Here is a 130,789-nt window from a genome sequence, read left to right as displayed (position 1 = left end):
ATGTTGTTGTTGAGGTGCCACTGAGCCCGTTCCCACCCACAGCGACCCTGTGCACAACAGGGACACACTGCCCGGGCTTGCTCCATCCTCAGCATCATCCTGGAGCCCATTGTTGCAGCCACGCTGTCAATCCATCTCCTGGAGGGCCTTTCTCTTGTCTTGCTGCCCCTCCATTGTGCCAAGCGCGGTGCCCTTCTTGAGGGACCAGTCTCTCCTGACGCCATGTCCAAGGTATGTAAGATGAAGTCTTGTCATCCTTGCCTCCAAGGCGTCTTCTGGTTGTGCTTCTTCCAGATGCATTTGTCCTTTTGGAAGTTCACAATACTTTCCATATGTATTGCCAGTACCACAAGTCAACTCAAGCACATCAGTCTTCTTCGGTCTTCCTGATTCTGTGTCCGACAATTCCAACCACCCGTGAGCCTATATAGGGGGTTCCAGGGCTGGACTCTATAGGATTAGACAGCACCAGCTTTCCTCCTCGGAGCAGCTGACAGGTTCGAACTGCCAATGTTTACTGGAAAGAGAACCAGGTCACTCCTTGTCACATATCAACTACTTAATGTCAACTCCTAGCCACCTATTAACTGTCAAATAGCTTATATTTACTAGTAGCTACTCTACTGAACAGCACAGTTCTAGGATCGACATTAAAGACATCATTTCCTAAGTACTTCCCCCCCGCCCCCCAACTCTGAATTCTGTCCTTCCGGCAGCTACTGCCCCTTTGACCTCAACTGGTTTATGTATCGCACTAGCGTTCTTGATTCCTATTGTTGGATGTAAACTCACTGTATACCCAGCATAATGACTTTTGAGATCGGTGCATGTTGTTTTGTGAATCAATAGTCCATTGCTTTTAGTCATGAAACCTAAATTAATATAAGCAAACACCTTGCAGGGATGAGTCGCTGTGTTGGGCGCTCAGGACCATAGTCTGCAGGGACCCTGGTCCATTGACCTAACAGCCCACTCAGACAAAGGTCTGCATCCTGTGTTGGTGAGGAGCAACTGGGCTCTTCCAAACTCGTGAGCGGCCATCTGCAGTGCAACTCTTGGTCTCGCCTGGCCCAGAGGGAATAAACGTGATGAAAGTCAAAGAGGTGGAGGCAGTTAGGCCAATGGCCTAGTGGACCATGTGAACATCACTCTGGACCCTGAGACCTTGCCTTGCTACCTCTACAGTACAACAGGGATCGTTTGAGAAAGGTCTGCATAGAGAGGGAGAAAATGGGGCATCAGAGTCAAGCCCTAGCACACAGCAGGCTTGCTGCTCAGATACTGGAGGGAGCCCTGAGACTTCGGTCCTTCGTCATCCTTTAGGTCTGGAACGGAACCCAGGCTCCTGGCTCCACTTGACACCCGACGGCAGGAAACAAGAACACTCGTGAGAGCTAGAAGCCAGTTGAGGTTGAAGGGGCTGTGGTTGCCCAAGGGCAGAGTTCAGAGGAACTGAAAGGGGTGGGGTGGGGGGTCAGTGATGTTGCATTATGGGGAGGGCAATGAAGGAGCTGAACCTGCTGTGTACACATGTTGAATGTTAACATATATGATCTCACTACAGAACATTAAATAAAAAGTAACCACACCAGTAAAAATCAAATAGCAATCATAAAACTGAATCTGTTTTGTGAATCCACTCAATCACAATTTTTAAAATATTCCGTTGTTTTTGATTACTAGATTATCCTCCATTGTACGAGTGTACCACAATTTATTTAATCCACTCACCTGTTGATCGACATGTTGTTGTCTCCGGGTTGGGGTTATTACAAAGCAAGCCGTTATAAGCACAGACACATAGGAGGGAAAATACGAGGTCATATGGTGGATGCTTATTCAGCTGGTCAGGAAGCTGCTTAACTTTTTTCTGTGGTGATCGTAGCCAGCTGCACTCTCGGAACGATGGAAGAGAATCCCGTTGCTCTACATTTTTGCCAACACTTGGTATGGTCGATCTTACCGCTACACCACCTGGGGGCTTATACACTAATAACCAATAATTTGAGAATCTTATCAACCTTCTTTGGAGCATTTCTAAGCAAATCTTTTTCATGGTTTTGTGTGTATGTGTGTGAGAGAAAGAGCAAGACTGTGTGTGAGTTGTGGGGACAAAGATGATCTTCTTATAGAGTTTTAGGACATCTTTACATATTTGAGACACAAATCCTTTGCCAGATAAATGTTTGGAAAATACTTCCTCTCCGTCTCTAGTTTGTCTTTGTTCGCTCCCTAAAGTATTCTCCCCAGAGTGAACAGGTACCATTTGATGAGGTCCATACCCTGGCTCATCTCTCCACTTGGCCATGGGCTTGCTAAGAAACATCTAGTGGTGGCAGGGGCTCAAGCTGAGAGTGGGGCGTGGGGGGAGTAGTGGTGGTAACGACGACAGTGATGACAGCGCTGATGGGAAGGAAGGACGGATGACGTGGCTGTGTTGGCGGTGACCGGAGATGGTGGCGATGGTGGCGGTGACGAGGGTGTTGCTGTCGACACTGAAACTAGAGTCAGCGGTATGGTACAAGGGAGGACGGTCACAGCCAGGAGAGGATTGCTGAAAGTCACTCCGGAGGTCCTAGGTGGGGCCAATGCTTTCCGACCCAGTGGGGAGACCCAGCAGAGGCAGGTGAGTGTCCTGCAGACTGGTCCCCCACCTCCAGTCCTTAGCCACAGCCACACGGATTGCAAGCCCTCCCAGACGGACGCAGGTCCTCCCTGAACCCATGGGGGTACTTGGAGGAGGCCGGGGGAAGAGCTGGTCAGGAGTGCAGTGTCAGGAATGGGACGATGGTGCTCATGGAGGAGATGCCTGAGGAACAGATCGTGGGGTGCTCGCTGGAGGGAGGGCAGGCCATGATGACCAGGGGGCTCCAGACTCGGTCCCAGTCTGTGTGTTCAGAGTCGGCCACTGGAAATCCCAACATCTCTGGCAAAAACTCCTGAATTCCTTCCCTTGCGCGCGCGCGCGCGCGCGCGCACGCACACACACACACACACACACACACACACACCATCACCCTGACCATGTTGAAGCATTTCTATCACCCTCGGGCTGCATGCTGCCCCATAGTCCCCTGGCCACATTCACTCCGGCCTCTGCCAGAACCCCAGCAAAGGGTTGGCTTGGGCAAGCCCAGCCAGGACCCCGGGCCAACCTCCCCAGCTTGCTGCCCAGGGCTGGATGTTGCCAGGTGTCAGGTTCAATTTCCCGAACCTTCCCATTCAGAGGAGCAAACATCTCGGGCCTCTACCCGAGGCGGGTCCTCCCAGGCCGCCTCCCTGGCAGCGAGGAGACCCCTGGAGTGGGGGCTGACAGACTCACCAGGCAGGGCTGGGTGGAGCAGGCTGCAGAAAGGTCATTCCTCCAGTGGATTGCCCACCTCTTGGCAGGCCCTGGTCAGAGGGGTGGCCATGTACGTGGGATGGTGGGTGGGGAGGTGGGGCTGGGGTGGCGCTGCTCTGGAGGAGGCAGGGGATGGGGTCTGCAGACAAGCCCTTGACATACCCTGTCCCGTGGGCAAGCCCCAGACCTGACTGTGCTGGTCAAAATGCTGGTTGAGAAACAAGATTCTTGATGTAAATCCCACCTTCAATTAGTCAGCAAATGTCCTCCCTGCTCCGCATTCCCAGCGGTGGCGGCGACCTCGTCTTATCAATAGCCACGTATGGGCATTCCATTCACCTACCACGCAATTCGCCCACTTGAAATGGACCCCCCACTGGGTGTTAGCATGTTCACAGAGGCCTGCGGCCACAGTTCAGGTAAGAACAGGTTCCTTTCCTCACAGAGACCCCTTTAGCTGTCACCTTCCTAGACCTAGGCCACCCGAGTCCCAGCCAACCACTCATCCGGGTTGTCTATCAGCCAGTTGCCACTGAGTTGACGCCAGCCTCTGGCCGCCCGTGTGTGTCTGCAGAATGGGGCTCCCTTGGGGCTTTCAATGGCGGACGTGGCAGAAGGAGGGCACCGGACCTTTCTTCCAGGCTTGAGCCTCTGACTTTCGATTATTGGCCAAGGACATTAACCCTCTGTGTCTCCCAGGGACTTGCTCATCTATAAGAAAGGCAATAAGCAACCAACCTCTAAGTTGGCGGGACTGAGACCATCCACGCTTACAGACCATCTGCACTACAGGGTGGGTTCTTAGCCAGGTGGCAGGCAGGTGGGTAGCTCCACTTCATGGAGGGGGGTGGAGGACACAGAGCTGGGGGCATTGGAGGGTTGCGTGGAAGGATAGTGCCTGAGGTCATCTAGTCAGAAGGGGCAGAGTAGGGATTGGTCCTCAGGTCCTCTGCTGAGCTCCAGGGGACCGGTGGGTGTCACACTGCTAAGGGACACACGTGGACATGAAAGTGAGCCCCTGCCTAGGGCCCAGGGCTGGGCCACGGAGGGGAAGGCAGGTCCTGGCAGCCGAGCTGGGCTGAGAGGGGGTCTGGCAGATCCTGCTGGGCAGAGGAAGGCTCGGAACTCAGGAAAAGGGCTCCTGGAGGGTGGGCTGGGTGTGCAGGAATCAGACAGAGGAGACTGAGCAGGGAGGACATCCCAGTGGGGGGACTTGACCTTGGAGGGGTAGGACATGAGTGGATGCTGCCCAGGGGCCAGCAGCCGGCAGATAGAAAGCTCTCAGATCCTCAGAGGGTCCTGGAAGTTCGATAGTCCATCTTCTTCCTCCAAGCCTAGGAGGGGAGGGCATGGACAGGGCTGGAACCTGGCTGTCCTCCTCCTGCTGTTCTGGGCTACTGGCCTCCTGGTGATCATGGGGATGCAGGGTTAAGGCTGACCAAGCTCTGGGATCCCTCGCTTCCCCCATGTTCTGGGTACAGGGCCCTGCGACCCTTTGGAGAAGGAAGACTTCAGGAGGCGTCCACTGATGGTGTGAGCGAAGCAGTCATGGGGGGACTACTGACAGTGGAGGCAGGCAGGGATCTGTCAGGGGGCCTGCCATGGTGTCCCTCTCCCTGCAGGCTGGACGTGGCTGCCTGCTCCACCTCTGTTCACCCACCGAGGCCTGCCCTTCCCTGGGCGCCCCTAGGTCCCTGCACTACGCAGTTGTTCTCCTTGTCAGCGTTGGAGAAGCCGGAGCTGGGAGGGAGAAGCTAAGCAACATTCCCAAGATACACAGTCCACTCGAGGACTCAAGGTCCCTCAGGATACATGCCACCCGCTCAGCTCAGAGCCTGTGGGGATGGTGATGGGCTGGACAGTGACCTGGGGAGGAGGTGGACAACCAGATGCCAACTGCCCCTAAGTCTGGGCACCCTGCCACCCATGGGCTGGCCTGCTCCCTGCCAGGGCCTGTAGCCTGTCATGCTGCAAGCAGCCAGAGTGCCCAGATCCTCAGGCCACCACCCCTCGCCTCATGCCCCTGGCCAGTGGCCCTGCATGTCCAGAGGGCCATTGGCAAGCAGGGTCAGGGAATTGCTCAGTGGGCAGGGTCTGGGGGCCTCTGTGAACACACAGGCTCCTTGTACCTGCCCCTGGCCACAGTAGTGACACCTGGCATCTGAGCTGGGCTCTGCTGGCTTCCTGAGCCCTCCCCAGGCCCCTTCTCTGGTGCCTTCACCCACCTGGGCAAAGGTTAGCTGAGGTGGGAGAAGACAGTCAGGGGCCCAGGCAGTGACAGCCCCGAGGAGGGGAAGCTTAGGACAAAGAAGCCAACTGCCTTCTCCAGGGTGAACCCTCCCTCAGTGTGCCTCTTCCCCACCCTCCTCCAGGGGATTTGTCTTGGTGCAAGAACCTGCCAGCCCCCAACTCCCTTCAGACTCGGCCCTTCGCCCTTCAGATCCAATCCATTGCCAGATTCAGCCCTCACCCTGCCTGACAAACATCTTTCTCTCACTCTTTCTCTCTCTCTCTGGCCCCACCATTTTGCTCCAGCACACAGCCTCTCTGCCTCCCGTGCCCAGCTCCCCTGGTCTGGCCACGCCCACCAGCAGTCATGCAAGCCCCCCTCGGTCACCATGAGGCACAAACGTTCCCTGGTTCCTCTTGACTGCAGGTGAAGTCCCAGATCCTTGGCCAAAAGTCAAAGTCCATGGAGTCCTGGACCCAGGCATTCTTGCCCCATGTGTTCCTGCTCTCCCATGCACCGCACTCTCCTCCCAAATCAATCAACCCTTGGTTCCTGGAAACATATGGTCCTTGGAAACACTCCATCCAACCACCTACCCACCCATCCACTCCTCTACCAGTTCAATCATCCATCCATCCATCCATCCACCCACTTACCCATCCATGTATCCATGTACCCATGTATCCATCCATCTATCCATCCATCCATCCACCTACCCATCCATGTATCCATCCCTCCATCCATCCACCTACCTATCCATCCATCCATCCACCCATCCATGTATCCATGTACCCATGTACCCATGTATCATTCCATCCATCCATCCATCCATCCATCCAACTACCCATCCATGTATCTATTCATGTATCCACCCATCCACCTAACCATCCATGTATCCATGTACCCATGTACCTATGTACCCATGTATCATTCCATCCATCCATCCATCCATCCACCCATCCATCCAACTACCCATCCATGTATCTATTCATGTATCCATCCATCCATCCACCTACCCATTTATGTTTATGTATCCAGCCAGCCAGCCATCTACCTACCCATCCATGCAGCCAGCCAGCCAGCCATAACCTCCATCCATTGCTGCTGAGGTTTTCTTTGAAAATTGAGGAGCATCTTCAGACTGGGTAGACCCTCTCAGTCACAGGGTTTGGGGACACTGATGGCACCTAGGTGGAGAGGAGAGGTCCAGGTTATTGGTGTCCGATGGGGGACATTTGGCCTCACCCCTTCTGCGACAGCCTGGTGCATGGTTGGCTTTGAAGAGCTACCACCGGCCAGCTGTGTGTTTGGATTAAGCCACTTGCCCTCTCTGAGCCTCCACTTCCCAGCTGGGACACAGGAGGTTGACGCGGTGCGGTGGTCCTGCAAAGTCTGATAGATGGTCACTCCCAACCCCACCCCTTCTGGGGGCTTCTGGGTTAATTCAGGATGCTTGGGATCCATCCCCAAGAAGCCACGGTCATCCTGATGGGACCCTGTGTAGGGAGGGGGACGTCCTGGGGCTGGCCAAGCTGGGGGTCCAGTGTGTCCATCTACCATTTCTGCCCATAGCTGCCACAGGCCCTGCTCTCTGCACTCCTTGGCAGGCCAGTGGGCCAGGTACTGGGTGTGCCGAGAGCTGGCAGCAGCGAAGGCCCCACAGCTGCTGGCACAGCCAACTCTGTCATTGGGCCTGGCCCTGTGCCTAGCATCCCTGTCTGGCATTGCCTGGGCGCTGGCTTCCTGCAGGCGGATGTGGGCATGTGCCAGAGCCCAGCACCTCCCCAGGGCTGAAGAAATCTGGAGATTCAGGTCCAGTGACCCTCCAGGGGGCCCTGATGAAAGAGGACCACAGCTCCCCATTCTCCCCAGGCAGGCTGGTGTGCTCCCCTCTCAACCCCTTTCCAGAGCACGGCCATGTCTCGTCCCGCAGACTAACCTGGTTTTCAGGCAGGTCTAGGTCCCCTCCTTCAACCAGCCTCTCAGGGCCTTGACTCCTGCTCAGACCAGGGGAGGAGGTGGAACATTCTGAAAGGAAGTAATGCCTTCCAGAAGTACCCGGTGGGCAGGGGAGGCGCCAAGCAGCATGGTGGATTCAAGATCCCACCAGGGCATATAGGTGGACCAGGGGGTGGAGGAGAAGTAACAGGGTGGGGGTGGCCCTGGGTACTAAGACTGAGTCTTTGTCCAGAAGAGGATGGGAGACAGGCTAGGGAGCAAGAGACCCAGGTGGGTGCTTCCCAATTCCCTTCCAGCCACTGATCCAGAAGCGGCCTGGAGGGTAAGACCAGAAGCTGGGGCGGGGGGGGGGGGCGCTGTTGCAGTGGTGGGGCCAGCGGAAATGAGCGCCAGCTCCTTAGATTCCAGCCTGGACACAGAGGGTCGGAGTCAGCAGTGGGAACGCTGTCTGGGCAGTTGGGGGCCTGGCTATGCGAGGTGGGGTCGCTGGATGGGGGTGCACGTGATTGATTTGTTTGGCTGCTCACCAGAAAGGCTGGAAGGTCAAGTTCCACCAGGAGTGCCCCCAGAGGCAGGCCTGGAGAGCTCCTCTCCCTGCCCCCACTCCCCAGAATAACGCCCGTCCAGAACCCTGCGAGGTGCCTGTGGGCCCTGCAGAGAAAGTGCCCACAGGACACAGTTCGAAGGGAGGATGGGGACCTGAGGTGGCATTTGAGAAGGGGTGGCGGGGCGCAAGATGGAGTTGGTGGGCGTGAGGATGGGAACTAAGGAACTCTCTCATTGTCCGGCCTCAGTTTCCTCATCTGGAAAATGGAAGGGCAGTCACCGCCTGTCAAGTCCCCGTGGCTGCTCGAGCCCCACGAGCCTTGGGCGCAGAGGCTCTGGGGCTGGGGGCACCCTCCCCTGAGGGAGCATCTTCCAAGCTCACAGCCCTCACATGCCTCTGGAATTTTCCAGGTGGACATTGGCCTCAAAGGCCCTCTGAGGTTCACATGGCCAATGCGTCTTGTCCCAGGCATCTCCACCCCCCTGACCCCCACACACAGTTCCAATGGGCTTGAGGACTGAGCCCCCCTGGAGAGCCGGGTCCTCCTCCTGGAGGTGGGGGGCAGCAGGCAGCAACGGCCAAAGAAAGAGACAGGCTTCCTGGTGACCCCTGGGTCCCTCCCCCGCCCCTCACCAGTTCCAGACACATTTGCGATTTATCTTTCTCTGTTGTTTATTGTGTGCAGGCCAGGCATCCCAGCCAACTTGGAGCTGGACGGGACAGCAGCGGCCCGAGACGCCCGCCCCAGCCAAGCCCAGAGCACCCCCCGCCTGCCGTCCCCTTGGCCGCCCCAGAGCCAAGCGGGCCCTGAGCTCTGGCCTGGCTGGATGCTCCTGATGTATCCCCAGGGCCCGTCATCCCTATTGTCTGCCCACTCGGCGGCCTTACTCATGTGTGCTGTGAGCTCTTACCCGGTGACACCCCACGCTGGGCTGCCGGCATGCCATCCGACTGAGGTCTTCATCTCCCAGCCTCCGGGACGCCTCAGCCATCATTCACAGAACCTGTCCCCCCCTGGGCAGAGGAGCGAGCGAGGTGGGGAGACTGCACTCTGAGGTCTGGGTGCAGTGCATGGATGCACGTTGAAGGGCGCGTTGGGGGAGGCTCCCATGGCCCTGAAGCTTACCCACAGTGACTGCGCCCAGAATGCTAAGGGCACAAACTCACACACACCTGATTCCCGTGTATGACCTCGGCCCGGCCATCTCCCTGCTCTGGCCCCAGTGCCCTCTTGGATAACAGGAGCCTGGGTTGATAGCATCCTCCCGGAGGGCCGTCAGGCATCTAGAAGACAGTGTTGACCTCTGGCTGGGGGGCGGGCCTGTCTGCCCTGTGTCCCTCTGACTGTTGGCCATCATTCTGGAGCCTTGGGCATCTCCCAGAAAAAAAAAATGCACTGGGGCCCACCTGCAAAGTCTCTCGGTCCCCTGATGCCTCTCCATGTGCTGTTCGGTTAAAGCTCTCTCTGGGGCTGGACATAAAAACCCCAGGTTGCCCAGAATTTTCTGTAGCGAATGCTAGGGTGTGACAATGACCACAATGTTTAGAGGTCACCGAGGGACCCAGGGCTGCCACCCAGGCCTGTCCTGGGAACCGGCAAAACAGTGGGGGGGGGGGGCTCTGGAGGCCAGAGCAGTGGCCTGAGGCTTCTCCTTGACCCCGGATGGTTTGATGGCAAAGGCTGGAGGACCCCCCACCTGGAGGAATGTGGGGTCTGGAGCTCTCATGTTGCTTTGTGGCCCCAGGAATACAAGGGAGTGGACCCTGCAGGGCCTGAACAGGAGGAGGATCCTGCAGCCCTTGAGCGAGCGGCCGATTGGGAGTGACAGGGCTCTGATGAGCGGATCTGTCTTTATGATGTGCTGACAGCCAGGCAGGGGCGCATAACGCATCCAAACCCAGACCTGCCTGTGGGACTGGGAATCAGGAGACTGATCACACAAGTCAGACGACTCTTGAGGCTTCCATTCCAGGGCCACCTGCTCCTTGGGCTAAATTCTCAGCTCTGCCGTGAGCCGGCCCCCACCCAACCAGTCTGAAGGGCGCCAGCTCCCCCTTAAGGCAAGGCATCTCTGCTCCCGGGGGCCTGCTGTACTGGCCGCAAAACTTCCGGATGGGGTGTTGTGGGAGAGTGGGTACAGCTTGGAGTACCTAAGCGGGGTGGGGGAGGGAAAGAGGGGACACCCCAAGAGCATGGAGCCCCAACTGGGGAAGCCATCTCCTGGGTCACCTGACCCTGGCTGGCCCCTCCCCCCGGCAGCACGTTCCCTTCAGGAGACCATGGTCCCAAAGCATCTGCCCCTCCAGCTGCCCTGAGAAGCTTCCACCGGCTCGGCTCCGGCTGAGGGGGACTCGCGCACCTCTCTCTGATGCAAGAATCTTTGCTGGGCTGGGAGGGAGGAGGAGGTGGGGAGCTCTAAGAGGGTCTCCCCCCCAAAAAAAATCAGCTGAGCTTCACATGACAGGGTGAGGGGAGGTGGCAGAGTCAAGCTCCTGGTTCCTCCCTGCCTGATATCAAAACCCAAACCCAGCGCCACCACGTTGATGACAGCTGATCACCACCTGCATTGGGTTTCTGAGATGGGAAATCGGCACGGGAGCAGGCAACTTCATCTTTCTTCCCATGGAGTGGCCGGTGGGTTTGAACTACTGACCTTGAGGTTAACAGAGCAATGGCATAGGAGACTGGAAAGGAAGCTCATGGGCACATGTGCACAGCAGTGTGGGCCCAGTGTGTGCATGGGGTGTAAGCTCAGGGTGTGATGTGGCGTGGCCCCAGGAGGTACACAGAGTGGGCCCAGTGTGTGCACTTGGCTGTACGCTCAGCATGTGCACATGGTGTGGGCTCAGTGTACTCATGAAAGTGTGAGCTGTGTGTGTGCATGTGGTGTGAGCCCCGTGTGTGTATATGGTGTGGGCCCACTGGGTGCAGGCAGGCAGGGCCCGGTGCCTTTCTCCCTGTCTGGAGGCTATGGAGAGAGCTAGGTCTCGCCCACCTCAAGGTGCCTCTGGGTAGAGAGGCCAGCCCATGCGGGGGCACTTGGGAGTTCGTGGACGAGCCATGGTGGGCTCCCAGCTCATCCACTGCAGCATCCACGAGCCCAGTGGCCCTCTCTGAGAGACCACCTTGCAGATAAAAAGTAATTAAGGGCTGAAAGTCATCGCAGACCCATAGAAGTACTGATACACGCACGATCTGCTCCTCACACGTCCCTAACCTGGCACTCGAGGGAGAGAGGGGCGGCATGCTACTCAGCCCACGTTGGGCCCGGGGGGTCACTGCGTCCATCTGCAACCCCTGTCCTTCCTGCCCACCAGACAGGTCTGCAGAGAGGGCCAGCCCCTCCCCGCCACAAGCTCGGCTTCAACCAGACGCTCATAAATCTGTTTAGCTTGTTCCACATGGCGCTGCCTGGGAAAAAGGCCCCACTGGCCGCGGCTGCTCCCCCGTCCAAACGCTCAACGCCTTGATTTTATGATTTCGCCTTATTGACTTGGCCTCCTGGGTCCCTTGCGGTAAGGCGGCTGTTTGAGAGAGGCTGAAAGTGACCTCAGATTCACCCCCCTGCGCCTGGCCGGGGCTGGGAGGACCGTGCACAAGCGCTGTGGCTGCCCAGGAGCCCCCGGTTCTCAGGCAGTGTCCTTGTCTGAGGCTGTCAGGGCCCCAACTCAGGCCTTGCACCCTGACCCCAAACTGGGGGCCATATCAGTCAGCTGCGACTCCCCAAATCAGTATTGCCCCAAATCTTCACTCAGCTCCTCTCTTTCCCTGCCCACAGACCCCTCCTCAATTGGGGACAGCCTCATTCTGAAATCAAAACCAAGGGACATGAGGGACAGGGCTGTAGGGCCTTCGTTCCACACCAGGTGCAGGGCCTCCCCTGTGCCGTGTCTGTCCCCGTCCCCAGGGACACGGAGGAAGCCTGAGCTCCAGCTCTTTACGGAGCGCGTCTTGGAAAGGTGGTGGGGGCTGGAACTCACTGTCCAAAGCATCTGTTCTCAACCTGTGGGCCGTGACCCCTTTGGGGGTCGACCGACCCTTTCAGAGGGGTCGCCTGATTCATCACAGTAGCAAAATGACAGTGATGAAGTAGCAACGAAAATAATGTTATGGTTGGAGGGCGTCACCACCACATGGGGAACTGTATGGAAGATTGAGAACCACTGGTCTAGAGGGCCAGCAGGTTGACAACCAGAAACATGGCAGCTGCATTAGTAATGCCCCTGGGCGGTTCAACTGGCGAATGCACTCAGCTGCTCCTCAGTAGGTTGGAGGTTCAAATTCACCTAGGGGCACCTAGGAGCAGTTTCACTCGGACGCATCTGGGGTGCCCATGCTCAGTGCCCACCCTGGGCCCTCGGGAATCCTCTGACCCTGCCCAAGGCTCCCGCTGTGACAGTTTCAAAGTGGCCTCCTGAAGGAACCCAGAAGGAATGTGGGGGCAGAGGGAGATACTGCAAGGGGTACTTCCAAGCAGAAGGAACAGCTGGGGTAAAACCCAGATTGGCAAGAGGTATTGCTGAATTTGGGGAACGGCTGGTGGGGGAGATGCAATAGAGAAGCAGAGAGATGGGGAGTGTGAGCAGGATCTTCTACAAAGCTGGCTGATATTCTGAGCCAGGGAAGACTCGGTATGAATCGAAGGTTCATCAAAACCATCATCTATGAGGAAATGGACCGGAGGAAGCAATCCTACCTCCCACCATACACAGACATTAATTCGAAATGGATTCTGGACCTACCTGTGAGAGCTGAAACTACACAATCTCAAAAGAATACAGGGGCGGGGGGGAAAGCTTTCTTAAACACAATACCAAAAGTAGGAACCAGAGAAGCAGGGGTGGGGGTGGGGATGGCAATTGGGCTCATCGAAATGGAGTCTCTTCCAAGGCACCGTGTCGGAATGGAAAAGGCACAGACTGAACTCTTTGTCTCAAGTTATTTCTGACAAAGAACTTGCATCCAGAATATACAAAAGAACTGCGACAACTCAACCATAAAGACAGCGATGCTTTAAAATGGAAACTCGTTCAGGGCTGGTGGGAGTAGACGGTGGTACAACCACTTTGGAAGACAGGAGGGCCGTCTCTTCGAAAGGGAAGCAGATACCTACCTACCCCCTGAACTTACTTTGAGGTGTTCCCCAACAGAGAGGGAAACCGGCATCCCCACCAAAACGTGCACAAGATACTGCAGGAACTTTGTGAGGGCTTTAAAACTGAAGCCGGCCCAAAAGGTTCCACCCCCAAGTGAATGGACAAACCGAGGGCTCGGCAGACGGTGGGACAGCAAACGTCAGTGACGGAGGCTCACAGCAACATGGCGAATCGCAAAATACCATTGTGGTAGTTATACAACGGCCAATTTAAGGATTGAGCATGAAGGGGTGGAGTCTAGCCTGTCAATCAGATCATAGCCAATGAGGCCTCTGTGTGGGCATGGCCTTCTCCTGAGAATGCTGGGAAATTCGGTACTTCCTCCTTGGAGGGGGAAGACTTCTCTTTCTCTGCCACTCCCTGGGAGACATAGCAGCTGACAAGACACATGGACCCACCCTGATGCAGCCATGGGTGCTGGAGAAGCCATGCAGAGACCCGGCCAGCACTGAGATGTTTCCAATGCCACTGGATCCAATGACTTTCTACCCCCTGGCCTGTGATCTTCTACATTTGGCATCATTGCATGTGTTGTGCGAGTCTGAAGAGGTCTCTGTAGACTGGTATTGGACATATGAGCTAATATCAGACTGATGGACTGGACTGCGCTGGGATGTTTTCTCAATGTTCAATTGCTCTTGCATATAAATCTTTCTTATACACATATGTGTGTCCATGGATTTTTTTTTCTGTCTACCCAGACTAACACAATGATTCTGAGTGAAAGCAGCCAGGAAGCCCTCTCCCCCTGGCCCCATACAAGTATATAAAATTCTAGAAAATGTGAGCAAATCCATATGACGGAAAGCCCATCTGGTTATTTGGGGGAAGGGAGTGGAGATGAGGACGGGGCTGGAGGAAGGGATTCGAAAGGGGCCCCAAGGAAATTTGAGTGATAAATATGTTCCTTATCGCGAATATGCGATGAGTTCATGGATGTATAAACATGTCAAAACACGTCAAACAAAACGTTTTAGATGTGTACCGCTACATTCATGTTCATCGAACCTCTTTACAGCTGCCGAAAGCAATGTGTACACTCCCTGAAGGGAGACAGCCATGTAAGGACGTTGACCCTGCTTCTACCAAGGAATCCTGGGGAGGCAGTGGGAACCGAAAGGCTGGAAGTTCGAACCCGGGAGAGACGTGGCCGCCGGCTTCCAGAAAGATCCACAGCCTTGGAAACCTTCCGGGGCAGTCCTGCTCCATCCTATAAGGTTGCTGTGAGTCAGAATCCATTCAGTGCAAAGGGGTTTTAGGAGGCACTTAGCTATAAACTATTTATAATAGGGAACACTATCGCAACCAAAGATGATTGGTGGTTACTAGGGGTGGGGGTACCAGGTTCTGCGTGGGGAGGGCGATGGGGAAATTTGGAAACCGTGGTGACCGTTGAAGAACCTAATGAAAGTGGTCGATGTCCCTGAATGATACTTCTTTTTTCTAAGCTGAAATGACAAACATTTTGTTCCCTATATATTTCTGCCGCCGTGGAAAGCCTCCGGAGTCACGCAGACGTTCTAGGATGGCATAAACAAACCCAGGGGCAGTACCCATGTGGAGGAGCGTTTTTCCATGGGACTCCTGTGTTGCTGTGGGAGATGGAAAATGGGACCGTTTCTTGGGGGCAGTTTCCTGTAAAGTCCAACCTGCCCTTACCCTTCCACTCGCCTAGTTCCTCTACAAGGTCATTATCTTACTTCATGAGAACATGCATTAAATACAACAACCAGTAAACAAAGACCATCCCCCAACCAACCAAACAAATGAGAAGCGGATGACTAGGGAGGAAGGGATTTTGATGGTGCTGTCGGTTCAACCTGGGGCTGCGAGGTCAGCAGTTCAAACCCACCAGCAGTTCTGTGGGAGAAAGCTGAGGCTGTCTGCCCCTCTCAGGAGTGACCTTCTGCTCTGTCTTACGGGGTGGCTATGAGTCAGGGCAGTGGGTGGTTGGGTGGAATGACAGAGTGGGTAGGAGGAGCGGTAGGAAGGCCCATGGCAGGGAGATTATAAAACAATTGCTCTTTCACTCGATGACTCAATCCCTCCCTCCTTCCCTCCCACACTCCCTCACCCTTTGCTAAATTGTACATCCTGTGGAGAAAGAAAGAAGCCCGTCTTGCTCACCCCTGTGCCCCCAATAACCAGCTTGCCGTAAACTCTGGGACACAGAGAAGAAGTCTTCAGAAGAAACTTGGCCAGATTTGAAGGTGCCCAGGAAGCTAACTCCCAGGTTTCCAACTGCTGGGCAGGGAGGGGGTTTGGTGGGGCAGGTAAGGTGAGTGCAGACTGGGAGGAGCTGAGGCTGCGGGTGTTGTGGGACATCTCTGTGGAGACAGACATGATGAAGGGAACTTTAGGAGTCGCCAACATCTCTCCCGGTGTTTTTTGTTGTGGTTTTTGGTTGGCTTTGTTTGTTTGTATTTTTCCAACTTCAGCCGCGCATTGGAGTGCACAAATGGAACATTGTAAAAACTACTCATACCTGAATCATAAGCTCTGAGGATTTGACCTGAAAGTTTCTAAAATCCCTCCAGGGATCTAATGGATGTTCCCGGATCTTCGTCCTGGAAAGTTGGAGTCTTGGGGGAGAAGCTGAGGTTCCCAAAGGAGTATCAAAGTGACAAGAAAATAAGACACGAGACCGAGCCCCAAGGGCCCCGTTTAAGGGTGGGAAATGAAGAGTAGTTAGAGATAGGTGCTGCTGGGGGGAACGCTGTTAGGTTCGTGGCAACCCTACGTGCATCAGAACGAAACCCTGCCCGGTCCTGTGCCCCCGGACCACGGTTCTTCTGTTTGAGCCCATCGATGCAGCCACTGTGTCAGTGCATCTTGTCGAAGACCTTCCTCTGTTTCAATGGCCGAATAGAGAGAGGGGCAGATGATGAAGCGTGTCCCAACGAAAACAAAACAGGGGATTCGTGAAGCAGGATGGTGAAGCCAACTCCCAAGGACACAGAGTGAAATGAAGAGGCCATTGGGTTTCCCAGGAAAAGGTCACGTAGAAGAATAAAGTCCCAGTACATGCAGCCATGTTTGAACCTTGAAACCATGTTGAGTAAAATAAGTCCCTGACCAAAGGCCAACCATGGAACGACCCAGTGATAGGAAATCTCTAACAGAGGCTAAGGGATAGAGACCATTGTGTATTAAGAGGCTTGAGGGGTGCTGAGGACGGCAGAAGGGGAACAGTTCCTGAGGGCGCTGGGTTTGTGTTAAGGACGATAGAAAAATAAGGATGGGGGAAGGGAGAGAGTTGCACAAGACGATGAGGTAGTTAACGCCACTAAATTATATTCTTTTTTTGTTTGGTGGTGAAAGGCAAATCTCTTGGGACGTACACACATGTCGGCCACAATTAAGAAGGAAAGAAACCAGAAAAGGTCGTTGCTGATCTTGGAGGGAGCAGAGTCAGTGGAAAAAGGTGGCAGACACCAGCCTGTCCTGGGGTGGGGAGTCAGGATGGAGGCGGAAAGTGGAAGGTCGGAAATGGAAACTCTGAACGTAAGTTTGCTTTGAAGAGTGGAGCCAGTAGCTATTGAGGTTCGGGAAAGATCAGAGTGTTTTAGACGCAGAGAGATGCGGGCATGTCTCACTGGAGATGGACGGGGCCAGCTTGGAACAGAGCACAGAGGTGCAGAAACAGACCTTCCCTGCACCGTTATTGGGATTGTTACCGAGGCACGGATGCCTTCCTCTGGTACAAAGAAGGCCTCTGTGGTCACTATTGCCACAGCCCCTGAATAGCGCTGTGGAAAAGAAAATCAGTCTTAATCCCTACCTCACACCGTCCACAAAGGTGAATTCAAGGTGGACCGCAGGCCTAAAGGGGAGAGCTAGAACCACGAAGCTTCTGGAAGAATTGTAGGATATCCTTATGACTTGGGGCAGGCAGCGATTTATGAGTAAATGAGGTGTAGAGTAGTGAAAGAAAATAAATGATAAGCTGGGCTTCATAACAGAATCAGGTAACAGGCACCAGAAGACTCACGATACAACAAAAAAACATATTGTTGAGAATGAGGGCGGTCAGAGCAGAGACCCCCAAACCCATATGTAGATAATAGGACATCCCCTCACAGAAGGGTCCCAAGGAAGGAATTAGTCAATCAGGGCACAGTGTAGCACTGATGAAACACACCCTATTCCTCTGGTTCTTTGAGGCTCACCTCCCCCCTCCCCCCACTATCACGACCCCTGTCCTGCCTTTCGGTTCTGTCTAGACTGGGACAGATAAGAACTCAGGACACACAGAATCCAGGTCAGATAAGACCCTCAGGAACAGAATTAGGGGTAGCAATACCAGGAGGGAAGGTGGGGAGAGAAAGAGGAAGGGGGAACCAATCACAATGATCAACACATAACTTATCTCCCACCCCCACACGAGGGGAGCGAACAACAGAAACGTGGGTGAAGGGAGTGAGCAGGCGGTGTAAGACATGAAAACAGTAATAATTCATTATTGCTCAAGGGTCAAGGGTGGGAAGGTGGGGGAGGGAGGGAAAAAAGAGAAGCTGACACCAAGAGCTCAAACAGAAAGTAAATGGCCAGAAAACGGTGAAGGCAACCTATGTACAAATAAGCTTGATAAAATGGATTGTGCTAAGAGCTATAAGAGCCCCCGATAAAATTATCTTTTTTTTAAAAAAAGCAAAAAACTTGAATGGGCTACCCAAGCACACACAGAGCCCTGGTGGCACCACAATGAAGCGCCGGGCTCAAAGCCAGATTCGAAATCCATCCTGACTCTTGGCAGGATCTCACTCTTACATGGGTGCCCTGACCCTCATTGACATGATGGTTCTTAGCAACTGGTCCCATCCGTTTCGTGGTTCAGCTCAGTTGGGAGGTGTGGTCATGCCAATAGTTGCAGGAACCATGCTATGGGAACCCCATCACTGCATGGAGCAGGGAGGTGGGGGTGGAGTCTCACGATTCTAGAAGCTTCTTTGCTCTTAGTCCTTGACAGGTGTCCTTGGCTGTTTCTTCACACCTCCTTTTCCTTTAGGGAAAAATCTCTAACTTGCTGGGGGTACTCTGATTTGGGGTGCTCCAGCCTCATGCTGGACTCTTCCTAACTTCCATCAGTGAAGGCTTAAAGAGCAGCACATCCCTCACCTGGAACAACTCCAAGACCTTCTGATTGCACTCGCCCGCCGGCTCTCCCCTCAGGTTCCACCATGGGTCCATCCCCTCCCTGGGTGTCCTGTTCCCATTCCTCCTTCGTGCCTAGCCCTCTCAACCTCGACACGGAAACACTGCCCTGTAGATCTTAACTGGCTGGTTGTTCGAAAGCGGAGGTGAGTTCAATTCCAGGGCTGAGGGTAAGGTCCATGGTCCAGAGGGTCCCGCCGGTCTCTATCCAACCAGTCAGCCTGGCTGCTTTTATGATGTTGGGTGCCTTTACACATTTCCCTCCCGCTCTGTTCCAGCACCTTGGTTTCCCTGAGACTAGAGTCCTGAGTCCCCCCCCTCCACCCATCCACCCCCTCAGGCCCAGAGATTCATTCTTCCCAGGTCTTTGGTTCTAAGACGTCCTCATAACTTTGCCCCTGCACCCTTCACCACACACATTCTTCAAAGGCGGATACACATAAGCAACTACCCTCTGTCAGACCTGTGTCTACTGCGTCTGCTCCCTCTCCCACCTGCTCAGCCTGCGGGTCTCCCCAAGCATCTCCTGGTAGACTGGTCTCAGGTACTGCAGGCTTGCGTACATCACAGTAGTTGCCTCTGCCGCCTTTAGCACTGGCGTGTCTCCCAGTGGTTTTCCGTGCCTCCATCATTCCCCGCCAACCTCCCTCGTATTGTCTGAGCCATGAAGAAAGCACAACTTTTTTTTTTAATTACCAAATCCGTGGGTTGCAAGTAAATTCTGAATCATGCCTGCTGCTCGCCCCCTCCCCCCGCCCCGGTAGATCACCGCCAGCACCACCATGTGCGGAGTAGACCCAGCCCACTGTCCCCCCACTCCCAGGCACGTGCGGGTGGGTTTGATCTGCCAACCTTTTACTGAGTCTTCAAGCCCTTAACCGGGGTGCCGCCCAGGGATCCCTCCGGTACAGCAATAGAGAGGCGGGATCTCGTCTGGAGAGAGAAGGTATCGAGGACTGAGGGAGATGATGGCAGACAGAGGGGTCCTTGGGCTGGGAGCCCTGGTGAGGGGACCCCGGTGCTGTGGGTGAAGGAAAGGACAAACCCCTGTCCCTCCGAGGAGTCAGCTGCCCTGGGGTCTCAGGGCAAACGGTCCAGGGCCCAGCTGGATTGGGACGGGAAGGATGCTGGAACCACTGCTTGTTCAGCTGCTGCTGGCAGGTCCTACGCGGGGTCTGTATCCAGAGGGTCTTGGCAGAGGACTGGTGTCACACCCAGAAACGGATTCCTGGAACCGACTGGGAGGAAGGGAGCATGTGCAGACAGAGGTGGGGGAGGGGCCAGGGGACTCCGAAGAGGGGTTGAGTGCCCCTCCCCCACCACAGGGGTACAGGGAGGTGTTTTCAGGGTCCAGCGCATTGGCACTATACAAGGGCCACCCCCTCAGGACTGAGACCCCAGAGAGACATAGAAGACGGTGAAGCTGTAACCAGGAATGAAGGGAGCCAACGAGGGTACCCCCCGACTTCTCCCCTCCTGTCCTCCAGGCCCCGGCCAGGGCTGCCCATCAGAAGTGTCCTGGAGAAGTGGTCCCCAGGAGGTCAGTCTGGCCAGCTACGCAGGGCAGAGGATGGTGGAAAGTAGACATTGGGGGAGAGGAGCCCCCCACCCCCACCCCGGGTGCATTGTCCCTTTCCAAGAAGCCATTTTGTGTCCATTTCATGGGTAAGGACAATACCACTCACAAGGGAGGGCACGTGCCCCAGGCCCTCTTGGCTAATCAATGGTTACAGCAGGCCTGGCGCTGTGCACCTGGAAGTTCTGTCCAACCAGCCTCACCATCTGTCCTAGCTCAGGGGTGGGGGGAGGGGGAGTGTAGGGGACAGAGAAGGTGAGGCAGTCTAGTTAAAGGTGACTCTGAGTACCTTGGCCTCACCACCAAGTAAAGGGTTGGGGATCCCCCAGGAGGGTGTCTCAGCCCCACGGCCCTGGGAGCAGGGCCCTGAGCTGCCTCTGGCCCCCCCTCCGGTGGCCCCCTGGCGGCTGTGACTGGGCCCTGGCCGGTCACCCGGTCCTTGCTGACAGAGTGGGTGTCTCCATGCACCGGCGGCTGCTGCTAAGTGGCTTGCTGGCAAGGAGTCAGGGGTCAGTTCATCACTCTCCGATCAAGACCACGCTGGCCTCCTCGGGGCACCTCCCCCGTCTGTCTGCGGCACTCCGGCAGTCAGCTCCAGCTCCGAGGCAGATGGACAGCCCGGAGGCACCGCCCGGTCTGCCGTGGGCGCCACGTGCGGCCTGGGCTCTGGCTCCCAGACCCATGGCCTGGATCCCCGCCGGGGAGACGGCCAGGCCCCTGGCTCTGGGCCTCGCCTCTCAACAGCCCTTGATCTCAGGACTTTGCTTTTTCTTCACACCGAGGCTCCGTCTGGGGTCTTGGCAGCTATGGGGTGGGGGTGGGGGTGAGGGGCTGGTCAGCAAGGCCACCGGGGCCAGAACAGAATGACCCCGGTCACAAGCCAGCCCCATCTCTGGGGCTTGTGTTCTACTTTGGAAAGCGGGGACAGGCAGCCAAGGACTCAGCAGTATTTTTGCAAATGTTGACCTTTGACATCCACCCACCCCCACCACCCCCAGCTAACCCCACTCAAGATGGCAGACCCCCCTCTTACTGTGCCCAGGAACTGGGCGGGCGGTGGCAGGAGGCGTGGGGTGCTCATTGCCTAGAGCCTGCCCTGGAGTAACTCCTGACCCACGGGGGTTGGGGGGGGGTGGTGGAGCACGTAGGTGTTCTGTGTGTCTGTGTGTGTTTAGGAGCGTGTTGGGAGCCAAGCTTTAGATAAACCCCAAAAGTGTCCATCTACCCAGTGTGAGCGGACAATTCCATGGCAGTCAGGACACTGGCCGTGCCAGGTGCTGCCACCACCGCCATCCCCTCCCTGAAAGGACCATGCAGCCCCCGTTTAGGGAGAACTCCCCATCCCCCCACCCCATACTCACTTTCGGTCTCTGTGCAGGTCGCCTGGTGATGCAGCCAGGTCAGCGCCAGACTGGTAACCGCCAGGCAGCGGTTGGCGCCCAGCCACGGCCCTGTCCACTCTACTCCAGAGGAGGGAGCTGCGGCGGCCGTCGGCTCCCCTCAGGTTGACCGCCGACGGGACCCTAGTCAGAGGGCACTGAGTGTGTGACTGCTTTCGCTTCATACCACGTCTACCGGGCTCGTTCTCCGCACGACCGAAGGGCCCCTCTGAACACAGAGCGAAGGACGCTTCTGAAGTTCCGTGTGGACCACAGGGAAGTGTGGACAGGACGGTGATCAAGAAAGCCAACACACCGCCGCCACCATCACCAAAGCGGATAAGTCAGCTCACGGTGACCCCGTGTGGGTCAGAGTGGACCTGGGCTCTGCATGGCTGCTGGGGGCTTATGCAGGGCTTTCGTCCAGGGGGAGTCTCCTGACGTGGCTTTGAACCTCCAACTTTCCGGGTAGCAGCTGAGTGTGTTACCCATTCACACCACCCAAGTGATCAAGAAAGGCTCCTCCAGTAAGTCAGGTACAAGAGAACAGACACTGTATCCTCTTGCTCATGTGAAACAGCCGCACTAGCGAGCTGCCCAGAAACAAGAGCAGATTCAAGGTGGCCAGGGCCTGGGGAGTGGGGAGAAGGGGTGGGTGGGGGGCTGCCACTGCTTAAAGACTGCTGCATTTCTGCTTGGGTTGGTGGAGAATTGGGGGGAATGGACACTAGAGATGGCTGTGTGATTTGGTGGGCGTCTAAAAGTGGGTTACAGGTTGTGGCCAGCAGAAAGAGGAGGCTTTCCACTCAGAAACCCACCGGGCAGTTCTACTCTGTCTTATAGGGCTGCAGTGGGCCAGAATGGACTTAAAGGTGGAAAGTTTGAGTTTGGGTAAACTGTAGTGAATCTGGATAAATTAATACCTTTTATGTGCGTGTATGTAGACACCGATTGGCACAATAAAGAGTTTGCATGCCAGGCGGATTCTGAGGTGACACTAGCATTGGTCAACACGGTCAGGTAGAGACGTCGGAGGGTGAGTCCAAAGGTTTGGCTACCAGGGACCCAGTCCGTACATGTGCTGGCCTATGTCAAACAGGACATCTTGGTGCGTGTCTCTTGGTCCGGCGGATGGCTGCAGACAGGCTCGCTCGGTCAGACACTGGCCATGGCCTCGTTACGTACCTTCGGAAAAAGGAGACACTGTGTGCCATGGGCGGGGAGAGGAGAGACTTTGAGATCAGGACTAACACAGAATGTTTAGCAAAACTCAAGTGGACATCTTCCCCAATCACGGAGGCTTCGCAGCAAGTTTATGGAGATGCCGCCCCACAGGAAACACCTGTTTTCAGTTGGATCAGATGTTTGGGTCATTGTTTAATAAGTTGTAAATTGATTGAGGGAGGCTCTTACAGCCCGTACATCAATTCCCGTATATCAAACACATTTGGATCAGATGGGTTTTTTTGGGGGGGGGGTTGTACCGATGTTTTAAGGGAGGTCAGAAAGATCTCAAAGATGGGCCATGAGAGGAAAGACCATCAGTCTTGAAGAACGAAGAAACGGTGGCTGAAGCCCAGGACCGGGTGGACGACCGTGGAACGACCATGGTGTGAGAGTCACTGATGCCGGACGCTCCTCACCTGGCTCAGCAATGTCCATTTTAAGTGAGCACCTTGTCTTCACCGGCTTCCAGTTTGATGGGCACTGGCTGCCCTGGGTAGCGATCAGTTGGCCTTCCCATCAGTCTTTAAGGGATTTCAAGCAACCAGTTGCAAGCTAGGATGAGGTCTGGATTGACCGATACAACCCAGAGAGCAAGGTGCTGTCCAGACAGTGCCTCCCAAGGAGATCTGCTGGGTCAGTTGGCTTCAAAGCAGAGAGGTTCATTCAGAAGCTTCTGGCCACTTGTGTTTGGGTATCCCCAAGAGGTCATCATGGTAGATTTCATTAGAGGACACAAAATGATTCCAGGTGCTTATTGTGAGGAAATTTAAGAAAGTGAGAAATTACACTGGTGAGGAAAAGGTCAAGAAATTCGCACCAAGAACGTGCACTGTTTCTCTCCCATCATGACCAGGCACCTGCTCATTCGTCCAGGGCCGCAAGGGCTGGTCTATAGGACCGTCACTGGGAAACCTCACCCCATCCAGCCGCCAGCCCTGATCTCTTTTTGACACGCGCACCGTGCGCCCCTCCCCTCAATGATCTGTGAAAAGAAACACAGGCCGAGTCTCTGGAGGATGCCAACGCTGCCATTTTGAAGTGGCATCAGTGTCAGTGAGAGGACAGAGTTCTTCAGGGAAAGGCTGGAAGGAAGACGGAAACGCTGCCTTCAGAAGCTCAGAGACCCAGATAGAGGCGATGTTGAGAAACAATAGCTTCCCATTTGGAGATTCTGGTTCAAGACAGGTTTCTAGAATGTGGTTAGAAGCACTGGTTGACTTGACCTGCTAGCTGGGTATAAAAGGCCGATGGAGTCACCACCCAGAGAGAGGGGCTGGTGCACAGACAGGCCATGTGTGCTGGACAGAGGAGGGGTGCCTGCACTGAGGATGACAGGAATTCTGCTGGGAGGGTGGGATGTCTTGGAATCATGGGTTGGTTGAGCCTCGACAGATAGACTCAGAGCATTCTAGAAGGGAAGGAATAGGCAAAGGGAGGAAGACAGGGATCAGTGTTTCTCCAAGAAATGGCCAGTGACCACCTGCTCTGGGGACACCAGAGTTGTTAGTGTAGAATCTAGGAGCCCAACCCAGACCTACTGAGCTTGCCTAATCTGGGTCCCCCATTCAGTGGCCTGCCCCCCCAAACCTGACCTTTGACCTCTGACTTGGAAGAATCCCCTCAGCTAGAGACTCCCAATCTCAGGGTCTCCACCCGACACTCCCACCCCCAAGGGTAGTGAGACCAGCAGTGAGCACATACTGGGTGCCGGGCACGATCGTGTTTTTCCTGTTTTCACGCTCAGCCCTGTGGGGTGGAGGGCATAGGTTACTTGGGGGAGGGTGGAAGCACAGAGGTTCAGGAACTCGTTAGAGGTCACACAGCTACAAAGTGGCAGCCAGAGAGAGGGAGGACTTCAACTTGGCTGCTTACAGGATCCTGGGTGGGTCAGTGGGCTAAGTGTTGGACTGCTGATGGTGCGGCCAGTGGTTCAAGCCCACCAGCCACCCCTCAGAAGGAAGATGAGGCCATGGCAGTAGGTTGGGTTGGGCTTTGCCGGAAGAACACCTCCCTGCAGGTGTGAGGGGAGCACACCAGCCAGGCCTCAGTCTAGCGGTCCACACTGGACCCCGCCTCCACCCGGAGCCTCAATCCCCAACAAGGTCCAGCTCCCAGAACCCGCAGGCACGTTCCCTTCCCATGCCAGGTTGCTCACTGGGCCAAGGACAGTTTTGTTCTCAGGACTCCTTATGTGGGAGCAGTAACCTCTATAAAGCGGGAGGAAGCAGGTTCTACTTCCTGGAACTTTCTAGAAGGTTCCCCAGAGAAATGGGAGGAAACCGTGTAGGCCAAGGGGGTAGCTAGCTCCTCACAGTGAACTGTGTCAGAGAATTCTGTAAGCCTTTCGATCCCCACTCCTCCAAACAAGCCCGGGGAGAGATCTGGGGAGCCCCAGAGAAGGGTGGCTAAGAGAAGGGGAGACAGAAGATAGGTAGCCTTTCCTCGTGCTCAGGTAGGGCAGTGGCAGTTGGGGGAAGGCAAAAGGGATCAGAGAAGGACCCCCACACCAGCAGGAGCTGAGTGTAGAGGGGCCCTGGGGAGTCTCTTACAGAGAGCAGCTATGGGGTTGAGGAGGAGGGTGAGGGGCCTGTGGGGCTTCAGCTGGGTTGGTTGCAAAGAAGCCGAGGGAAGAGGCGGACAATCCCACAGTCTGGTCAGGGCTTGGGGCCATGGAGGCCGTTCACAGAGGGCTCCTGAGGCCCAGACTCCTGGCTCAGGCACCAGCAGGCACTGGGGGCCCAAGTGTCCAGCACTGAGGGCTCCTGCCCACAACCCCTTCCTCCCAAGGCCAGGGAAGGGCAGGGATCCTGCTTCACCTGAGCACTGGGCGGGCCCCTGATGGCAACACTCACTCTCTGTCCAGGCCTCAGCCCAGGGAGCTGGGGGCTCGGAGCCAGCGAGTTGGTCTCCAGGACCATCAGAGTGCCAGCCTCTGATCTGGCCCAGAGACGCCCTCCAGAACGTGGGGCTCTGCGGGGAGGTCCCCAGGGTCTGGGATGGGCCCGGAGGTTGGAGTGTGTGCAGGGAAAGCAGGGTTTTTTTTTCTCCCCAGAGTACTGGGCAACCTGGGAACATGGGTCAACAAGCTGGGTCAGACCCCAGGCCCAGGGGAGCCACCCCACCCCATGTTCTAGTTTGCTTATGGAAAGGCACACACATCCCCACCCTCAGTCCTCTGGGGCAAGATTGAAGAGAAGCCCATCTCTCCAGGGGTGAGGGGGACTGAGGAGGGTGGGACTCAGGGTGAGGGCCCAGGGGGCTCTGAGAGGGGCTGGCGCCCTGAGCCCAGGGAGCGGGCAGGGATTGGCCTGGGCCAGGCTCCTGCAGTGCCTGGCACAGGCTGAAGCTGGGAGAGCTCTGGGCCTCTTCTGAAGCCCTCCTTGGCAGGCAGGCGGGTGGGGCCGCCGCTCATATCTTCCCAGTTAGTTCATTCATTTGCTCCTACTGATCCCTTGTTTACCTCACTGGGCATGCCCGGCTGGCGGAACCCGGGGCCAAAGGCAAGGCCAGGCCTGGGCGGCCTCCAGGGAACCACACCCCACGCCCCACCACCTTCACGTGGCTCTCTGGGCCAAGCGCCCACAAGGACAGCCAAGGAGCAGCTGCCGGAGGGCCTGGCCTGAGAGACCCTTGCTGGGGTGGGAGTGAGTCCAGGCTGCCTCGGCCCTGCCAGGCGCTGTGTGGCCTGGGCAGAGAAGAGTTCCTCTCTGGGCCTGACTGTCTGCGCCTGTCAGTTGGAGACTTAACTCTCACCAACCTGTGAGCAGGGTTAGTATCTTCATCATAAACCGGCCCTTTTTCTGGCTTTCCCAGGTGGATCAGTGGGTTAAGCAGTCCACTGCTGACAAAAAGGTCGGTGGTTTGAAGCCCACCCAGAGGCCCTTGGAGGCCAGCCTAGAGCTCAGCTTCCAAACATTCTCAGCTTCAAAATCCCCAAGGGACAGGTTTGTCCTGTACATCCTCAATTGGACCCCAACTCTCAGAAACCTACAGGGGCAAATTCCACCTGGTCCTCAGGGGTCGGCGCCAACTCCATGGCAGTGAGGCCGGTTTCAGTTTTTTAACAATTCACACACGATGTCACCCTCATCCCAGGAGCACCTCTGTATCCAGCTGTCCCGGTAACTCGCACCCCCCCTCCCCCGGAAGACACACTAGCATCTCCTCAGAGTGGAGGCTCGGGGAAGTTGGAAGCCCCCTCACCTAGGCAGCTCGCACCTGGGAGTGCCTCAGGTGACCACATCTCCACTGTGGGGTGCAAGGTGTCCCCAGGTGGGGAAGGGGTGGGGCCTGGGCTGCCCAGGCAAGACCTTCTGGGAGAGCATGGGGGAAGAGGACAGCCTGGAGGCAAGGTGGGGAGCACTTTGGGAGGCTCACTGCAAGGTCAGCAGTTTGAAGCCACCAGCCGCTCTGCGGGAGACAGACGAGGCTTCCTACTCCCGTAAAGAGTTAGTCTTGGAAACCCACAGGAGCCTTTCTGCCCTGTCCTGCAGGTCACCGCATTGACTCGAGGATGGTGAGTTTGGATTGGTTTTCTGGGGAGGGAGGGTCCCGGCACAGAAAGTGGGGGCTGCTGCGGCAGAGTACGTGGGGTCCCGGCGGGGCCAGAGGGCCAGGCCCAACGTCCACCTTGCCTCCCCACTACACATCCTGGAGTTGGGGGCCCGGCTGGACAGTTACCGGATGCTAGCAGTCCACCCCCTCACTTGGGGAGGGGGTGACGTGCACTCTAAGCAGCCCTCTCTGAGTCCCAGTCTGGAGCCAAAGAACTCCAAAGATACCAGCACCTTGCGGTGAAAAAAACACCAGTTACAGGTCTGGGCATCGAGGCCGAGAGACGGGGATTACTTAGATCAAACAGCTCTGAGTGGCAGAGGTGAGATTGAAGCGTAGCTTACCTGATGCAGGAGCTGACAGCGCCCTAGAGCCTCCCTGCCTAGAGGAACCTCTTTCAGACCCCACCCCTAATCCTGGGAACCGAAGGGGTGGCATTCAGGCTGGGGCCCCCTGGCCAGCGCCTCCTCCTCATCTTTTTCCAGCAACTTGATTCCCCGCCTGCACAATCAGAGGGGTGACTGTCCCGGGGCCTTAAGTGGGGATGAGGTCATGTTTGTCTAGGGGCCGCAGCCTCTTGGAAGCAGAAAGCCCAGCAAAGACAAGGTCCCATTGTCCCCGCCCTCCCGAGGCCCCTGCTAGCTCCCACCCCAATCACCAGACGTGGCCAGCCCTGCCCGTGGCCCCCCAGGGGCTGTCCCGTGCGCCAACTGGGATGACTCAATGCCCCCTCCCTCCCCAGGGCCTGGAATCCCTACCATCAGAGCTTTGCTGGCTGCCCCAGAGAAAAAGAAGACAAGACCAGAGGAGAGGGCCCAGAGGGCGATCCGGCCATGACAGGGGGCTCGGGAGGGGGCTCCAGCAATAATATCACACAGATGAAGTGCCGCGGTGACCCTGCAGGCTCCATGTGGACCCTTATGAGACGGACAGGGGGTGCCCACCCCCCAGCTCATGGCAACAAACAGCTTGCCCAAGACCACTCCACTCAAAATCAGAAGCTGTGAGGGAAGAGATGGAATTGAACTGAAGTCCTCCTAGAGAATTCTGCAGAAAGGGTGTGGCGTGGCCAGCCTTAAGGGATAGGGAAGAGGCCGGGCCCGGCATCTGGAAGACATGTTGGTTGAGATGTCCACAGACCTCTAGGCCACAGACTGAAGAGACGGGGACGTGTAAGCACTTCTATGTAAACAAGTAAAAGGGTGTCTGCTTCCCTGGCCGGGCCAGGACTCGGGGAGTATAAAGGCTGTACAAGGTGTGGTGGACCTTTGGAAACACCTAACGGGGCCACGCGTAGGTGGGGCTGCTGTGGATGGGAGACACCCTCCTCCAGGTCTCCCTGCCATTCAGAGGCCCCCAGAGCTCTGGCAGCCATGGCCCAGGCAGGATCGTCCAAAAGCAAACCCTCCATTTCCTCCCCAACCTGCTCCTCCCTGTGTCTTCCCCAACTCAGGAAATAGCACCACCGTCCGCCCAGTCCCTCCGGCCAGAAAACTGGGAGGCATCCTTGTAGACGCCCTCGCCTCACCACCCACCTCCAACCCATTGCCAAGACGGGTTGGGTTGCCCTCCAAAATAAACCCCTAATTCACTTTCTCCCGGCTCGGGACGGCTGCAGCGGTCTCCTCCCAGACGCCCCTCTGCCTTCCAGCCACACCCCTCGCAGCAGCCAGAGTGAGCGGCATATCATGTCCATTGAACCACATCATTCTCTGGCTTCGAGAGACAGACGGTCGCCTGGAGTCAGTGGTAACTCACGGTGACTTCTATGTACCATGGCACCGAGTGTTGCTCAGTCTTGAGTCAACCTGGCATGTTCAAGTCCATCCCCGGGCTCCCGTACCAATCCATCTCGCCAAGGCCCTCTCTGAGCCTCTGTGTGATAAGTAGGCTTATTGTGCCAACATGGCCAATGAATACATTAATTGAAGGGTGGAGAAATAAATGGCTTGGCGAGTCTTGCCTGTCTTGTCTCTTGCTCTTTAATGCGCAAACCAGTGTGCAGCTGCCTTACTTGTTCTGTGCCTCAGTTTGCAAGCTACACTACCTGTGGGACACCTAACCCATGGACTGTGTCGCTGTAGTTTGAGGTTCCTTCAAGACCTGCTTCACCACACTATTGGAATTTACATCTCTTGAGCTGGGACTGTCGGACCCTGTCATCTGGCTGACTGTTGGTGACCTGCCTTGCTGTTTGCTGCCTGTGCCCGGATAGCCTGAATTGCTCTACAGAGGACTACCTAGTGACCCTCAAGACTTGAAGGACTGCCAGTGTATTGGCTGTCTCATGGAAGTGAGTTGCACTGAGCCATTTGTACGGCTCTATAGACTAATTAGCTGTTTATTTATGTAGATAGATATACATGAACTCGTAAGTGTCCTGGTTTTGTTTCTCCAGAGAACCCTGTCTAACATAATGAACCTCCTGGATTTGTTTTGCTAGTCTACCTGCACTAACACACTCTGCCCCACCAACTATGACGTCCAGCCACTAACCCCTCCTGACGGCATGTTCAAGTCCAAGCAGGCACATCCCCCATGTTCTGCTGTGGCCCATAAGGTTCTCATTGGATGAGGCGTTGGGGGGCAAACAACGATGGTGGGGGCGGGCAGGGAACACAAAACTGATTGTGATGTGACTCCGTACATGACTCTCTTTTAAAGGGACTGAACTGTGGACGTATATGATACATGGGTTTTATTTCAAGAAAACTACTCAGAAAAGAAAAGAAGAAGTTAACTATGGGTGAAAGAAGAAGAGTGTTTGCTTAGGGGGCATTGATTTTATCTTACTGGTGGTGGAACAATCTGGAAAAAGATTTCGATAATAGTTGCACAACATGGAGAGTCTAATCAATGTCACTGAGCGGTACATGCAGATGGGAGTGTTTTGTTGTGTATGTTTTTGCCACAATGCAAATAAGAATAGTAATTGCGGTCGTTATATGCTCTAGTGTCAATTTGAGAGGATTAAGAGGGAAGGGGCGGTGTTTAGCCTGACAGTCAGGTTGAAGCTTGATGACCTCATTTGGAGGCTCTAAGGAAATAGCTAGCTCCCTGGAGGCAGGGCACAGGCTCACTCCCTGGGAGATGTTGCAGCTGACAAGACACGTGGAGCTGTGCTAGAGCCCTGAACTGGAGGAGCCACGTGGAGACCCCTGCCAGCGCCGAGATACTGCTGCTGGACCCACAAGACTTCCCACCCACTGGTCTGTGATCTTCCTGCACTCGGCATCAGTGCATGTGTTGCATGAGTCTAGGAGGAATTAATGTATAGATTGGTATTGGACAGATGGGCTAATATCAGACTTAAGGACTTGACCTGGACTGGGCTGGGATGTTTTCTCAATATTAAGTTGCTCTTGTATATACATCTCTTTCTCATACCCATATGCATGTCCATGAATTTGTTTCTCTAGTCTACCCAGACTAACACCATAATAATTACACAAATAACAGTGAGTACAAGGAGGAAGAAAGTGTTCTAAAATTGATTGTGGTAATGATTGTACAACTCTGCTTGAGAAGATTTGAACTATTGAATTGTATGCTATGTGGATAGCGGTCCAATAAAACTGTTTTCTTAAAAAAGGTTCAATAAAATCAGTAAGCCATGGTTGACAATAAAATCTCTCACATGTTGCATGTAAAAAAATAAAACCAAGTTTGTCGTGGGCCAATGTTTTAACCATAGATCGCCAATCCGTCTTCGCCTGAGCCATCCCTGAAGGCTGTCCGCGAGGTATGACTCCCACAGGGACTTGAAATACTTGTGGCCGAGCTCCGGGGTCACGGTCACGCACCGTGGTGACAGCCTGACAAGCTGACAGGTGCTGGTGGTTCTCCTCCTTCTGCCCAAGTTTGCATTTCCAACAAAAGCCGCACCCTCACAATGGCCACGAGGCCTCTCATCATGTGGCTCCACATCATCGCCTTCCACACTCCCGCCTTCCAGTCTCCTCACGCACCTTCCTTCTCGCAGATTCAAGACGTGTGTCTTCCGTCCGCCTGGAAGCGCTTCAGTCCGGGTCTTCCTCTACCCGCCCCTTCTTGGCCTTCAAGCTCTTGGCCACCCCAGAGGAGAGCTCCCTCAGCACCCTAAAAACATCGTTAGGTTTTCATTCTCTCTGCTCCCTACTGTAGGGCCCATGAGGACAGGGACCAGAGTTGGCTCGGTCAGTACTGAGCTCCCAGCAGCCGCTCACACACCTGTTGATGGCATGAGCCACTTTAAAGGGAGGGAGGGAAGGAGGGAGGGAGGAAGAAGACTCCAAGAATCCACATGACAGTATGGCTGAAGGCTGCTGACTTCCAGCAGAACAAACCAACCATACAACCAGAAGCGAGGATGACAAGACTTCTCACTTCCATTGGGATGTGAGACTAGCCCCTTGGGAAAGGACCCTGGGTTGGGGGGAAAACTCTCTGTGAAATGGACCGACACAAACATACCAGAGAGCATGAGCATGGCCTTGGGACTGAACAAAGCCTCCTTGGTCGCCATGAGTGAGAGTTCACTCAATGACAGCCGGCAAGAACCATTTATGGGGTGCTTCCAATTCTTCATGTGGGTGTGATCCAATCATCTCAGTGTCCCTGTGAGATAGGTAGGATCCGGTTCTCACGCCTGGCAGGAGAGAAGCTGCCTAAGAGCTCCTAGTCAGGATGCAGCAGAGCCAGGTTGGCTGCTCACGAGGTGTCCCTGTGCTGTCCCGGCAATGCTCTGTCCTCAGCTCCATCAAGGATCTCATCAAGGGTGAGGTATGCCGTTGCCTGATGGGCCGTTGCAAAGGTGTGCGGCTGTGTGACCATACCAAATGAGAGGTAGCCTTGGGAAGAATGACGCCCCCACAGCAGTTCGCTGTGCTCCTGCGGAACCTGGACCTGGACTAAGAGGCCGTGTGCAAACAGAGCGAGGGCGTGGCGCGTGGACTACGCGGAAAGGTGCGCGTCAGGGTAGCACCCTCTCACCGTGCGTATCCAATCCGTGCACTGGGCAAATTATCAGAGAAGCCTGATCCTGTGAAGACGAAAGTGGCACAGGATTGTCGGAAGGCTTGCCAACAACCTGCGATACACAGGCGACACAACCTTGTTTGCTGAAAGGGAGGAGGACGTGAACCTTTGCTAGGAAGAGAAGGGGTTTCAGTCTTCAGTACGGACAACTCAATGTGCCCAAAAGCCCAAAACCCTCACAACTGAGCATCGTGATCACCGGGGAAAGATGGAAGTTGTCCAGGGTTCCATCTCCTGTGGATCCACAGTCGATGCTCATGAAAACAGCCGTCAAGGGATCAAGTGAGGCGTGGCACATGGCACAAACTCTTCAGAGGGTTGACAAGTACAGAGATTGCTTTGAGGGCTAAGATGCGCTTGACCCAAGACGTGGTAGTTTAAAACATCTCTTCGGCATGTGAAAGTTGGACATGGTATAAAGAAGCGTGTTAGGCCGGGTAGACTAGAGAAGCAAATTCAGACACTCATGTGTGTCTAAGAAGAGCTTTCTATAAAGAGCAATTGTACATTAAGGAAACATCCCATCCCAGTTCGGATCAAGTCCATAAGTCCGATATTAGCCCATTATGTCCGATACCAATCTATAAAGTCCTCTTCAGACTCACGCGGCACATGCGATGATGCTGAATGCAGGAAGATCACAGACAAGTGGGTGGGAGGTCTTGTGGATCCCGTGGCAGTGGAGGCATCTCAGTGCTGGCAGGGATCTCCAGCACCTGGGGTCCTTCCAGGTCCAGGGTTCTCACTGCCATCAGCATAACCCCATGTGTCCTGTCTGTAGAGAGTCTCTCAGGGAGTGAGTTGAAAGAGAGAGTGTCTCTGGCCTGCAAGGAGGAAATACAGGAGTTCCCAGAATGCTCAGGAGAAGGCCATTCCCACCCACGGGCCTCATTGGCTATGGCCTGATTGACAGGCTAGACTCCACCCCTACACTCTTAATCCTCAAATCGACACCAGATGATGTAACAACCACAGGGAGACCAAAGGAAAAGGAAGCATTTAAATGGCAGTGCAGGTGAAGAACACTGGAGATCCCACGGCCGCTAAAAGGGCAATCCCCCGTCTGTCTTGGAAGGCGTCTGACCAGAGAGCTCCTTAGAGGCAAGGGTGGCGAGACTTCATCTCTCCTACTTTGGACGTGTGGTCAGGAGAGACCAGTCCCTGGAGAAGGACGTCCTGGTTGGTGACATCGAGGGGCGGTGACAAAGAGGAAGATGCTCAAGGAGATGGATAGACACCGTGGCTGTAACCACGGGCACAGGAACCGCTGTGAGGACAGCGCGGGACCGGGCAGTGTTTCATTCTGTGGTGCGCGCGGTCGCTGTGGGTTGGGAACCGACTCGATGAATCCTAACAGCAACGAGGAAGGAAGAAAACAGAACCCAACGGAAAACCTACCCGATAACCAATAACGTGACCCCCTTACCACGCCGCTGTTAAAACAGGGAGTCTGTGCTCCTTGGGCCCAGCCGAGGTACAGGGGCAGAGGCAGAGGGGTCACCGGGTGGTCAGCAGTGCTGCTTGCCCCATAGATGCCAGGGAGCACAAAGGTGGCTCTGGACAGTCCCCAGTCCCCGGGGACACCCAGACAAGAACGCCCACTGAGGGAACCCAGAGCTTCCTCTTAGGGGTGCAAGGGAGGGACCCTCACCATGCTGGAGGTGGTGGTGAGAGGAAGGGACAGGAAGGCTTCGGGAATGAGCCCCAAAGGATGAGCAGAGGTTAACCGGGCCAAGCGGCGGTGGGAGGTGTGTTCCAGGTCGAGGGGACAACACTGTGCGGACGTGTGAGTGACTTCCCTGGGAGACAGCGGCTAAGCTGGAGGAGACGGGAGCGGAGAGCAAGGAAGGAGGCTTGGGACACCGAGGCGCAGAGGGTGGCTGAGACCACTGCAGACCTTCCAGAGCAGGACAGGGAGTGAGCCTCCATCAGAGGGCTTCTAGGTCAGGGCGTGGCAGGGCGCCTTGGTGAGAAGGATGGAAGGAGGGGAGGCAAGGAGCCCGAGGGCAGCAGGACAGCCTGGGAATGTCTGGGCAGAGGGTGTCAAAGATCCTCAGCCACCCTTGGACTTGACGGTCCAGATGGCCCGAGTCAGACACTCGCTCTTGGGGGCTCCCCTGGTGTGCCTGGGCGCCCTGGCAAGGGACCCCGGGGAGTAGGCCGGGTGGGTCAGCCTCCTCTGGGACTCTGGCCTGGGAACTTGGGGCCCGGCCGAGAGCCCGCCAGGCCTGAGGCTGGTGAAAGGCCCACTCACCATGACGGATGGGGGCCGTGTCAGGCCGCCCCAATTAGGCGAGATGAAGTGCCAGAGGCGCACGCTATAAATATCTTGGCTGCCCGCCGGCCCAGGAATGTGAATGATGGTGTTGAACAAGCGAGAGAAAATGTTCAGTCCAGACAGGATGGGCTTTTCAGGCTGTTGTTCTTTGCTTCCAACCCATGTTCTTGCCCCGGCAAAGGCTTTAAGCCGGGCAGCTCCAGGTTGCACAGCGGCCGGCGGCCCAGCACGGTGGATGTCGTGGGGAAAGGCTCTCGGAGCCAAGTCCCTGGAAGTCCCTGAACAGGCCAATGCCTCTCAGACGCAGGTTGTCCCCGGCTGACCTGGACCCACGAGCAGCGTTGTTGCCGCTAAGAAGCGGCTGGGTTAGCAGGAAATGGTCTGCTTGGGGGCACTCAAGTCAGCCAGGTTTGGGGGTCACTGCTGGTCTCCCCAACCCCATGCTGCTCCCCAGCGCTCTCTGCTGTCTTACTGGACAGGGTGTCAGGTGCCCCAGTGGAGGGAGCAGCTGCTTTTCAAGATCAAAGTCAAGGACACTTGGTTTTGGGGGCACAGGAGGCCCACCGTGTGACTCTGAACTTGGAACTCACATCCAGAGACCCGGGCCCAGTCTATCCAAACACGTTCAACCTTCCTAGGAGAGAGTCATTTCAACCTCACGTTGGTGGGCCTCCCTCCTCCGGGTGAGGTGCCTGTGTCTTTGCGTTGCTTCGCTCTCTTTAAATTAAAAAGAACAATGTGGTTCATGGACATGAGCCCTGTCACCTGTTTGCATGGAACCAGCAAGCCAGAGGGTACGAGGCTGCCTGAGCCACGGACTTCCCCACCTCCTGCTGCCACCGGCTCAGGGACAGAGCACTCAGTCACACTCTGAGAGTGAGCACACACACCTGCAGGGGGCACGAAGGCTCCTGACCCACGAGGGACGGGGTGCAGGGTCCAGCTGGCATCTGGCAAGGGTCCGTAGCTCCTGTCCTCAGAAAGCAAACCAGTTCCCCTGGAGCCAGCTTCCCCTCCTGGGGGCCCCACGTCTGCCAGAGTAGAACTGGGTTCCCCCTGGTGACCCCACGTGTGCCAGAGTAGAACTGTGTTCCAGCCGTGATCTTTCCTTCTCTGTTGAATGTCCTATTGTGGTGGCATAGCAGTTACACATGGGACTGTGACCCACAAGATCAGCAGTTCCAGACCGCCAGCCGCTCATCAAGAGAAAGGCGAGGCTTTCTGCTCCTGTAAAAAGTTCCAGCCTCAGAAACCCAGGGGGGCAGTTCTACCCTGTCCTATAGGGTCATCATGAGTCTGACTCAACTCAATGGCAGTGAGTTTAGTTGTTTTATTGTGAGTCAGGAACCCTGCCAACTGCAAGGTCCGCAGTTCAAAACCACTGGCTGCTCTGAGGGGAAAAGGTGAGGCTTCCTACTTCTTTAAAGAGTCACCATCTCAGAAACCCACAAGGGACATTCTCCTCTGGCCTGTAGCATCATTTAGAGTCAGCATCGACTCGAGAGTTGTGGGGTGTCACATGGGGCGTGGGGTGAAGATTCACAGACCAGATCCGTTTTCCATTCAATGATCCTTGCACATCTGGGTTCCTGGCATTTACCGCCATCCCCACCCCGTGCCAGTGCTCTGCCCGCTCCCTCCCAGTGATTTCCATCTCCATTCCTCCTTCTTTTCCTCGCCCTTCCGAGCTTAAGAGGAAGTCCTGGCACTGAAGGGGGAGGAAAAGGGGGAACAGAGCACAAAATCAAGGTCATTTTTGGAAAGACCAGGCTTACTTGTCAGATAGAGACTGGTAGAACCCTCGGATCTACGGCCCTTCATTTCACCCTTCAGGTCTGGACGTGAGCCCAGCGCCTGGTCTCTAAAGGGAACAGTAGCACTAAGTAGACACATACACCTTATTAGCATCCGCCATGTGAGGCCACAAGAGCAGCATTACCCACAGGCTCGTCAATGGCTGGTTTGGTGGCCATTCTGCCAAGGCTCCATTGGATGGACTCAACCCTTTGACCTTTTGGTGAATAGCCACGGCTCTCCAGATTGAAAAAGGCCACGGCCTCACGTGGGCCTCGCTCACGCCCTGCCAGTGCATTGATTCCAACTCAGAGTGACTCTGAAGGACAAGGTAGAGATGCCCCTTGGGGGTTCTGAGACTTTAAATCTTGGTGGGGGTAGACAGCCTCATCTTGCTCCAGCAGAGAGGCTGGTGGGGTCAAACCAGAGACCCTGTGGTAAGTAGCTCAGTGCAAAGCCCACCGGACCACCCGGATTCCTTCTCCTTGGGTAGTGAAGGGCAGATGAAGTGTGTGTGTGTGTGTGTGTGTGTGTGTGTGTGTGTGTGTGTGTAGGTTCACACACATGCAACCCAGAACTTCCTTCAATCGAATTCTCATCTCCTGGCCCAAACCAGGCCCCCACAGGGACAAGCTGAGCTGACGGACCTCTGAGACCACTTACCATATCAGGGGGTTGCCACGGAATAGATTCACTTGGCAAATACCCACGGAGGCCCTGCTATGTGCCTGCACTGTGGCTGGGCTCTGACTAGAGTCCCAGGGCACAGAGGAAGGGCCAGCGTCTGTTCTAACAGAAAAGGAACTAGCAAGGGCCTGAGGATGGCGTGGGGATTCCACCAGCTTGGGAGAAAGTGTGGGCCAGAACTCACACACTAGTGGGATGCTCTGAGGTTGGGGGCCAAAGACAATTAGATGTTAGACATAAGGGGTGAACCTACTTGGTGGGGGGGCTTCAGGGGGAAGGTGCCCTGTTGAGCATTTGGGTGCTAACCCACCAGCTGCTTGCTCCGAGGGAGAAAGATGAGGCTGTCGGCTCCTGTAAGGATGGACCCACCTGATGCCTGGGCGTTTGGTTGCTTGGCGTATTTTATTCTCACCGTGTGTATTCCTGATCTCCCACCAGGTGATACTATGTAATTGCCTTCCTTTGAAATGTTTGCTATTGCAAAATGTGGCGAAGAATCTAGATGGTGCCCGGCTATCAGCTAAAATAGCGTCTGGGATCTTAACGGCTTGTCTCTGAATAGCAGCCATCCAAGTGCGAGGCCAACTAAGTCCACATGGAAGAAGCACGCCATCACCAGTGACTGGAGGACTGGAATCCGTAGAATCCAAAGTCAAAGGCGGGACCAGCGTCAGAGCCTAACTTGTGAGATCCCGGTGTGCAGAAGGCGATGGGCGACAGTGGGAGCCCAGGATTCATGGGAGGATCCACCCAGGGAATAAGCCTCCGGAGAACTCCCCCCCCCCACCCCCGTCTGAAATCGAGGGGTGGGAGGGAAGCGGTCACTAAACAGGGTGCTTGGGAGAGAGAGGAGGACAGAAGATCAAAGGCAACAAAGTTAAAACGTTGTCAGTATATCCCCTCTGTGATACAGGCTGGACCTGATCTGGTTTCCAAAATTTTCTGCATTTTTGGTCTGTATTGTTGTCTTCGCTTTTGTTGGTTCATGGTAGAGTGTGTCTCAGAGGTGTGATGTCAATGGAGTCAGCCTCTTGGAGCTGTGTTAGATGCTTTTCCGTTTTCCAGTATATGAAACCCAGGATTGACGAACCTAGAGGGATAGCAAGTAGAATAAGGGGTTTGGCGTGGGGGGGTACAGTGGGGGGGGGAATAAACCGGAGACGATGTCAAGGAGTCCACGTAGAAAAAGGTTTGAAAACTGGTAGCAACTGTACAGTTCTACTTGACGTGATTGAAATAGGGCGTGATAAGTTACATGTATTAAAGCCCAACTAATAAAAAAAGAATGACTGAATAGTCATTAAAGAAAAAAATATGCTTGATTGAGGTTTTATAGCCGTGTGGTTAGCATGATGGGCTTTGAAGTCAAAGTGTCTGGGATTTACATGGGAACTTGGCCACCTAATAAAGATAAGACCTGGAGCTCCTTGTCTATAAATGGAAGATTGGGAGGCTTGTGAATGACATCGCCTTCCCAACTTCCGAACAAACGGACAGAGAAAATCACATGCAGGACCAATTGAGGAAGGAATTTGCCTAAGAGAAATAAAAACATCAGCCTGTGTACTGACAGGCAGCTGCAGCCCCGCTGGCCCCAAGGGCACACTCATCCTCTGGCTAGAGAGCCTCGCCTACGCAATAAGGCAGGAAAAGGAATCGCAAGGCGTGGCGATTGGAAAACGAGCCTGGTTCTCCATCCCTGACTTAGACTTAGGTAGCGCTGGGCACCCAGGGTCTTTGCTCCATCTCTGCCAAGCAGCACTATCGCTAAAGTAACAACAGAAAACACAGGTGACCTGGGAACAGAAGGAGGAGCGTGCAGACAGGGCACATAGAAACATGAGGCTGGAGGCGGGGACCCCCCCCCCCCAGATGACGACTTCGTTTCGGGCCAGAGGAAAGATGGGGCAACGTCACACAACGTCATACAACGTCACACATGGAAAACCCTTCCCACGGTGCCCGCAACAGAGGACGCGCGCCGAAAGCGTCGGTCGTATTGCCAATATGTCCTTGCTCTTGTTTCATGTCACTCTTTCTGTCATCGTGCATTTCTAAAAAAAGGATCCTTTTTAGATGCTTCTAGAACAGCGGTTCTCAACCTGTGGGTCGCAACCCCTTTGGGGGCCAAACGACCCTTTCACAGGGGTCGCCTAAGACCATCGGAAAACACGTTACAATTTACATGACGATTCATAACACTAGCAAAATGGCAGTGATGAAGTAGCAATGAAAATAATGTTATGGTTGTGGTGGGGGGGGGCGTTCACCACAACATGAGGAACTGTATTAAAGGGTCATGGCATTAGGAAGGTTGAAAACCATTGCTCTAGATGCTACGTGAGATCATTTGGTGGTATTACAAAAATGCTACCCATCCATCTATCCATTTCTACCCCCTACCCCCATATTGATGAGTGGAACTTAATTCTGATACAGAAGAGACAGGAGGTGGCAGGAAGTTGGAAAGTTATTCTTCTTCAGAGTTCAAGGCCAAGGGCATAGTGGGGAGCAGGTCCTGGACTGGGCTGGGAGAGGCCAGTGGGTGACAGAGAATATGAGGCCTAGGGTGGAGCCCGGCTTGGAAAGGCTACTGAGGGGGTTGTGAGCCGAGTGTGTTAGAGAGCCAGAAGGTGGGGAGAGCCAGACGTGGTGATGTGAACCCCAGAAGTGAAGGCCAAAGCCCAAGGCAGCTGGACTTCAGGGGGGTTAAGTCTATGTCTGGAACTCAGGGACCTGGTCCCAAGGTCTAAGTGTGCTACTGGTCCCATGAAGGGGCCCAGGCCGGAGGAAGTGACCTCTAAGCAGGCACTGTGTGAGCAGACCAGCTACCAGGGGAGAGAACTGGGGGACAGAGAGCTGCGGGGATCACGTCGTCAATCCTGGCAGACAGAGGAGCACGACCTGCAGAGTGAACGGGGGAGTGGGGATGGGGGGAATGGGAGGCAATGGTGTGGCATCGGTCGGAGGGAGGGAATGATGATGGGGAAGAGGGGTCGGCTAGGAAGTGATGGGTCTCGGGGACGGACGTGGCGGGGCCATGATGGGTGGTTTGAGGGCAGTGATCGGGTGGTAAGAGTGGACGGGGGCAGTGAGGAAGAGGAAGACACTCAAAAGGATGGGTTGGCACCGTGGCTGCAACATGGGCCTCCAGCAACTGTGAGGATGGCACAACGCTGGGCAGCAGGACCATTACGGGCCGGACCAGACACGATGGCACCTCACCCCATCGACAATAGGGGTGGGAGGTGGTGGGGGGGTTATGGAAGGACGGAAGTAGGGGGTGGTAGTGGGCTAGTGGCGGTGGTGACAGGAGTGCTGGGGAGGGTTGTGAAAACAGAGAGATGGAGATGTGGACAGACAGGAAAGTTTATGACAAAGTGAGACGGGGCAGGAAGAGGAAGGCATCTACCCCTACTCCCAGCCCCCCTTCTCCTCCCTCCTGCCTCCCTCCCCCCAACCCCCTCCTTTGAGTAGCATGAGGGGTGCCCTTCACTGAGGCAGGAAGACTGGCTCTGGGGGCGCAGTAGGGAGACGTCCAAAGGAAGTCTTGCTTTGGACCTCCTGAGGTGGAGGTGCCTAGAAGCACAGCCAAGCAAGCCAACCAGGCCCGGAGCCCCAGTGTGGACAGGGGGCTCTGAGGGTCTTGGGGAGCAGGTGGCTAGTAGTAAGGCGGCTGCCGAGATGGGGAATCCATTAAAATGGGACACGGAGGTCAGGACGGGCCTCAGGGTGAGGCTTTGGGTGGCCCAGTGGGAGCAGGCAGCCAACAGGGGTGGGCTGAGGAGAGAGGTGAGGAGTGGGAAGCAGGCCTTGTGTGGACAGCTCTCTGGAGGGGCTGCCTGTGACGGGCCCAGGGGAAAGGGGGTCTCGGGGAGGGGCTCCTTGTTGATGGGGCATTTACAGCCAACCCCGGAGAAAGTGTACAAAGGTGTGGTGGGAGGAGGGGGGGATTTGCTGAAGGGGCTGGGAGCTGGGGACAAGGGCCGTCGTTTTGATAGGTGAGGATTTGATCTTTGGAGGAGGGGAGGGGGGCAGGGGGCGGAGGTGTAGGCGTCTGAGCTTTGCGGGCAATGCCACGGGCTCAGACTGAGTGCGGGGATTGGGGGGATGAAGGGTTTGGGGAGAGCTGAGCTCCTGGAGGAGGTGGGGAGAGTTGTGTGAGAGGACTCCACGGCGGGAGGGCCCAGAATCGGCCTGGGTCAGAGGTCAGGGGTGGTCACTGGTGGGTGGGCTGGGGTCAGAGGTCACTGCAGACCCGGGTCTAAGACTCTGTCAGGAGTAAAGGTCAGGATGCAGGTTGGGGTCTGCCAGGGCCCTACGAGGTGGGAGCAGACTGTGGAAATGAGGTCCAAGTCCCCAACCCCGCCCGACCCCAGCTCAGGACACGGCCCCTGACCCCTCTGGGGTGGGTCATCCTCCCCGTCTCTCACCAGGAGCCCTCCACCCCAAGGGGAAATGGTCTGGGCCAGCCCGGACCCCGATTCTTCCTGAAGCCAGTCCTGCCCGCCATCCCGGCCCGAGGCCCCCGGGCCCACGCCCAGGGTGAGAATTCCGGCCACAGGTCTCTGTGATGTGGTCACGGTGGAAGAATGTTGATCAAACCCTCTCCGTCGAGTTTCCGTTCTTTCCCAGGCCGGGTTCCTAGAAGACAAGGATTTATGGTGTGAGAGCGCTCCAGCCCCCGCAAGCCCACAGCCAAGGTCAACAGTGTGGCGGGCGGCCCTGCCAAGTCCTGAGAGGCGCAGGGACTTCAAGAGCGGCTGCGGCGAAAGCCCCAAGTCCATGTTCCTTCCAACCCCGAGTTCTGAAACTCGAAGGCTGACATGCAGTCCTGTCTCCCTCCACCCCTTCCCGCCAGCCCCAGCTGGCTGGGATGGGCCCCCTTGTCTGGGCAGAGTGCCCCCCCCTTGGAGACAAGCCTGTGATGCCCCCCCCCTTGGAGACAAGCCTGTGAAACACTGAGCAGAGGTCCCTCAGGGTCTGAGGGTGGCCCCATCCCCAAAACTCACATGCGTCGCCCCGTCTGGCCTCAGACAGCGGTGGGCAGGCTGCCCAGATGCCCCCAGCCCTCCAGCCAACGGGGCGCCCTTCACATAGCACCTTTGCTTCACAGCCCGGTTAACTCATGTTCCTCCTGGATCTGGGTCTGGGGGCTTACACTGCCCCCCGACCCCCACCCCGCACAGCCTCCAACCTCTCTGTGGGTCAGGGGTAGATGTTGGCGGGAGCCAAGTGGAAGCGGGTATCTGGAGACCACCCTGACTCAGAGCCCTGCCCCGGCAGTGCCCCTTGCTCATGAAACAAAATATTCCCGTGGCCACGCTTTGGCCCGGGATAGCTGGGGCCCACTGGACCTTTGCTCGGACACCCCCAGGGGAGGCATGGCACTGAGCGGAATGGGGATGACAGGAGGCAGGAGGGCCTGAGGGCTGATGGTCCCTGGAGGAGAAAATTACAGCCCTCTGGGGTGGGGGCACCTGAAGGAGATGCTCCGGGGGCTGTGTGGAGGACATTCTGAGGGAGGGGGCTGGGAGGGAACATTCCAGCGAAGGCAGCAGCCAGTGCAAAGACCCCGAATGTTTACACCTTGTAAGACTTTTCGTCTAAATAAAGCCTCCGGTCCAAAGGAGGACGCTGGCTAAGAATGCCTGAGCTTTTCGCTTGGAGAATGAGGCCCAGCCCAGCCTTGCCCCGAGCCCGGGGGCCAGCGGAGGGGATGGCTGACACACTCAGCCTCCCCATTTCCTACCCCCTGCACCCCACCATCCCCTACACCGTAACCCCATGGGTCCCCGAGCCTAGCCTCTGCCGTCCCCTCAGCCCTGAACTGACCCGGCTTCTCCCCTTCACCTCACATTGGCTTCTCCTTGGCTCAGACAGAAGGACCACCTGCCACCCGCACTAAGAAAGGGTCCTGGTGCTGTCGTGGGCTATGTGTCGGGCTGCCCACCGCAAGGGTGGCTGTTCGAACCTACCAGGCGCTCCTCGGAAGACAGATGAGGCTGTCTGCTCCGGTGAAGTTTCAGAGCCTCGGAAACTGTAAGGCACAGTCCTCCTCAGTCCTGCAGGGTCTCTCTGAGCCCCAACTGACACTTGGCTTGGCTCTTTGACCCGGGGGTGGGGAAAAGCCCAGGGGCACCCCTTCAAATCCTTCCCAGGGTCTGTGCTCCCTGGACGCTTGGAGTGCAGGGGGTTGGAACCTCTTCCCGGTCCTCAAAAATAAAGGAGACTTGCTTCACACACACACACCCCCTTTCCCAACACACAGGCAACTCCCCTACGCCCTCCAACGCATGTCCTTTCATCCCTGTGTGTTCCGGTCACGTGCGTGTCACTCGGGGTGGCTCCGTGGGTCTGGGATTGCCTCTGAAGTCACGGAAATGTCTCTGGGCTAGACAGGGAGGGCGGGCTCTCTAGCAGGGTGAGGGGACTGTGGGCTCTGAATGAAGCACTTCGAGGGGGTGCGTGGCGCCTTTTGTGTTCGGTGATTCACCTTGGAGACCCCGGGCAGTGCAAACGATGTAAGGCTGCAGGTTCGAGCGCACCCAGCGAAGGCACAGAAGGAAGGCCCTCCCTTGGGTCGACTTTCGAAACACCAGCCGCTGCAAACCGTACGGAGCCCGGTTCCACCCTGACAGGAGCTGAGATGGCCAGGAGCTGAGATGCAGTCAGCGGCGACTGAATGGCTTTGGCTGGATTTTACCTCCATTAAAAAACATATATATGTGGCTATCATGATAGGAAGCCCATTTTTATGTCCACAGAAACACTGCCATCGAGTTGATGCCGACTCGAAGCAGCCCTGTGGGACAGGGTACAACTGGCCCCGTGAGTTCTGTAACTCTTGGCAGGAGTTGAAAGCCTGTCTTGCTCCCTCAGAGTGGGCTGGTGGTTTCGAACTGCTGACCTTATGGATCACAGTGCAGCTTGTAACCACTGCACCACCAGGGCATGGATGGCATCGGGCCGAATGCCGTAGTTCTTTCCCACGTCTTCTCTTGCGTGCTCAGGGCTGGATCTAACAGCAGCGGAGTCTCCACATGACCCTTCTCATGGTTGCCTGTATCCCAAGGTGGGCATGGCCACACTGTGCCCCCACGGCCGCAGTGGACTCCCAGCTTCTGCTCTCTTTGGCACCACACCTACCCTGCCACGGGCTTCCCTGTGGGCCTGTGGGGGAGCTTCTTGAGGGGGCTGACTCAGTGCTTCATGTAGCCACAATGGTCACCAGGGGGGCCCTCCAGCACACGCTCCCACTCCCCCACCACCAGAGCACGCGGCATCTCTGCCCTCAGTCACTGGGTGTGACTCAGCTTTCCAACACTGAGCACTCGGATGGGCGTGAGCAATATCTCATGATTGCTTTCACTCTCGTTTCTCCAACGCCCAGTGAGTCCCAGCCTCTCTCCCTCTGTTGGCGACTTGCTTATTTCCACTTCTGCAAATGGCCAGTTCTTATCTTTGGCCCATTTGTCCACTTGGACCTTTGTCCTCCCTTGTTTCCTGAGAGCCCCTTGTATATCCCAGCTGACAATTTCTTCATTGTTTCAAAATCATACCTATCACCTCCCAGCTTGTCACTTTGTCCTTGGTGTGCTTCATGGACCCCCAACCCTCGTTCTATGTGGCTGTGTTTTGAGGGACTGGATACAATTACTATGAAATGTCCACGGAAGAACAGAGGCAGTGGTGGTGCAGAGACAGAATGCTTTCCACCTGGGAGACTCAGGTTCAAACACCAGCCAATGGAGCTCATGCATAGCCACCCTGCCTGTCAGTGGAGGCCTGCCCGTTGCTGGTGTATCCTAAATTCTTTACTTAATGTAGTTAGGGGGGGAAGAAATCCCCCTTACTAAATGCATTCAGCCTGAGGAACTGTACCTGATGCAATCTCTATGGAATTCTTATAAGATGCTCAAAGACAAACAGGTTAGATATGAATGCCAGCTAGAGCAGCCGGATAATGCCAACAGTCCTCCCTTACTTACCTGCCAGGGATTAAAAGCTGGGCCCTGCTATCTAGTTAGTCAACAAAGACATCTTGAGACTGGCCAAAGACTTAAAGAATCTCATTGTTAATGAATGGGGAGGAAGAGAGAGTGGAGCACATCCTGACCCACCAAGCCTTAAGGACTATATCCCTGCTCAGAGCAGCCAATGCACAGAGAGGACCATAGGGCCGGACCCACTAGGAGACACGACATCCCTCACTGACCCATAACCCTACAGGGGACAACACTGGAGACACAGTGTGGAAATTGCACCCAATCTGATCCCACCACACCAAGGCAAAACACCCCAAGTGTGTGCCACAGAACAGCAAGGTGAGCAGAGCAAGGAAGTCCCGTGGCAATACCAAAATAGACTTTGGGGCCAGGGCATAGCACCCCATCAGACTCTATTGGAAAACACTCCTAAAGGTCAACAAACAGCTCTTGAACTATTTACAGGGTTTTTTTGTCATTTTGTTGTTGTTTTGTTTTGTTGCTTTGTTTTGCCCTGTCTTGTTTTTGTGCATATTATTATCTCTGCAGGTCTATCTAGAAAAGATAGGCAGGATAAACAATCTAGAGGAGAAAACAACGGGACAGATGGTTCCAGGTGGGACATGGGAGGGGAGGTGGTGGGGGAAAGGAAGTGATGTTAACAAACCCAGGGACAAGGGAGCAACAAGTGATACAAATCGGTGGTGACGAGGGTGTAAGAGTCCTGGTGGGGCTTGATCAAGAGCAATGTAACCAAGAGGAATTACTGAAACCCAAATGAAGGCTGAGCATGACAGTGGGACAAGAGGAAAGCAAAGGGAAATAGAGGAAAGAACTAGAGGCAAAGGGCATTTATAGAGGTCTAAATAAAGGCATGTACATATGTAAATATATTTTTATATAACGATAGGGAAATAGATCTATATTCATATATTTATAGGTTTAGTACTAAAGGAGCAGGTGGACATTGGGTCTCCATTCAAGTACTCCTTCAATGCAAGAACACTTTGTCCTGTTAAACTAGCATTCCATGATGCTCACCTTCCTAACATGATCGCTGAAGACAAATGGGTGCATAAGCAAATGTAGTGAAGAAAGCTGATGGTACCAGGCTATCAAAAGATATAGCATCTGGGATTTTAAAGGCTTGAAGATAAAAAAGTGGCCATCTAGCTGAGAAGCAAAAAGGCCCACATGGAAGAAGCACAACAGCCTGTGTGATCACGTGGTGTCAATGAGATCAGGTATCAGGCATCAAAGAACAAAAAATCCTATCATTGTGAATAAGGGGGAGTGTGGAGTGGGGACCCACGACCCATCAGAAGGCAACTGAACATCCCCTTATAGAAGGGTCTCGGGGAGGAGATGAGCCAGTCAGGGTGCAGTGTATCACCAATGAAACATGCAACTTTCCTCTAGTTATTAAATGCTTCCTCCCGCCACCATCATGATCCCAATTCTACTTTACAAATCCGGCTAGACCAGAGGATGTACACTGGTACAGATAGGAACTGGAAACACAGGGAATCCAGGACAGATGATCCCTTCAGGACCAGTGGTGAGAGTGGCGATACCGGGAGGGTGGAAGGAAGGTGGGGTAGAAAGGGGAAACCAATTACAAAGATAACTCCCTCCCTGGAGGACGAACAGCAGAAAAGTGGGTAAAGGGAGACGTTGGACAATGTAAGACATGACCAAGTAATAATAATGTATAAACTATCAAGGGTTCATGAGGGAGGGGTGGGCAGGAAGGGAGGGAGGAAAGCGAGGAGCTGATACCAAGGGCTCAAGGAGAAAGCAAATGTTTTGAGAATGATGAGGGCAACAAATGTACAAATGTGCTTGACACAATGGGTGCATGGATGGATTGTGATAAGAAGTGTACGCGCCCCCAATACAAAAAAAAAGAATTTTATTGCTGTTTGCTTGCTCGTGGTCACCTTGACTGGAGCTGAGCTGACCCCTGCTAATAGCGGCAGCTAGACGCGTGCACAGCTGAGCGACTGGACCTCGGCTTGATTCCTCGTGAAAAGGGGACATTTTGCTCCAAGACAGACGGAAATGAGGAGTGAGGCTGGGTAGAATCGATAGTGGGAGCGTATCTTGGTGACACTGGGTTGGGAGGAACCTGGTAAACAAAACCCACCTCACAAGCCGCCCTCGGGCCCTCACTGGCACCGCCGCCAGCGGCCTTATCCAGAGGAAGTGGCATTTCCTCCCGGACGCGGCCTGGGCCCTGCCCACCTGGCAGCCTGGCCCGCCCTTCCCGTCGTGCCCAGGAGGGAGCAGTGTGAAATATGCCTTATCGCCCCACACTGCAACCCTGCAGACATGAGGTCAGGGCAGGGGACGTGATGAGGGCGGGCCGAAGGGAGATAGCCAAAGGGGTCAGGGGGAGGTCAGAGGTCTCCGGCCAAGCCGCTGAGGTGGCGTGGAAGGCAGAACAGGCCCTGAAGGGCCCCCGGCCGGTTCCAGAACAGGGAGTTAAAAGGTTCATATTGTCCGGGGGTGTATGGGGAGAGGGGACAGAACACATGGTGCCCAGAGGGCCTCCAGATGTGTCCCCCGAGCCCTCCCAGAATCCTGTCTGCTTTCCCCATGGTTCTCTGAAGTCAGCCGCTTCCAGCCCAGACACACACAGCCAGATGGAGAAGCTGTGTAAAGGAGGGGGTTGGGGGCAGGGGTGGGGGCTCCCTATGTGCATCTGGACCCCGCCTGGGGCCTTACTTTCGTCTCATACATTGGGTCATCCCACAGCCGGCCGCCAGCCCTGCCCCAGGCTCTCACGGGCTGGGCATCCTGCCAGCAGCAGGATCGGTGTGTGGTTTGTACCTGGACGCTTGATGAGGCCTCTGTCACGTGTGTCTGCATGTGTGGCCCTGTGTGTATTTCCCGGTTCTTTAACTAGGTACCACCCCCCACCCCCGCCCAGGGATTCATAGACAGGTGTGTGTGTGTGTGTGTGTGTGTGTGTGTGTGTGTGTGTGTGTGTGTGTACACATAGAAACACATACAATTCCCATCCAGGCAGACCTGGGAGATGTCTCAGGTCAGTCCCTGACTAGCACCCTCTCATTTCCTGGTACACAGAAAAGCTACGTGCACACGAGTCTGTCTATAGGCGGCTAGGTGTGTGGTTGCCTTCAGAGAAGGTTTGAAATCGCGTGACCATGACCTGACATGGGACGGAGAGGCAGAAATCGAGCCACGGTGTTGGGGAAAATAGACGCCCAGAGACTTGCTCGATGGAGCACCAACAACCACAGAGCCTCAGACTGTAACACAGCAGAGGACCGGGACGGTAGAAATCCGCACACCTGGACCACCAGGTCACAACCCAGCCGACGGAGAAAGATGGAAGCGTGGAGGATTCCGTCTCGATTGGATCCACAATCAATGCTCATGGAAACAGCCGTCCAGAGGTCAAAGGGTACATTTCACGGCGTAAATCTGTGTCCCACGAGGGCCTCTTTAAAGCATGGAAAGCAAGGATGAGACTTTGAGGCCCAAGGTGGCCCTGACCCATGTCGTGGAATATTCGAGGGCCTCTGCGTGTGAAAGCTGGACAGTGAAGAATCGACGCGCTTGAATTATAACGTGGCTGGAGACCACTGAAAGGACCACGGGCTGCCAAGAGAACAAGTCATTCTCTCCTGGAAATACTGCCAGCTAGAAGGATGCAATGTTGCCTCACGTTCTTTGGACACGGTGTCCGGACAGACCAGTCCCTAAAGGAAGAACATCACGCGTGGTAAACAGAGGGGAGCTGAGAAAGTCAGTCAGCCCCTCGGTGAGCCGGATTGACCTGGCAGCTGCAACAAGGGGCTCACACCAAAGAGCAGTTGTGGGAGGACGCAGCACGGGGAGGTGGTCCGCCCTGTTGTCCGTAGGGATCTCGATGGGTTGGGACTGACTCAGTGACACTGAACAGCAAACCAACAAGGCAGGGAAGTCAAGTGGCGCCCAGCACGGTTGTAGAGGAAAAGCAGGCACCTTGCTCCACAGCTTTGTCTTGCACATACGGATGTTCGCGCGCATTTCACAAGCAGAACACATTTGTACGTGCCACGCCCAGTCCAGGACAGTGCACATCATCTGTCCCCACAAAAGCAAACAGAGTCACTGCCCCAGAGTCCATTCTGATGCACAGTGACCCTACAGGAGAGGGGAGAACTGGCCCCTGTGAGTTTGTAAGACCAGAGCTCTTTCTGGGAGTAGAGAGCCTCTTCTTTCTCCCAAGGAGCAGCCGGTGGCTTTGAACTGCTGACCATGCTGTTGGCAGCCCAGTTCATAAACCGCTAGGCCAAGTGGTCCCTTCCAGTTCTACTCCCTGACCCAGGCCCACCCTCTGTCCTGAATTGTCTCATCTGGTTTGTCCTTGAACTTGCTGGAGCAGAATCCCGGGTGTGGCCCCTCAGGACGGAGGCCCATTGAAGCTGCTGCCGGTTGCTGGTATTTTCTGATGCAGTGACAGCCGCGGGTTCCTGGTGTAGCTGCCTCTGGCCCCAGGGGCTGTCATTTTCCCAGGGGCAGCTGTGTCCTCGGAGGCTTCCTGGCGCGAGCCCCAAGCTCTCCTGGCCCTCTGCCTCCTTTTCAGAAATAGGCAGTGGAGACGCAAGTTGAGAGCATGACCTGGGGCCACAAAGCCCACCCAGGCTGAGCAGGTGTGGACCAAGACCCAGCCTTGGAACAAGCAAACCAGGGTGGTCTGAGGCCTGGGTCTACCAGGAGTACCTCCTCGCCTTCTCCTCTGCCCAGGTAGATCAACACCTCGCCTACAAAGCCACCTCCGTGGCCCTCTGTCCAACCCTTTCCCTGGTCCCCCCGGGGCCTGTGCCTGGTGCTACACACAGAAGATCCCCTTCCCCGGAGTTTTCTGAGGTGTAAATCTGATCATGCTACCCCCTGCTGGGCACCTCCCATGGCTCCCAAGTCCAGTGGGGCCAGAGCCTGTTTCTTCCCCTTTGGCCCTCTCTTGCCTCCGGTCCTCGGGCTGTGGTTTCCCCTGCGTGCCATGTCCCTGCCTCCTTCTGAACTAGCAAACATCTTCTCATCCCTGAAAAGAAGCAGGGGCCCCATCCTCCAGGAAACCTTCCCTGACCGCAAGGTCAGCCAAGTCCCTGCTCTGGGCCCCCACGGTCCCTGCTTCCCACCCCATCCCCTGGGTGCCATAGCTTCCTCACCAAACGCTGGGCACCTGGAAGCAGGCAGGCATGGAGGTGGAATGTTGTGTGGACATGGTAGGCCGGACATCGGGAGAAGAGTCCAGAGGCCCCTGAAGGAGTGACCCTGGGGCTTGGCTGGGGCTCAGGGTCCCCCTAGAGCTGTGGTTCCCAACCTTCCCCATGACGCAACCCTTGAATACAGTTCCTCATGTTGTGGTGACGCCCCAACCATAAAATTATTTTCGTTGCTACTTAGTCACTGTCATTTTGCTACTGGGATGAATAGTCATGTCAATAGCTGATATGCAGGATTTTCATTGTTACAAATTGAACATAATTCAAGCATAGCGATTAAGCACAAAAGCAGTATGTAGTTATATAGTATGTATTCTATATTGTGAACTATTATTTCTAATGACAGATAAATGAAACTTGTCTTGAAGCATGGTGTAGCATGGGTAATGGTCTTCACGCCGGGTACTCATAGGTGGGCGTATCTGCATGTGGGCGGACCCACGTGGAGACGGATAGAAGAGCAGAGCGGTTTCTCGGTTCCTAAGACCATCGGAAAGATGTTTTCTGATGGTCTTAGGCAACCCCTGTGAAAGGGTCATTTGACCCCTCCCCAAAGGGGTCATGACCCACAGGTTGAGAACCACTGCCCTAGAGGGAGAAGCCACCGGCATCGCGGCTCTGCCCCTCAGCAAGTGTGACCCCTGGGCAGATGTGGGCTCTCTCCAGTGTCCGTCCACAGGGCCTGGGCTGGAACAGGGCTCTAGGTGTGTCCGCTGGGGGACGATGTCAGGGAGCCCTGTGCAGGCTGCGGTTCCCTGGGGGTCTCCCAGCTCCTGCTTCTGGAAGTGGCTGCAGTCCTTCGGAGCAGAGCCCCACTGCCTGGAGGAGCTCCCAGACTGGGTAGGGTGGCACCTCCGCGGACTCCCCTAATGCTCCTGAGATCTCTTCACTCATGATCCGGGCCCAGCCCCGAGTGGCACCTGCAGGTCTGTCCATGTGCTTTCCCCCTTAAGGCCTCTATGGCTCCCCAGTGCCTCGGCATCATGTCATGACCTCTTCAGCCTCAGGGCCCTCGTCTCTAGCACTGCACTCTGCCCAGGCTCTGCAAGCCCCCAAATGGTACCCCTGAGCCCTGCTACCAGGCTTGCCTCTGCCCAGAACACTCTCCACTGCCCGTCTGGCCAACAAGCCCTCTGTTCCCTCCAGAGAGGGCTGGCCACTTGCTTCAGTCTCCCCCTCTGCCTCCTGGGCCAGGCAACCAGGACCCACTCCTGGGTGCCAGGGATCAGGAACCACAGTCCTTGGCCTCAGAGGTCCTAAGAGGGCATGGCCATGCAGTCCCCAAGCCACCCTCCTCAACCCCTGCAGGAAGCAGCCGGCTTGGAAGCCCCTCAGACCTGGAAAGGATAGGGTCTCTGAGCTAATCTCTGGAAACCTCTGGAGATGCCTCCGCAGCAGAGTGGGGAGCTGGGTGCAGGAGAACCCCAAGAGATGCCAGCTACCCTGCTCCTAGGTGGTCCCCGAGGCTTGCTCTCTGCCCAAGCTGCCTCCCAGGCCGGGTGGGGCCTGGGGCAGCACAGAGAGGGTGTGGCAGGGGCAGGGATGACTCCGGGAGGGGAGGGACTGATTTATGAGGCAAGGCATGATGGGACCATCTGGCAAGGTGGGTATGCACGACAGACCCTCAGAGATAAGAGCCCAGAGGTATGTGAGTGATGTAAACAGTGGGGGGAGGGCCCCCCAATTCCCCCGTACCATCCAGAGACACCCAGAGTTGGAGATAGCTGAATGGACCAAAGTAGCCACCTTGGATAGGCCTGACCCAGCCTCCTCATAGGCACTGCGGCTCAGATCCCCCACCCCCAACCCACTGAGATAGCACTTCATGGTGGGACACCATCCACCTCTGTGATCTCTTCCAGGAAACATGCTCTAGAGCCTCGCTGCCCCCAGCCCAGGACACCTCAGCTCTCACCTGCATGGCCGTACCCATCTGTCCTGGCTCCCCAACCGCCCTCAGGACAGCACCCAAGCTCCTTAGCAGGACACTTGAGGCCTCTGATGAAACTTGACCGTCTCTCTCCGGGAGGTGACTCGTCACAGCCCTTCCTAAGTCCAGCCCTCTTGAGCTCTTTGCCCATGCCTGAGTGTGCCCACACTCAATGCCTGCTGCCTCTGAGCCTTTGTACGCAGGACAGCTGTGCCTCTAATTCCTTCCCTGCTGGGGTCCACCTGCAAACTCCTACTCAGCCTGCAGAACCCCTCCCTCTGGCCTCAGCCTCCAGAACTGTCCTGCATTCAGTCAGGTGAGGGGCTGCAGCCCTCACCACCCCGACCCCACACTCCTCCAAGACAGCGGCCTCCGGGGTACCCTGCCTGGTCCCTAATCACCACCACAGGCTCCGATGGTCACGAAATCTCCAAAGTCAAGGCTGGGGGCTTCCCTGCTTGGGAAGAGGCTCCACCTGAGGGCTGGGGTCCAGTGGAGCCACCGCTTTGTCCCTCAACCTGGTCCCGGACCCCAGATAAAATGTGTTCTGATCATTATCCTGTACCCCATGGGGGGAATGGCCAAGCCATCTCTAAGAAGAAAAATCTGAGACTGGGGACACAAGGTCCATCTGTACAGGACACACAGTGCATGGTGGCAGAACCCGAGCTGGCCAACTCTCTTAAGTGGCTCCACGCCCAGGACAGGCTGGAAGGTGCCCACTCCAAGTACAGGTAGGGGCTCACAGAGGCTCAGGGAAGGACTAGGCAGGGACTCCCTGGCTGGGTGTGCAGCGGCGCATGGGGGGGAGGGGGGAGCGGGCGGCCCTGACTGCCTGCTCGAGGCTGGGGACACCTACAGGCAGGCAGGGGTCAAACCAGCTGAAATAGAACCAGGGGTTCAGCCAGCCGAAGGGTGCTCTTCATCTGCCGCAGCCCAGGCTGTGCGTGCCAGGGCGACCACCCCTCCTGGCCGCCCGCCCCCAGGAATGCAGGACTGGGATGGAGACTGTCATCCCAGAAGCATGCTGTGTTTTCCTTGGTGAGCGCCCTGGGAACGGCGGCGGTGGGAATGCTGTCCACTCTGCTGTCCACATGCTTGAGCCGTGGCCAGGCCGCCGGGCCACCCGTGCCAGCCAGCCCTGTCCTCAGCGCAGCTGGGCCTGGCCCCTCGGAAAGCCCCCTCCCGCCTTCCCTCCACGGCCTTCCTGGGAGGGCAGTGGGGACATCTCTGGGACTGGGCCTGGAGAAGGGTAGGGGGGAGAGTGGGGGTCATCTCCCAGGCCCATGCATGAGTCGGTGAGGCAGTCTGTGTGAGGCGGAAGGCAGTTCCTGAGGGGCTGTGGACAAGCCTTACCCTCCAGTCTTACCCTCCACAGGGTCTCTCTGGAGTCTGGAGTCTAAGATACTAGGTTCTGGCTGGGGCAGCTTGAACCCACAGGATGGAAGAGGGCCCTCCCAAGGTCTCCAAGTGCCCCTTGTCCCTGCAGGCTACCTGCTCTCCCCTGCTTCTTCCTGCTCTTGAGTGCCAGACCCAGGACCCTTTGGGGGGAAGTCCCCCACTGACCGCTAGTTCAGCTCCTCTTCCTCCAAGTACCCACCTCCCCACCACATCCCATTGTGGTCCCTTCTCTCCTCTGGATTCAGAGCCCCTGGTACTGGTGGTAGAGTGGGTTACGCTTTGGGCTACTAACCACAAGGTCGGGGTTTCAAAGCCATCAGTTGCTCTGACAGAGAGAAAGATGAAGCTTTCCGTGCCCATGAAGAGTGACATTGTCAGAAACCCACAGGGGCCGTCCTAGCCTGTCCTGCGGGGTCGCTATGAGTTTGAGTTAGGTTTGGTGTTTTGTGTGTGCGTGCGCGGGTGTGTGCGTGTGCGTGTGTATGTGTGCTGTGCTCACCAGAGTAAAGAAGGGACTACTACCACCTCACTGCCAAGGAGTCATAGCGACCCTACAGGAGGGGGCAGAACAGCCCCTGTGGGTTTTCCAGACCATCCCTCTGAAAGAGAGTAGAAAACCTCGTCTTTTCCCACGGAGCAGCTGGCGGTTTTGAACTGCCGACCTTGGGGCTGCCAGCCCAGCTTGTTACCACTGCGCTCTCAGGGATCCCGGGTGGGGACAAATGGCTCCTTTCCAGTGGAGTCAGCGCCCAGTCTCAAGGCTTCTCTGAAACCTCTCTGGACCCAGCAGTCCTGCTGCAGCAACCAGCCTCCCCACCCCCAGTCCCTTCATCCCCAGCAAGGCCCCGGGCCTGGTGTCCTCGAGCCCAGAGGATAAGCCCACCCGTCCTGAACATGCAGGCTCAGGGGGCTGGGGTGGTCAGGACGAACTGGGCAGGTGACTTGGACCCAGCCCCAGGCAGGCTGCCAGTCCTGCAGGGATTCTAGATGGGGGGCCTGCTGTTTTCTACCTGGATGCTGAGGACAGAGTGTAACAACGTCATGTTTCCTTACACATTCCTGATGTGTAATGATGTCTGCAGGGTGTGTGTGTGTCCGTCCAAATACCAACTGTATCACTTATCTCCTGCCTCGAAGCCACCAGGACACAGGACGGGAGCCTCCCACCCCCCAGCTCACAGCTCATGAAGCTCACAGGGAAAACCTTCACCGAGGAGGAAGCCCACTGAGGGCAGGCCTGAGAGACTGCCCTCCCCCACTAGCTCATAGCCCATGAGGCTGAGGTGGTGGAACCCACACAGACCCTCCCAGAGCAGGAAGCCCAGGCCCGCTGAGAGCAGGCTGTCAGGGCACAGGCCACGGAGCCCAGACAGAGGCAGGGCCTCGACCACCATCCTTGTAGAAGCAGCCCCAGGGGTGGCAGCTTTGAAGAGAGGGGTCTTTCAGGGTCCAAGACCATGCTCTGATGTTGATGTGTAATGGACTGTCCCTCCCTTTCTGGGTCTCAGTACCTGCCATCAAGGCACAGGGATACATGTTAGGGGGGGCAGGTCCCCGGGCAATGGCCACCTTTGCCTGGGTCCTGGCCCTCTCTGACTGGCAGGATTCAAATCCACCAAAAAATGACCCCTTTGGGCCTAGTACACCAGCCCACACCTTAGGACCTCAGTGGGGTCCCTGGAGCTAAGGACCAGGCAGGGGTGTGGAGGAGGGGGGACCTGACCCCTGGCAGAGTTCTGAAGCCCCAGTCCACTAAAAGATGCCTTGACCCTCGTCCCAGCCGCCCGCCCTGCCTGCCCCCTGTCCAGCCGGCATTTGCCTTGGCCTGACCCTCGTTCAGAGAGTCTGGAATCGGTCACATCCGGCCCAGCCGTCTAAACAGGTCTCAGGCCCCAGAGCCGGCCGGGCCCAAGAGGAGCCCAAAATAACATCTGAGTCAGCATCCCTGTAGACACCCCCACCCTCCTGGGACCGTAGGGAGGGGCCTAGAGGTGACCCAGACAGGGGACCAGGCCAGGTCAAGCAGCCACCTGTTCCGATGGGGCCTGGCCAGCAGGCAGCAGGGCCGTCGGGGTCAGGAGAGCGGTGATGAGGAGAGGAGGGTGAGGAGGCAGTGACCCTGCGCTGTGAGAACCAATCGGAGGGAGACAGATGTGAATGAGGACAGGGGTCTTTGAGAATGCTCAGGGCCACACCACGGGGAGCGGCAGCAGGCTGTGGGGCAGGAGGGACCCCTCAATCCAGCCCAGGAAGATGTGTGCTCACTGCATCCCAGGGAGGGGAGGAGGGAAGAGTCTTAGCACCCTGGGGACTCAGCAGAGCTTGGTGCCTCTAAGCTCCAGACACCTACTGCCCCTTCTGGCCAGCTTGGTGGGGTCTGTCTCCCTGAGCTCGGGGAGGCCCCTTGCACCCTGACCCAGCAGCCATGGCCAGACCTGTGAATCCCACACCTTCCCAGCTGAGCACACACAGCCCCAGGAGAAGGAAGTCCCAGGCCGAGCCCCGAGCCCTTCCTGGGGAGCCCTGCCCCCAGGAACACAGGGGAGTCTGAGTCCTCGTTCGGACAGGACCCAGCCTCATTGTCTAGAGGGCCCTCTGGGTCATGGGACAAGAACTAAGCTGAGGCTGGGGGGTCAGCAGGCAGGTGCCCCTGACCTCCCCGCAAAAGGAGACCCTGGAACTGGTCCCCAGCGCAACTCTTGTCAGCCCCTGTGCCTCACAGCAAGGTCATCCTGTCCCTGGTCTCCACCAGCCGGCCAACCTAATCCCCAGCTTTCCTGAGAATGACTCTGCTGTTCTTGGCCTCCAGCCGCAGCTGAGCCTGGCACGGCCTCGGCTTGGCCCTCACCAGCGAGTGAGGCTTGGCGGGGCCCAGCCGGGTGGTAGACAGAATTACAGCACAGACTTGGGGCCGAGGAGGGCAGCAGGGGCCCAGTGGGGCTTTAGTTAGGCAGTGGCACCTAAGCAAAGTGGGGGGCAGGGAGAGGTCATTGCTTGGGGTCCCTCTCCTCCTGTGGTGCCCAGCTCCTTCTCCATACACATCTGGCCCAGCAATGCCCCTGGACAGCCGGGCCCCTCCATGCCTCGGACACACATCTGGGCTTTCCGGGAGAGAAAGGACCAGAAGGTGGAGAGTGGGACCCTGAGCCTCCCACCGCCCTCCTAAAGAGGCTTTGACACACAGCCCCAGGGGTGCAGCACGCTGCTCACTGCCCCCGGCTCCTGGGCCAGCCCTGAGCCAGTGACCACTGGGTGTGCAGATGCACACAGCCAATATCAGCCAAGCAGCTCCTTGGGGCCCCCACAACCTTACCTAACAGATGGGGACACTGAGGCTCACTGAGGTTACCGTGCCCCAAAGTCTCATGGGGACTTGAACCTGAGCCCAAAGCTTGGGGTTTTAGTCCAAGTGCTGGGATGGAGGGGAGAGGGATTTGATGTGTGTGTGAGTGTGTGCGTGTGTACCTGTGTGTATGACTCATGTATAACACCTAAGTGTGTGCTTATGTGTGTGTGTCTATGTATATGAGCATTCTCTGTGTTTGCACCGTGTGTGCATGTTTGTGTCTGTGTGTTCCTGTGTGTGTAACTGTGTGTGTAACTGTGTGTGTGCGTGCCTGCGTGTGTCTGTGTCATTCTGTGTATATGACTATTTTCTGTGTGTGCCCTTGTGTGTCTGTGTCTGTATGTGGGTGTGCATACTTATGCATCTGTGTGTGTGCTTGTGTCGGTGTGTGTCTGTGTATGTGACTATTATCTGTGTGTGTGTGTGTGTGTGTGTTCCTACCTGTGACAGGGATGGCAATGAGAGACCATTGGTGTAGCAGGGCCGGGACAAGAGGTTGGTCCCAGAGGAGGGACCAGTCACCCAGGGAATCCCTTTGGAACCCGCAGGCTGTCCTGTCCCTCCATTTACAGGCCTCATTCTCGGGCCACTTCCCTGAAAATTACCCAGAGAGAAACAGTTCAACTGTGGAACCCCTCATACTCATCCCAACTTCGAACTCCCTGCCGAGATGAAGGCGGCTTTCAGCACTCAGAGGACAGGGTGGAACTGTGCAACACTTCATGGGGAATAGAAAGCCTCGTCTTTCTCCCACAGGGCGGCTGGTGGTTTCAAACTGCCAGCAGGGCTCCCAGCCAGTTACTCATCCGGGTCTATTTGTAAAAGCCTTGTAACATCATCCCCTTCCGGGAATTTGGATCCAGCTCCCCAGATGGCGAATGCCATCCAACAGGTCTCTCACATTCCACATTGAACACTGGAGTCAAGACACGGGCCCGGGTCCTCAAAATCCCCCTGCCCACAGCCACTGTCGAACATGTCTTGATGGAGCTTGTCTGCCTGGACAGGGATGAGACTCACTGGCCCACGGCATGGTGGAGAGAAGTGACCGGGGAAGGTCCAGGCAAGAGGGCGGGGGGGGCGAGTGGAGGGAAGAGACAGGAAGGAGTTTCCATGGAGATTCCTAGTCCCTGTCCGGGAACCCCCAGAGCCGTGTGCGCTGGCGACCTCGCCCCACGCCAGGAGGGAAGGGCAGCATCCAGAAGACAGGCTGGCGGGCCCCACTTGCTGGCCGAGTCCTGCTGATTAGAACCAGGGCCCCGGCGGAAAACCACAAGCAGCTCAGAGCTTTTATTATTTCCAGGGCCTGGGGGAGAGCTGGGCCAACAAAGGCGGGCCTGCCGCTGGCGACCCAAGGAGGGAGGAGGTCTCTCCAAGAATGGGGGCCACCCTACTGAGGTAGGGTAGCATGGGTGGGCAGGTGGAGGAGAGGAGCCCGGGCAGCATAGTGGCTACCCATTGGGCTGCTAACTGTAGGTCAGAAGTTCGAAACCCCCAGGCAACACCTAGGGAGAAAGAGGAGGCTCAGCCTCAGAAACCCACAGGGGCAGTTCTACCCTGACCTCTAGGGTCGCCATGAGTCGGCATCCATTCGGTGGCCATGGGCATTGACGGCTACCACAGACCTGGGTAAGAGACAGAGCGATCGTGTTGCTGGAAGACAGCCCGAAAATACCACATGCCCTCCGAGCAGACCACGGTGCTTTGAGAACACCATGGAAAAGATGAATGGACTGGGTTTTAGGAAGATCAAGAACTTCCCTTTGGGAAACAACTGGGAAAGAAAGACAAGGCCCAGCACAGAGTGGGAGAAGCTATCCTCAGTCCATCCATCTCACCCCAGAAGTGTGGCCGCGTACATAAAGAACTACAAATCAACCAGAAAGAAAGATCGCGGGAGGCTCAAGCAGGCGCTTTACAAAGCAGACTGTCCGCAGCACGGGGGATCAGGGCCAACGTGGTTAAACCATAATGCCGGATCCTGTGGTCTACCTCTGGGCCCATGTTAGGAGTCCTGGTGGCACAGTGGTGACACGTCGGGCTACGATCTATAAGGTTGGCAGTTCGAAGCCACCCAGGGGCTCTGCAGACTCAGAAACCCACAGCGGCAGCTCCACCCTGTCTGACAGGGTCGCCGTGAGTCGGCATCGTCTGGAAGGCAGTGGGAAGGAGGAGGAGAAAGAGAAGAGGAGGAAGGGGGGAGAAGTGGGGGGGGGCCATGGATAGCAGGGGAGGCTGGAGCGACACGGGGGAGCTAATTACGGCAAGAAGAGAAGGTTCTGAAATTGATCGTCGTCATCGTTGCAGAACTTAATTCAACTGCATGATGCAGCTGTAGGATTTGTGAGGTATCTGCCAATAAAACTGTTTTCAGAAGAACACGAGCCCTCCCAGACGGCCAGGCAGCACAGGGGAAAGTGCGCCTCATCAGGGCTCACGGGGTGGGCGGGGGGAAGGGGGGGAGGGCCAGGGAATGACAACATCTGAAAGCAGTGTTCTCGCCCCAAGTCCCTGCCCCGAGGTCCCAGCACGGCGGTGGATTTTACAAGACTGGTGAGCTGAAGGGTCCGTGGGGCGTGCAGTGACTGGATCCCCGGTCTTGCTGGTGGGGGGTGTCGATGGTACAATCCCTTTTCAAGGCTTAGCACACACCCAAGCAATCCCACCCCTCGTTCCACAGCCCCCTGAGAAAAGACGCAGACGCGGCACTATGAGAGAGGATCGGGACCAAGCGGACACAGATCTCACCCTCCCAGGTCTGCACAGCCCGTCACCAGTCAGATCTGTAGCCTCCCTCGGACCCTGACCACCCAAAGGGAGCTCAGGTCCCAGCCCAGCTACCCTGGGCAAGACCACACATCGCTGACCACTGGTCACCCAGGAGCATCTATAAGCTCAGGAGCCTACACAGCTCCCTAGACTTTAGATCACTCCCTGTCTCTCTGTCTCCCCCACTTTCTCTTCCTAAGACGAGGTCACACGCTCCCAAAAGAAGCAAGTTCACTACCATGGAGTGGACTCCAACCCATAGCGAACCTCTAGGACACGGTCGAACTGCCCCTGTGGGTTTCTGCTCTATACAAGAACAGACAGTCTCCTCTTTCTCCCAAGGATTGGACTGTGGACTTGAACCCCTAACCTTATGATTCGTTGCCCAACCTGTAACCCACTGCACCACCAGGGCTAAGGGGACATCCTTTTCCCTCGATTGCATACAGCATTCCTCTGTGACGCAGATGCCCAGAGCAGGGTCTACACACATCGATCCCGTTCTGCCAGCCCTGATGGGCTCGTGAATTCCCTGGAACGGCTCACAGACTCCATGGAGACCGTCACCTGTCCTTTGCCCAATCCGGGAAGCCCAAGGCATGGAGACACAGCAGGGGACGTCAGGGAGTGCTCCCTACTGTGTTGGTGAGTTGTTGAGAGAAACATCACCAGAGACACCTCTCTCTGCGTAAGAAAGAAAGAACTAGTACATCAAGATGTAATTTTGTATCAAGAAGCCATTGAAGTCCAGTCCAATGCAATGCCTAGCATGGGACCCTCTTTAGACTCCAGCAGCCACAGGCAGAGGATGTGGAGAGGTGAAACGGGCAGCAGGGAAATCACAGGCCGGTGGGTTCACCGTCACCTGGATCCAAGGTCAGTGGGAATGTGGCAGGGTGCCAAACCGCTCCCTGGGTCAGCAGGCCACCCTGGTCGCCCCTGAAAACAGCCTCGGAGTCCCAGGGAGGAAGAAGGTGAAGGACGAGAGAGAGGAGGAGTCTCACCGGCTCTCTTATAAAAGGCCACGCCCTCAAGGAGGCATCACCAGGTTCCCACGGGATTGACAGGTTGGAGTCCACCCCTACACTCTCATACAGGTTCAAGTTGACAAAGAATCTGGCTTCCACACCAGCCATGGGCCCTCCAGCGTCCCTGGGGACCTGCTGCTTCCCATCTTGCCTGTGGACCTGCTCACCCAGGCAGGCAGTCCCAGGTCCTCTCGTCATGGGGACTTCAAGGACTCTTCATGACCGACGGGGGCCTTAGCCTTAAAGCGCAGGTTAGAGCAAGTCAGTCCATGACTATGCGTAAACGCATCCGCCCCCCCCCCACTTCCTGCTTCACCTGTGCTGCCCCGACGGCCCAGACTCGTTCCAAGAATGAAGACATTTTGATCGCTTGGTTTATGTTCAGAAACCAGAACTAAGGGGTCAAACCAAGGTCTTTGTCCCACAATGCGCATGTCCCCCCGAAAAACCAACAAAACCTCGTATAAGACTCTTCCTAGTATCATTATTCAGCAGCACAAACAAACAAAAACATCCAAAGATGTTTTGGGGCTCTAACTTCCGCCAGCCCTGTGCCCATCAGAGGAAGTGAGGTCCCCAGAGTTTTCAATGGCTGGTTTTTCCAAAGAGATCGCGAGGCCTCTCTTCCAAGGTGGCTGCCATGGATTCAAACATCCAACCATCGGTATGAATATTCCACTATGAGCCGGGAACGACACCATCCCCACACCGACTGGCTCCCCTCCCTTGAAAGAAGGGAGTGACGTTCATCCCTGGTACCGGTTCCTCTAGGAAGCCTTCCTAGTTCACACACACACACACCCACCCATAGGGTTCCTAGCCTTCAGCTCTGGGACAGCAGGCAGGCTATGGTGTCCTGTCTGTCTCCCCCTCAAGGCCTGACCCCAGGCAGAGCAGGCTGCCCGGGAAGATGGAGGAAGAAATGCCTCAGGAGGTGGATAGCCCAGGTGCAGCGGCAGCCCCTAGCCCAGCCTGGCCTGCTTCCCCCCCCCCGCATCCCGCCAGCTGCCCCAGCTGCCCTGTGGGATCTGCCTGACGCCACGGGGATAAGGCCGGCTGAGGGTTCCAGACATGGGTGGAGGGGTCTGTCCAGGGCAGGGAGCGGTCAAACGTGGTGTGGGGATGGAGACGGGTAAAACCTGGGAGGAAAAGAACTCCCTGTTGGGCAGGGTTCCGGTGCCAGCCCTTGGAAAGGCTCCTGGGCACGGCGGATGGGGGAGGCCAGGAGATAAGGACAGAGAGAAGCTGGCTGCCAGCAGAGCTGGCAGGTGGGGCTGGAAGAGGGTAGGAGACAGGAGACTGCTCCACCCAGCCTGCTCCCAGAACCAGCCAGAGAGACCCCCACCTGGCGGCAGGCAGCTGGGCCCCAACCCTAATACACATCAGACCCTTGCTGGGCAGGTGCGGTCTCACCTCAGTGCCTCTGAGTGACCTTGAGCAGGTGCGTTCCTCAAGGTCACCTTCCTCACTCAAGGAGAGTCTAAATCCAGGGGAGGGGCATCCCCTGGGGGTCCAGGTCCCAGCTCCCCAGTCTCGCCATCTTGGGATGCCTGGAAGAACACAGATTTTAAAATAGGGGGGAGGCAAAGCCTGAGTCTGCTGATGTCTCCAGACCTCAGTTAGGTTGTCAGAGGCAAGGGTGGGGGACAGACTTGGGGAAAAGCCCCAAGGACCAAGATGGAACTCAGTTCATGCCACTGAGTGGCACTGGCTCACGGCTGAAATGGAATGGCTCTACATAAGAGTGACAGTATGGTGACCAACCGGAATGCTCCTTAGGAAGCGAGGGCGGGGAGACTTGGGCCTGAGCCCTTTGGACCTGTCCCCAGGAGAGACCTGTCCCTGGAGAAGGCCATCTTGCTTGGTAAAGCGGAGGGGCCGTGCAGAGAGGCCCACTATGAGAAAGGTCCACGCAGGGGCTGGAACCATGGGTTCCATCAGAAGAGGCACCTTGAGCCCGACACAGGGAAAGGCCGCGTTTGGTTCTGGGGTGCTCGGTGCCACTCAGAGTCAGAGGTGACTCAAGGCCCCCTGACAGCAGCGGGCGGGGCCGCCCTCGGGTTGGTAGACAGGACGCCTAACCCCCGTGTTTATAGACCGGGACAAGAATATCCAGATCGCAAGTGGAGATGTGCTTTGTAAACGGTCTCGTGCCAAATGCAGGAGAGGCGTATTCTGGCTGCCTCCACCAGGGTTGGTGGGGAGGGGGCTCGCAGAGAGGACTGGCTGGCCTTGGTCCCCTCAGGGGGGAGCAGACAGTCTGAGGCCCCACGGGGAACAGCTTGGGGCAGAACAGCCTGTCCAGGACACCACCCCCCGCCTCACCCGGGCCAAGGACCAGACTGACAAATGAGTCAGACACACGCACCCCCGGCGGGGGTGGGGGTGCTGCACACTGTCTAGGCTGTCGGGTGAGCCGGCGGCTGGGGAGCTAGGGGGCATGGGGAGGGGGGAGACTGCCAGAGAGAAGCTTCATTGCCTCCATGGTGCCACTTTTGACCGCTCTCGCTGTACCCAATGTCAACTCTCCATCTGATGGCTTTGTGACGGTCCTCATTGTCCCCTTGGGAAGAAACCAGGACTTAGTGATGTCCCCATGGTCAGAGGTTCATGGTGCCCACCCTAGTGCATACCAGTCCCCGGCACCCCCACCCCAAGGCCATGGTTGGCAAAAGCACCTGAGTTCCCATCCCAGCCCCTCCTTCCAGGGCCTGGTCCTAGCTCCAGCTGGTCCATTGGGACCAATCAGATGGGCCCTCAAATCTGTTTTTAGCTGTGACCCTTTCCCTCCTGAGTAGTGGGGGGTCTCCAAGCATCTGGGGCTTTCTCATTGTGGGGGGTGGCATGGATGGCTCTGGAAACGAGGGTGTAATTATTACTTTACATCAGGGGAAGGGGAGGGGTTTGGGTCCGGAGGCTGAGGGTCCAGAAAGGCAAACTGCTGGGCACTTCCTCTGTCTCGCTGCCGGCTCGACTTGCTCCCAGAGAATCTTGACTCCAGATCTTGGCTGCCCAGCCAGTGGCCCTTCCCCCACCTCCCCCCAGACCCCAGTTGAGGCCACATAAGACATGCAGGGTCCCCTATCAGTGTGGCTCTGGCCCTCGCTCCCCAAACCAACCAAAGCAGACTCAGGCCATCGAATCCACGATGATGCAGCGTGGTGACCCTGTAGGACAGGGTAGAACTGCCCCCTGTGGGTTTCCAAGACGACAACTGTTTAGGGGAGCACAAAGTCCCCTCTTTCTTGTGGCCTCACACACACACCAAGGTGTAAAAGACTGCCAGCAGAGGCCCCTGCATCGGGCAGCATTTTTCTCAGGCAGACCGTGCACCCGCCGCCAGCCCTCTGTCCCCCTGGCTGGTCCAGTGTCCTCTGCAGACAGCAACACGGAAACCACAGCCCGGGGTCTCAGGGTGGGAGGGAGGTGCTGTCCAGCCCAGCACCTCTGTCCCCATCTCATGGCAGGCAGTCCGGGGCTGAACCAGTGCTAAACCCATGCTATCAGACTGTCTTCAGTGATGGCCGGGCCATCTTTGCGGCAGGTGAGCTGAAGCACCCAAGTCAAGCCCCGGGGGATGGGGGAGGGGTACAAGTCCCAGAATGCCCAGAGAGGCCTGGGAGCAGGAGGCAAGGGACACAGACCTGAGGAACAAGATGGAGACACACAGAGACCAGGCACCTCACCAACACAGGCCCTGCACCAGCCTCCCGGGACAAGTCTTGGGCTGGGGGAAGAGGGGGGGCAGACGGAACAGCCCACAAACTGGGGTGGGCTGGAAGGCCTGCGGGAAGAGGCAGTGTGGATGGAGCCCGGTCCTGGGGCCTCAAAGGCCTGGCTCAGGGCAGGGACTTTATCCTGAAGGTAGCTGAGGGTTTCCAGGCAACGCAATGGGAGTTCTCGTGGGGGATGACAGAGCCTTCCTTCCTACACAGGGACACCACGTGAGGGAGAGGGTCCCTGGGCCACCGGTGTTCCTGTGTGTCGGAGCCCTCTAGGTAAGTGGGGCCAGGCAGCTGTGAGGGGAGGGAGGAGCAGTGCAGGGGAGGACACTGGGTTTCCGGACGAATGAATGAATGAATGAATGAATGTTGGTTGATGGTTATGACCTTTGCCCTGACCTGACAAGCTCCAGGACACTTGAGATTCCGTTTAATCGGCTTGCTCCTGATTTGGGTGTGCAGAAGCCTCGTGGAATATGGGTTAATGAGATGGATACATATGGATTGTGATCAGAATTGCATGAGCCCCCAATAAAAAAATTTTTTTAAGAATATGGGTTAATGGGGCAGCGACAGTGAACCCCGAGTGTGAGGGGAAGGGGGCGCACAGTCTGCGGACCAGTTACAGACCCTGATGGGGAGAAAGGTCTGGCTCGACAGCCTCAAATCTACCCCTGCAGAAGCCCCTCTGCACCGCGCCCCCCTCTCGAGCCCGCCCCTGCTGGCTCGGCCTGCTCTCCCTCTCTGGAATCAATAAAGACTCCAAGCCAACTGCGGTTTTCAAGCCTGAAAGTGGGTTCCTGCCCACGTCACGGCTGCGGGAGGAATGGGGCCCAGCGCCTCCCAGGCCCTCTTCCTTCCCACACAGACGCACCCCTGTCCCACAGGCACACACCAGGCATGGACCCCAAAACCTGACCCAGAGCTGCACCCCCTGCCTACCACACACACCAAGGGCTGATTGGGGCTGCTTCAGGTCCAGCTGCCCCCGTAGCCTCTGGAGAAGCAGAAAGTCTTAAGTCGAAGGGGTCCATTTGCTCTGGAAATGCAGCTTTTAAACAATTCCCTGACTAAGCTATCATCACACTCACACACTCACACACTCACACTCACACACTCACGGCCATGCCAGTGCTAAGTGACCCTACAGGGTAGGGTGTCCCTGTGTCTAAGGCTGTAACTCTGTATGGGAGCGGAAAACTTCATCTTTCTCCTGAGGAGCGGCTTGTGGCTTTGAACTGCTGACCTCTAGGTAGGTCAGCAGTTCGGTGTATAACCACTATGCTGCCACACACACACACACCGCCACCGACGCTGCCACCACTGCCCCCAATTCCAAACTCTGGCACCTCCTCTGCCACCGACCTGGGAAAGGAAGGGCCGTAGGGCAGCCCAGCTCGGAGCTGGGACCGACAGACCCCTCGTCCTGGTGCCAGACGGCCGGAGAATGTGGGATCTGACGAACACTATGCAGACATAGGGGTCACCTTGTATTTCTCAGGGCAGCACCTCACCCAGGGAGAGCTGCTTTTCGCCATGGGGCAGATGGGGACTCGGAAGTGCTACAGAGAGATGACCCCACAAGGGTGTCCAAAACCCAAACCAAACTGACTGCCATCGAGTCGATGGTGACTCACAGTGACCTACCTGGGGGGACAGGGAGCGTCCCCGAGACTGTGACTCTTCACGGGAGTAGAAAGCCCTCTCTTTCTCCTGAGAAGCGGCTGGTGATTTTGAACTTCAGACCTTGTGGATCATAGCCCACTACAAGACCACTGTGCCCCCCGGGCTCCTAAGAACACGCTAGAGCCAGAATTTAATTCTCCGTGCCCTGGGCCACAGGCTGGTGTCCAACCACTGCGGATAATGCCCAGACTCCCCGTCGGAGATGCTGCCTCCGACCTGTTGTCACGCCCCCCACCCCCACCCCCGGAACCGCTCCCTCTTTCTCCTTGGAGCAGAAAGAAACCTCTAGATTCTAGAGCAGCGGTTCTTAACCTTCCTAATGCATGATCCTTTCATACAGTTTCATATGTGGTGGTGACCTCCCCCGCAACCATAAAATTATTGTCGTTGCTACTTCATCACTGACATGTTGCTACTAGGGTGACTCCTGTGAAAGGGTCATTCGACCCCCAGGTTGAGAACCGCTGTTCTAGAGTCTAGAACATGAGCCCTTCTGGTTCCTCCCGGGCTGGCTGTCACCTGGGGTCAATGGCTGCTTCCCTCTGCTGTCCTCTGGCTAGCCCGGGGACAGGAGCGCCTACCCATGAGAAGCCCGAGGTCCTCACCCTGAGCAGGCAGGCGGGACAGGCACCCAGACTTCTGAACTGTGGGGGCCCGCTGTTTCAGCTCGGGGCTGCCCCCTCCTGGCCACCAGAGGAACATCGGCCCCAAACATCCCCAGAGGAGCAGAGAGGGAACCAGTGGCCTTGGGCCTCCCAAGTCTATGAGGGAGCTAGAGTCCCCCAGCATTGGGATGGGTGGTGATAAAGTGAGAAAGTGGGGTCTAGGCCACCTGTGTGGGACTCCCTGATGCCTCACTCCTCCCTCTGGGTACTCAGGGGCCCAGCCTGGGGTCCTACAGAGCACCACCCACACCGGGCTAGGTGTGGGCCTGAGACCTTGACCCCATACAGAATGAAGGCCAGAGGTGTAGCATGGTCTCCCAGCCCTCCCACAGGTGCCCGAGAACAGCACCAACACAGCCTCACACACACACACACATACACACACACACACAGCCTCACACACACACACACACACACACACACAGCCTCACACACACACACAGCCCCTCTGTCTCTGCAGACATTAACCCCCTCCCCACAGGTCTCTCTCTCCAGAATTGGGTAGAGCTTTGTCTCTCCAGGTCTGGGGTGCTGGGGAGTCTGGCAGGCCGAGGAGGGGGCAGAGGCTTGGGACAGCTGGCTTGTGTCCCCACACTGGGCCAGGGGCCCAGTCGGAGGGGTGGGGGCCTGGCCACTCAGGCCTTGGCTGGGTCGGGATTTTTTGGCTGGACTGCCAGGCCCTCCCTCCTGCTTCCTCTCCTGAGGGCTGTCCTGGCTGAGGTCCCCCTCGCACTTTCTGGCGGGAACGGGGCCAGCTGTGTGAGAACAGGCACAGAAAGAGAGAGAGCAATGGGAAAAGTGTGTGTGTATGTGTGTGTGTGTGTATGTGTGTGTGCACGAGCCTGCGTGTGAGTGTGTGTTTTAAGGGAAAAAAGCCCACAGTCCAGTCAGACCCAGGCAGGGAAGCTGTGAGCTGGGGCCTTTCGTAATTGCCCCCTCCCCGGCCCCCTCCCCGGGCCACCCCCTTCCCCCCGCCCTCTCACCCGCCCTCTCTCCCTCCCTCCTTCCCTTGCAGCCGACCAGGCAGCAATTACGCTTTGGGGATAAAACGGGGTGCGAGAGCGGGCTGGGCATTCCTCCCCGAGATGGCGGGTCTGACAGCTGCAGCCCTGCGGCCGGGACTCCTGCTCCTCTTGCTCTCGGCCCTGCACCCTGCTCAGCCCGGAGGTAAGAACCCTGGGCCCTGGGGCCTGCGACCAGGGAGGGAGCCATTCACTCGGAGGCTCCCAGGCAGAAGCCCCTCTGCCTCTGGATCCTACAAGCCCTCTCCCCTTGGGGCTGAGGACAAAGCTGTCACACGGACAGACACCTGGTCCAGGTCTGGCTGTCTGGAGAGGACACAGGGACCATCAGTCCTGCCTGCCTCCCAGGCAGCCCACGGGGTCCCTTTGGGTCTTGGGGCATCAAGGTGTGCGGACTTGTGGACCCTGCTAAGCATAGAGGGCAGGGGACCTGGGCCCCAACAGTTCAGCCACAGTGGACTGTGTGACCCTTGTCCCCAAGATGTCCCTCTAAGAAAAGCCAGGGTCAGGTGGACCGTGGGATGTTGTGGCTATGGTCTGTCTTTCTGTCTGTCCCCGGGCAAGGAGGCATGTTGTAGGTGCGTGTGCATGTGCTGTGTGTGACTGAGCAGGAAGGGCAGGAAAATCTGCTCGCAGTGGGTCACTGGGCGGTATATGGGGACAAGGTGGTGATGGGACCCAGGAAGAAACCTGTCAGCATGAGCACACCTCTGTTACTGTCGCTCAGGTAGGAGTGGAGCTTATCACTCTAGTGTCCTGGTGTGTGTGTGTGTGTGCGTGTGTGTGTGTGTGTGTGTGAACTTGTGATGGAAGGAAGGTGGGGGACACCTGTCTGCAGAAGGTGTCCCCTCCTGCCAGAGGGTGTGCAGCCTGTAAAAATGGTGGAGGGACCTCAGGACAGTGCTGGACCATCGTCAGGTGTCCTGACCTGGCCAGCTGGTGTCCGGGCTCCAAGAGGCATCTAAGAGCTGCTACACAGCTCGGGGTCAGGTGGGAAGGGGCTGGGGAGTGCCGAGCATGGCCAATGGGAAAGCACCGAGGAGCACCCTGCTGTAGGAAAGGAGGGGTGCAGGCTGAGCCCCACAGGGGCGGAGGCCCTTAACCAGGAGCACCCAACTTGCAGTGGGGGCCCCCAGCCAGTGGGCCAGAGTCAAGGGCAGAGCCCAAGCACAGCTGTTTCCGTGAGATTGACCAACTGGGAGCCAAGTTTCCTGTACAGGGTCAGCTCCCAGGCCTGGGCGAGCCTCGGGGACATGGGCACTGACAGCCAGACAGTCCCAGAGGGCCAGCTGCCCCCATGCCTGAAAGCAGCTGCTCCAGCCCCGGCCCCCAGGGGTGGCCGCTTCCCAGACAGTGCTGCCACCTGGAACACGGCCCATAGTCCCCTTAAAAAGAGGGTCAGGAACTAGCACTTTTAAAATAGGGAAACTGAGGCTCAGACAAGCCCAGGCCTTCTGGGTGCTGTTCTCAGCCTCTCTCTGCCCGGGCCAAGCTCACATTTGAGGACAGACATGTCGTCGACAGGCGTGTCTTTTAAGGCAACAGATCTCTGAACTGAGCACCGACCCTCCTGGGGCCTCGGGGACAGCGGCAAGTGGCCAGATCTGTCCTAGGGGCGGGAGTGACCCACCAAACCCACGGCCACTGAGTCATCCCTGCTCATAGCCATGGTGTGGAGGGTTGCCAAGGCTGAAATTCTTTACAGGGGCAGACAGCCTCCTCTTTTTCCCAGGGAGTGGAGGGTGGGTTTGAACTGCCGCCCTTGCAGCTAGCAGCCCAAGGCTGACTCAACAGCGCCACCAGGGAGCTCCTAGGGGCAGGACATTGATGACCTTTGGCATTTGTGCACAGCACCCATCAGTCTGGGGCAAGAGGGGGCCCAGTGGCACACACACACACACACACTTACACTAGAGGGTATCACTTATACAAGGTCACCAGCTGCCAGGGTCCATGAGTCCCTTGGAGGTAAGAAAGTGGAATTCCCTGGAAGCTTGGGTCAGGCGGAGGGCTGACTAGACCCATTTCCAATGAGGCAGAAAGACTGTTGAAGATGAACTGGCAGGAGAGGCAGAGAAAGAGAAGGGGAAGAAGAGGAGGGAGAGAAAATGGGAGAGGAAAGGGAGGGAGAGACAGAGAGGGGGGAGGACATTAAACCAGGTGTAATTTCCTCCCCCAAGCCCCTAGACATGCTATTAGCTCTTCTTCCAGAGCTTGAGAACTTTGGGGGCATTCGCATTACCTGGGCACCTTGAGTCCCACCCAAGAATCCCCAGGCCCCTTGCCCTGGGGAGGGCCTCTGGAGCAAGGGGGGGCCAAGCAGGAGGACATACCACGTGCGGGCTGGCGGGAGGGGCCGCGCTGTCACCGGGCAGCCGGATTGCTTGTGAAAGGCTGCTCTGGCAGCCTCCCTGTGTGAAAGCAGCAAAGGGCTCCGTGTGGTCTTATCTGCTCCCCAGAGCCGGTCCCCTGGACTTGTGCTTGGCACAGCCCCCTGCCAAGGTCCGCAGGCCCACTCCCTCCCTCCCTCCCAAACTGCCTGTACCCAGATCTTTGAACCTGGAGCCCAGGGCCTGGGCATAGAGCCCTGCATGTGACTGCTGCTTCATCCCACCCCTCTCCCGCCTCCACAGCCCTGGCTGGAACCAGGGCAGACACATCCCTGCTTGTTTCGCTGTGAGAGCTGGTGGGTGGCTGCCGTCATGTCCCAGCCTCACGGGATGGGTCAGATGAAGGTTCTGTGGGGGGTGTTCTTGTTTAAAGACCTGCTGTCTCTTATTTGGAACCTGCTAGCCTGCATTGTCAGATACTATAGCACCCGTCCCCATTATAAAGCATCCCTCCTTCTCTTGAGATTCACGCAGGAGGGAGAGGGGGAGCAGCTGGTGTGTAAACAGACTTGGAAGCAGGAAAGAAGGCACAGAGAGGACTGCGAGAGGAAGGGGCCGGGCAGGGTCCTGGGCAACCCTGCAACGCTTCAGAAAAGAGTGACATCGGAGCAGAAGTAGGAGTGAGGGTCTGAGAGGCAGAAGAGAGGGGAGAGGATACAGGTGCCCACTGAGGAAGAGGAAGAACTCTGGGCAGACAGAGCGGGGAGCACTGGGAGGTGGTGAGCATCCTGTCGCTGGAGGTGTGCAAGCAGGAAACACTAGGGGGTGTTCCGGAGAACTGTCACTCGCCCTGGGATCTGGGATCATGAGTCTCAGACGCATGAGGCAGGCCTCACCCTGGGCTGGTTGGTAGAACAAGCCAACCCCACATAAAACAAGACAAGCCAGCTGCAAGCCAGCACTGCGCAGGCAGGGAGAGGAGAGGCGAGGCCCGGGGAGGCGAGCTGAGGCCTGGTGGGAGGGGAGGGCTTGGAGAGAGGAATGGGCCTCCTAGCGGGGTGGGGGGCAAGGAGCTGACCCCTAAGGACATAGAGGGGGCTCTTCCTGGACTGACTGCCCTCTACAACTCCAGCCTAAATCTCATCTCAGCTCCCCTGCCCTTGAAGAGAAGTGGGCAGGCCTGGGGTCCCCTGTACCCACTGGGCCTTCTCCATGTCCTCAGAGTTCAGAAACCAGAGCCTTTACTGGCAGGCTGTTGGGGTCCAAACCCAGGGCTGAGCACATAGACTTGGGGGGTAAAGAGTGGACACAGATGACCAGAGGCCAGGAGGAAAACAGCAGAGAATGAGAAGCAGTGGCCGGGACTGAGCCAGGCTGGACAGCCAACCAGGGGCAGCATCTCTGCCCGCCACCCCCATTCACCCATCCACACAGGCCACCAACTGTGTGGTGAAGGTGTGAGACAGTGGGGACAGAGGGTTCCCATCCAGGCGGGTAGCCACTGACGAGCTCACGTGCCCTTTGACAGACAGCGGCACAGGGGGTAAGAGGCAAGGCTGCCTTGCAGATGAGGAGGACGCGGATGCTTAGAGAGGTGCCGTGAGTGGCCTGAGGTCACATAGCAAAGGCAGGACAAAAAGGCAGAAGGGCCTGCCCTGAGCCCCTTACTCTGTGCCCTGAAGGCTGCCCCCTGCAGACTGTCCTGGAGTAGAGGCAGAGTGGGGGGAGGAGACAGAAGCTGGGAGACCAGAGAGCCCCAGAGGAGACAGCCCTCCAAGCAGGATGTGGGCACCCAAGCCGGGGGCAGCATCAAAGGCAGGGGCAGGCAGGCAAGCCATGTGTGCACTTGGCAGCTGATGACAGCGCCGAGTGCTCGATCCCAGCAGGCAGGACTCCAGGGGCCACCACTCTGAGCCTCCAGGCGTGGACCAGATTGCTTCGACATGCTAAGCCCAGGATGGTTGCAGTCCCTGTGGGAAGGGGGGGGGGGGCACAAGGGTGGTGCAAGGGCTCTGGCACCGGGTGACCATGACAGCTGGGCAACACCCCCCCCCCTCATCCCCCGCCCCCTCTGGCTGGGCTTGCAGCCAGAACTATGTAGAGTCACCAGGTCTCAGGGCCAGACGTCTGGCTGGGAGGCTGCCCTGGGCCCACTGCAGAACTACCCCACGCTGACTGGCCCTCCCCACGTCCACCCATGTCCACAGGAACCCCCTTCTGTAGGGCTGCCCTGGGCTGCTGCTGAGTTACTGGAGAGGTGGCTTGTCCAGGTCGGGGACCCTTTGGGGGTGACTGGGACCAGGATCCATCTGTTGCCATGACTACAACTCAGGCCTCCATCTGGGACCCAGCATCCCCACCGTCCCCACGGAAACGTCACGGGGCAATGAAGCTCACCACGTGGGCTCACCCAAGGCAGTCAACTGGAGTTTCCTTAGGGGTCCCCCTCTGCGCCCTGGCGCCTCCAGGGGCACACAGCCAGAACCCCACCCAGGCACTGTCGCCAGCGTCCAGGCCACTGACCTCAGCAGGCCTGTCAGTGTGGGAATGGGTGTGTTTGCAAGGCAGTACCCAAATCCTTCCTGCTCAAAGCTGCTTGTTCTGCCAGCCCCTTCCCAGCCCAGGCTGCTTCTTTCCGGGCAGAGTCAGCTGCTGGGCAGGGGGGGGGGGGGGCTGCGGGGGAGGTGCGCCGACCCTGCCCCCATCTGGGCAGTCTCCCTGGCCACCATCTAAGGTCATGAGGACAGCCAAACTCAGACCAGTAACCTCCATTGGAAGCTGTGTGGCCCCAGAAGAGACCCTTAACCTCTGCGGCTCAGAGCTCACACCAGGCACAGCAGTAGCAATCCCTGGCTGTCCGTCTCTAGGAGGCAGCGGGAGAAACCCAACCAAAACCCAGCTCCCCGCTATGAATCCATGCTGATCCACAGAGGCCCCCTACAGGACAGGGTAGAACTGCCCCTGGGGGTCCCCAGACTCATTCTTGACAGCAGGGTCTTCCTCCCGACTTGGAGAAAGGAGGCTGAGGAAATACTAGGAAAAGCAGCCATGTCATCTTGCGGCCCACCTTCCCTTCTACCACGCTCAGCTCTGGTCTGACTTCTGGAGGACGCAGGGTCCCTAGGCAGCCGGTAGGGGTGAAGAGAGTTGTGAAGGGTGACTTGCTCGGCTTTGAACCCAAGGACTGGAGTCTGGGGGGGCTGCCCGGGAGCACCTCGGGAGAAAGGCCTGGTGACCTACTTCCAAAAAGAAATTTTTTTAAATGAGCCATGGAAAGAGCACACAAATCACAGGGACCCCACTGGGGGTGGGGGGCGATGATTTGGGTCTGAACTCGGTACTCTGTTTCCTTGCAGGGGTCCCCGGAGCTGTTCCTGGTGCTGTGCCTGGGGGAGTCTACTACCCAGGTAACTGTCAGGAAGCAGCTCCCCCGCCACCCCCCAGGCCCATTGGCCAGCATGTCTGTAGGCGATGCGTGGATGAGGCAGGAGGAGACACCCCACCCCACCCCCAAGCACACCCTGGGGACCTGGTGGCTCTGTCCTCACAGTACACAAGAGCCTGAACTGACAAGTTTTCGGAACTGGACACTTGATGCCCCTGGGGTGAGGGGACCTAGGGGGCAGGGCACACAGTGGCATTAGAAAGGCCACTGGCCCCCTGACCTCATTCCTGGAGATAGCATTCAGCGGAAAGAATCCTAAAAGAGGGGAGAAAGAAAGAGGGGGGGGAAGAGACGGGGGTGTGTGCTGTGTGTGCACTGTACAACAAGGCTTCTAGACTTGTTCTCTGCAACAATGTAACATAAGACATTCCCTCCTGGCACGAGTCAGAGCCCCCCTCAGTAGTGGGGTAAACTGGTAACATACAGCTGAAGACTGGGGACCTCACCCCCCCCTTCAGAGAAATGGGGCAGAGTTGGAGCGATGGCATTATGAATGGGGAGAGGTCATTTTGATGTCCATTGGGGGAAAAAACCCAGAATCTTCTTTTAAAGTCCTCTGGAAACCGAGAAGTCGCACTTTTAAGACTTGGGACAGATGAGGAAGCAGAGGCTGACAGAGATTAAGAGCCCCTGGAGGCCGGCAGCCAGACAGGGGAGCATCTTAGACTAGACGGATGGGGGCTTCCCTGACGGGTCTCTCTCTCCCTACACAGGTGCTGGTCTGGGAGGAGGCCTGGGCGGAGGCCTGGGCGGAGGGCTGGGCGGAGGCCTGGGAGGAGGAGGTGAGTTCAGAAACGGGTCCCTGCAGCAGGGCCTCCAGTCCCACCCCACCGTCACTGTAGCCCCCCACCCCACCCCACCTCAGCACCTGTAAGACCCCAACAGCCAGGGCCCCCCTCGATTTCCAGTCAGGGTGTTCTATGGGGGAGACTTGTCCTGGAACCACACCCCTGGCCCCCACCTCCTCCGTCTCTCTCTAAGCCTCAGAAACCTCATCTGCTTTTCCAGGCTGAGAAACGGCGGCTCAGGGAGTGTAACTAAGAATCAGGGGCTGCCCTAGGAGCCCCTTCCCTGCCACCACCCTCCCTCCCAGGGGTCTGTCTGGGTGTGGGACTCTCTGAGGGGGAGGACCCTTTCTGGAAGTCCTCTAGGACATGGGAGGGGGATGAAGAAGGTGGCCTGGCCCCCACTCACTGCCATCTCTTCCTTCTACAGTTCTAGGGACTGGTGGCAAACCCCCCAAGCCAGGTAAGACCCCAGGCCTTGGAACAGTGGGGGCCGGACTGGCTGACTGGGGTGGGGGGCTGCTGAACTGTGAGGCTGGCAAGGAGGTGGGTGGGAGGTGACAGGTCATGGCAGCCCCCAGTTCTCAGCAGGGAGCCCCCAGCCCCTGGACTTGCAGGAGAGGGGCAGGAGACAGCCTACTGGCCACCGTCGATCATCTCGGGCACCTGCCCTTGCACACCGCGCGCATTTGCTCACAGGCCAGCGGCCTGGAGCCCACCCCACCACCCCCTGCATGGAGCCTCGAAATGACCCTGGGGCTGGAAGCTAAGGGGGTTGTGCTCCCTTGACCCATAGTCTGACCGCATGCTGGGTGGGACTCAGACTCAGCGGGCTCCAGACTCCACCCAGGCGACCCCTGACCTCAGACAGCCCTGCCCCGGAGGCCACTCTGAAGGCCTGAGCCTGACCCAAGCTGAGCCTGGACCCCAAACCCAGACTGGCGGGGCCTCCTGATGAACTCACTTCCTGACCAGGCCCCTTCCACCTATGAGCAGGTCGAGCAGGAGTTTTCCAGCAGGAAAGAGTAGTTGGCTCTATCCCGGTTTCAGCCGCTCGGCCTGAAGACCCCAGGAAAGAGGGGAGAGGGGAGACCATCAATGGATGGGAAACAGGTGCCGCAAATGGCCTCCCTGTCCAGTCCCGTCCCCGCCGGCATGAGACGGTCCACATGGGGTCCGGCCTGACCCCCACCTTGCCCCTGTCACCCTGGCTCTGAAGCCGGAGGCTCTAGGACCCAACTTGCTGCCCAACGGGTCTTAGGAAATCCTGGTGTTCAACAATCCAAGCACAGCTGAGTCGGCAAGACCCAGATTCACCTGCCCTGAAAGCCCACTTGGGTTGTGAAATGCCAGGACTAGGGTCCAGGGAGGCAGGATGCTGGGGTGAGGGGTCCCCCAGCGCCTGCCGGAGTCCTCCTGCCTGGCAACATCTGCCATCTTGCCTGTCAGAGTGAGGGACCTTCATGGGGCCCTTGATGAAGGAGAAGGGCATCCCGGTGGGCACTCTGCTTGGCCTCAAAGGTCCAGCCTGGGAGACCACACCTGGGAGGCTGCAGGGAAGGGCTGCCCCATCTCCCCCAGAGCTGAAGAGGCTCGACGGGTGGGGCTTATGCACTAGGAGGGGGGCTGAGGCCCCGTCCCTCAGAGCCTATAATACCAAACCAAATTCACCGCCATCGAGTCAGTGCCGACTCATAGTGACCCTACAGGACAGGGTAGAGCTGGCCCTGTGGATTTCCAAGCCTGGGACTCCGATGGTCGTAGAAAGCCTTCTCTTTCTTCCTCAGAGTGGCTGTTGGTTTTGAACTACTGACCTTGCCAAGCCTGGGCTTAACCCACTGCGCCACGAGGGCTCCTAGAGCCTTCCATGGATGGCTACCTAAATGGGGCTCTCATCCATGGAGGATCTAGGTGAGACTGGCAGAAGGACTTCCAGTGCGAGGTGAACAAGGAAACCAAACAGAAAGGGAGGTCCTCTCCCTCTGCTGTGCCTCCCTGAGACCATCCTTCTGCCTCAGGGCCTCAGACCCCCCACCCCCATCCCCTGCCATGGGAGCCTCCCTGCCCCCACGCATGTGCAGTCCTGCCCAGGTTACATGGAGGGGCACAGGCAGCGGGTGTCCGTAGCCTTGGCAACAATCAATCCCTCAGCAGGTAGCGGGTGGGTGGCCTGCAGCCCCTCCCCACAGACTCTGGCCTTGAGCCAGCTGGAAGCGGAAGGCCCAGCTGCTGAGAGTGGGCACGTGGCACCCTAAGAACCAGCTGGATGCCCAAGAAGGATGGGAAGGACTTGGGGGCACCATGGGGTGCCCACCGGCTCCACAAACTGGGCTATTTCCGTTAACTAGCTCACTGGTCTGGGAGGTATGGGGCCCAGTAGCTACTTTATGAATGGGGAAACTGAGTCTTGGGAGGTGAGGTCATTTGCTCATCAGACAAGGAGAGTAAGTGGGGGCTGGACCGGCCAGGCCCTAGGCTCCCAGCTGTGATAGCTCCTCACCTTGTCCCCTCCCCTGCAGGTGCCGGACTCCTGGGACCATATGGGACAGGTGAGTCCAAAGACCCTTCCCTGCCTCCACAGTGGTGAGAAACCAATGAGAGAAAGGGCAGGTGACAGCGGGATGTGGGGGGACCCGGACTCAGCAGAAGAGGGCCTGACTTCCCTCTCCACCCCTCCCCGGCCTCTTCTCATTTCCTGCCCAGTGCCTTGTCCCTGACCAGTGCCTCTGTGGTTAGGAAATGGCCGAGGGTGGCCCTTACCTTCTGAAAGCTCAGGAAACAGGCTGGGCTGAGAGAAACCACTGCCCATGCTGGGGAGGGCCAGGCCCAGAGCCCCAGCAAGTACAGACAGGCACACCCCAGGCCTGATCTGCCCACCGGCAACCTGGAAGAAGACCCCTCTCCCAGAGGGGCTGACAGTTCCAGGAGGGGCCAGGTCCCACAAGTAGGCAATGGGGACCATACCCAGTGGAAACCAGGACTCACCATCCCCTAGGAGGGTTGGAACTGGTTCCCCTGGGGCCTGGCCCCCTGGCAGCCCAGGACTGGTGCTTGCAGGAAAGATTTTCCTCTAATTGGAAACAAATCCGGCCCCGTTGTGAACACCAACCTGATTGCCCGTGGGTCCCCGGCCAAGGCTGAGGAATGTCTCCTGCGGGGGGAAGAAGGCGTGATTGGGCCCAGATGTGGCAAGGAGCGAGCCAGGGGGACCCACATTTGGCTTCTCAAAAACAGGGTAGCATCGAGGGAACGGGCTCCAGGAAGGCTGGACAGATAAATAGACAAAAGGCCTGGGCTACAGAGTCAAGGCAGACCCCAGAGAGGCTGCTGGACACAGAGTCTCTCGAGGGCTCATCAGCTGCCGCCTCGGGGCTGCCCTGGCCCTGGCCTGCACAGCAAGCCCTGTGGGTCTCTGCTAACATCACACGGTTACCGCCAGGCCTTCTGGGAAAACACAGGCTGGGCTCCAGGCTGTTGTGGAAAGCCATCGCAGTCTTGTCTCCATGGCACAAGTGACCTCAAAGTGGGTGGCTGCTCTGGTCAGCATCCGCCCATGTCCCCAAAGCCCCAGTTCATCCATGGTCCTGCCAGGTCCCTGCCTCCCACCCAACACCACACCCTTCTGCACCCCCAAGCCCAGGAAGTGACCCACCCACCAGCCTGTCCTCATTCACCTCTCTCTCCTTCTACAGGTGCAGGGGGGCTCCCAGGCGGAGGCGCTGGAGCAGGTGGGTCTCGGCACACAGGACAGACGGCCTTCTGGGGGAATCAGAGACCTGAGCCATGGCCAGCATGGGGACAGTCAGTGTGCAGGGGGTGCTAGCCAGGCTTGGAACATCTGCCCAGGGTGGGAGGGAGGTCCCCACGGCATTCTGAGCACAGCTGGGGGACTAAGGTGGAGGAAGCCTCTGTTTGAGGAGCTCAGGGGAGCCTCCTAGCACCTCGGGATTCAAGGCAGGCTCTCCGGAAGGGAGTGCAGAACTGTGCACCTGAAAGATGCGCAGTTTTGTGCAGTGGACCATTTAGAAGTGGAACCCGTATTGGTCCTAAGAACGAGGGGCCCTTGCTTGACGCCCGAGTCCTGCAGAAAACCCAGACTGCGCTGCCCGGGCCGGAGCAGGGCCAGGAAGGCAGCTCAAGACCTGACCCAGCCTCCTCTCTACAGGCTTAGGCACCTTTCCTGCAGGCACCTACCCGGGGGCGCTGGGACCTGGCGGAGCAGCCGGCGCGGCCGCAGCCTACAAAGCTGACAAGCCTTGTGAGTTGTTCTCTTGGGCACGTGACTTCAGCTCCCTGGACTTCCAGGTCTCCCCACTTTAGCTCAGCCTGGCCCCAGGAAGCAGGGGGGTGGGATCTTCACCACCTGTTTCTGAGGTGAGAGGTAGTAAGGAGTCCCTGGGCGATGCCCACGGTCAACACACTTGGCTGCTAACCAAAAGGAGGGCAGCTGAAGCCCCCTCCAAGGCCCACTGTCCCGCCCTGGCCCACGGGGAGTCCAGTCCACGGTGAGATGGCTGCGCCTGAGTGACCCGAGGCCCTCTGCTTCCTTTGCAAGACCTTCTCCCTCCTCACACTTCTTGCTCTGTAGATACTGGCCTTGGTGGTGTCGGCGGCGTCGGCGGCGTCGGTGGCGTCGGCGGTGTTGGCGGTGTCGGTGGTGTTGGCGGCGTCGGCGGCGTCGGCGGCGTCGGCGGTGTGGGTGGCTTAGGAGTGTCTACAGGTAAGGTAGTTGCACCTGACTCCACCCAGGCTGCGGGCCCAGGTGTTGCTGACGCTGACGTGGTCGCCTTCCGTGGCAGGTGCTGTGGTACCACAGGCCGGCGGAGCAGGAGTTGGCGTCGGACCCTTAGGGAAGCCTGGGAAAGTGCCCGGTCAGTTTGGAGTCCCTGGGGCCGGAGGGAAGAGGCCTGGGAGGGGGGCACAGGCCTCCCCATCTCACCCTGGGGGCAGAGCCGAGCCAGGGGGGACCCTGGGGTCTGTAATGTTGGGGAGAGACGCTCAAGCCCTTCTCCCAAGATCCTGTCTGAGACGATGTCGCAGGGACCCGATGGGGAAACGAGACTTGGGGCAGTGGGTCCGGCCGCCCTGTAAACAGGCTCCAGGAGACAAGAGATCCAGGGGTTTGCAGATGACTTGGGGAAACACAGGAGGAAGGCTGCGGCCGCCCCACATCCGTCCAGGCTGCCCCCTGAGGACCCAGGAGCGCTGGTCCTGGAGCTGGGAGACGGCCTGGATGGCATGGGCTGGGATGGCTTCCTGGGAGCAGGGCTGCAACTCATGGTCCTTCTTCTTCTGATCGCAGGTGTGGGGCTCCCAGGTGTGTACCCAGGCGGAGTGCTCCCTGGCGCAGGTGAGGGCAAGGAGGGCCAGGTGGGCAGAAAGTCAGCCCTCAGTCCCCTGGTTCCCCTGTCCAGCTGAGGCCAGCAGAGGCCAAGATCCCAGCCAGCGCTGTTTCCCTAAGCGCCCATGGGCAGTTTAACAGACAGGTGGTCACTGGCCTTGAGCCTATGCGGAGCAGTCAGGGACAGCCCACCTCCACTGACCCCAGCTTAGCCCATGGACATAGCTCAAGGCAGATCCTGAGAGTGAGTCAGCTCTTTCTCCAGAGTGGTGAGTCACCAAGGGACCTACCCAGCCACCTGCTCTGCAGGAACCCCTGGAGGACTCCCATACCAACACCCCCCTTCCTACCAGGGCCCAATGTGTGGCCTCCTGAATTCCCTGAAAAACCCAGGCCCAGGCAGTTCCGCAGGCCTCACTGACAGAGACCCCACAGCCCTGCCTTCCAGGGGAGATGGAAGAGGCGGGGACCCAGGAACATAGCGCATCTGGGCATTGAATGGGCATACATGGTGTGTGTGTGGGTGTGTGTGTGTGTGTGTGTACATGTGTGGTTGGGCATCAATAGTAAGGTGTGATACTAACTCCCCTGACCCCTCCCCCGCCCAGTCTGCAGGGAGCACCCACTCCATGTGAAAAACCCTTTCCCGCCCTGCCTTCCTGGGTGAGGGTGCTCAGACAGCCATTACTTGTGGTTACGTAGGGCTTGAACTGCAAAGTCTGAAGTTCAAACCCACCAGTTGCTCCATTGGAGAAAGATGAGGCTGTCTGCTCCCCCAGAGATACGCAGGCTCAGAGGCCCCCTGGGTCAGTTCTACCCTGTCCTAGAGGGTCGCCAGAAGTCAGAATCAACTCAGTGGCTGAAATTGAAGTGAGCCACTCCCAGTGTGTTTTCCAAAGCCGAGGATTGCTGTCATGGTTCCCTCCCCCAGCCTGCCCTGCTCCAGCCCCTTCCTCCAGAATCAAAGCCCCTTTTCCCATGTACAATCTGTGCCAGGGCTGAGGCTCCCAGGTAAGCACAGGCTTATGTGTGCCTGCCTTGCTCGACTCGCTGACTAATTTGGCCCTCCTGTGGCCCAGGCAGTGGTCCTCTGAGGCAGGATGGGCCACAGACTCAGGGTAGGACTCTTCTGACCCCAGGCCACACAAGGAGAAATGCCACTACCTAAGGGGTCTCCCCTCTGCCCACCCAGTGGGCCTGGGAGGGGAGTTGAAGACCCCAGGGAGCACTCTGCCACCCTGAGCCTCACTGTCTGCCCTCTCTGCCCCCCAGGAGGTCGGTTCCCAGGTGTAGGTGTGCTTCCTGGAGTTCCCACCGGCACAGGAGTCAAGGCCAAGACCCCAGGTAGGTTGGCAGCCCAGTCTGGGCCCAAGCAGCGATGTCTCGGGCTTAGTACTGGCCAGGTGCTCGGGCAAAGTGCCAGCCAGGGCTGCTGTGACAGGTCCCTTTCCTTGCAGGTGGGGGCGGAGCTTTTGGAGGAATCCCAGGTGAGTGAGGCTGGGTCCTTCCTGGTTGGGGATTAGCAGGATGCCTGTTAGACAGGATCTATCACCCCAGGGGGCAGGGGGCTGGGCATCCAGAAACCCACCCAGGCCAGCCCAACACACCTGGTACCTCCAGCCCCAGACCTGGGGAACCCTAGTTGTGGCCACTCAGACCTGCCTCCCCACTCTCACCCATGGGACTGCCCAAAGAACCCAGAAACCCCATCCCTCAAATGCTGGGCGGCAGAGCTGCTGAGGAAGGGGGACGAGGATGACCCCCCAAGGAAGTGGGTCCCAATATGAGTCTCTCTCCCCCTTAGGAGTTGGACCTTTTGGGGGCCAGCAGCCTGGGGTGCCACTGGGGTACCCCATCAAAGCACCCAAACTCCCAGGTAAGTTAGAGAGAGGACATCAAAGGCCACTCAGCTCCTTGGGCCTTGGTGCAGAGGGTCCAGCAGGTGACCCAGGTGAGGGGGTCAGGACCGAGGGACCGAGGCCCCCTCTGGTCATCGACAAAGGGAAACAAGGGGGCATCAGTCACAAGGTGCTGGTCCCACCTCCACAGCCATACACACGCATGCACACACACATGTACTGACACAGGAGCACGCATGTGCACACACACAGGCCCATCACACGGATGGGAAACCTCTGGTGGGACAGTAAGACCCCTCTGATGTCGACCGACACTCAGGTGTTGGTTGGAGCAGGTGGGGGAGTCAGGACGGTACTCAGAGTCCAGGTCAAAGCTGGGCCTGGATTTGTAGGGGCGTGGCTGTGCCAGCAGGCGCTGGGGCAGAGATGCCTGCTCCCTCCTCTACCCAGATTTCTGCTCTCCCAAGAACCAGGAGATCTGCGGGGACTACCCCCCATGTTGGGCTAGCTGTGATCCCGCTTGACAGGGGAGGCCACAAAGGGCCTTGGGCCATGGTGGCTGTGGGGTGGGGTCCACATAAGTAGGCAGAGTCCCAGCGAGGCATTCTCTTCCCAGGTGGCTACGGGCTGCCATACAGCACGGGCAAACTGCCTTATGGTAAGTCCATCCCTCCTGCACCTGTGGGCCTGTGGGGACTTCCGGCTCCAGGGTGCCGGGCTTGGAGAGCTGCCCTGGGATAGTCTCTGACAGAGGGACGGGCCTTAGCTTGAGAGTTCCACGCGATTTGGACTGGGCCTGGTTTTCCATCCTGGCCCCCGCCCGGCCGGGAATCCTCTTCCTTCCTGAGCCTCAGTGTCTTCCTCTGTAAGATGGGAAGAGCCGGCACGGTCTGGCTGTAAGGAGCCCAGAGGGCGCAGTGGGTTGCAAGTTTGGCTGCTTGTGGCAAGGTCAGCTGTTCCAAACCACCAGTCGGTCCTCAGGCAGGAAGACGGGGCTTCAGTCTGGGAAACTCAAAGGGGCAGTTGGATCCTGTCCTAGAGGGTCACCATGAGTCAGTTTCCACTCCATATCAGTGAGCTGTTTGTTTGTCAAATCTGGCTATGAAATGACGTGACCTTGTTGGTGTTTGAACTTTGACTGGGGGCAACAGGGGTGGGGAGGCTTGGCAGAATCTGTCCAGATGTCCCATGAGCCTCTCTGTTCTGTAGGCTATGGACCCGGAGGAGCGGCTGGTGCAGCAGGCAAGGCCGGGTACCCAACAGGGACAGGTAAGAAAAACTACACACACACACACACACACACACACACACACACATTTGCAGCCAAGGAGGTTTGTATCATTCAAGCTCTGGGTGCTGGGGCTGATCAAGGTCTCCCCAGAAAGCAGGCCAGCCCACCCTGCATATGGGCGGGGACCTTCGGTCAGCCCCTACCTGTGATGAGGTCCATGCCCATACCACATGTGGATGGTGGGCTCTGGAGCTGCGGGAGGCCAGTTTCCAGAATCTCCCTGCTCTCCCCTCTCCTCTAGGGGTCGGCTCCCAGGCTGCAGCTGCAGCCGCTAAAGCAGCCAAGTATGGTGAGTACCTCTGGGGTCCCCACCTGCCAACCCCCAGTCCTGTCCTCTCCACCGCTGTCCCCACTAAGGTCTAGTCCCACAGGCCATCAACTTAACCCACCTGCCCACACTGATCATCTGGAATCAGCCTTTTCAACTCCCACCCACCACGTACCATCTACCCACCTACTTACCTACCCACCCACCACTCATCTACCCACTCACTGAGCCAACCAGCCATCTACCCATTCACCCATCCACCTATGTATCCATTTATCCACCTACTCACCCACCATCCATCCACCCACTCACTCATATATCTACCCATCTCTCCACGCCTTCCCCAACTGCCCACTCACCCATCATCCATCTACCCACCCATTAATTTATTCACCTATCTACCCACCCATCCACCTTTCCATTCAACCACCCACTCACCTGCCCTCCCCACTACTCCCGATCTACCCATCACAACAACCAGAGATAGAGCTCAGCAGGTGGGGCTCGGGGGGTGGGGGATGGGTACCCTGTTGAGGGAGATAAATTAGTGGTACCCAGGAAAATCCCTAGAAAGGCTGCCTGGAGAGATGGCATTGTGCCCCTGGTGCCTTTCCTTACTGCGCTCCAAAGTTGGGGTCGAGTTCGTGGGCACATTTAAAATGTTAATAGTTATGTGCCCTTTCAATGTGCCTTATAAAATCTTCGCTCCTTCAACCCATGATCCCTGGGACAGCATTGCTGAAGATGTGGCATGCCCCACCCCCACCACATCCCCACACTCCCTGCCCCAGTTGTGGGGCTGGCCATGGGAACAGTCTTATCCTTCATTCCCATCCCCCAGGGCGCCCTTCCACTGGCCCTAGGGACATCTCCTGGGCCACCTGAGGGACCCAGAGTGTGGGGGTGGGAGTAGTGCCCTGCCTCATGGAGGCTCCTAGGACCCCCTCCTCCTGGTGCTGGGGCTCATCGGCCCGAAGGCTGGTGGAGATGGTGTGGGCTCTCGGAGCTGCCAGAGCTGGGCGGCCAGGCCGTTTGGATTACAGACTTGGCCTCGTCTTCGGAACACAGAGAGGAAGCCTTGAACATTCCTGCAGGGGCCCCGCTGGCCCGAGAGCGGTGGCCTGTGGTTTCTCAGTATGCGGCTGTGATTAGAATGGGATTTGTCTCAAAACATACAAGTCCCTTAAGGAGCGTGTTGAAATGGACACGTAGGGGGCTGAGACCAGGAACGGGCAGGCTGGGGGCTTCCCAGGCAGGCTCAGCTGGAGACACCTGGACCTCGTTCAGGGAAGGGGCAGTACCCAAGTGATCTTCTGGACAGGGGCCTCAGGAAGGGCCTGGGGGCCACACCTGTCCTGTCCCTACCCCAGCAGGCGCTGGAGGGGCCGGAGTTCTCCCTGGCGTGGGGATCGGAGGAGCTGGTGTTCCTGGTGGGGCTGGTGCGATTCCTGGGATTGGAGGCATTGCAGGTAATGCCCATTCCCCTGGGGGGTGGGGGGTAGAAGCATCCTGGAGGGGGCTGCAGGGACAGCAGCGCTCACCCTGTGCTGTCCCCCTAGGAGCTGGGACCCCCGCTGGAGCAGCTGCTGCCAAAGCTGCTGCCAAGGCTGCCAAGTATGGTGAGTGTTCCCAGGGGTGGCAGCCGGGGCGCACTGGTCCATCCCTCCTGCCAGCCGGCGCCTCCTCTGGCCTCCCACAGAGACTGGACCGGTTAGCCCATAGGCCCCCAAGCTTATTTAACCTACAACCCTTCCTCAGACCCAAAAGAAAACTCCCTAGTGCCCCCATAGCAAAGAAAAACTTCTGTTCTCAGGCCTAGAATCGAGGATAAAGTGCCTCAAACTCATTCACTGCCATCAAGTTGCTCGGTGACCCTCTAGGACAGGGCAGAACTGCCCCTAGGGGGCTTAGAGGCAGTAGCTCTTTGTGGGAGCAGAAAGCTCCATCTTTTTCCTTCTGAGCGACTGGGGATTTCAAACTGCTGGCCTTGTGGCTATTGGCCCACCCCATCACCCACTAGGCCGCCAGGGCTCCTAAGACAGAGTGTAGGTGTCCACTTTGGGGCTCGGTCCAACGCCCACCAGGGAATGGTAACACCCACTTTAGGAAACTCAGCATTTCTTTAGGAAACGCAGCTCTGCCCAGACGCCTCATCTCCCATCGGGCTTTTCCCATGTCTCCTGCCCTTTGCCCCAGCTGGTCACTCTGCCTGGAATGCCCCCTGCTTAGTTCCCTATTGATGGGCCCACCCATTCCCAGAGCAGACCAACTGCCTGGGTGGTGACTTGCCTTCAGAGACGGTTCTTGTTCCACCCCTCCCCCATGCTGGTGGACCCTGGCTGAAGAAACACCCGAGTCCCTCGCCTCACTAGCCCTCTCCCAGGACACTCTATCCCTCAGCTCCCCGGAGCCTTTGCCCTCAGAAAGAGCCAGCCTTTTTCTTCCACAGGAGCTGGTGGTTTAGTGCCTGGCTATGGCCGGGGAGTGATAGGTGGCCCAGGTGCTGGGATCCCAGGTGCTGGGGGGCCAGGTGCTGGGCTCCCAGGTGCTGGGGTTCCAGGTTTCGGAGTCCCAGGCATTGGAGGTAAGCTGGGTTTCCAGTGTGTCTAAGAGCAATATTGAGAGTGTCACCCAAGCCTTTAGATTTCCTCTGGCTGCTCACTCATCATCCCTCTCCTCTCCCCACCTCTGCCTACACCTCTTCCTCTCTCCCTGGGATTATACCAACCCCCTAATTATAACACGATTCCTCTCTCCCTCGGATCATAATGACCTCTCCTGGCTACCGCCAGTCTCCGCTTCACCAGTTCCCCTTCTGGCTCAGTATGCTCTCAGTGCAAGAGGCATGTCTTGTCCATCCCTGTGCTCCCAGCCCTGAGCTAAATAGGTACTCAATAAAGGGTGACCAGATGGGTGGGTAGGTGGAGGCATGGGTGGATGGACCCCTAATCGGGTTAGGTGAGTGGCCATGTGACAGCTGAGGGATAGATGAATGAAGGGAAAGGTAGAAGAATGGAGAGATATGCAGGCAGACAGACATACAGGTAAGAACATGGATGAGTAGATGAAAGGGTATATGGAATGACAGACAGACCTAGGGAAATAGGGGGACTAGATAAGTGGTTAGAAGATGGATGGATGGATGGTTGGATGGATGGATGGACGGACGGATGGATAATGATGGATGGGTGGATGGATGGATTGATGGATAATGATGGATAGATGGGTGGATGGATGGATGGATGAAGAATAATGGATAGGTAGACTCTACTCAGATGGATAGATGGATGAGTAGAAGAAAGAGCAGGCCAATGCACACAGAGTGTTTGGAGAAACGGATGAATGACTAGGCTCCCTGGTGAATAAAGACGCAGGAGAGGTAAATGGAGGGGGGCGGGGCGTGTGGCTCAAGGTCCAAGGATAGCCAGGGAAATGGGCAGACAGGTGAGTGCATCGGCGGGTGGATGAATGAGTGGACAGATGGACAGGTGGACGAGCAGAGCCATGAGTGGGTACATGGAAAGGAAGCCAACTCCATGCTGACTCCAGGCAGAGAATTCAGGCTGGCACGCGTGGGGGACAGCTCTGCTCCATTCTCCTCTGAGCGCCTGTGTCCCCCTTGGTCTCTACAGGAGCCGGGTTACCTGCCGCAGCTGCGAAAGCAGCCGCCAAAGCAGCCAAATACGGTGAGTTCTACACGGATCGCCGCTTTGCTGTCCCAGCCTGGAGCGGGCCCAGGGGCGCAGCGGTGACCTGGTGCACTGCTAACTGAAAGGTCGGCAGTCAGTCGGAGCCTGTAAGCTACTCCAAGGAGGAAGATGAGGTTTTGCTTCCTCAATGATTTAGTCTCAGAAACCCAGAGGGGCAGTTCTCCTCCTGCCCTCTCGGGTCGCCGTGACTCAGACTCGACTCAGCGGCAGTGAATTTGGTTGTTTCATTTTGTTTCGAAGTCCTGGACTGGACTTGTCCAAACAAAAGGACCCTACCCTCCCTGCCACCACCATCAGAAACCCCCACTCTCTGTCGTATCGTTGCTGCTGCTAAAGGCCCTGGAGTCGGTTCTGACTCACAGCGACCCGGTACATGACAGAACCAGGCACTGCCCACTCCCAAGCTGGCCTGCCCCTTCTTTGCTCTGCACGAGCCCCTGTGTCCATCCATGCCCTGAAAGGTCCTCTTCTTTGTCACTGACGCTCCAAGCATGATTTCCTTCTCCAGAGACTGGCCCCACCGGTTACCTTTCCAAAATGCATGAACTGGAGTCTGCCCCTGCTCACTTGTAAGGATGTTCCAACCGTACTTGGTCCAAGATGGATCCGGCCATTCTTCCATCCACCCATAGTGCATTCAGTACCCTTCGCCAACACCATATGTCATGGGCATCCATTCTTTATTCCTTGCCCATGCATGCAAGGTGGCTGCAAATGCCATGGCTGGCATACCTCCATCCTCCAGGGGACACCTTTACCTTCCCAACACTGGCAGGAGGTCTTGGGCGGGCGGCAGACTGGCCCGATGAGACCTCACCTGTGACACCCTCCGGAGACAGGGCCACATGGCAAGTCACTGGCAGAGCTGGGACTCGGCCCCGGCTAGGACACTGTCACCTCAATTGTCTCACCGCGGAGCTGAGCAATGGGAGGGCCAGGGTCCTCTGAGGGCCCCACCCGCAGTCTCTGCACATCCAACAAAATGCTCAGAGACCAGAGGGGCTGGGAAAGGCCTGGGGGTGGTCTCAGGAAGGTCTGTGGAGGGGGCTACTAGGGGTCCGAGGATTCCAGGATGACTGGCCCTCTGAGGACCGGACGGAAAGTGGGGGGGGGGGGATCACATCCTCTCCCAGCCCAGCCCCTGAGGCCCTATTCCCCATGTCTCTTCCCTGCAGGGGCCAGAGCTGGCGTTGGTGTGGGCATCCCCACTTACGGGGTTGGTGCTGGGGGCTTCCCCGGCTATGGTGTCGGAGCCGGGGCTGGAGGTATCCCCGGTGCTGGCCTGACCCGTGAGTCCCTCCCTCTCTTCTTCCCTTCCGTGTGGCGCTGAGGGGGCCGGGGAACAGCCTGGGCTGGAAGGGCTGAGGCCAGGGGTCCAGAGGAGCTGGGGGACCACAGGGAGGAGCTGCCATGCCTTCTGGGGAGCAGAGCTCGCAGCCCTCCCCAGCCGAGATTCTGAGGGTCTCCCCGCACCCTGCACCCCATTTTCTTGTAGCTGCAGCCCAGGCAGCCGCTGCAGCAAAAGCCGCCAAGTATGGTGAGTCCCCAGCCACTCAGAGGGGTGCCTCCCCCAGCCCTGCTCCCTACAGAGCCCAGGCTCCAGGCTCAGGGCTACTCTGGGAAGAGGATGACCACCCAGGTGTCCAGCCGGGTGGGGGTGGGGCTTATTTAAGGAGTCCCCAGCCCCAGCACCCTCCAGCCACACTGAACTTCTCTGCCAGCCGCCCACTGACCACCCACCCCAAACCAAAGTGGTCCTCCCCTGGCCCAGGCAGAGCTAGAATGGTCTTCCTCCCCCAGGTGCTGGAGGAGCAGGGGTCCTGGGCGGGCTGGTGCCCGGGGCCACAGGCGTCCTTCCAGGTGTGCCCGGGGCTACAGGCGTCCTCCCAGGTGTGCCCGGCACTGGGGGGGTCCCAGGTAAGCTGTGTGCTGACCCAGAGATGGCCTGTGGAGCTGGCTTCAAGAAAAGGTCCCCCGAGTGGACCAGGGTCTACAGAGCCATTTTACAGATGAGAAGACTGAGCCCTGGGGCAGGGGGGAAGGAGAGCAGGCCCCTCCCCACCCTGGGGGAGGGGGGCAGAGTGGTTGGGAAAGGTGGGGATGGGCTGTGTACCTCCAGGACAGGAGGGAGGGCCTCCACTCCCCTTCAGCTCCTCCACCAGCCAGAGGTCAAACAGAAGGTATTCATTCGGTGACAGTCACTTGAAGTGACAACTTCTCCTGGATGGTGTGAACTCTAGTGGTGGTGGTGTTTTGTCCCATCAGATCAGAAACATTTTTTCCCGGGGAAAGTTGCCTCCAAGGAATGGGCCACTTTCTCCAGTCATTTTAGAGGCAGGCATGCACGGTGTTGTCATTGTTAGGGACTTTCAGGTCAGTCCTGACACCCCCCCCATCCCTGCCTGCCCCGGCCTCATCTTCTAGGACGGGAGTCCTGATTGTTGTTGTCAAGAACAGCCTTTGAGCCGAGAGCTAGGGAGCCCTGGTGGTGTAGTGGTTACAGGTGGGGCCACTGAGCGCAAGGTCGGCAGTTCTAAACCACCAGCCGCTCTTTGGGAGAAAGACGAGGCGTTCTGCCTCCATCAAGAGTGACAGGTCTCACAGAGAGCAATGACGGCTGTATAACCCCACTGGAGGGGAATGAGTAACAGCACCGTAGGTGAACGATACACTGGATGGTGTAAGATATGGGAAGAATAATACTATTTAATAACAAGGCCTCCGGGGGAGTCGGGTGGGGGGGGGAGGGGATAAAGGGGAGGTGCTATCAAAGAGTTCAAGAAGAAAGAAAATGTTTTGAAACATGGTAGCAGTTAATGGTACCATTCTGCTTGAGCTAATTGAATTATGGATTATTATAGTACCTGTAAGTGCTCCCAATAAAAAAATGATTTTTTTTTTAAAAAAGAGTTATCTCAGAAACTCACTGGGACAGTTCTACCCTGCCCTACAGGGTCACTCCGAGTCAGAATCGGCTTGATGGCTGTGAGTTCAGAGTGGGTTTTATTTTGTTTTTTGAAGCCGAGAGCTACAGGAATCTTTCAGCCCTTGTCTAGGAGGGAATCCTGTCTCCAGATACAGCTCTGCCCCACACTGCCCCCTCACCACCCAGAACCATCCCCAAGCAAGGGAAGGGAGAGCCAGGTTCCGATGCTCAGTGAGCCCAGAGCCAGGCCAAGCATTCTGCCTCTGCAGCTGGGGGAGAGAGAGGAAGAAGGGACCCCTGAGTAAAGTTGGCTCCCCTGTCCCCCATGGAGGGTGGAAATGAGTGAGGAGGGGTGCTGGGTGCCACCCCAAACCCTTCTATTTACCCCTCCCCCAGGAGCAGGGACCCCGGCGGCAGCAGCAGCAGCAGCAGCAGCAAAAGCAGCCGCCAAAGCTGCCCAATATGGTAAGTGCCCCCACTCTGCCCCCCGCCCCCGGGCCCCAACCTGCTGCTCTGTGTCCTGCCCAGGGAATAGTGAGAGTCCAGTTTCGGGCTAGGGACACAAAAAGCAACAACAGTCTTGGGAGCCCACCAGTCACTTACCCCCTTCCCATAATCCCTGCGGCCCTCTCCCCACACCCCCAGGAAGCCCTTGCTCTCACACCAAGCTCCCCAGCCCTTGCACCACCTGGGGGCCCCAGGCACCTGCACCTTTCCTTAAGTAGGACCCAACACAGCAACCTCCCTGGTTCAGCCAACTACCTGCTGGGCCTTGGACCAGGGTGTCTGCCCACCCTTGGCTTTAGGGACCTGGGATAGCAAGAATCCCATAAAAATCTCTAGAGCCACCAGGCCGGAGAACGTCATCAGCTCAGGTCTGCCGACCTGTGAGAAGCAGGTCACTGCAGCCACCACTGCAGAGGGGACCCTGTAGCAAGCTTAGGGAGTGGGTATGGCTCGTCCCCTTCTCCAGGTGGAGCCTCTGAGGGGCCACAAGCTAAGACACTTGGCCCATGGTCAAAGAGTGACTGAGCTGTCAACCCAGGTGTGACCAGCTTCAAGGGTCCCTTCCCTACGCTACCCTGCCTCCAGCGCCTTCGGCAAAGTCTCCAGGTGGCCCTGACCCCTCCAAGGGTGCAGACCTGCTGACGCTGCCTGTACCTTGGCTAAGGGGACAGGCAACAGGCCTTACCAAGAACCTGCACACCGCATGGCTGGGTCAGGGCTGGCTGAGGACACAGGCCAGTGCCTGGTCCTTGGGCTCTGTCCGTGGGTTCTGTCTGTGGGCTCTGTCGTCTGCACAGGATTCAAGAGTTCTCACTCTCTGCAGGGTTGGTCCCTGGAGCCGGTGTGGGCCCTGGCGGTGTTGGCGTGGGCCCTGGCGGTGTTGGCGTGGGCCCTGGCGGTGTTGGCGTGGGTCCTGGTGGTGTTGGCGTGGGCCCTGGCGTTGGCGTGGGTCCTGGTGGTGTTGGTGTGGGTCCTGGTGGTGTTGGTGTGGGCCCTGGCGTTGGCGTGGGCCCTGGCGTTGGCGTGGGCCCTGGCGGTGTCACAGGTAAGCAGGAAGAAGAAGTGGCCTTGAGGGGACCCTGAATCCTCCAGGAACACCAGCCTGACCCTCTTCTCTCTCTCTCTCTCTCTCTCTCTCTCTCTCTCTCTTTCTCTCTGCCCTCCTTCCCCAGGAGCAGGGACCCCAGCTGCAGCCAAATCCGCAGCCAAGGCAGCTGCCAAAGCCCAGTACCGTGAGTGCCCTCCTGGCCTACCCCCCTCGGCCCACCAAGCTGGGGCTGGCCGCCCTGCACTAGAGCACCCCGAGGGGGCCAGGCACAGGCTTGACTAGTGGGAAACCTGGCTTCAGTCTGGGCAACCCCAATAGCTGAGTGCCCAGGCTCTGCCCTCCTAGGTGAAGGGGGCACCTGAGGAGGATGGAGTGAGCTCAGGCCGAGGGCGGTGGGCCTGGTGGGGTCCTCAGTGCCAGCTGGGGGAGGGAATGGACTCGGTGGTTGGCAGGGCTGTAACCTAACACTGTGTGGATGGTTTGGGGGTAAGTCTGGAGGCAGTGAGGAGACCAGCATGACCCCCTTCCCTGAAGGCCCAACTGATCTCAATGGGCAGGGTACCCTTAGCCTGTTGCCCCCACCCACTGCCCACCTTTCCTCAGGAGCTGCAGCTGGCCTTGGCGCTGGCGTGCCTGGGTACGGAGCTGGTGCTGGAGTACCTGGGTTTGGAGCTGGTGCTGGAGTACCTGGGTTCGGAGCTGGTGCTGGAGTACCTGGGTTCGGAGCTGGTGCTGGAGTACCTGGGTTCGGAGCTGGCGCAGGTGAGGGGCAGTAAGGGCTGGGAGACACTACTTCCTCTTGGCCCATCCTCAGCATCTCTCTCCCGCAAGGCTTGGGCCACCACTCTGGGGTTTGTACCCCAAAGTCCCCTGGAGCAATCAGAGGCCTGTCAGCCCAGGGGCACAGCTGCAAGATGCCAGAGTCCTGCCTCTCCGTGGAGGGGTGACAGGGCTGGGACTTGGGGGTCAGGGACCACAGGGAGGGTCAGCCTGGTTCCTCTTCAACAGGACTCTGTTGGGAAGGGGTCTACTCAGTGCTCTAGCTCTTCACCGAGGGGTGACCCCATACAAGTTCAGGTCCAGCCTCTCCAAGTTACACAGGGCCTGTAAGGACCAGAAGTGGAGAGAGAGAAAAAGGAAGAGATGGAAGTGGATGGGGGGGGGGGGGGTGGATACATTTGAGCCTGCAATCAAACTAGCCTGGCCGGAGTAGAGTTAGGCTCTGGGGCTGTGAGAGAAAGTCAGGGCGGACTCCCTGGAGGAGGCAGAACCCAGGCACAGAGCTCAGCAACTGGCCTCTCCCCACCCTTTTTTCTCCCCAGTGCCTGGATCACTGGCTGCAGCCAAAGCAGCTAAATATGGTAAGTGCACCCCATCTTCCCATCACCCCTATGTGCACCTGGACCCCCATTACCCCTCACCGCCCTCCCACAGCCTCAGGCTGGGACAGGCAAGTTAACAAAGGGCACTTCCTATGGCATGTAGGAAATCTTTTACGGAAGCAGACAGCCTCATCTTTCTCCCACAGGATGGCTGGTGGCTTCGAACCATTGACCTTGCTATATTAACAGCCCAACACTCCATCCACTGGGCCACCAGGGTGTCTTGCCTTTGTGACCCACCCCTCACATTTCCAAACTCCCAGAGACTCCAAGACCCCAATGGAGGGCGAGGGAAGGCGAGGCCCACTAGAGGCAAGAGGAGGTGGACTGCCCCTTGGAGAATCCTCCCATGAGGACTCGCAGCCCCTCCCTGTCAGCAGGGCTGCACGGGCCACAAGCACGTACCGACGTGGCAGACCAGCCTGGCTGTCCACTTGGCATGCTGGCCGCCACCAAAGCCGGAGTCCATTCCCGCTGGCAGCCCGGCTTTGGCCAGACCCACACGCTCTGTGGCCCCGGCATTCCCAGCCATCCGGGAGCTACCCCCCTGCCCTAGTCAATCCACTTGGGGCCAGACTCCCCTTTGGAAAAATCCAAGCCTCCATCCAGAGGGGCTCCCCGCCAGGTCTCCTCTGTCCATTTCCGGACATGCCAGGAAAGCTGAGTGGTGTCATGTGGCAGGCTGGGGAGCCAGGCTGCCTGGGCCCAGGCCCAGTCCTGTAGTCAGAGCCTGGAGCGCATGGCTTACCCCAGACCGGGCCTCCACGTCCTTGTCTGCAAAGTGGGTGTTCACTGTTTCCCTGCGCTTTGTGGTTGCGGCGCTACTAGGTGTAGCATGCCACTAGGCTGGCCTGTGGGGGGTGTCACAGCATGTCTACCTGCTCCACACATACGTGCCCTTGAGGGAGATGGGAAGTGCGGTCCAGAGAGGCCTCGGCTAAAATCAACAGTGGATTCGACCCTGGCGCTCTGAGAATGTGGCACCTTGGCAGTTCCAAGCACCCACTGTTGTGTGTCTCTGTCCCCTGAAGCACTGGCCTTGGGGAAGCTGGGAGCTGCAGGCCTGGGTCGCAAGTGGGAGGCACGGTCCTGGACAGTCACGGGGTCTCGGCCACTTGTCCGCTGACCCAGTTCCTTCAGAAACGGGGGCTGATGTCTCTGTCTTCTTTCTGTAATAGCAAGAGCGGCCGGGGCCCTGGGAGGAGCCGGGGCCCTGGGAGGAGCCGGGGCCCTGGGAGGAGCCGGGGCCCTTGGAGGAGCTGGAGCCGGGGCCCTGGGAGGAGCCGGGACCCTTGGAGGAGCTGGAGACGGGGCCCTGGGAGGAGCAGGTGTCCCAGGGGGAGTGGCAGGTAAGCTGAAGCATCAGTCTGGGCTCAATGGGGAGACTGACCCCTGGAGAGTCCAGCCCTAAGCCCCCACCCCTCATCCCCAGGAGCTGGACCTGCCGCCTCCGCGATCGCTGCCAAAGCTGCCAAGTATGGTAAGCGCTGGCTGCTCTGGCCCAGAAGCCTGAGAGCATCCCCTTGGCCTGGTCTCACCCCTGTCCCCCTACTCCATGCACAGCCTGCCCCCTCTGTGTGGACTAGTGGGGCTGACACATGACTCTCTCCACAGGTCTCGGGGGAGCAGGAGCTCTTGGGGCAGCCGGAGGAATTGGGGCTGGAGGCCCGGGAGCAGGAGGAATTGGGGTTGGAGGCCCAGGAGCAGGAGGAATTGGGGTTGGAGGCCCGGGAACAGGAGGAATTGGAGTTGGAGGTAAGGGGCTGCTCTGGAGTGTGTGTGTGTGTGTGTGTGTGTGTGTGTGTGTGTGTGTGTGTGTGTGTGTGTGTATGTGTCAGAGAGAGACAGAGATGTGTCTATGTGTGAGAGAGGCAGACAGACAGACTTTCTTCCCACTCTTGAACTCCCTGGCTCCAGCCATGCTCTCCCTGGGGCCCGCCCACCCTCCATATTCAGTTGCTCTCCTGGTGGCCGAGGGCCTGGCCCCTCTCGTGGTCTTGGCTAGCTGCTACAGTGGGGCTGGAGCAGGCCCTGGGCTGCCCCTGGCTGCTGAGACCCCCAACTCCCTCTCTGAACCCCACCCGGTGCACAAGGAGGGCATCACAAAACTGCTCCCTAGTCTCTGAGGCTGTGAATCTTGCCATGATCAGACAACCTGGTCGTTCTCCTGAGGCACCCTGAAGAGACACACACTGCCAACCTTGCAGCTCGAGGGGAGTAGGTGAAGCTGTTTGCGGCTCCCAGCTTCTCCAACTAAAGCCAAACCCACTGCCACCAAGTCCATTTGGCTCACAGAGACCCCAAATCAGGCCACCCTTGGAGCAGCTGGTGGGTTTGAGCCACTGCCCTGTGGTGAGCCGCCCCCCACTTACCTAGCAGTGCCACCAAGCCTCCCTCTGGGTTTTCCAAGTGGGAGCTCATGAGACCCAGATAGCCAGGCCAGAGAAGAGAATTCCTTTCTTGCCATCATGGCAGCCAGTGTGAACCCTTGGCCCTTCCTGGGGCAGTCATTGACATACACACACCCCAGCCCCTGCCAGCCTGGAGGGCACCTCTGGGCGTTCCACAGGGGGCAGACTGGGCGCTGGTGGGGTGAGGGGCTGGGGAGGACGAGGGAGGAGGAGCAGGGATCTGGAGAGGATGAAGTTCTTGAGCTCTCGCCCTCCTCCCCTCCAGGTGTGTCCCCAGCTGCAGCAGCAAAAGCAGCCAAATACGGTGAGTTCCTGCTGACGCCTCCACGCCCAGGCCTCAGTCCACGGGCAGTGCCCCTGCAGGTGTCTGTCCAGGACACGACCTGGCCCAGCACCCAGGGCCGGGCGAGGGCAGGATGCTCAGGGACCCTTCTGCCTGTGCCCTGTCCTGACCCTCCTCTGCCCTCTTCCCAGGTGCTGCCGGCCTTGGGGGTGTCCTGGGAGCGGCCAGGCCTCTCTCAGTTGGTGGTAAGTCCATCTCAGCTCTGCCCGGGGCTAGAGGAAGGCAGTCCAGCTGGTGGCCCGCTCCTGGGTGGTGCCTGTCTCAGGCAGGAAGACACAAGGGCAAGCAGGGGGAGAGGGTATTCCAGAAGAGGGTTGTATGCAGCACAAAGGGGCAGGGCCAGGCCAAGGGGCTGGGGCTCTGACTGTCACACCAGGGCACTAGGCAGGGACAGGCTTGTGGAGGGGTCACTCAGGGGGCAGTGGGCTCAGGACAGGAGGCTTTCGACACCAATGCTGATGCAGGTTAAGGGCACGCAGCAGCTGGAACAAGGTTCTCCCTGCTGAAGCCAGCTCTCTCCCTCAGGTATTGCAGCAAGACCTGGCTTTGGCCTGTCCCCCATTTATCCAGGTATGCTCAGCCCTGCAGGCCACCTGCCCAGAAGCTCTGGCCAGCCTTCCTGCTTCCCTGCTGGTCACCTGTCAGCAGGGTGGGACTGGTGCCCAGAGGCAGACCCCTGGGTTCAGATGGCCCTGTCCCCCTCCCCTTCCTCGATAAGGATGGGAAGCCTAGCTTTTCAAGGTCACTCAGAGGTCCCTGGGAGGAAAGCTCCCACCCTGCTCACCAGGGACCAAACTGAAATACCCTAGAACACCAGGGCTGGCCCAAGGTCAACTTGAGAACTTGGTCCCACTGAGCATCGGGATCAGTGCCCGCTCAGGGGGCTTGGGACCCCACAAAGGTAGGCACACCTACATCCCTCTCCTTCCCTTGCAGGTGGTGGAGCCGGGGGCCTGGGAGGAGTCGGTGGTGAGTCTGACTAGACGGGCCCGTTTGCATGGGGTTGGGGGAAAAGCCTGGCATGTCCTGGGCTGGTCCTCTCTGGGGCTAGGACTTGAGACCTCCGTGAGGTGACTCGCTGCCCAGGGGATGGGGGGCCAATTCCTAGGTTCTGAGGACAGAGGACCAGGACCCGCCTGGGGCTTGGGAGCTAACAAGGGGAGATTGAGAAGGCAAAGGGGAAATAAATTGTGTACAGAGGGCAGGGTCCGGCCAGGCGGGGTGGTCAGGTAGGCTGAAGCCTGGGGGATGAGGGAGATGGCGGTCCTGAGGTTGTCTGGGGTCTGACTGCTGTGGGGGGCTGAGGAAGGAGGCTTGTCAGGGTCTCACCACATGGGGGGATAAAGGGGGGTGGCTTATTGGGGTCTGTTAGCGGGGTTGAGGGGGTAGACTTAATGGGGTCTGATTGTGATGGGGACCTGAAGCTAGGAGACTGGGTAGCCACTGCACCAGCAGGATGCTCTTAGCCAGAACGTGCTAGAAATTCTCCCTGACCAAAGCGTCAGAGCTGGACAGGAGGGGCTGGTGGGCAGGCTGGGGACAGAGAGGCTTCGGGGCTCCTGGTTGCCTGAGGCGGGCTGGAGAGATACTGGGAGAAGTGGGAAAGCCTGGTCCCTCACGAACGGCCCCCCCTTTCCTCCACAGGAAAACCTCCCAAGCCCTATGGAGGGGCTCTGGGGGCTCTGGGATACCAAGGTGAGTGGAGCCTCAGCTCCCGGGAGGGATGGGGGTTGGAGAACAAGATACCAGGAAGGCAGAGGGCCGAGTCTCCTACCCACCCTCTGCCACCTCCAGCACAGCTGGTCAGAACCAGGCAGGGGACACAGACCTGAAGGCTCACCCCAGGGCAGGCCCCGCAGACCCTCCTCAAATCCCACAGCCCTTCCTGCCAAGGGTGACCCTGGGCAAAGGAAGAGAGGGATGCAGAGGGCCAGGCAGCAGCGAGAAGGGAGGAGGTCAGAGTCATGAAGTTTGAAGGGGTAGGCAGGGGCCCCCACCTGGTACTGAGCCAGCCCCTTGATCAAAGATGCAGACATGCCACTTGCGGGGTGTGGGGGGGGGGGGAGTTGAGGGTGGGAATTCTGATCAACACCCCCCCCCCTCAAGTCACTATCAGCCATACCCAGAGCAGCCATAGTTCCCCTGCTAGTTCGGGGACAGGAGACTCCTTTCAGCCCATGCCTGCCTTCCTCCACCCAGACTAAGCAGCCAAGGCCAAAGGGAGGAGGTGGGCCCAGCTCCCAATCCAGGTGCTCCAGGCTCTGCTTGCAAACGCACCCGGAGCGGGTGCCTGGCCCTACGCACCTGCTCACCGTCACTAGGTGGCGGTAACGAGCTACAGCCAGCTCCTGCGGGAGGCACTCCCCTGGCTGTGGTACCTACCTCTCCTGCTAGAGGATGATGCTTACCACCTGACTGTCGCCGGGTCAGGGCCGATCCACCCCACGGCAGGGCAGGCAGTGAGTTTTGACCCAGTGGGTTGAGAGTCTGGGCCGAAGTTCCAGTTTAGCTACGTGGATGGATGAAGCTCTCTCTGTGGGAAGTTTCCACTTCCTAGAAGGGCCACCTCCACCTGAGCAGTCCCAGACCCCTCCCGGAAGTAAGGGGGGGGGGGGGAAGAGGGGAAGGTTTCCATCCAGACACAGAGCACTGGACTCAGAGTCCAGCCTGACCCCCAGGACCCTTGATCTTTTTCTCATCCCCACCCCTACCCACCCACCACCAGTGTGCTGTGGGGTCTGGTGACGGCCAGGTGGGGGCTTGGCAGGGTCCTCTGCTCCCCCGGGGACCACGTGTGAGAGGAGAGCTGGGGGCTGGTCAGCATGAGTAGGGCTTTGGACCACAGGGAGGGTGCATCTGACCTTGCCCCCCTTCTTCCCCACAGGTGGGGCCTGCCTGGGGAAATCCTGTGGCCGGAAGAGAAAGTGAGATTCCCCCGGGACCCCTATTCGCGACCTCATTAACGTTGGTGCTACTGCTTGGTGGAGAATGTAAACCCCTTGTGACCCCTTCCCCACTCCCCCTCCCAGCCCCTGCCCTGGGAGGGGACGGGGCAGGCTGAGGTGGCTTGGAAATCCACAGGACAAGGAAAGAGGTGGCCAAGCGCCCCACCTCCCCGGGTCTCCGACTTCATAGGCAAAGGGTGGGTGGGCTCTGCCTGTTGCCCCACCCCCTTCCCCCCAGGTGCTCCCCCCTCCACCTGCTCCATCTCCAGGGGAACTTGGTGCTACGACTTGTGCTTCCTGGGGGGAGGGAGGAGGGAAACCCCTTCCCCCTCCCCAGGGCCCCTCTGAAGTTGGTGCTGACCCATGCTGGCAGTTCCACGCCCCTGCCCTCCCGGCACCACCCCGGCTGCTGTCCAGTCGGTACCCCGTGGGCCAGAAGAAGCCTCAGGCTGGATTCGGTCAAATCGTCCCTTGCCCGCCGCCCCAGCCCCCAGCCCCCTCCTTGGCCAGATCTCTCCCCAGCCAATTGTCGTTCCCCATGTCTGGGGAGGGGGGCTTCCAATCCAAAGGCCCCCACTGGGAACAGCCCCCTTGCTCTTGTGGAAATCCATCAGCTCCTCGGTCCACCCGTCCATCCGTGCCCGCCATCCACCCGGTAACCCATCTCAGTCCTGGCTCCGCCCCCACCACACCCCCTGAAAAGGGGCGGGGCCTCGGAAGGCAGAAGTCAAGGGTGTGAGAGTGGGCCCACCGCCTGGAGCGACCCGAATCTCCCCCCACCCCTGGTCTCCCACATGCAGTACTGTATCCCCCCTACCCCCCTTCCCGGCCCCCCTGAGCCACTGTATTTCAGAGCAGCCCCCGCCCTACCCCTCTATAGAACAATAAATATTTTATTTTTTGTCCTGGATATGCGGGATGGTTTCTGCTTGTGGATGCTCTCCTTGGGGGGTTATTTTTCTGGTTGATTGGGGGCGGGGGCGGGGAGGGGGGCTTGGCTCTGAGCTGGGGGCTGTAACCCTAGCTGCGAGCTCGCTTGAACCACTTTTAGATAACTCTGAGTCAAACACTTTAAAAAGAAAACGGTAAGAGAATTAACTGCTTCAGAAAAGACCAATAAATGCAAACCGTTTAAAGGAAACCGTGTCTGGCTTGGTCTCTCTTTATTTTTGAGCCTTTTGACTGTGAATCGGGTGGGGGTACACAGAACGGGTCCTCTCAGGTTCCCCTGGGTCAACTGCAGGGCTCAGTGTCACCGATCCTATCCCACACACTCCCCTGTGCCCTGCCTCCCTCCACCCCTCCTTCTGTCCTTCAGAGCTGGGCCATTGGGTAAATGCTGCCCCTTGATCCCGAATGGTCGATGATTCTGCCTCGTGTGTCCTTGTTTCCCAGTACAGACCTGTGTGTTGTTTGGCTAAAAATTGAGCCTGGGGGTGAGGTCATTCCAGACCCAGAGTGTGACTAAGGGTGAGAGTCTAGGGGTCCACCAGTCTCTAGCCAAGCAGCATTTTTCTCCCTCTTCTGTGTCTCTCAGGGAGTCCTGGTGGCATAGCGATTAAGTGTTGGGGCTGCCAACCACAGGTCAGCAGTTCAAAACCACCAGCCGCTCCATTAGAGAAAAATGAGGCTTTCTACTCCTGTAAGGAGTTATATCAAGTCTTGGAAACACATAGAGGCAATTCTACCCGGTCCTATAGGGTCACCACAAGTCGGAATCAACTCAATGGCAGTGAGTTTGGCTTTTGAATTTTTGTGCTCTTTCAAACCAGGAAATAAAACCACTGCCACCAAATCCATTCAGATTCCTAGAGATCCTGCAGGATGGTGTAGCGTTGCTCTAGAGGGTTTCCAAGACTGTAAATCTTTCCAGAAGGGGACAGCCTCATCTTTCTCCTCAGGAGCGGCTGGTGGGTTTGAACCACCAACCTTGCAGTAAGAAGCTGAATGCCTAACTCACTGCACCATCATCTCTTCAACCCCAGTCCAGGGGAAACGCTAGGTGTCTGGAGACCATCCATGACACAGGAGTCCTGAGGAGACGTTTAGTCCTTACACAATGAAAGCTGCTTTTCAGAGGGTGTTGGTGGCCCGTCAGGCCGAACATGTCCCGCCCCGGAGACCAGGGTCCTGAGTGTAGCACTGTCCAGTCGCATCCACCCTGCACTGCCATTCCACTGGCCCAAGTCCTACAGCATGGCCTTCTCTCACTGCGAGCGCCACCCACTGGCGCACAGGGGCATTACAATATGCACTGCTGCGTCCACATGTGCGCGCCCCTGGGTCCCAGATGGACACATCCAAAACCAGTGCACGTTAAACAGCAGGTCCTTCCTTCCACTGCTGGGGACCAGCAACTCTGGAGCCATCCCTGTCACCTCCCTACCGAGCTGACCCTGCCCAAGACCCCGGAGCCCCACTGCTTCTCCCAACTTCCAGCTGAAGCCCTGACCTCCTCCCCATCGTTCCCGGGGTCCACCCGGCTGCTCGTCAGCGCCCCCTCCAGGCAGCAGCCAGGGCGGTGAGGATGCTGTTGGCCATGTGAGGGCCTCCACACCTTCTCAGGACACTTTACTGCAAGTCAGCTCGAGACCCCGGGGCACCAGGCCGGATGGAGGGCTCCAGCAGCAATAGAGTTTAAAAGTAGAAAAGTCTGGATTCTTTCTTATTAAAAATAGAAATCCAACTCTTGTATCCCTTCCTTCCCCCAGTAATAGCTTTACACCCAGGAGTAAGAGCCCCTTCTTTGCTGCCCACTGACCCAAAGGTTTGGGCAGAAGCTGACCCAGGAATGATGGCAAGAGTCTGGCTTATTCCCATGAGGGTGGGTCCAGGTGAAAATGTCCCCGCCCCCACGGTCCCTCCCTCCCGCAGTCTAGGATTCGCCACTCCCAGGCTGTATGCCATCCTCCCAGTGGCCACCGCACCCATGCTACTGGTACAGTTCTTCTGGTCACTTGGTGCCGCTAAAACCCTGTCCAGCTGTGCCCCTCCTGAACGCGGGCAGCGCCAGCTCTGGGGACATCTTGGGCAGGCTCACCTGTCCGCACTCCTACACCTGGAACGCCCTGGACAGCCTGGGAGTCCCAGACAGAAGGCGCCCTGGTCCCCCCACCCCCGCCCCTTCTGGCAGGCCTCGGCCCCAGGTGCCCAGAAGAGGGGCGCACACCGGGCCAAGGCGGGGTTCCGGGCTTACGGCTGGCTTGGGTCAGACAGGATCATCGCTGCGCCCCCCTCGACCTCGCTCGCCAGGGCTTCCCACGGGGAAACTGAGACCTGGGCTTCCCTTCCCTACCCCCGGGCGATGCCATGCCATCAGGACCGGTATCACTCTTACGCAGTCGCGCCTGGGTGTAGAGGTCGCTCGCGAAAGATGAATGACAGGCGGAGAGCGAGGAGCAGAGCCTGGAGGCAGGCGCGCGGGGCGGGGCGGGGCCGGAGCCGAGGCAGGGGGCGGGGCCGGAGCCGAGGCAGGGGGCGGGGCCGGAGCCGAGGCAGGGGGCGGGGCCGGAGCCGAGGCAGGGGGCGTGGCCGCGCAGGGCCGTTCCGGCCGCTGCCCTGGCCCCGCCCCGCCCCTCCCCCGTGCCGCAGCTCGCAGGCCCCGCCTCGGCCCGCCCCTCGCTCCCTCCCAGGCCGCGGCGGCGCGGAGCCGGTGCCCGAGCCGGTGATCTAGAGGCGGCGGCGGCGCCGCGAGCCCCGAGCCCTCCCCCCGGCCCGGCCCGGCCCGCGCGCCCCTCCGCCTCCCGGGCCGGCGGCGGGCAAACTCGCGGGCCCGGGCCGCCCCCGACCCTGCCCCGCCGGGCCCCGCCCCCCGCCGAGTGCATGAGGTTGACGCTACTTTGTTGCACCTGGAGGGAAGAACGTATGGGAGAGGAAGGTGCGTGGGGCCCGTCCGGGCGGGGCGGGTGAGGGCACCGAGGCGCGGGGGGCGCGGGCGGGGGCGGGCCGACGTCGTGGAGGCCAAGGCCGCGCCCCTGCTTTCTCGGGATGGGCCTGGAAGGCCCCTCCCCGACCATCCCCCGCCCGATCTCCCCCCACCCCCAAGGTGGACCCCAATGGGCTGTCCGCCCCCTGTGGAGGGCCTCTGCACCCTCTCAACCCATCCCCCAGCCGACGGCCACCCGGACCAGTACCTGCGTTCTGTCCCCCTCCGCGAGGCCGCCCCTTCCCCTGTCTGGAACCCAGCCCGGGGAGAAGGAGCCACTGTGAAATCCGAAGCCCCGATCGCCACCCCCAGTGCCTGCCCACCTCTGTGACCTTGAGCCAGGTCTTCCTACTCTGTGCCTCAGTTTCCTTGGCTATCCATTGCTGGAATGGGAGGCTGGCCCCTGGTCCAGGCTGGCAGAGCAGAAATATGCGTTCTGTGGCGGGGGATTCCGAGATAGTTGTAGTGTACAGGCAACCTTTGCGGGGTGGGGGTGGGGGGTCCTCACCTCACCTCACCTCTCTCTGCACCAAACCCAATGCCTGCGGTCAGCCTTGGCCCTGAGACCAACTGCCCCCAGCTTCCACTTCAGACCCATGCCCTTTACTGGGGTCCAAGGCTTGGGCTTACACCACAGTTGGTGCTCAAAGACCCCTATGACTTCCCAGCCCAGCGCAGGCTGGGGTCTCCTTCCCTGAGTGGCTGCCACCCAGCCACCACATAAGCTGACCAGGTGCCAGGGCAGGTCCCGAGTGTGGGTCACTTGCCCACCCTCCCCTCCTCTGGAGCTCCCATCAGCCTTTTGCCCAGGCCTGCTTGGGTCAAATGCCCACCTCCTTGTCTTGGGACCCCGGGACCCCGTGGAGAGACAGGCCATGGCCTTGAGCCTGGCTGTGTGACCCTGTGACCCAAACAAGCCATGCCCCTCTCTGGAGTTCAGTCTCCCCAACTGTACAGTGGGATGGGGCAGACCTGGGGCCTTCTGAGGCCCACCAGTCCAAGGTGGCAGGCCCCAGGGATGACTAAGCATGCCTACGGACTGGCTTGAAGAGGTGCCAGGCCTCCCTGGAGCAGGTGTCTGTCTGGGAGCGCCTAGCTCTGCAGAGCCCCAGCCCCTGGTCAGAGCAGGCATGGCCAAGATTTGGTTGGGTCCCACACCTCTCCTCAGAGGCTGCTGTCCAGGATGCCCTAGTCCAGTCCCTGCCCTTGGGGTGCCTACTCAAGCCCTCTTTCTGGGCAGACTGGGCCCAGAGGGGTACAAGGACTGTGAGAGAAGTGTGACCTTACTTCCAAGCCCTACCTCCCCCTTTCCCCCCCTTTATCCTGCCAGACACCTTCCCCCCCCAACCCACCCCGGTTGGAGAATGCTGTCGCTGCTCCTCCCCCTCAGTTTACTGACAGGGAAACTGAGGCCCAGAGAGGCTTGGGAACTGAGCCAGTGCTTCACTACACTCAGACTGCAGTGTGAATATCTGTGGAGTGGGCAGGGCAAGCTGGGCCTGTTACCCCCTTGTGAGATAGCTCCCGACCCCACTCTCACCCCTGCAGGAAGCGAGTTGCCCGTGTGTGCGAGCTGCGGCCAGAGGATCTACGATGGCCAGTACCTCCAGGCCTTAAACGCTGACTGGCATGCAGACTGCTTCAGGTAGGCAGGGGCTGGCCGGGTGGCATGCCTGAGGGAGGGGCCAGCCAGATACCAGACGCCAGCCAGCAAGGCCCGGTACCTTCCAGGGTAGTCTCTGGTTGTGACTTCCAGCAGGTGCCCCTTCTCTGGGTTCAGTTTCCTTGTCTTACAACATCTCTTAAAAGTCCCTGTAGATGACCTGGGGAGCGGGGTATGGGGGGACAGAGGAAGAAGTGGGCAGTGGAAGGCAGGGGGCCCTGCCTTCCCAAGGCTCTCACTCTTCCTTGCTGAGCCACCCCCAATTTTATGAAGATATGTATCCTGTGGGGTCAACCCCTCCAGACAGACTGACCCCCCCAAGCATCGGAGAAGAGTGGTAGCCAAAGACAGGGTCCAGCCCCCAGGGACCCAGTGGTGGCCCATTGAAGCCAACAGGACTATCCCAAGAAGCCAGGTGGCAAGTCTCCAGGGATGTGGGATTTTGTGTGGAGACGGAATTCCAGACCAAGGACCTGGCATAGGCAGGGCATGGAGGCATAACCAGGCCTGGCTTGGGTGAACAATGCAGTTCTGAGCCTGATGTGCCGTAGAGGGGTCACAAAGCAGTCCCCACGGCCAGGGGCACTGGCTGGCAGCTGTTGAGATTTGGAGGTTAGGCAGCGGGAGCGAATAAGTCACCAGGTTTGGTTTGGCTTTCTGAAGAACGTGTAATGTTTTCCATCACGCTTTGTCGGGGCCAGTACTGCCTGCGGCACCCTGCACCAATAAATGTTGTTTCCTTATCACCCCGAGGAGAGAAGACGGAGAGGGTAATTCTTCTGACCAAGCTCACCCAGCTGGAGGGTCGAGGGAGTGGACACACAGCAGACATACGGGCACTGGGGAGGCCAGGAGAGAGGCAGACCCCCACCCTGGGGTCCCAAGTAGGGCGCTTAAGCATGTGGGCCTTCAGAGAGGAAGAGAAAACATCAGATACAAAGGCAGGCCTGGCCATGGGGGGCCGTGCAGGTGACGGAGGGGAGCAGGAACAGCTCTCTGGGCTGGAACCGACGGTGCGTCAGAGAACAGAATGAGGATCGATTTGTGGGGAACCCTGAGCACCACGCCGTGGCCTGCCCTTGGGGGCAGGGTCGTGGGTAAACATGCTGGTCAGAGCCGGCAGCCCAGCAGGCAGGGAATGCTCATACACGGTGGTTCAGAGCCTGAGCTTGTGAGGGCTGCTGGCCCAGGACAGTGGCTGAGGGCAGTCACGGAGTGGACTGACTGGCAGTAGGGAGTGTGGGGTCCAGAAGGGCCAATGTACTCGGCAGGTGCCAGCCTTAGTAGCCCACACCCATGAAGCACTCTCTGTGAAGCCTTTGCCTTACCCTTCAGGTAGTGGTCCTGGTTACCCGTATGTTGGCTCTGGCAACCTTCTGCAGGTTCAAGTTCATGGGAAAATGGGATGAAAGGATGACAAGATCCCTCCCCCAATTCTTTGCAGCCCCCCCCATCAAACCCAGAAGAAGGGAGCCCTGCCCGGTCCTGTCGCCCTCTTTGTGATAAGGACCGTGGTCGAGATGGTTGTTAGGGTTCAGTCCGCCCCATTGAGGGGTTCCCAAGTGTTCTTCGCCGTCCAGTGTGCCAAACCTCATGCCCTTGCCCACAGGCGGTTAGGTGCCATCAGGTCAGCGCCAACTCACAGCGTCCCCTGTCCAGCAGAAGGAAGCAGTGCCCGGTCCTGCACCCTCCTCACTGTGTCCTTTGGGAGCCTCTGGACACAGTCACTGTGTCAGTCCATCTCCTTGAGGGCCCCCCTCTTTTTCTCAACCCTGTACTTCACCAGACAAGACATCCTTCTCCAGGGACTGGTCCCTCTTGGGAACATGATACCCAAGGCACCAGAGAAAACCCAAAAACCACGCTCACTGCCTAGCATAGCATCCATATAGGACAGAGTAGAACCGCCGCCGCCCCCCCCCCTCCTACCCCCATGAATGTCCTAGACTGTAAAGCCCCGTCTTTCTCCCGAGGAGCAGCTGGTGGTTTTGAACTGCTGACCTTGTGGTTAGCAGCCCAGCACATTACCGCTATACCACTGGGGGTCCTAGGAAGTGCCATAGTGCCGGGACCGTTATGTGTCCCGTTGGCACATGAGAGACGGGTCAGAGACACAGTAATGACGTGCTGAAGGCTGCACAGCCAAGAGCTGGAGCCCCAGCCTGTGTCCCTCGGACTCTCAAGGGCTGCAGGTCTGGAGGGGGAGGGCGGGCACTGGGGTGAGGTGTGGGAGGGAGGGTGGGGACTGGTGAAAGCAGGGGCAGAGTCCAGAGCGGTCCTTGGGAGTGTTCTAACCTGGGTTCTCGGGAGAGTGGTGGTGGTCCTGTTGGTTCCAGTGGAGGTGGGGGTTGGCGGAGAGAGGCTGTGGCCATCCAGGGTGATGAGGCCAGCGAGGCTGAACCCCGCAGAGCTGGCGGAGACGTGGATGCGTGGGATTTAACCTCTAGGGAAGGTGGGAGGAGCAGGGCAGAGGAGGAGGCAGGAGGGCATCTGACCTTGGAGAGCCCCTGCCCTGCATCTTTGAGGGAGGGGGAGGCCCCAGGGGTGGGGGCAGGAGGGAGAAGGCAGGTTGGCTGCCTCTGGTATGACAGGAGGTCTGGGCGTGAGGGCTCCCACAGGAGGGCGGGCCCACAGGTTTTGGCACTAAGAATGGCCCATGGTATCTCACTTAGGGGCGTGTCATGACTGCCCCAGTCTTCCTGCCTCTCCCAACATCCCCCAAAGCAGGGGAGCTGGCAGTGCCCTCAGCAGCTCCCCAAGGGTCTTGACTGGCTAAGGCTACCCTTCACAGACAGCCTAACAGTAGGAGCTGAGGTCCGGGACAGCCAGCTGAGTCATGGCTGAGGCTGACACAGCCCCAGGGCTCTGAGGCCTTGGGCCTAGTCCTGCTCTAGAGACCCACCCTGCAGGGTCCTAACCCCTCTGAGGTGCTCCAGAAAGGGGGGGGGGGCTGCACCCTCCAGGGCAGGGTAAGGAAGAGATCCCGGACACCCTTCCCACCAGGCTGCCCTACCTGGTTCAGGGACCACCCGGGCCCCTGCAGCAGTTCATTAGGTGCACGTAGTCACAGGACACCCCTCTGCACATCAGGCCTGCAAGGTGGGTGCCATTTCACAGGTAAAGAAACAGACACGTAGTTCAGTGAGTCGTCCACACTGCCCCCCCTCCCACCCGTCCCATGCTTAGGAAGCGGAGTAGGTCCAGCTCACCCCTGGCAGACAGACGGACTTCGGAGCCTATACTTAGCACACCTCTTCCGAGACGGACAGGGCTGTGGCTTCTAGGAGTTTCCCATCTCACACCACAACCAAACCAAGCCAGACTCCGTCACTGCCTCAGTACCCACTCACAGCGGCGCGGCCCTATAAGACAGGGTCGAACGGCCCCTGTGGGTTTCCAAGACTGTCACTGTTGATGGGAGCAGACAGCCCCGTCTTTCTCCGGCAGAGCTGCCGCCGGTTTAGAACTGCCTACCTTGCAGTTAGCAGCCCAGCGTGCCACCAGGCCTCCTTTCTCTTCTCACAGGAGGGGCGAGGGGTGGGGACAAACAAGCATTCACTGTCATCGGGTTGATGCCGACTCATAATGACTCCGCAGGACAGGGCAGAGCCGCCCCTGTGGGTTTCCGAGACTGTAACTCTTCACAGAAAGCCTCCTCTGTCTCCCTCCGAGGGGCTGGTGGCTTCAAACTGCTGACCTCGGGGTTAGCAGCCCAAAGCACAGCCCACCGCATGCCCAGCACTGTTTTCCCACTTAAGAGAGCGCGGCAAAAGCCTAAATATCCTGCCAGAGGCTGGGAGCCCAGGGCGCTCTGAGGAAGTGTCTTTTGAGCAGAGAACTAGGTGAAGTGAGGGAGGGACAATCCCGACTAGGCCCTGCACGTGCAAAGGCCCTGAGGTAGGAATATACTTGACACCTCAGAGGAACAGGGAGGAGCCCAGTGTGGCTGGAGTTGGGGGGCTGGTTGAGTGTCGGGGGTAGTCACGGGCAGTGGTGGCGCAGAGCCTGCTGAGCTCAGTGACTCTCAAGGCCTGAGCACCTGGGCGGGAGCTCACAGGTAGACAGAGCTACTTGTGTTGTGACCTGGGGCCCAGGGAAGGAACTGCTGCCCAGGGAACATCTGTCCCCTTTCTGTGGGCAGCAGCAAGGTTGCCACAGGCCCACGGAAAGCCCCTGTTCTCGATGCTGAAGCTAAACTGCTTTGGACCCCACCATCCTCCAGCTTGTCACCTCCAGGGACCACCCTGTGAGCTTTGCCACTCGGAAGGTTACAGCCAAGCCCAGAGTCGTCCTGACTCCCCTCTCCCAGTTGCTGCCTCTGGGAGATCCTTTCCCGGAAGCCTGCAGTGCACGTACCCTTGGACAGTGGTCGCTCTGGTAACATCTCCCTGGAGACTGGGTGGGTCTCCCTGGGCGAGGAGGGCTGGATCTGTGGGACCTTCCCTGTGAAGGAAGACGCCCTATCCATGGGAAGTCGGCCTGTGTTCCCTTGGGAGCTGCACCGGAAGCAGCAGCTGATTTCAAGGTTGTCCCTGATCCCGGAGAGGCTCAGTGTCGGGCAGAGGTGGAGGGGCCTGCTGGGCTTGCAGAGCCCAGTGCCTGCTAAGTGTAACCACAGCCCCCGCCTGGGGTCAGAACCTAGATCCCGCCCCTCCGCCTGCCCCCTGAGCATCGGGCGCCTAAGCTGCTTCCTGTTTCTGGGCTCAGACCAGAGCCTCATGCCCCGAGATGTTGCGTCTTCCTCCCATGCTGGGTGGCCACACTGGCCACACCTTCTGCCGCCTCCGATACTAAGTGTCTGGAGCTGGACAGGGAAGTGGCCCGTGGGCCCGCTCCCGCTGTTGTCCCTTGAGGCTGCGAGGGGCCCTACCCAGCTCTCAAGGATGCTGGACTCAGTCCTGACAAGACGCCGCTTCCTCAGAGGGGCCAAGTAAGTGGTGCGCCCTCCTCCCCACCTGCCTTGGACCCTACATAGAGCCACCCGGGGGTGAGGGCTGGGAGCACCTGTGGGCCAGATCCACCGGGTCCCGGCCGTGAGGCAGGAGAACCGAAATTACTTGGCCACTGTAGCCTGGGCCGGGGAGGGCCTCAGGAGTGCTGGCCTTTCTAGATGTTTCCTTTGATGTGAGGCTAGTCCTTCAGCCGTTGTGTCTTCTCCCTGGTGTTGGGGCACCCCTGGGTGGGAGGGGACCCAACCTCACTGAGGATGCTTACCACTCTGGCCCAGCCCACCTACCCATGCCCTGAGAGAGGGGTGCTTCCCCAGGTGGCTTAGGGGCAGGCTTTCTCTGTACCTCACACCCTGGCATTCTTCTCCAAAGCCTGTCTGTCAGACAGCTGTGGGACACTTGAAGAGCCAGGCCTGGCTCACCACCACCCCTCCCCTGGCTCCTGGCTGGGACAGACGTGTCCTGGGTGCCTCTGAAGCCCCTGAGGGCTAGCCACTGGGCTGGGCTGCGTCCCCTGGCTGAGACGGGGACCAAGAAGTGGCAAGTGGCCCCACGGGGGCATTCTAAGGCAGCCCCAGGCTGCCAGCACAGAACCAGGGTCCGGAGAGATTGGTGGGCCAACTGAGCCAGGTTGGGGGGGTGGGGGGCGGGGACAGGACGAAGACAGACAGGCAGACACACATACACAAACACACACACACACACACACACTTACAGAGCCTGGGTGACTCATTGCTGGTGCTTCCACGGAGTGCAGCCCCAGTGAATGATGAATGTCCCTGAGAGTGATGGGGTGGGCGTTTCCTTTCCAGGCTGCAGGAGAGCATTCGCTTAGGGCGAATGGATGACGGACAGCCACGGGGGCTCAGCCCTCCCACCGGGGTGGCTAGGGGCCTGCTTCCTGCCTGTGGCCAGGGGTGAGTGGGAGGAGGGGAAAAGTGACTTGCTGTACAGCCTCCTGCCTTGGGGCACAAGGTGGCTACTGCCCACGTGCAACGGGCCCTTTGCAGAGACACCCCCCCCCCCACCAGGGTGGCCCGTGCCTGTAGGAGGCCCTCTATTCCCAGCGGGTCACCCCATCACCGAGCTAGCCAAATAGACTCAAGTTCCAGGGTGCGGAGGCGGCCAATGATGTCATGACTCCCAGACTAGCGGCTTCCGCTGCGGCCGCACTGTCTCCCATGCCCCCCGCCCCCATCCTCACAAGGGGAAGCTCATTTGCCTCCCTTTCCTATATGCACCCCCCACCCGTGTGCTTCTGAACCCTGGCATTTTGTGCACACACCCCCCTCCCAGCTTCCCTCTTCCCTCCGGAACAATGGGGAACCAGCTGGCTCCTCTTAAAGGAGCAGTGTCCCACAAGCATGCTTCCGGCTGCCCAGACTCACCAGCTCAGTCAACCCCAGTTGCCTGTAACAGTGAGGACAGGCCACTTGTGACAGCGAGAGGCGAGCCAGGGGGGTCCTGCCGCCCCAGCCCCCAGAATGACACGAATCCCTATACCCCATCACCCCCTGGAGGAAGGGGCCACACTGATGTGACTGTTCGCCTGGCTCCGAGGGGCTGCTGGTCCCCATGCCACAGGGCCACTTGGATGAAAAGCCACCAGGCACTGGGTAGAATGCCCGCCCTAGCCTGGTGCCTAGAAACGAGTGCCTCACTTCTGATGCTCCCGCAGGGCTCCTGCCAGCCAGGCCTCCCTGATGGCCCCTGGTGGTGGGACTGGGGTCCCTGGCCTTGACAACACCGCACAGAGGGCTACCCACCCACACAAGGATGGGGGGAAGAGGGGCTGTTTTTCTGAGGGGAAACCTTGCCATGCTAATTAATGTTCAAGCGGAATTGAGGTCGGGCAGGAAGGCTGCGCTGTGCTTGAGCTGAGCCTTGGACTGCTCTCGTGTGGGGGCAGCCCCCTGAAATGCTGATGGTTTCCTGAACCCGAGACCAGGCCTTGTCTTGACCTGACCCTGCCGCCTCTCAGCCAGATAGGAGATAGCTTTGGAGGACCCATGGAACCCGACTGGGCGCCCTGGGCAGCTGGGACCCTGGTGCCGCCGTGGTTGGATATCGGGCTTCTAAGGGAGAGGCCAGCAATTGGAAACCACCAGCCGCTTCACAGGAGAAAAGATGGGTCTTGGGAGCTCAGAGGGACCGTTCTGCCCTGCCCGATAGGGTCGCTCTGAGTCAGCTTCCACTCGATGGCCGTGGGTTATTTTATTTTATTTTATTTTTGAGACGCATAGTGGCATCTCTAAAGCAAGGACAGCCACTCGGTTTCTTTTTTATTTTTCTTTTCTTTTTAAAATCATCTTATTGAGGGCTCGTACAGCTCTTATCACAATCCATCCACCACCGATCCATTGTGTCAAGCACATTTGTTGCCATCATCATTTTCAAAACATTTTCTTTCTACTTGCGCCCCTGCATCAGCTCCTCATTTCCCACACTCTCTCTGCTCCCCCCCACCACCACGAACCCTTGATAATTTATAAATGATGATGATTTTGTAGCCACTCGGTTTCATGGTGACATGCGACATCTAAGTAAATCGGTCAAGGAAACAGGAAGTTGCTAGCACTTAGTAGGCCCGCAAGGCTCCAGCAGGTCATGGTCACCCACATGTGCTGGCCTGGCTCCCTCCACATTGCTCCGGGATAGGATGGGGAGCGGAGAGGGAAAAGCCCTCCCAGAAGGCTAGGTCCTGAGCTTTGCCCCAGCCCCACCCGCTGACCTTGGGCTCCCAGGCCCCTTTCCTACTTCCTATCTGGTGACCTAGAGCGGGGAATCCCCTGCCCTCTCTGGGCCACCTGTCATGACAAGGAATAGGAACCCAGATGAGAAGCCTCATACATCTCACCCCTGGGGACCTCCGAAGAAAGGGCTGAGATTGTGCCTGGTGCTTGGGTCATATGCCCCTTGGCCGGTGGCCACGGGCAGTTGGCAGGTTATCGCTCCACCAGAGGCATTGGTTGAGGGAGGGGCTGGTGGCATATCCCCCCAAAAGGCACAATGTAGGGGTGTCACCAAGGCAGACTGTGCCCTGGCCGGGGGGCGGTACTCAACACCTCCCCCACCGCCCCCTCCCCCAGGTGTGGCGAATGCAGCGTCTCCCTGTCACACCAGTACTACGAGAAGGATGGACAGCTCTTCTGTAAGAAGGACTACTGGGCCCGCTACGGCGAGTCATGCCACGGGTGCTCCGAGCACATCACCAAGGGGCTGGTCATGGTGAGCGCCCCTCGGGGTGGCCGGGACGGGGGGAAGAGGCAGGGCACGTCATCACAAGTGTCCTGGCTCCCCTGTCACCCCTCTTGATGCCTGTGTGAGGTCCCCAGGCTTCCTGCATTCTCCATCAGCTCCACATCTGAAGCACCGGCTCTATCTGGGAACTCGGCCACCAATCCCCACAGCTCACCCAGGGCTGTCCTGATGCAGGGAGGCCCAAGGGAGCAGCTATGGGGACGACTGCGGGGCGACTGGACCGAGTTCTCTTAGGTCATCTGTGCGTCCCTGTCCCCTCTCTCCCCACCCCCGCCCCCAGGTGGCTGGGGAGCTGAAGTACCACCCCGAGTGCTTCATCTGCCTCACCTGCGGGACCTTCATTGGCGACGGGGACACTTACACGCTGGTGGAACATTCCAAGCTGTACTGGTGAGGACACAGCCAGCCCTAGGGCCCTTCCCTTTCCAGGCAAGGTTGAAGTGGGGGGGGGGGGGAGTGGCTGTCAGTAGCACCCCTTTCCCTGAGGGTGGAGATGGGGCATGGAAGACTGGGAGCACCCCAAGTGTCGGCTTGCTGAAGGGGAGGACCTGGCTTGGCGTGCCCTCCCATACCTGCTCGGAGCTGGGCATGCTTAGTGCCCGCTCCCAGTTCCTTCGCTCAGGGGAGGGAGAGGAGGGGGAAATCGTCCATGCAGGACAGAGGGGGGCTGCTGGCTGGAGGGCACTGGGGAACCTCCTGATGCACTCACCCCTGGCCCTGGCTCTGCAGCGGGCACTGCTACTACCAGACCGTGGTGACGCCCGTCATCGAGCAGACGCTGCCCGACTCCCCCAGCTGCCATCTGCCCCACACCGTCACCCTTGTCTCCATCCCCGCCTCAGCCCATGGCAAGCGCGGCCTCTCGGTCTCCATCGACCCCCCCCACGGCCTGCCGGGCTGTGGCACTGAATACTCACACACCGTCCGAGTCCAGGGGTGAGTGGCTGACCCGCAGCAGGTCTGACTGGGACGGAGGGGCAGTGTCTGGGTAGTGGGGGGTTGAACAGTGAGTGTGTGGGTACTGATAGAGCCCCGCCCTGATCCACTGGCGGCTGTGACAGAGCGCCCCCCCACCAATGTTAGAGGAATTAGAAAGCATGTTGCTTTGACCCATGTCTGACCCACCAAGACAGAGGAGCGGGGACAGGAGCTAGTGGAGGGGGCAGCAGGAGACCGCAGGACATGTCCCAAGAGGGCCAGGACTCAAAAGGTGCCGTTTCTTTTTATTCCAAGTCCTGGCCCGGCAAAAGCAGTTAGTCTAGTAAGAGACCTACACCCCACCTCATAAAGCATGGACACCCCCCAAAAAAAGGGGCTCTTGGAGTGAGGCACGATAAATGGATGTGAGGCACGGGCAGCCTCCCCTAAGATTTCATAAGCTCAGGCGGGCGACCATAAATGCAGGCACAGGGGTGGTTCTCAGAAGCCCCAGGCCAAATGACCAAAGGGTGTTTGCTTTCTTTTCCTTTTTTTAATCATTGGGGGCTCATACAGCTTATCGCAATCCAGACATCCATCCATTACGTCAAACACGTTTGTACCTATGTTGCCCTCATCATTTTCAAAACATTTTCTTTCTACTTGAGCCCTTGGTATCAGCTTCTCATTTTTTTACCCTCCTCCGTGAACCCTTGGTAATTTATAAATTATTATTTTTTCATGTCTTAGACTGACCAATGTCTCCCTTCACCCACTTTTCTGTTGTCCATCCCCCTGGGAGGGAGTTATAGGTAGACCTTCCCCCCCACCCTCTTGGTATTGTTACTCTCAATATTGGTCCTGAGGGGTTTATCTGTCCGGGATTCCCTGTGTTTCCAGCTCTTACCTGTACCTGTGTACGTGTTCTGGTCTAGCCAGATTTGTAAAGTAGAATTAGGGTCATGATAATGGGGGGTGTGGGGGGGCTCGGGGGAAAGCATTAAAGAATAGGGGAAAGTTGTAATCGTCGATGCCATACTGCACCCTGACTGGCTCGTCTCTTCTCTGTGACCCTTCTGTAAGCGGATGTCCAATTGCTTACAGATGGGCTTTGAGTCTCCACTCCGCCCTCCCCCTCATTCACAATGATACGGTTTTTTTGTTCTAGATCTTTGATGCTTGATACCAAAGGGGTATTTTCAAGTGGTTCCCACCAACTAGTAGCACAACATCCCCCATCCTTGTCTCCCCCTACACACACACACACACACACACACACACACACACACACACACATACCACCCCCCCTACCCCAGAGGCCCTGGCCCAGCCATTTGAAGAGCCTTTGGCGGGGAAACCCACCTCCTGGCCTCACTGAATGTACTTCAATCAACGTTCTTTGAGACAGAAGTTGTCATCATCGTTGCCGTTGTCCTTGTTAGGTGCCATCCAATCAGGTGCCAATCATGGCCACCCTGTGGACCACAGAAGGAAACACAGCCCGGTCCGGCACCGTCCTCCCAGTTGTTAATGTTTAAGCCCATTGCTGCAGCCACTGCGTCGGCGCATTCTGCAAAACGAGTAAATAGCCAAGGAAACTGGGAGCGGCCCAGAGAGCGCTCCTGGACTGAACTGCATAGTTAGCTGTCGGTGAAGGTCAGCCCCCACGCAAGGTGGTAACGGTAGAGAAGGGTTACGACCACCACAGAGCGTGAACTGAGAGAGAAAGGCTAAAACAGGAGGGGCTGTAAAAGGTAGGAAAAGTCCATTCTTTTGAAAGGACATTTTTGGAAGCCCCCTTGTCGTGTATTTAGAGAACAGATTTCTTTAGTGTCCTAGAGAGACATGGGTAATGGGGAGGAGAGGGCAGGATTGAAGCTATCGTGGCTGAGAACATTCCTGAAATTGATGAGAGACCCCCAAACCCAAAACCAAACGCCCTGCCACCGAGCTGATGCCGACTCATAGCAGCCCGATAGGCCACGGTAGAACTGCCCTGGGGAGTTTCTGAGACCCTGACTCTTCACGGGAGTAGAAAGCCCTATCTTTCCCCCTCAGAGCGGCTGAGGGATTCAAACTGTTGACCTTGACTGCAGTCCGACACGTAACCACTACACCACCTTTAGAACTCCTTTAAAGACACCCATGGGGGTTGGGGGGAGACGATTAAGGAGCAGAAAGACAACCCAGAGAATGGGAGAAAATATTTGAAAGTATCTGATTCGGGTATGAAGAACTCTTGCAATTCATCGATAAATAAAGACAACTCAGTTTTCAAATGGACAACAGATCTGAATTGACGTTTCTCTGTAAAAGATACACAAATGGGCAACAATCACACAAAAAGATGCTCGGCATTAGTAAGCATTGGAGACGTGCAAATCAGAAGTACCCATAGAGCTACAGGAAAAAAGACAGATAATAACAAGTCCTGGAGACAGTGGGTTGGCACCTGCCTACATTTATTGCTAGCAGGAATGTAAAATGCTGCAGCTGCTCTGGAAAGTGGCCTGGCAGGTCCTCAAAAAGCTCAATGTATAATAACTATATGCCCAGTAGTAAGTCCACTCCTAGGTATATACCCAAGAGAAAATTTTTTTAAATGTATGAGTACACCAAAAAATAAAGACACCCATGCACAGAAAAGCCCAACCAGCAAAATACCACCCCCCATGGATACAGCTCATGAACGTGTACTGCATCGCTTCTCGAAGTGTGAGGCTCCGCTAGAAATGATGCCTTTTTAGGAGCCATCTCACTCTGATGGTCATCTACCTGAACATCCCAGGCAGGATGTTGGCATGGTTATGTGCCCAAGGTGGTGCCATTGGGCTCCACCAAAGAATCTGTGTTTCTAGCCTGAAGCCTGACTCCTATCTCCAGTGCCACACCCATGACAGACATGAGTAATCTATGACAGAGCTCATCCCACCCAACCAGACCTCACTGCCCTGGACAGTTGTCATCTGCAGATGGGGCAGGATAAGCCCCTGGCATGGTCCCCTGGGCTTTGGTTTCCTACTAGGGTCCCAGGGCCTGGTGGTCACTGGTCTGACCTCTTTCTGCTGTGTCCCCAGAGTGGACCCGGGCTGCATGAGCCCCGATGTGAAGAATTCCATCCACATTGGTGACCGGATCCTGGAGATCAATGGCACTCCCATCCGGAATGTCCCCCTGGACGAGGTATAGGCTCCCGAACATGGGGATCCGGGATGAAGCAGCTCCATCCAGCCTGCAGCCCTTCCTGTCCCAGTCTTTCGACTCACCCACCTACACCTGTGCTTCCCTAGATTGACCTGCTGATCCAGGAAACCAGCCGCTTGCTCCAGCTCACTTTGGAGCATGACCCCCACGACACACTGGGCCACGGGCCAGGGCCTGAGCCCAGCCCACTGGGCTCCCCTGCACCCACTCCCAGCGGGGAGGCTGGCAGCGTAGCCCGGCCAAGGCCTGTCCTGTAAGTCTGCTCGGCTCCTGGGTTGGCCACTGCTCAGAGAGGGCAATAGGTGGTCCCTTCCCCTTGGTGGCTCACAGCTTGAAGGGGTGGGGGGTGGGGGGCTTGGCCTTATAAAAAGGCAGCCCCCATCTCAGACTGCTGCCAGCTAAGAAAGCATCGGGGTGCTGCCAAATAGGGTGCTAGGGAACTACCTCCCGGATGGATGGGGCATTACTGAGGGTGACGGAGGTTGGAGGCGGGGCTCAGTAGCAGGCAGGTAGCTCGGGATAATGTTCTCTGAGGAGACGGGGTCTGGACTTTTTCAGCCCCACAGAGAGGTGTGCTGTAGTTTGCAAAGATGACCTTGTAGACTTCGGGGGGCCTGGAAGGGGGCCTCTGGGTGGGGGTCCTCAGGAACCCTGGGCACAAGGAAGAAGGCTTCCACCCTGACACCTGCTCCTACGTGACGGAACTAGGCAGGGTGACTGACTCCCTGTACCTCTCCACCTGCCGTGGCAGGCCGCCAGGGTGTGGACTTGTGGGCACTGTGCGGTGTCTGGCCCAGGACAACCAAGGACGGGCATCTCCACGGCTTCAAGTGGATTGGGGGGAGCCAGATAGGGCTAGAGACCTAATGAAGGACTAGGGAATGAAGGGTGACTGTGATTGGCGGGCTGGGAGGACAAGGGCCCGCCCCTCCTGTGGCACTGGGCGTGGTGTGTCCCCCCAGGAGGAGCTGCAGCACTGATCGGTCCCCCGGCGCCGGCTCCCTGGGCTCGCCAGCCGGGCAGCGCAAGGACCTGGGCCGCTCCGAGTCCCTCCGCGTTGTCTGCAGGCCTCACCGCATCTTTCGGCCGTCCGACCTCATCCACGGGGAAGTGCTGGGCAAAGGCTGCTTCGGCCAGGCCATCAAGGTAGGGCCTGGGGCTGGCCGGAGGGGCGGGGCTGCGAGTGAGCCTGCCTAGCCACACCCCCTCCAACAGTGCGAGGGGCAGCTAAGGCTCTACCCATATTGTTTGTTTTTATAATTTTCCGATACTAACCAAGGTTAATCAAAAATGCGCGGAACACTGAGCTGGATCTGGGGGAACCGATCAAAGCTTGGGAGAACCCTGGTGACGTAGTGGTTATCTGCCGGGCTGCTAACCGCGAGGTCAGCAGTCGGAAACCAGCAGCCGCTCTGCAGGAGAAGGACAAGGCTTTCTATTCCCATGAAGAGTTACAGCCTTAGAAAGCCACAGGGGCAGCTCTGCCCTGCCCTCTAGGGTCACTATGAGTCGGAAACAACTCAGTGGCGGACAGGCTTTGAGAGACAAGTTAGGCAGCTCACCTGCAAGGTCGGCTGTTCAAATCCATCTGCCACGGCAGGCAGCTTTCTGTCTGTCCGCCCCCCCTCTCTGTAAAGGGTGACAGCATCAGAAGCCCGCAGAGGCAGGTCTACTCTACCAGGCTACTATGAGTCGGAATCAACTCTATGGCTCAGTGTGAGTTTGGGTGTAGGAAAGCTTCCCTGCTCGGCGTGTTGGCAAGCTGGGCCGAGGTCATTCAAGTCTCAAACCTTCCCTGGGTCTGCCGTCACCTGGCTGCGACCAGGTGAAGGATCAGCCTCATACAAAGAGTGCGTGGTCAAGCTGACATGAGCCCAACCACTGTCCCTAGTCCCCTTACCAAGGGAGGAGGCCCTGGCCAAGCCCCTAAGAGTCTGGCAGGACAGAGCAACAAGAGGCCCAAGCCCCGGCAGCCCCTCTTGCCCTGCCAGCTGGGTGGCCTTGGGCCAAGTAGGCAAGCTTCCTGTGTCTCAGTTTTCTCATCTGTCAAGTGGAACCACCAAGCCCCACCCCTGGCTGGGACAGGCCAGGGAAGCGCTTCAGCTGTGCCTCCCTGTCCCTACCCAGGTGACACACCGGGAGACTGGCGAGGTGATGGTAATGAAGGAGCTGATCCGGTTTGACGAGGAGACCCAACGGACCTTCCTCAAAGAGGTGAGCTCCTTTCCACAGATCTCGAGGGCATGCTTGGGGTCCCCACCCCTGCCCTACCACGGGGTGCAGCAGCAGAGGGCGGCAGGGGAACATGGCGCTCCAGCCCTGGGCGAAATACGAGAGTAGGTCTGGTGGGATGGGGGCCGCCTGAGCCAGGGAGCACATGAGCCTGGGGTAGACGGGGGTGTACTGGCGGAACCCCAGGCCCAGGCTGTGTGTACCCCGCCAGGTGAAAGTCATGCGCTGCCTGGAACACCCCAACGTACTCAAGTTTATCGGGGTGCTCTACAAAGACAAGAGGCTCAACTTCATCACCGAGTACATCAAGGGGGGCACCCTGCGGGGCATCATCAAGAGCATGGTGAGGCCCAGGGCAGAGCCCTATGAGACTGCGACACCCCGGCCCCTCCTGCTCAGTGCCCTGGGCGGGACTCCCTCCTGGGTCTCAGGTTCCCCTCTTCAGTGGGCATCTGTGGGCACCGCTTCAAAGGCCCTGCAAGCCCCGGCTCGGAATGAATCTGCATCAGAGAAGCTCAGAATCTGCCTCAAGCCAGAAAAAAACGGGGTGCAGAGATGAGGAGGGGGTGCACGCCCATGCCTCACAGCTGCCAAGCAGGGCCTCAGGAGCCTCACGCAGGCAGACATTGACCAGTGCAGGAGGGAATGGAGGGTATGGGGATCTCCCAGACAGGTGCCCCTCCTACCCGCTCCCCACCAACCCCCATCCCTACTGCTTTGCCCCATTGTCTCATCCCTGGCCTGCCGCCCCGCTCCCAGGACAGCCAGTACCCCTGGAGTCAGAGAGTGAGCTTCGCCAAGGACATCGCTTCAGGAATGGTAAGGAAGCTTCAGTGCCAGCCGGCCAACTGACCGACCGACCCCGCTTCCAGCAAGTCTTCCCTGGCTTACCTGCCCAGTGGGCACTCGCTTTCTCTAGACATAGAACCCAGCAGCCCTGGTGGCCTACTGCTTAAATGTTAACCGTAAGGCCAGCACTTCGAAACCACCACCCGCTCCTTGGGAGAAAGAGTGGGCTTTCCACTCCCATAAAAGGGCTGCAGTCTCGGAAGCCCGCAGGGTCAATTCGGCCCTGCCTTGAGGGCCGTTGCCATCGGTAGGAATCGAGCCAGATGACAGTGAGTTTATGAGTCTTTGGGGTCATGGCATCTCCAGAAGCGTGGAAGGAGTGAGGGGGGTGGTGTCCAGTGAAAGTGGAAGAACCCCAGACTGAACTGAGGGAGGGGGGAGCTGGGAGACCAGGGCTAGCTGGCTCCTCCAGCCCGGCTGCCTGCCGACCTCCGTGCCCGTGGCCCCCACCCAGGCCTACCTCCACTCCGTGAACATCATCCACCGGGACCTCAACTCCCACAACTGCCTTGTCCGAGAGGTAAGCAGCCCGCCCTGAGGCCACTGCCCTGCCCCACTCCAATCTGAGGTGGGGAGGGGGCAGCAGCCTGGCCATGAGGGATCCCATCGCGCCTTTGAATCCACGGCACCCACCTATGTCGTCACCCAGAACAAGAACGTGGTGGTGGCGGACTTCGGCCTGGCCCGGCTCATGGTGGACGAGAAGACGCAGCCCGAGAACCTGAGGAGCCTCAAGAAGCCGGACCGCAAAAAGCGCTACACAGTGGTGGGCAACCCCTACTGGATGGCGCCCGAGATGATCAACGGTGAGCGGGCAGCCTGCAGACCCCCAGCACCCCGCGTGGGCCCTGAACGAGCTCCTGCGGCCGCTGTGAACCTCACCCCGTGCTTGATGCCCTCAAACAACACACATAGATTCTCTCAGCGCTCGGGGGGACTCAGGAGTCCAAACCCGGGCTCAGTGGGCTGAAGCCAGGGCACTGGTAGGGCCGGCTCTTTCTGGAGGCTTTCGGGGAAAATCTGTTTACTTGCCTCCACCATCTTCCGGAGGAACCCTGGTGGCATAATGAATATGAGTTGGCTACTTAACCACACGAGGCACCCCGGTGGCCCAGAGGGTTACTCACTGGGCTACTAATCAGGAGGTCAGCAGTTCAAATCCAGCAGCCGCTCCTCCTCCTCCTCCTCCCGTAACACAGTCTCGGAGCCCCCCCATCCCCGGGGGCCAGTTCCACCCTGCCCTGTGGGGTCACACGGGTTGGAATCAACTCAGGGCAGTGAGACAACTGCAGAGTCAGCCCCTCTGCTTGAGAAAGGCGAGGCTTTCTACTCCTGTGAACAGTTAGGGTCTCAGAAGCCCACAGGGGCGGACAGTTCTGCTCTGCCCTGTAAGGGGCGCTGTGAGTTACATCACTCGACGGCAGTGAGAGAGAGGCCCACTGCCCTGCTGGGCTCATAGGCCCTCTGCTGCTCATCCTCCGGGATTTTCACCTGCCTCCCATGCCCACCCGCACCCCTCCAATCTGCTTCCTCTGGCACACTCCCTTCGCCTTCCTATAAAGACGTTACGGTGGCACCTAAGCCCTTCTCCAGACACCCCAGGGACCTTAGTCACATCTGCAAAGCCCCTCTGGCTTTATAGAGTAATAATACAACTAATAAAGAGCGGAGTGTGGATAGCTTTCTTCTTTTTAAATCTTGAGGAAATTTTTCTATAAAATACTCTGAAAAAGAAACTCCCTGCCACCCAGCTGGCGCTGACTCACAGCGACCCTGGGGGACCGAGTAGAGCTGCCCCATGAGTTTCCAAGACTGTAACTGTTTACCGAAGCAGAAGCCACCCCCTTCTTTCCCGTGCAGCTGGTAGTTTCAAACTCCCGACCCTGCGGCGCTCAGCCCAGCGTGTAACCCCTCTGTCACCAGAACGCCCGCTGTGAGATAGTTCCCCCATCTCAGACCACAGGGCTGGTTTTAAACCCCACCCCAAAATTTCCTGCACATGCTCCCTTCTCTCCACCATTGGGAGCCACCCAAATTTTATCTCGATGGAATGCACCTATCCCAGAGAGTCTCTGTGTCATGCTGGTTCTGTGTTGGGCTGCTAACCCCAAGGTCAGCAGTTCAAAACCGCCAGCCGCTCTGGGAGAGAGAGAGGAGGCTTTCTGCTCCCGTAAACGGCTAGTCTCAGAAACCTTCAAGGGTCGTTCCCCGTCCCAGAGGGTCGCTAGGAGCCAGGCTGGACCGATGGCAGTGAACGTGGGAGAGCGTCCCTGGGAGTGAAACAAAGTACCGTATCTACTCATGCATACGCCGAGTTTTTCAGCACATTTTTAATCGTTTTTGCAGAAAATTAGCGCCTCGGCTGATACTTGACTATATACGGTACCTACCCTTTTATGACTGGTGGTTTCATTCCACATGAGGTTTTCAAGGTGCGTCCGAGAACCGGGCATCCGAGCTCCCTTCCCCTCTTGCCAGGCACCACACCACTGGGCGTGGAGAGTCCGAAGGTCTGCCCACTCATCTCTTAGTGGGTGGCTTCAGGATGTGGCTGTCTTTGGGGGCCATCCTGCCGCTGACCACAGGTCCTCCCCTACCTGCACCATGTCACCCAGTGGCCCCAGGTCTGCCCAGAGTGGCATGTAAAGGCCTCCCCCCGCTGTTGACAACCAGCCACCCCGCCACGGACAGGCCAGAAGGAGCAGGGCAGCAGTCCTCTCTGTACCAGCACTGACCAAAGGCACGTAGCCGGCCAGCCTGTGAAAGGACACGCCTGGCCCTGGCCTGAGGAATAGCACTCAGGTTTGCCCAGCCGAGCTTCAGTGAGGCTGGTGAGGCTGCCGTGGTTAGCCACGTGAGCTGGGTGGCTGTATTCCCATTTGTCGGATGATGAAACTGAGGCTATGCAGTTGATCTGTGAGTTGAGTCGCCCAGGATTCAAAGGTTGCTCAGGCCTGCTGTTGTCAGGGGCCAGTGAGTGCTTCAGCCCTGGTCTCCCCCCCAGGGGGGGGCCAGCTTCTGCCTGCTTCCTGGTCCTGACCTATAGCTCTGGGCATCCACCCAGCCGGCCAGGCCCTGGTCACGCTGCCCAGGGGCAGATGCCTGCCTGGTGCTGACCATTGTGCTCTCTCTTCCCTTCTCCTCCTCCCTCTCTCCCCCTTCCTCTCTCTCTCTCTCTCTCTCTCTCTCTCTCTCTCTCTCTCTCTCTCTCTCTCCCTCTCCCCTGCCCCCCCCCTCTCCTTGCCCCCCCCCCCAGGCCACAGCTACGATGAGAAGGTGGACGTGTTTTCCTTTGGAATCGTCCTGTGTGAGGTAGGCCCGGGCAAGGGCAAAGGAGGTAGCAGGGCCCAGTGGCCTCCCCAGCCAGTGTTACTCCCGGTCTTCCCCCACCTGACACCCCCGCCCCGCCCCACTTCCATGCTGGGGAGCTACAGATAAGGGTCTTCAGGGGGCCTCTGGGAAGGGGCTGTCTCCTAGGGGTGCAAGGGGTCAGCTGCCCCGCCGGCGGGGCCCCTGGAGTCATGGAGGCCCTGCCCGGAGCAGATCATCGGGCGCGTGAACGCCGACCCCGACTACCTGCCCCGCACCATGGACTTTGGCCTCAACGTGCGAGGCTTCCTGGACCGCTACTGCCCCCCCAACTGCCCTCCGAGCTTCTTCCCCATCGCCGTGCGCTGCTGTGACCTGGACCCTGAAAAGAGGTGAGGGGCAGGCCGGGCCATGGGCTGCGTCGGAGCAGGCAGGCCCAGGCAGGGCCCACCCTCACTGTGCCCACCCACCTCTCGTGGCCAGACCCTCCTTCGTGAAGCTGGAGCAGTGGCTGGAGACCCTCCGCATGCACTTGGCCGGCCACTTGTCCCTGGGCACCCAGCTGGAGCAGCTGGACAGGGGCTTTTGGGAGACCTACCGCCGGGGAGAGAGTGGACTGCCTGCCCACCCCGAGGTCGACTGAAACCCCTGCCCAACCATCCCAGATGCCCCATCTCCGGCCCCTGCAGCCTGGTTCCAGCTCTGCTGGAGGGGGCTCAGCCTGGTGCCTGCAGCAGAGGTCCAGCCCCCACCCCCACGCCAGCCGCCTGGCCTGCCTTCTCCGGTCCCTCCTGCACACCCTCCCCACCCCAGCCCCAGCCCCCAAGCTGGCCTGGCTGCACCCGCACCACCTCGCCCTGCCTTACTTCAGTCCTGGTAGGGCCTCCCCCTCGCTTCTCAATGCTGCAGGGACCAGTCAGTGCAAGCCATGCCCCGTCCCGTCCCAGCACCTCTAACCACAGGCCTGGTCCCGGCCAGGGCTCAGCACCAAGAAGGTCCTGTGTCCTGGGAGAGGGGCCCCACAGGAATTCTAGGGCCATGTCACACCCCTCGCCCCCAGGGGTGTCTAGGTAGTTGCAGGTATTGATAAACCCCCATCCCCCCCCATCCCTTCCCAGAGCAAAGGACGGTCTGAGCCTGGGCGGAAGTCCCCTTTGGCCCGGAGGCCGTCCCTCCTCCTTCCTTGGGGCCTTTTCCATTTCGTTCTTGAAGCCACTTTAGTGAGAAGCAGGTACCAGACCTGGGGTGAAGAGAGGGGCCCTTGGGTGTGTTTGGTGAGGGGATGTGGTTGCCTGGCCCACGAGCCCACACTGGGGAGGGGAACAACCCTGGGCAGGGCAGGTGGGCAGAGCAGACAAGTCCCGTGTCGTCCACCAGCATCCAGCCCCCGCTCCAGTTCATCTCAGCGCCCCCTCCCAGGTCACCTCCACCCCTCCCTCCTCTGGGGTCCTTCTGTGTAATCTATTTTTTAAGAAGAGTTTGTATTATTTTTTCATATGGCTGCAGCAGCAGCTGCCGGGGGCTTGGGGTTTTATTTTTGTTTTATTTTTTTGGCGGGGGGGCAGAGGGGGTTGGGCCATCTTGTCACTTTGCCTCGGTTCAGCATCTCAGAAGTATTAAGACTGTGAAGCGCGATCTCAGAGCACTTTGAACCTGGAGAGCCATCAGGAAGACCCTCAGGGCCCTGACGTAGGGAAAGAATGGGGAGGAGCCCCCCCACCCCGGAGGGCCCCCCCCCCCTTACTTCTGGCCAGGCCTGGGGAATTCTAAGGAACCAAATCCAGACGCAGAACAATAAACGACTTCTGTATGCCCCACCTGGACCCTGTGTCATCCTGAGGAAACCCCACACTGGGAGGGGGGCAGGGGCGGGGGGCATGCTCGGGGAGATGGAGAGCGCCTGGAGCTGAGTCCAGTGCTAGGCGGGGCGGTCGCCATTCAAGGCAAGGGCAGGGTTTTCTTAACTCCAGTAAAGCACTCCCACCCCTGTGATGGGGATGAAGGAAAACAACGGCAAACTAAACTCCGTGCCCTCAAGTCCACGCCGACTCATTGCGACCCTGTAGGACAAGGCCGAACTGTCCCTGGGGGTGTCTGAGACTCTACAGGCGCAGAAAGCCCTGGCTTTCTCCCCGGGAAGCAGCTGGTGGCTCCAACTTCTGTACTTGCAGGTTGCCGACCGTGCACAACCACTATGCCACCAGGGCTCCTGGGTGGGTGGAAAGAAGTGATTTCCACTCCCTTCTGTGCTCAGCAATAGACCTGTAAATTTGGTGGCAAACCAGTGGTCCTCATCTGCCACTTTCTGGTGGTCTGGAATCAGGAAGAAGCCTGGATGGCAGTGGGGATTTGGGGTCTCCCCAGAGATTGTAACCAAACACCGCCCGGGGTTGAAGGGTCCACGCCACTGAGACCCCTCCACGTGGCTACATCGCCTTGCTGGCGCATTGGACCTGGCTGTAGGAGGGGACCTGGGTCCCATCCCAGGACAGCTTGAGTGTCCTCACACACGGCGGCCAGTCTTCCCCCAGACCAGGGTGGGGAACCTTTCTGGCAAGGATCACTTGGCTATTTATAACCTCATCCTCGAGCCATACTGGTGAAACCTTTAACTCAGCCCTCAAGGGATGGCGACAAGCCATGGTGGGAGAGCAGTATCCGCATGGTCGGTAGTTCAAAACCACCAGCAGCTCCTCGAGAAAAAGACTGGGCTTTCTACTCCTGTAAAAAGTTATCACCTCGGAAACCCGCAGGGGAGCGCTACGTGTCAGCACTGGCTTGATGGCAGCAAGTGAGTGAGTGATGGCGGGAGCTTCTCTGGCGAGGCGCGTGCTGTTAGGTGGTAAGGATGAGTTTGCGGATCATAGATAGCCCAGGAGCCAGACAGACCCCATCCCTGCTTTGGAGCATAGGTTCCCAGCTGTCTATCCCCTTTTCAGAAAAAAAATTAGCGCCCTCTTAGAATTAGACGTTCCTACTGTAGCCCATCATCCAGGGTGAAAGGTAGGCATCCGCAGCTCCACACAAGAAAGAGGCTTTCTGCGCCAGCTAACAGTCTCCGAAGCCCACAGGGGGGTGCTGGAGCATTCTAGCGCTCTGCAGGGGGCAGGGTCACCCACTTTAAGAAACACTGCTCTGGGGGGAGTCGGCCTCTTAGGCCCGAGAGTGTCCAAGACAGGAACTCTTGACAGGAGCAGAAAGCTTCTCCTTTCTCTGGAGGAACCGCTGTTGGTTTCGAACTGCTGACCTTGTGGGTAGCAGCCCAACGTGTAACCACTGGGCTCCTGCAAGGAATCGGTGGGGTCACCTGGGAAAGCTCTTGGAGGGAGGCGTCCCGTGAGGCCAGTGCCTGGAGTTGCACTGTATGGAGCAGATGTTAAGCAGGTTGGTGCTGGGAGGTGGGTGCGAACATGGTGCCTGCTGGGGCTACCTGTCTGCTCGTGTTAACCAGCTGGTCCCCTGGGTTGGCTGCCCGAGGCAGGGGGGACTTCCTAGGAAGCCAGCTGGCAAGGAAGTCTGGGAGATGTCGTTCCAGCCTCCCACCAACAGAATCCCCACAGAAAGTGGCAGGTGAGTTTGGGGCCGAGATACAAGTAAATCAACCAGTACAATGCCCCACTGGCTGCTCGCCCCATACTTGCTTCTACCCAGCACAGATGTAAGCAGGCTGTGTGTGAAGATGTCTCCTTGGGTGGCAGCAGCGTTGTGCAGTCTGGCCCATCACGTGATGCCAGCCACAACCCATCAGGATCTGCTAACCCCGGGCATATGTCAGAGTCCACTCATCCTCAACCGTGGCTAAGGGCCACCAAATAGGTTCTAACTCATAGTGACACCAAAGCACGTCAAGCCCTTGTCCATCTTCACAATCTACCTTTGAAACCTTTGCTGTGGCCCCTGGGTGCATCACGTTCATGAAGGGCCTTCTCTGTGGGCCCTTTCCCCAAGATGTCCTCTCCAGGGAACGGTCCTTCTTGGCAGCCCAAGGTGGGTTGGATGAAGTCCTGCCATCTTCCTTCAAAGGACTCCCCAAGACATCATTCTTCACCCGAACCATCCATTCGAAGGTGTGGGAAATAAAAAGACCCCCGGCTGCTCTCCCCCAAATTATGTCGGACCTAGAACACTGCTTATAACTATGGTGAATGATTGTCAAGTTCTCTCCCTGAAGGCACCAGCCATCCAGAGCAAGCAGACCCTATTGTCTGTCCAGCCATAGGTGGGGCTCACATCCTACTGATAAGGATAGTGATCGTTTACCTGGAGAGCTTAAATCAAGTCTCCAGCTCAAGGGCAATCAAGGTTAGGCCGCCATCATGAATCTAGGATCTGCCCATCTTGTCACATGTATCCTTAATCCCTCTTCCTGTAGCGTGTACACCCCTAGATTGTCCCCCTCCCATTACTGTGTTACCTATAGTATCACCCCTTCCTGTGACGTATGTCGTACCTGTAGTCAGGGGGTTTGCATGCCCACAAAAGATATACAAGCCCTGGTTAGAAATAAATCACTCTCTCTTCTCCCCTCTCTACACCCGTGCTGTGCTCGGACCTGGCTTGTGAGATCATGGCCGTCCAGGAGGTGAGCATGCTACCATGAAATGTGTCTGCCTCCTTTATTTTACCTTCTCCTCTATCCCTCTCATTCTCTATGACTTTGCTATCATCTTTATATATCATAACTGCACAATTGCGCCTACTGGACCCGTGAGAGTGTGAGGGGCTGGTCGCGCCCCCACCCTCCACAAAGGCATCAGTTTCTTTGGTGGTTGATTTGCAACATAAGTCAATGAAAAAGGAGGGGACAGTTAATCATAGAAAAATAAGGGTTAGGTGACACGTAGCAATGGGACTGTCTTGGAGCTCCAAACTGGATTTGTGTGTGTACGTGGCTTCTGGCGCTGGTGCCCCTGCCGCCACGCTCGATCCTTTGCAATGTCACGCTTCGATAATACCAACACGGATTTCTCCCAGACGAGTTACAGCACCGACGACCAATCGTGGCAGTCCTGTGATGACAGTGGAAGTGGGGGGTCCTATTGCAAACAGGATGGTAGCTATGACGACTCCCAGCACGGCCCATCTGTGCCCCCAGAGATGATACAGCCCAGCAGCCGAACACTGGGCAGATTTCCCAGCCAGCTCGGGCACACACCCTGACCACACCTCAGTCACTCTATGGAAACAGCTTTGAGGATGAGCCACCTTTATGGGAAGAGATAGGTGTCATCTGGCAAAAGACACCGGTGTTGCAGCCATTAAAAGCAGCTGACGGCGGCATCATGAAGGAGACCGATTTGGCAGGACCGGTGGTTTGTGCCTTGCCTTTGGGGCAACGTTGTCCCTGGCTGGCAAAGTCCACTTTGGCTACATGTGTGGGATCCGTGCAGGAGGGTGCTTAGGAATGCCTTGTTTACTACGTCTAGTGAGTATGACATTACTCGCCAGATGTTTCCTTCGGCTGTGTGGCACGCGTCCCTGGACATTGCCTTCTCCCCATGACCTCACCTTCCAGCTTTGCAGTAACTTTCTCTGCAAGGGATGGTCGGAGTCATTCTCACGGCTGGGGTTATTGGATGGTGGAGTGTACCTGCTTCCCAAACCTTCATTTCTGCACTAGTCGTGGAAGGACAGCAACGTCTCGGAGCACATCCTGGTGCTGTGTTTTATGGAGTCTCTGCCCGACTCTCCGTCTTTTGAACTGAATTTATCTCGCACATGGACATCATTGGGCCAAGCGCACTGAAAGGACTTTGAACCCCTTATATTGGGCCGGCAAACCTGCTACAGCACCATTCCCATGCAGATTTAGCATTGGAACAGTGGAAGTAAACATGGATTAGTTGTTCATTTTTATAGAACTTTTGAATATTTTTTTGGATTTACCTTTCATGCATATACACATAAAATGTGATATTTCCTTCATGTTCCTGAAAACTTCAGAAAAACAGCTTTTTTTCTCCCCAATATTATATGATGATGTTTTTGATATATTTTTTCAACTGTGGGAAGCTGGTAATTTTTCTTAATAACAACCCAGAAGTAACGACTGTACAAATGTGCCTTATACAATTAATGTATGGATGGATTGAGATAAGAGTTGTATGAGCCCCCAATAAAATGATTTTAAAAAAACAACCCAGAATACACAAGACTCATTGCAGAACTTTGTCCAAGGAATCAAAAGAAAATTTGAAAAAGAAAAAAAGAAAATTTGCCTGTGCATTCAATCCAGGTATACTTCACACACACACACACACACACACACACACACACACACACACACGATCCCAGAGCTCATGAGTTTGTACTTAAAAACCTGACATTCTTTTAAATGATCTCATGAAATGTCCACTAAAATTCTGAGATGTAAGAGGCTTACAGTCTAATTTTAGACACAAAATGTGAATGCCTGTTTAGATATCAGTGTTAACTAAATTATAGCAACCTGTAATTGGGTCCCCACATTCCCCAGGAAAAAGAAAATCACTAACATCTTTTGAGAAGAATATTTTAAATGTCGCAATTGTCAGTATTGCATTTATCAATGTAAAGAGTATTTGAAGCTTATTGAATTTCTCCCAAATATTTTTTTAAAGAGAAGGAATAAGCCAAAAGTAAGTCTAACAGATGTACATCCTCATTTCTAAAACTGGTCAGAGTATCGCTGGTCTACAGTGGCTTTAGTGAGACATAAATCACATATCGTACAATTAAGGCAAAAATCTAGTCACCTTTTAATACAGCCACAATGCTTAACCTACTGCACCTCGAGGTCATCTCCTTAATGTTCAAGAAAATTCAACTGCCATCAAGTCAATTCTGACCCATAGCGACCACATAGGACAGGGTAGAACTGCCCCTTGGGTTTCTGAGACTAAACCTTGACAGAAGCGGAAAGTTTCATCTTTCTACCTTGGGAGACAGGTGGATTCCAACTGCTGAGCCTGTGATTACCAGCCCAATGCATACCCACCAGGCCACCTGGGCTCTAACTGAAGCATAAAGTTAAAACCAGAGCTACTCGAAGAAAATACTCTTGTATACCACATGTGTTAGTCTGGGTACTTTAGAGAAACAAATCCACAGAGAGCTTCATATCAAGGTTAAGTGCACATCAAGAAAACATTGCAACCCAGTGCTGCCCAAGCCCACAAGTCCAACATCAACCCATATGTCCAATCTCAGCGCTGGCAGGGGTCTCCACATGGCTGCTCCAGCACCCAGGGCTGCATCAAGGTAGGTCTATGAGGCTTCTCAGGAGTGTCTTGCAGGAAGTGAGCCTTGCCAGCTAAAGTAGGGAACTGGCTAAGGCAGCTGTACCCTGGTTCGACCATCCCAAAGCCCAAGACCTGAGAACTCAAAAGACGAGGCTCACCGAGCTGTTTATCCCTCTGCCCTTCAATTAACCCCACGTGTTTATCAGCCAGGTTGGCACAATAAACTAACTACCTCAATCCACTCCTTGCCAACTTGGCACGTGTATGTAATTCTTTAACCTCACAATTGCAATTAAGTAACACCTACACCTTAATCCTATAATCCTGTGAAGATGTTCCCCTACCTATGAAAGTTTATAAGCCAACCACTTCATGCCTTTATTCCAATTTTGGGTATCCAATTTATATGCTGCCCACTTACATCAACCCAGTGCTCTGAGGAGACAATCATATTTTTCAACATGAAGAAATCTTCATTCCAGTTGAACCTTGTGAAATCTGCATCCATAAGCAAAGTCAGAAAGCCTTTTCTGGATCACGGCTGTGAGGGAGGTGGTACAGTTTCCAAACTGCAGTATTTTGGCAAAGCAGTCCAGCGCTTTGTCATTCAATAAAACGGTGTTTCTGCTGACGTCACGAATTACCGATCATTTCCACAGTAGAAGTACCCAATCAAATTACTACTGCTTTTCAGAGATGACGGTGGCTTTTAAAATCACACACTGGGAGAAAAAGAAAAAGATTAGGGCAAAGCATGTACAGATATGCTTTATACAATTGATGTATGTATATGTATGGACTGTGATAAGAGTTGTATGAGCCCCTAATAAATTGTTTTTTAAAAAATCACACACTGTCCTTTTCCCAGCATGCATCCCTGCGTACGAACTGCAGCGTGGACCCCGCCCAGCAATCACACCCACGTGAACCGAGTTACATGTCTTTCTGGGACTGGCCCCTTGCTGCCAAG

At 57.5% G+C, this 130,789-nt stretch overlaps 2 protein-coding genes and 1 pseudogene across 6 annotated transcripts; all 3 read left to right on the top strand.

Moving 5' to 3' along the window:
* Positions 1-67,685: 67,685 nt before the first annotated feature.
* Positions 67,686-98,417, top strand: ELN (elastin). 4 transcript variants are annotated; one of them, XM_075564857.1, is made up of 37 exons: positions 67,686-67,843; positions 73,385-73,435; positions 74,187-74,255; positions 74,689-74,721; positions 76,778-76,807; positions 77,951-77,986; positions 78,424-78,516; positions 78,847-78,978; positions 79,058-79,129; positions 79,561-79,608; positions 80,872-80,943; positions 81,057-81,086; positions 81,404-81,475; positions 82,075-82,116; positions 82,668-82,727; positions 82,991-83,038; positions 84,391-84,486; positions 84,577-84,636; positions 85,467-85,601; positions 86,650-86,703; positions 87,903-88,016; positions 88,223-88,264; positions 88,528-88,644; positions 90,050-90,118; positions 90,984-91,205; positions 91,333-91,392; positions 91,812-91,970; positions 92,531-92,569; positions 93,769-93,939; positions 94,023-94,070; positions 94,205-94,345; positions 95,267-95,305; positions 95,476-95,529; positions 95,870-95,914; positions 96,281-96,313; positions 96,989-97,039; positions 98,229-98,417. In XM_075564857.1, the coding sequence occupies exons 1-37, from the start codon at positions 67,762-67,764 to the stop codon at positions 98,270-98,272; spliced, it is 2,763 nt and encodes a 920-aa protein (XP_075420972.1). In that variant the 5' UTR covers positions 67,686-67,761; the 3' UTR covers positions 98,273-98,417. The 4 variants fall into 4 exon arrangements, with proteins under 4 accessions (XP_075420972.1, XP_075420971.1, XP_075420974.1 ...); XM_075564856.1 differs by having other exon boundaries at positions 84,388-84,486; XM_075564859.1 differs by lacking the exon at positions 85,467-85,601 and having other exon boundaries at positions 84,388-84,486.
* A 3,559-nt stretch (positions 98,418-101,976) lies between these two features.
* Positions 101,977-124,410, top strand: LIMK1 (LIM domain kinase 1). 2 transcript variants are annotated; one of them, XM_075564855.1, is made up of 16 exons: positions 101,977-102,166; positions 103,763-103,859; positions 111,916-112,054; positions 112,368-112,477; positions 112,817-113,023; positions 116,083-116,188; positions 116,296-116,462; positions 117,172-117,355; positions 118,337-118,423; positions 118,653-118,784; positions 119,201-119,260; positions 119,745-119,810; positions 119,940-120,096; positions 122,547-122,602; positions 122,834-122,991; positions 123,083-124,410. In XM_075564855.1, exons 1-16 carry the CDS (start codon positions 102,112-102,114, stop codon positions 123,240-123,242), a joined length of 1,941 nt encoding a protein of 646 aa, XP_075420970.1. In that variant the 5' UTR covers positions 101,977-102,111; the 3' UTR covers positions 123,243-124,410. The 2 variants fall into 2 exon arrangements, with proteins under 2 accessions (XP_075420970.1, XP_075420969.1); XM_075564854.1 differs by lacking the exons at positions 101,977-102,166; positions 103,763-103,859 and adding an exon at positions 108,440-108,807.
* A 3,124-nt stretch (positions 124,411-127,534) lies between these two features.
* LOC142423256 (protein YIPF5 pseudogene) lies at positions 127,535-128,299 on the top strand (annotated as a pseudogene).
* Positions 128,300-130,789: the final 2,490 nt, after the last annotated feature.

Source organism: Tenrec ecaudatus, chromosome 12 (assembly GCF_050624435.1).
Source record: "Tenrec ecaudatus isolate mTenEca1 chromosome 12, mTenEca1.hap1, whole genome shotgun sequence".
NCBI lineage: Eukaryota > Metazoa > Chordata > Mammalia > Afrosoricida > Tenrecidae > Tenrec > Tenrec ecaudatus.
Note: the sequence above shows the minus strand (reverse complement) of the source record. Positions and strands in the feature narration are given on the sequence as shown.

Coding starts and splice junctions, on each gene's coding strand:
- ELN (XM_075564856.1), top strand. CDS start 67,762: ATGGCGGGTCTGACAGCTGCAGCCCTGCGGCCGGGACTCCTGCTCCTC. Junction 82,117..82,667: donor CACGGGCAAACTGCCTTATG/GTAAGTCCATCC, acceptor TCTGTTCTGTAG/GCTATGGACCCGGAGGAGCG. Junction 91,971..92,530: donor TGGGTTCGGAGCTGGCGCAG/GTGAGGGGCAGT, acceptor TTTTCTCCCCAG/TGCCTGGATCACTGGCTGCA.
- LIMK1 (XM_075564854.1), top strand. CDS start 108,596: ATGCCCCGAGATGTTGCGTCTTCCTCCCATGCTGGGTGGCCACACTGG. Junction 112,478..112,816: donor GAACATTCCAAGCTGTACTG/GTGAGGACACAG, acceptor CTGGCTCTGCAG/CGGGCACTGCTACTACCAGA. Junction 118,424..118,652: donor AACGGACCTTCCTCAAAGAG/GTGAGCTCCTTT, acceptor GTACCCCGCCAG/GTGAAAGTCATGCGCTGCCT.